This window comes from Ammospiza caudacuta, chromosome 9, assembly GCF_027887145.1.
Source record: "Ammospiza caudacuta isolate bAmmCau1 chromosome 9, bAmmCau1.pri, whole genome shotgun sequence".
NCBI lineage: Eukaryota > Metazoa > Chordata > Aves > Passeriformes > Passerellidae > Ammospiza > Ammospiza caudacuta.
In genome coordinates, this window is record NC_080601.1 from 33678295 (window position 1) to 33802647 (window position 124353).

A 124353-nucleotide genomic window follows, 5' to 3' on the forward strand; every position below is an offset into this window, starting at 1 on the left:
GTTTATTGAGCTACCAACAACTATCTGTGCTGTTTTCCCTTGCAGGAAGGCCAGTCCTCAGCCAATGGCCCATCTCGAGAGAGCCCCAAGCAGCCGGCGGCCCGAGAAGGACACGTGGGCTACCCCAAGCTGCGCGCGGGCTACATCCCCATCCCCGTCATCCACGAGGGCCTCGACGGCCGGCAGCAGCACCCCTGCTTCTCCTCCCCGCAGCCAGGCCTGCAGAGGTACAAGACAGAGGCTGTGCCAGCAGCAGGGCAGGCCCAGGCACCCCTCAGGGCGGGCTATGGTGGCCCCGAGTCGCCGGCGGCCGACAAACAATGTGGACAGACACCGGCAGCTGCGGCCACGCACGGAGCCGAGGTGAGCGTCAGCGCTGCTGGGCTCTGCTCGCAGTGGTCTTTGCAGCATTTGTGGCCTGAATGTCACACATGAGGAGCTTAGGAAGCCCAGCTTGCCACAGGATTGTGTTTTTTTCCCAGTGCTTGCAGAGTACTCAAAGTGCACAGTCATGGCAGCATGAATATGGATGGGTTTTTTTCTGGCGTCACCCACTTCTGTTCTGGAATGATTCTGCAGAGATAAATGCAGAGCTGAGCAGGCCCTGTGGCAGGGGAGGGTTTTTTAGGGTTTGTGCAGGTTCTCCTACAAGTGGAGAATGCAGACAAGCCTCTTGTGTTCTGCACCATGAGTCAAAGTGGGAGAGACAAGTGTCCAGTCAGCTAACAACCCAGGCCACTTCAGAAGAGCTTTGCTTCCTAATTGCAAATTTCAGTTGTATAAAATGGATTTACATATACACACATTTAGAAGTGAGTTGTAAAGTATTTTTGTCCAACAGTGGCATGTGAAAAAAATTTCAGACTATGGACTTCTTTGAAAAAAATGTCACCCTGCTTGTTTTGTGTTTCAGAAGGTGGGATTTTTGGCCTCCTCTCTGTCGAGAGTTAGCAAATTGGTATTCTTGTAATATATGGAAATATAAGCCTCATTTTTATTCAAAGTAAGATGAGCAGGAAATTCAGCCTTTACCAAGCTGAAAACATATCAGGTCTGTAATTCAGCAGTGGTGACATCTTCTCTGAAACCCATTTGGAGTTTGAAGAATGTAATTAAAATCCTGCTGGCAGGTTTCTCAGCTGTTTTGACTAACCATGGCTGTCTAAGACAACAAGCTCAGCTTTTCCTTCTCCCAGCTGTGTACAGCTTTGCCCTCTCTGCAGAGTGCCTTTAGGAATGTGTCTTTTGTGCCACTTAAAGGAGATAACCAGGGAGGGAGGGCCTCAGAACTTGCTGTTACACACTCAGGCAGTGCAGTGTGGGTACCAAGTGACCAGAGCCTGTGCTGGGGACCCTACACTGCACATCAGCAGTGCCACTGATGGTGCTGTAGTGCAAACCATCATTTATTTATCCAAGGTTCCTGCTGTTCCATGGGCAGCTGAGCAGTTGATCAGAAGCAGAAGAGGGGTCTTGTTCCCCTTCTCTCCTGCAATGCCTGTTCTCTCCTCTCACAGCTCAGTCTGGCCTTTCACAGGAGAAGGGGGCAAAGGGCAATTAGCCATATCTGCATCACCAAATTAATGACATGCTCTTAAAATAAACCCAACAAAACACACAAAATCTGTTTGTGTGGCGAGGATCAGAAGTCAGTGCTGTGTGCTCTTAGGGATTTGGGTTTGTCTCCAGCTCATAATTTGTTTGCTTAGCTTTAGTTTACCTCAAATTTAACAGGTTTAGACAGGAACAGCCATGCAAAAGCAGCAAACATTCTGACTGAGCATCCACTCCCTGCTCATTTCAGGGCTGGGAATGCTGTAGCTCAGGTTCCTGCTTGTTATAATGATGCTCTCACAACTTATGTGGTTTGTCTAGTGAGGCTCTTGGCCAAAAAACCAGGGAAATGGAGTCCTTGCATGCTAGAAACACGAATTCAGTTTCTATGATGATTGCCCCCTTTTCTCTTTAGAAATGAGAAGTATTGTGCACACACAGTGGTTAACATTTAATCATGGATTTTTTTTTTCATGGCAGCCTCAACCTCCTGGAGCATCTGACCCTGCAGCAGCTTCCCCCCAGCCCTCTGGCAGACCCAACGCGGGGAGCCACGCGCTCCCTCGCGGTTACATCCCGATCCCCGTGATCCATGAGAACATGCCCCGGCAGCCAGCCCAGGCCTACCACCAGGCTCAGAAGACCCACTACCCTGCCCAGCAGAGCGAGTTCCAGGCCCACCAGCCGGTGTTCCACAAGATCCAGCCCGAGGAGCGGGAGCCCAAGGCGGCGCGGGCACAGTCTCCGTTCCGGGTGGCTCCGAGAGGCTCCTCCAGTCGGGAGAGCTCCCCGGCCAGGGTGGGCACCCAGGTGCAGCCCCCAGCTCCCATCCGAGTGCAGACAGTGGTAGACAGACCCCAGGTATGTGGAATGGGGAAGTGATTCACCTGCCAGGGGCCTGAGTGTGGCTGGAGCTGTAAAATGAGTTTGTACTAACACATACATGAAAGCACCTAAAGCAGTCTCCCCTGCTAAGATTTAAACAGACTGGGAGATCCTGAGATAAGCTGCAAGTTGCCTTTCCACCTGTCAGGACTGTGGTAGATCACTGAAATATGATTTAATCTGCTCTTGTCAGAGTATAATTTGGTGTAATTACACTGAGGTCACTGATGTTGCATTATGTTTATGAGACGAAAACCAGGTGTGTGGGATTTGTGACATCTATGTAAATACACTTGACTGATGTCTCAGAACCATTTAGGGGATAGCATCAGATGCACAAAGTAGTTTTTGCTGTGAAGAAAGGGGATAAGCAAAATCCAGAGCTTTTTATTCTTCTGGCTTGAAGCGTGTTCTTGGTCATAGAACCTGCTGCTCATGGAACATTTTTTCCATGTTGGAATTCTTAGTAAAACTACAATTAAAAGGCTACTGGGAATTAGACAGCTGTGAGTATGTGGAAGAGGGGGTATGTACAGAAACAACCCTTGATTTCCTCTCTGGAGATTTTTCACATTAAAAATGACAGAAGCAAACTTAGATTAATAGTTTGAAAACCCAGGATAGGACAAAACTAGGAAGACTCAAGATTTAATGGCATATTCTAGATCAGTGCTAATTTATTTATCTTTGTGGGTGAGAGTTTGCTCTCCCTAATCAAATTTTATGTTTACAGGTAAAGCAGTAACAGATTTCTAGTGTAGGCCATTTACATACTTGGTTGGAATAAAGTACAGCTATTTTACTATTTAAATCCATGAGAGCTGGATTTAGTATCTTTCAAAATCACTGTTTATGTGCCTGAGTAACTAAAGGGGGTGTCAGAGGGAGGAAAATGCAGATCTCCTAAATTTCAGCTTTCTGCTAAGACTTCAAAACTAATCTCAATTTCAAGAGATTTCTGATTTGATGATTTAAAAGTAGAGTAATCCCAAGGATAGTCTCTAATCACTACAGTGTAATAAGATTGACACAGTAACCTCTGCATGTAAATAGGTTAAAGATTAAAAATAAGCACTAACCAGAAAAGGAATGTCCTGAAAACAGGAATAGGATGAGAATATCCCAAAGTGTGATTAAAACTCAGCAAAGTAGTTGGCTTTTCAAGAAAGATGAGCCCTTCATTAGTGAAACAGGATGAAATCTTTCTTCAGCAAGAAATCTCACTGACTTAAGCTAGGTGAGGGCTTTGCTCAAAGGTCCTGTCTTTTAAACCTGCATCTGTGGCTGATTTTATTGAGCATGGGCAGGATTTGGTGGGTTAAATTTAATGTTTGAGAGAGTTGATTGGTGACTATAATAACTGTTCAGCACAGTGCTATTTTTTCAATTTAAAACAGTAAAATTCAGCAACACTCAGGGAAGATTAAATATCTCATGTGTGTGAAATTGCACTGCTAGGGTACAGACAATTAGATGGTAGATTACTTGTTCTTTAGAGGGAAATAAGGAGCTTTGTGTCTCAACACAAAACTTGCCTTGCTCACCAGGTTTCTCAGCAACAAGTCCCAGCTCAGGAGCCACCAAGACCAGCCCCTCCTCCTGAAGTCAAGCCTGACAACAAGGCAGCCCCGCCGCCCGAAACAGAGGCACCCTCCACATATATCCCAATCCAGGTCACCCACCAAGAGCCAGATCCTAAAGCACAGCCCCAGAAGCCTCCAGCCATGGCAGAGAAAGCTGATAAAAAGGCTCCTTCCCCTGCCAAGGCTGCTCCCCCCCAGGAAAGGCCTCCTCCCGAAGAAGCGGCGCCACCGAAGACAGTGGAAACAGGAGAACCTCAGAAGCATCCTGGTGTTTTGAAAGTGGAAGCAATTCTGGAGAAAGTACAAATGCTTGAGCAGGCAGTCAACTCCTTTGAAGGCAAGAAAACTGACAAAAAGTACTTGATGATTGAAGAGTATTTGACCAAAGAGTTGCTAGCCCTAGACTCAGTGGACCCTGAGGGTCGCGCGGATGTGCGCCAGGCCAGGAGAGATGGTGTAAGGAAGGTCCAGACCATTTTGGAAAAACTTGAACAGAAAGCAGAAGATGTCCCAGAACCTGTTCAAGTTGATGGACTTCAGCCAAATTTTCCAGAGCCTAAACCACCACAGGAAATCATGGAGATTGAACCTGTGGAAGTCAAGAGCAAGGGAGATACCAGTAATAAAAATGCTCAAGAGGAAACCAAAATGGAAAGACACCAGCCTGAAACCAAGGAAGAAGTGTTTACCAATCTTGCCACCACAACAAACACATCCAATAACCCAACTGAACCATAGCCACGTGCTGAAATCAAAATCTCTCAGACTTTATAACTTAAAGTGTGTTTAAGTGAATTTTAAGTTGCATGCATTTCCGGAGCTCTTTTCAACTGGTTTTAATCAACATAGCAGCTTGGGACACAGTAAACACTTTGTGGGAAAAGGAGGGAGCTAGAAAGAAAATGATGCATTTATCCTTTATTCTTACACTATGTAAAAGACATGTTTCAAAAATAAACCCTGTACATTAATTGCTTTTAGATAAGCTGAATGGAAAAGAAAAATTACTTCAGGGTTAATATTGGTGCGTGTTGTTTCAGGTGTATTCTTTTGCAGGTGATTTTTGTAAAATCAGTGGCCTGCATTGTCAGAATACCAGTCCTCCTACAAGTATAGCCACTCTTAACAGTAATGTTTTTACTTTTAATGTTCACAGTTGGGCACTTTAAGTAATGATGGATAGAAAGTGTGCAAGAAACTGTAGGGATATTTATATGTGTGCAGGACTTCAATGCTATATTTTAAGAGGGAAATAAAATAATATGGAAGCCTAATTTAGTCTTGTGATTTTATAAGCTAGAACTGTAAAGGCAGTAATTGGTTTTAAATACACTATTCTGAAAACAGACTTTTTATTGCAGCACTATAGTTGAAGTCTGACAGCTGTTTTCTCATCAAGGCAAAAACATTTGTCTATCCATGTCCTCCCTTCTGATGTTGTTGCTGTGTCACATCTATGGATTGAGAAAGGAATTTGGCTGAGCATTTCTGCCCCCTCACCCTGGAAGTCACCATTTAACCGAAATGTCTATAACATTGAGATCTGTGGTTGTCTTACAGAAATTTCCAGATCTTAACTTCTTCTGCAAAGTCACTATTGTGTTATTAATAGTTATGAAATTTTGTATGCAGAAGTACAAATTTTTTTTGTATTTAGAAATACATTTTGTATTCATAGAGTCAGTAGGATTCCTCTCACTTTGTGAACAGTTTTAAGCTATGCTTTGTTCAGAGAGATTAACAATTTGTACTTGAGCAAGAGAGAAACCATTTTTCCGCTACAGCCATGTGAAATGAAAGCAGCAGAGTCAGTGCAGGGGAGGAAGGGGTCCTAACTGAAATCCAGAAGTTACACTTGACTTGTTAACTTTACAAATGCAAATTTTCTTTCAGCTGGTAGCATGTTGCAGCATAGAGCCCCAAATTTATGAGTGCCAAAACAAATCTGCTCAAGGCAATTGATCGCTTACTGACCTACACTTAGAATCATGAGAGTGCATTTGAAATAAGGTTTAAGCCCATCTGAAAATCTCTTCTTTTTAAGAGGCAGGTTGAGAGTGGTCATTGAGAACTGTCACTCTTTATTTTAAAGTAACAATGCAGCATGTGAATTATACTGCAGTATGTGTAGCATTTGGGCTGTGAACTCTCTGCTTAGTTGTAGGTGGAAGGTTGATGTTGCTTCTTGTTTCATTTTCATCATCAACAGCACTGTGTGAGAATACACAATGTCTTGTAACCTTTTGGCTGCTCCAGCTTTGGGAGCAGCATTGAGGCATTCTAGAAGAAGAGGTGTGAAAGTTCAGCTGCCTGCATAATTCCTGCATGAACTCACTTCGGTGGCTCATTGCTCATGCAGGGTTACATTTCAGCTGAGGACACAAATCTGACATCATGTAACAAAAATACTTAAATTGAGGAAAATCAGCTGTGGATTTTCAGAACTGAGCTCTCTAAGCAGAGTCTGTGGGAGGTATAAGGCCCTATCTTTTAATGGTTTCTCTTAGTAGACCACTAAAATGATCCAGATCAAAACCAGCTCATTAACTGAGGTGGCACAGTGGAAATTAGGGTTATTTACAGTATTTACAGACAGCTAAACAGGTGCTAGATTTCTAATCCATGTCATCTGCTGCTAATGGGGCCTGATTCATGTTACATTATTCAGTGTTGGTCAGAGTAGGTGGAGTCAAACTGAATCTCAATTGATGGGCTTCTTTTAAGAAGCAGAGCTGGAGGTGGAGCTGCCCTCTGCCAAGTGCTGCTTTAGAACTTGATTCTTAAAGTCGGTGCTACTACTGCAGAGTTAGGTACAACTCAAAACAAAAACAGTGAGGTTTCATGCTGTGGCCTAATAAGGGAAAGCACATTTGGCTGCCCCGGAGCTGCCTAGCAGAGACTGGTGCTCTGAGTCATAGCTCTCTTTGTTTCCTCTCTTGCTCAAGCCTCAACTGTGCCCAGTCCAGTTTATTTGTCTGGACACATCAGCATAGCTACGAATCCTGCAGGAGGGCTGGGAGGAGGGAGTGGCCAAGGAGGAAGCAGCTCAAGATTCCCACCCATTCCCTGTGAGCTCCTGACCTACTCTGTGCAGAGCCTGCTTGCTGCCTTGACTCGGTACCAAGGGGACAGGAAGGGGATTCCTCCTCCTCTGCCTTTGCTGGATGGTGGTGCCTGCTCTGTGCTTTGGCCCTCGGTGGCAGCTGCAAACTTGGCTTTGGAACTCGGGTAGAAAGCACTTAGGAGTTTAAAGCCATAAGAATTATGTTACATTAATTCTCAAATACAGCTGTGCACAACAAACAACAGCTGTGCTGTTCAATGCAAGGTTTTGAAATACACAGTGCATTTGCAGTAGCCATTTCAAAAAATTGAACAAACATTAAGAAATGCAATTTATTCAAAAGCAAATGATCCCCTGTCAGTAAAAGGCACTGATTCAGCTCATTTGAAAGTAGCAGGAAGGATTTGAAAAGCCTGTACATGGAACCACAGTAAAAGCTTAGGCTATTTTCTGATTGCACTATCTTGTCCAGCTAGTGCTATTTTAAATGCCAGTAGTGGCCTGTTCTCTATATTTAAACCTCACAGCAGCAAGGCATTGTGTTTCCTGTAAATATAGCACTTTGACTATTTATTTACAGGCTGCCAAACCACGCCATGCCCCGAGGAAGGGGCAGCAGCTCCATTGCCCCCAGCAGCAGGGTGAGACAGGAATTGGTGTCTAATTCCTCTCCAGAGGGAGGGACAAACCCTTTATCTGGGGTCTGTTTTACTTTCAGCTTGATGTTGGCTCAGCTGTGTTTGCAGGCAAGGTGGGGAAGGAAAGGTGGACAAACCACACTCCACCCAGGAGGCAGGAAAGCAGCACAGCAGTTTGTCGAGGCAGATTCTGCCCCTGCACCTGGGTCAAGGTAAGTAAAGGAAAGCCCTGATCCAGTGTCCTCAGAGGATAATTAAAATAATAATAAAATAATTTATAAATAATTATAATAAAAAAATAGCTTCTGCTGGCTGGCACACAGCTGCTGAAGAGGACAAATCTCAGTCAAGGTATGCTTATGAGAAGGTTTTAATTTGCTACGTTTTCAGCTTCCCTCCTTAAATAATGTGCATGTCTTGATCTTTTTAAATACTCAGGTAATCAAATAGAAGGCACCATATCATGAACTCAAATAAAACATGCACAAACATGGGGGGACATTGGCCTAGACTAAAGGCCGAGTAATGGGCAATAATTTCTCTGCTCTTGGTCCTTTTCTGTCCAAGAAGTAAAATGCAGATGTCCTAGGAACAAATCATAGTGCTGTAAAGGTTGAGTATCATAAAATTTTGGGTTTGTTACAAAATCCAGCAGTAAAATGGTTTTTCTGACAGAAACAAATCCAGCTTTTCTGGGCCACTTGGGTAAAGGAGGCCTTCAGGAAAAACTAATCTGAGCTCAGCACTCGCTGTGGAGCACAGATTGAAGCCAGAAGTTAACCATACAAAATACCATTTCCTGCAGCCTGACTGTAAATATTAAAGCTCCAAAGCCAAACTTCTCTGGGTAGATATAGTACTGCCATTAATGAAATATGAACACAATCATTTTAGTATTTAGCAAGCCGTGGTTTTATTGGCACTTTCACCTATTTATGTGCAGTGGTACAGGAGAGCCAAATACAAGTGTGTTTATTCTTTCTTGAGATAAATCTTTTGCTTAGAGATAAATGGGTTACTCTGAGATCCACTGGCCTTTAAGACTGGATAATTTGGGTTCCTGAGCTCTGCCCAAAGCACACATCCATGGGATTGTGCAGGGGATCAGCCCCTGTGCCTGTGACCCACGAAGGGACCGTGGATGGTCTGTAACACTAGAGACCAGTGTAACTGAATGCCAGCCCCTCTAATCCAGAGCAGGAGTTATTTTAAGATGGGCAAGAGGCTGGTTACAAAGCAGGGGAACACACCAATTCTCACTCAAACACCTTTCCAGGATCTATAAATATGCAACTTAAAAAGAATAAAGAGGCTAGTTCAGTTGTTCCTGCTGGAATTTCCACTCCAGAAGCTGGAAACCTGCATGAGAGGAAGGAACAGGTCCAGCCAGCCTCTAGCTTCCATATGTCCCTGCACCAGCAAATTGCAGGGCAAGCAGAAGTGGAGGATCTTACATTAAATTTCAGACTGTAAGAGAAAAAGCACATTTGCCACACATATTTCAGAAAACAATTCCAAAGGGCATTGATCTGGGAGGACACACTTCATGTTTCAGAATTAAAAATGTAATCTGGAGTTCTTCATCCCTGGTTCTTTACATTTGACATCTGTTCAAGGACTGTGCAATGTTCTCTGACGTGTGCCACAACAAACAGAAATCCCTGATAGGGTTTGCACTAAAGATAACGCTGTTGGAAGTCTTGGGAAAAAGGCTGGGGATAGAACAGAGATGAAAATAATTAACTCTTTCTAGTTAATTATTTAATTTCTAATATGGTGCCTATGTTAGGAGTGAGGTGAGCAGGCAAGAAAATGTAACAAACTTTGAAATATTACTACTTACATCTATTCAGTGGATAGATGATTAATCTGACTTCACAAATATAATTTTTAAGAATGGGGGGTTAGCTGAGTTTTAAAACAGTAAAAGAAATACCCTGAATTTAGCAATAACAGGGTTATGGAACTTAGCCTGTTTTTTACTGCATTTATTCAGCCCCTGACAGTGAACAGATGAGATTTGCAAAATCATCCACATGGGTTACTTGAAGCCCTGATTTATTGCTTTTCATCATTTTGTGAACTTTGAGTTCTCATCCATTTCTGTCTTGTCAGGAAAGCTCTGTTCCTTCCATTTGCAGAAATGAGCAGTGTCTGGAATAATTCCCTTGTGTTTCCCCCAGGGCTGGCAGGCAGATAATGTGGTTTTTTTTCTGCAGCCCATACTGATCTGTGGCAAAGAATAGGAGTTGTCAGCACTCTGGCTTGCCACTCCAAGTGCACAGCTCAGATTGTAAAATCTGTTAGTGAGAGCCATAATGTTTAACCCAGTGTGAGCTTGCCTATTTTATTGAAATCAGGATGAGATGAAAGCAAGGAAAACTTAAAGCAGTTTTGCCCAGCAGCCACACATGCAGCAATTTTTGCTTCCAAAGGACTGATGAAATGATAACACACATCCCCAGCTGGGCATTTCAGGTGTTGGTGAGTACTTGGTCCCCAGGACCTTCCTTTGTGTCACAACTGATGATGAGCTCCTGTCTCATCTCCATTCCTGCTTTCCCCACCTGCCTTTCCACAACCATGAAATGTTTCTTTCCCTTGACCTATTACCACTTAGAAAAAAGGGCAAGACAGAGCATGTGAAGATTTCTCTTAATTAGAGAGTTTGGCCAAAAAAAGTGCTTGGAGTTCAACTCCAAATTCTCTCATCAATTAAGAGTGGTCTTGACCTTGAGCCAATAACCTCAAACATTTATCAAAGTTTCTGCATGACTGCATACCCAGTATAAAGCCAGCTCTTAAGATGGAACATGCCTGGAAGAATGAAAACAAGGATCAAGGTAACTATAAATCAGTCCAAATTGGCCTTCTCTCCACCCAAGAGTGAAATCATCCAAATTGCTTTAAAACTTTGGAAATTTGCACTGTGGCAGATGGAAGCATCTGCTGGTGCTGAAAGTGCACTTAAGCACTACCAAATTTAAAATGGCCTTATTTGTTTCATTTAGTTCCTAGGATTGTTAACTAGAAATCTTGTGCTTCAGAGGTATCTTTTCATTCTAAGGAGTAGTTACTTCAATATGCTACTCTGTGACAAATAAAAGTATCAGGACTGAAGTTTAGCTGTATGGATGTATTAGATTACACTGAATAAAGGATATAAGGTAGGGTTGGATAACAATATCATAAACAAATAGTGCTGCCTAGAAACAGCAGGCACAGACACATTAAAATATTTAAGGTACCTTTAATATTAACTACCTAGCAACAAGTTCCTGATTACTTCAAGGAGAATAGGCACTACTGGAGAAGGCAGGAATTATAGCAATTATTATTGTTATACCTTTTCCCCCCCTCAGTAACAATTAGACACGTAATTCCTGTTATATAACATACAATTACCTGCATAGGGAATCTCTGCCTTAAATAGTTTGTGCTTGACTATGCTAAGAAAGAGACTTGGTTGTGAAATTAGAGGATGGGATTTGATAGAGCTGCATGGCTGAGCTCTGGTTCTCCTGTGCCTCAGATTTATGGTGTGAGCCCAGCAGCCCCTCTGTGTGCACATCCCTGGTTTGGGATTGCAGTCAGAGTCCAATATATCCAGCTGAGAACTGGGGCAGGGCGTGGGTTTTGATGCCTCAGGTTTCAGCTTTTCTATTTTTCACATTCTGTGCTGCTTTAGTGTGTGGGGCTGGGCTTCATATTAGGGCATGGTGAGCTCTGTGCACAGAGCAGGGAGACAAAACAATTCCTGCTCCAGCTGGAGAAGTAAATTCTGTAAATTCTGTAAAATTCTGTCCTTGGTCCCTGGGGACCAAGGACAAATGATCCAAATCTCAGGCCCAAGAGCATAAACACCGTGAGCTGGAGAGAGGAAAACAAGAAGGATGGGACTGCATGGGCTAATTGGGCAATGAACTCCAATATGCAAATGGAGCAGAACTGATCAAAGTGAGAGACCCAGTGACCAGTCGTGCATTTTGGGGCCATTTTACTTCACCTGGGGTGCAGCCCTGGCTGGGCTCTTGTGCTGCCCAAGGTGGATCCATTTAGGCTTTCTAATAAATCCCTACTTTATTCTTTAGCTCTGTCCAGCCTCTGTTCTGGGTCAGCCCTCACAAGGCATCAGTCTCTCCTCCTGGGACACTGCTGATGTCACCTCACCCGCCTGAGTGTCCCCATGAGGGTCCCAGAGTGGCACTGCCACCTCCCTGCAGCACCACTGCCCCTCCCAGGCACCAGCATTTCCTCTGCTGGGCAGGAAAAGCAGCAGGACCACGATGGAAAATGGTTTCCTGGAATAGTGAACAGAACTTTCCCACCCTGCTGTGCCCACCGTGCTGGCAGGGCGCTCCCCAGCAGTGTGGGCAGGCTCTGGGGGATGCCTGCATTCACAGCGTTTCTTTCCAAAGCCTATAAAAGGTGTCAGGTTTGCATTGGAGGCCCTGGGGTCCTGCAGTTCTGGTTTTAACAAACAACATTGACATATCCAGCATTTTAACAAACACTTTCAGATTTGACTTCCAAGCTGGGTTTTGTAGGACGCTGATTGCACGTGACACTCTTGATCTTCACATAAAACCAGTAAGTATTTCCAGTCTGGATCTACATGAACATAATTACCCCAACACAGGTATTAGAGTTTGTTTCAGTTTATAAACCCCCCAAAAAGCCACTGGCTCATTTCTGCACCTCTTTATTCCATAACCACAACTCTAATCCTCATTCCAAATCTCAGAATCATCCACAATTCCAATCCATCAATCTCAAAAGAAATACAAGCCTGCAGATTCAGAAAGAGCAAACCCAGAATTTTTCCAGCAGCTCTTCTGGAGTGAGCACAAGCAGCAGCTCTTAATTTCCTGTGGGCTTGAAACTGAGCACAAGCTAACTGAGGGAGAGGATGGTAAACTGAAGGGGAGAAAGCACTGGGGGAAGGTGTGCTTTCCAATACCTTGCTCTCAGTGACACCTGCTTTGAGATTAGTGAGCAGGTCAGCCTTGGTGTGACAGGCCTGGCTTTTCCACAGGAGAGAATGAATCAGCCAGCTGCAAAACCACGGCCTGTATCAGTGCTCACCAGAAAAAGCTTGCAAATTTTACTCACTCACTTGAATTTTTGGTTTTTATCAAGCAAGGAATGTAGAATTGAGACATATCTATTATTTGTGTGTATTGTACTTTCCTCTGATAAATCTGATAAAAGTTATTTCTTTACCATAAGTGATGCTTTTTTGGTTTAATTAAAATTAAACGTGCGTCCTCAGATTTTTACAGAGAGGTTTAAAGCATTTATCTTTATAATTTATTCACATTTTGCACCATCCAAGCTACACTACCAAGAGGGTGAAATTCTCTCAGTGTCACATGGTGATATTTTTACATTTTGTCCCTCAGTTTTCCATTGGGAACTCTGCATGAGTCTCCAGTATTTGTTGATGAAGCCTGATCCATCAGAGTAATCCCCTCCTGCTGCTCCTTTTCCTGTAACTCTCCTCTCAGGGGCAGGAGATTTAAGGAGCTTTTTGTGCTGACAATTTCCCCTGTCCTCCCTGGTGGATTTTCTGTCTCAAGGACTGGACAGCCAAAGCTGTTCAGAAATTGGAACAGAGCCTGAGTACATTTATGTAAATGACAGAGCAAGAAAAGACTCAATTTTTGTATTAGCTCAAATGGACATTTCCAGTGTGAGTCAAGCAGGTTATCTGCAGGAGGCACAAAAAACCAAAACCCCAAGAGTCTGTCAAATTTAAAATCTTGGCAAAAGATTGGCAGAACAAAACCCCAATAGTCTCAAATTTAAAATCTCAACTCCTGAAGTTCCTTGGGCTTGATCTGAGACACTTGTTCCTAACTAAGGTGTTTTGTTACATGATGCTCTGCTAAAGGCAAAACCCACTCGGTGGAAGAACTTAACAGTGCCAGTGAGTGGTAATTAAACATTCATCATACAGATTTTGAGATGAGGACATTCAGGTTAGATTTCAGAAGAAAATGTTTTCACTCTCTGGGTTCTCAGGCATTGGGAATTGGTTGCTCGCAGAGATGGTGGTGTCGCCATCCCTGGGGTGTTCAAGAGGAGCTGGGTGATGTGCTTTGGGGTTTAGAGATGGACAGCTGGGCTGGGTGATCCTGCAGGTCTCTCCCAGCGTTGACAATTCAGAGATTCTGTGACTGTGACAATTCAGAGATGCTGTGACTGTGACAATTCAGAGATGCTGTGACTGTGACAATTCAGAGATTCTGTGACTGACAATTCAGAGATTCTGTGACTCTGACAATTCAGTGATGCTGTGACTCTGACAATTCAGTGATGCTGTGACTCTGACAATTCAGTGATTCTGTGACTGTGACAATTCAGAGATGCTGTGACTGTGACAATTCAGAGATGCTGTGACTCTGACCAATAAATGGTCCATGAGAGCTCCATGAGCATTAACCCAGAGGTGACAGAGCCACCTCGTCGCGGTCCCCCGAGGTTCGGCGCTGTGCGGGGACACTCCCAGCTCCCCTGCCCATCCCGTCCATCGCAGCACCGCGCTATGACGTCACAGCCCCGCAGTGACGTAGGCGGCGGCCGGCAGGGGGCAGCAGCGCCCCGCGGATGGCGGCGCACCCGAACCCGGCGGGTTTACACCAAAAACGGGGCTGTGACGTCACCACCGCACCGGGACAGGGACCCGCACCGGGACACCGAGCTCCGCACGGCGGGACAGAGACGGGAGCGCTTGTGCCGGTCTTAGGGCACATCAACATCATTATGGCTCTTAGAACCCTCCAAAAACTCAAAACTGCAAAATAAGAGCACGATTTAAGTACTCCCAGTGCTTTGTATCGGTTATTTTTACTTATACAGACTGGGGAGATGTACTGTGAGGAGCAGCAAGATAAAAAATTTCAGCCCTGCTTTTAAATAAAGTGCTGCCTCAAATGAAAGGTTAGGCTAACAATCTCCAGAGGTCCCTGCTGGCCAGCATTGGAACACTTTGATTTCTGAAAAACCCATTTTGAAAGGGCAAGATATTAAAATCCCAATCAATCTGTTCAGTAAATGTTTCTTTTGGTGAGGGTGCTCCTGGTCAAAGGCAGGCTGGGTCAGAATTCACATGAGCCACGGTTCCCTGAGAGGAAGTGATTGCACATCCCTTCAGAGTCACTTATGTCACCAACAACAGCTGCCAAGGAGCCACAAACCTCTGACTCTAAGGATTGCTCCAATCTTTATGATTTGAGAGCTGAGACAGCCTTCCCTTGAACAAACTGGGCTGTAAGAAGAGGACATGTAAAGCACGGAGCAAAAATTGGTCTTTGTGTGATGGAGTAGTGACCACACAAATTAATCCTATTATCACAATTGTTGGGGATTATTTTTCACCTGATTTCCATCTCAGGGAACTTTGCATGCTCCTGTTTGTTCTTATACAGTCTTTTAATTAGCTGATTCCAAAGTGCTTTCCAGTCATGAAATGCTCCATGGCATAGGTCATGTGCCCATTATTCCAGTTTACAATAGCACAGGGAATTATTTGAGTGTCAGTTATATAACCCAGTGGTGTTGATTCCCAGTGCTCCCCAAATCCTTTCCCCACAGGCATCATGAAACTGTAGCAGGACATAAATTTTTCATTTTATCTTTCTTAAACTGAATCAAAAATATGAAACAAAACTGATATTTAAAATTACACACTCTGACTGAGAATCTATCCTATTACCACGGTTGATTTTGTTAGTATTAAATTGTGTTTGGTTTTGGATGCTGTGTTTGATTAAGAGTAGGACAGGAGCTCCTATTTTTAGGATTGTTAGCAAATTTAACTGGAGTTTATGTTTATTTTTTTCACTGTAATTAACATTGCAGCTTGAGGCAAATCAAATCAGCCAAACAGAACAATTGCTTGTGTGCTGTACCAGCTGGTCTCAGAAACCTCATTTCAAACTGATTTAGTTGAGCAGGAAAGTTATTTGGGGACTTGCTCATTTTGCTTTCTCATTTTTTGGGGTGGGGTTTTTTTGCCCACTCAGGGCTGTTTTTTCTGTAAAGAGGTAAATATGTCTGAGGGGGGAGAAATGGAAGGGCAGCCTTTTTTCTCTTTTTTTTCCCCCTTTTTCCTTCCACAGTTTACAACAGCCACCTAGGAAAAATAAAAAAAAGCATTGATAAGTGCTACAGAAAGAAACAAAACTCTTATGAAAGAGGCTTTCTTTCTTAATTAAAACAATTAATTGAGAAGCTGTGGCCCAAACCTTCTGGTGAAGTATCTACAGCCTCAGGGAAGTGCTGGAATCCACTGAAACGTGACAATTTTACCTTTTCTCAGGTGGCTCTAGATGCCCAAGCTCAATTTGCACAATATTTCTAACAAGGCAGTGACCTCACAAGAGCTGCACACAGGTCATGACATGAAGCCCATTGTTCAGAAGGCTCAGAACCCAGCAGGAAGAGGCACAGAAAGCAAAGAGGGTTGAGTAGGATGGATGTTGCAATTTCTTGCAGCTGGCAAGTATTTGCAGTTCTGTGGGATTGCTACAGAAACTTCTACTGCTGCTTGACAGATTGGCAGAAACTTCTACTGCTCCTTGACAGATCCATGCATGAGACAAGGAAGACAGAGAACGGATGAAAAGAAGGTTAAAGAAATGTGGAAATGGGCAAAGAGACTGAGATTCATAAAAATTAAGGGTGCAGCAAATCCTTGTAGGTTGTGACTAGGAAGAGATCACATTACCTCGTTCCTGTCTTGCCTAACCTGTTCTTAAACAACAGCAGCAGTGGTCAGTGCCCAGATAATGTCACTGAGCTGTCTATTCCCAGGCCTGTTTAGCCAAATGCTTTCTTTCTAACTCATTCTTTGTTTGTCTAACTCATTCTTCCCATGGTTATGCTCAGTACTTGTATTTTCTGGAATAAGACTTTGGATTGTTTAGCCTCAGAATGAAAAGATTCAGGGGAAACCTTTTCAATGTGTGTAAATGCCTGAAGGGGGGATGAAAGGAGATAGAGCTAGACTCCTCTCATGGATTTCCTGTGAAGGGACAAGAGGAAATGGCTGCAAACTGAAATACAGGAAATTTCACTTAGAGTTAAGAATTTTTATTTTTCTGTGAGGGTGGTCAAACAGTGGCACAGATTGCCCAGAGTGGGGTGGAGTCCTGTCACAGACATTTCTCCACAGAAATCCTTTCTTTCGGATTTCTGTGTCTTTGGGAGGCCAGAGGCCTCCGAAGACAAGGTAAACAATTATTATCAGCTGCTGGGGAATGCAACAGGGACACCTATTTTGATTGGTGATTGGTTCATGTTTTATGTTTATAATTAAGGGCCAATCACCAGTGCAAGCCAGGGGACTGAGTCCTTCGCCACAGCTTTGTTGTGGATTCTTTTCTATTGATTCCTAGCTAGCCTAGCTGCTCTGCAAACCTCTCTCTATATTCTTTTTAGTATAACTATAATGTATTATGTCATATATTAATAAATCAAGCCTTCTGATTCAAGAAACAAGATTCATCGTCTCTCTCTCACCAACCGCGCCCACTCAGGCGCGGTAATAGAGTCCCTGTCTTTGGAGATACCCAAACCCCTCTGAACATGAGCCTGGACAACCTTCCCTGGCTGATCCTGCTGGGAGCAGAGGGCTTGGACCACAGGTACCTTTCAGCCTCCGCCATTCTATGGTTCAGCAACACTGGGCACAGAAACCAGTTATTCTTGTCCTCTTTCCAATTCCTGTCCTCTTTCCAGCAATTCTTGTGTGTTTCAAGACTGTTTTCCTGTTTCCAATGAGAAACCAGTCCAAAAAATCCCTCTTCTTGAAATAATAAATCACAGCTTTGAAAGTTCAGCTTATCCTTGATTTCTTTTGGCCTGTTTTCTATAGATAATTCTTAAAATGGTTGTGTCAAAGTGAGTATAGGATTCCCACTGAGGTCTGACTCAGAGCAGAGTAAAAGGATTACTGCATAGGTCTTAAGCATAATGCTCCTGTGTATTCATTGTAGTATAAATGGATTTTTTTCACTTTTTTGTTACTGGTTCCTCCATCAATTTATGATCTAGGATTACCCCAGAACTCCTGATTAACCAACTGTTCTGAGCTTGTATTTATATGGACGATTATTACTCTTGAAAATTTTTCCTCTTGCCAGGCATTTCATTCATTTCAGCTTGCCACAATGACCTCCTGATGCAATCCTGATACACAGCAGGATTTCTGACCCCTCTAGCCTGATGAGTTTCCTAAGTACACTTGTTATTCCATTATTTGGGCCATGGGCAAAGGTCCAGGATAGCACCAAACTGGAGTGTGAACCATTTGTAACCACTCTCCAGGAGAAAATTCCCAAATGTTAGGACTGTGCAGGTGCCAGAAGTGGACCATATTTGTAGAAGTGGACCATCCTTAGGTAGTTACAGGGAAATCACAAGGAACAGAATCAAAAGTTGAATAAAATGCAGACACAACTATTGCCCAGGCCTGCTAAACTTTCATAAGAAGAAAGGATGTTGATTCAATCTCATGTTTATTATCTTAACTGTTCACATTTCATTGTCTTGCAGGTATTTGAAAGTACATACTTAGGGTTTTTTCTGTTCTTTCTTTTCATTTAAGAAAAGATCTAAAGTTCTGTGACTCTTCCTGCTTTCCCTTTGTTAGGATCAGGATGGTGGCACAGATTCCTCAATATATAGGAAGTTATAACTGCCCAGTGGTTTCACAGACATTGGGAAAAAATAGGAAATTAGAAACCTGAATACTTTTCCTACTTTCTGGGGCCTCATCCTCTGTCAGTTTTCAAAGGTCAGCACTTACTTCTCCAAGATGATCATTTCTCCAGCTGGCCCTACCGGACTGGTGACCCAGTGTAACTCCTGCAACAACAACAACAACACCTGCTTGGCATTTTCCCCTCTGTAATCACTCTCATACAGTTCTATTTCCTCCTACATCCTATATGGTGCAATGGTGTATATGGCCTTAATAAATAACAGTGCCTTGCCATTCTTCATGTTCTCTTCCCCCAAAGAGGCAATGGACCATTTATTTGCAGTTTCTAGGTTATTTTAAAATTTTGTTTAGGAATGCCTTTGACCTTATCTCAGGAACATCAGGTGAAGCTGAGTCATTTGTGTAGCTCCATACCTGTAAAAGTGTTACAGCCCTCTGATTTATCACACATAGCCATAGAGCCAGGGTAAAAACCTATTACAGAAATGCAATATATAAATTGTTCAGATAGATAGATGTTGTAATATAATTAAAATATCCAAGTGAAAAGCACATTGCCAAGTGTTTCAGATGGCTCTTATTCCACCTTGATCCACACCAATCTTGCTTCTCATTGGTAGTCCCCTCTGTAAATGCAGAACCTGACTGACTCCAACAAAAATACAGAACTTCCCTGATTTGTTTGAGGTATGACCATACATAAATTCTATTTTATTATTATTCCTATAAAAGATAGACCTTGCTTTCCTTTATCTGCATATAAATACAAATGTAAACTGCTGCCATGGCAATTTAAAACATTTTACACATATCAATATAGTCAGGCTATAAGACTTTTGCATAGTAGGGAACAAATGTCACCTTTAGTCATAAATGTAAAAGTGTGGTGCAAAGAACCTGCTGTGTGTTCAAGGACAAGGACTCACACTTTCTGATTTTCAATCCCCTTTTTCCCTCTCATGTCTATCTTCTTCCCCTAGGTTTGACAATGACCTACATAGCATTGCACAAGGAAAGCAAAGCCAGCAATAAACACTTTTAGCCTGTATATAGCAATGATCATCTCTCCCAGTCACTCAAGTATAGAACATATAATCTCACAGGAAAATAAAGTTCTTTTAATCTTCTGGTTTTGTCCTTTGAGAGCCATAAGAATTCTAATTACTGGCACAGTACTTAACTGAGCATCAAGAGCTTGAGGATTGCCAGATCTACATAGGAGTTTTTTTATCCACATGCCAGAGATGAAGGAAAAGCTGATAAGTGTTTTTTGACCTAAATTGTTGCCTGGCAGCTAGAGCTTCTGCTCTTGGGAGGAGAGGGTTGAGTGTCCCTTTCTGAACTTCACACATCCCTACTCCTCCTAAACACTGAGGTGTATCTGCAGTGTAAATGCAGCATTATGTAGAGGCTGAGCTTCTGTAAATATGAGTTCTCTTGGAGACCCATGGATATGTGTGTCAGTGAGGTTTTTTATGGCTCCAAATTTCTGCCTGAGTAATTTCACTTACAGTGTTAAAAGCAATCACCTCATCTGTGTTGGTGAATCTGTCTGAGATACAGCAAGGCTTCCAGAAGAGCACTCTTACTGTTCCACCTCATGACATTTGGGAAAGGTGGTGGAGCTGAAAAAGCTCCTTTGGATGACACCTTCTGAGGCTCATCCCAGGGCTCTGCTGTTCCATCTGTGAGCACAGGAATTGGGTTCCTTAAGAGTTGTAACAGAAAACAGGAGATGAATTTTGTTCCTTAAGAGTTGTAACAGAAAACAGGAGATGAATTTTGTTCCTTAAGAGTTGTAACAGAAAACAGGAGATGTACTTCAGAACTGCCTCTGACAGGCTCCAGCTGCTGAGGGTCTGTAGGACAAAACCAGATCTAATCTTCTATGAAGCCCCTGGAGTGTGCATAGTTCAGAAGCTGGATCCTCAGCAGCAGCTGTCTAGTTCTCCAAACCCTTTCCAGTTCTATGGCACTGCCTCCTAACATAGGCATGGTTGGCATTAACACATCCATGCCATGGGCATGATCTGATTCTGCTCAGTGTGACACTGGCACTGAGTGACACTAAGGTAAGTGACCCCACAAAATCAGGCTCCTTCTGCTCAGTAAGGCCAGGTAAATTTGTTCTAACCTCAGTCACTGTGACACCCAGTTTCATAAATAGCATTTAATAGGTTATTGTGCATCTGCAAACCCAGTTACAATATGCTGCACAAATGCTTGTGGCTATCCAGCACAGGCAGGGCACAGGAATAGAAACACACAGCTGGGAAGGAGGCAAGGATTATTTAAGCTGGCTTTAGCAGCATCCAGTGTTGTTGCTGAATGTCACAGCGTGTCAGACCTTACCCTGCAAAGTTCCCTTTGGAACAACATTGGGGTGAGGAAAGGAGAGTTTGACCCCAAGTTAATTTGTGGCACAGGCTTTTGCTGCAGCTGTACAAGTGCTATTTTGAAAGCATGTTATTCTCAATATAGCAAATGGAGTGATATAATATAAATATTTGTGTTAAAACTTTATTAATTGAATGGAATAACAAAGCAATTTTCCATCACAACTCAGTAATGTTTAAATCCTGGAATGCTGAGACCACTGGCTTCCAAGCTGATGAAAAATGCCTCATCACGTTATCCCTTCAACACCTCATCCTGTTATTGACCTTGCCTTCTGTAATGGCTCTGAATCCCTGGAATCTGAGCGGGCATTGCTGCCTCGCCCAGTGGGGATCCTTATCACAACTGGAGCTCCTGGGCACGACATGAATGTAAACAGTGCATAATAATTCATAAATATTGTATAAATAATGAGTGCCAGGAGACCAGGGAGCAAGAGGAATGTGATTCAACCCCTCCCTCACACTTTTCCTGCATTTATTTCCATCACATATGACCGACAGATTTTTGCACTGAATAGCTAATACATATCCTTTTCCTGGGGCAGCCAAACCCGGGGAAAAGTGACAAAAAGACATCTATAACACTTCAGCACTTGGCAACTACTGTGTTCTTCAGGTGGCATTTGATGCTTGGCCTCCACAGTATTCACAGTCATGCAAAAATAAAAGTAATGCAAAAATATAAAGTTAGTTATGCACAAATTTGAATATATATTTATATTCAATTGAATATCTATATCTATATCTATATCTATATCTATATCTATCTATATAGTTACTTTTGATGTTTTACTGCCTAATCTACTGATACATCCTGAGGAAGAAGCTAGATTCAGTAGACACTAGTAACATTATAAAGATGATGATGGTTTTTGTTTCTGTAATATTAAAATGGGAAAAAAAAAACCCTAGGGAAATTAAAGCAACTTCCAGGAAAGCTAATTGCAAAATGAATTCAAATTGGCTAAATGATAACAGAAAAAAACCCAAACCTTTTAAATATCTTTTTTTTCTAAAAGACAGATCCTGAAATTTTACTTTTTACCCTTTCTAAAGGCAGAATTCTTCTTTTTGTAATGTGAGCTATTTTGCTCTTTAGACAAACCCCAGCCCAAATTAAAAGTAAAGAAAGGGAGATAAATTCTTCTAAATGGTAATAAAACCATTAACTTCTTCAGACTGAGGAAAAGCGAGTAGAATCTGTTTTAAATGAGATGCAAATTTGATTACAATGGCTGTGAAGAAGAGCCTGCTGTTTACTTTGGAGAAATTATGATTTAAATGCGGCCTTGGTATAGTATAAACCATATTTTAACTGAGGAAGGCAGCCCAACAACACTGTAAGGAATCTTTTTGTCTGCACCAGCTTGGCAGTTGGCAAAGTGCAATTTGCAATTCCAGAATAAAAGAATCGTAGGCAATCAAAACATTCTCATTTATTTTTGAAAATGGTCCCATTGATTTGCTCTTAAGAGCCAGTGCAACAGAGGGAAATCAATGCACTGTCCATTAGCCATAGAGTGTATTGCAGATATTAACCACAGACACATTGCTTTGAAGGGAGAAGGTTGTTCTCTTCCTAGTGCTCACTGAAATAGAAATATTCCCATTGCAAGTAAGAGATTTTCATGGCAAAGGAGGAAATACCAGAGTTCCTCTTCCTGTAGATATAACTACAGCTGCCACAAAAAGCTTCTTCAGTGAAAAGAAAGCTAAAAATAAATTCAGGCAAAAATTCTTATGCAGAGCTGCTTTCCCTGGGTTTTGAGAGTTTTCATTTTCTTGCCAAAAAACTAATGTTCATGCCAGTAGTTTTGTATTTTTCTGTTATAAAACACAACACACAACTATTTCTCAGCAGTACATTTACAGGCACTTCAGAAAATGTTCTAGTCCCAATCAAATCTCTTTTATCCACTATACTGCCTGCCAGGAGACCCTCTTGTGTTACTCCTGTTTTGAGGAGGTTTCTTCTCAAAGCAGACTCTTCAGTCTCTGTTTAATGCAGAGCAGACCCTCTCTAAAAAGCACACAAAAGCTTTCTCAAAAACATATTTCAGAAGAGGAAAGAAACCTCCCTAAGAGAACCTCCCTAAGCTCCAAAGGAAAACAGAAGCACATGGAAGTGGGTAGGGAATGCCAGGGAGGAATATAGAGGTGTTGCCTTGGACACACAGGGATGAAAATAGAAAGGACAAAGCACTGTTGGATTAAAAACTAGCAAGGAGTACGAAGGGTAACAAGGAAGGTTTCTGTAGTTACTTTGGCATCAAAAAAGATGACCCAGGATTTTACTAATGTTTGTCTGGAAGCTGCCAGGAGCATTGAGGCCAAACAAACAAAAAAAATGTTGCATGACTTTTTAATGGCCAACATTTAGAAATAAAGTTCCTCTCACTGTCTACAGTGCCATTTCCAAATCTGGTACCCTTCACCTCAGGAAGAGTGGTGTATTTGTCCGATCTATCCAGCCATTTGTACTTCCAAGTGTGGAGTTATTAAATCACATCCCTTTCTGTTAACCAACATTTAAACTTGAACTCAAGCTGCTGGCAATCAGGTAATACTGAGAGTGCATGACTAATTGCCAGCCTACGCATTTCCTTACCGTCATCCAGTGACAATGAATTGCAAAAATGCAAAATTAATCTTTCAGGTTTTTTTCCCCTATGCTAACTCAAGCTGAAAGGCTCATAAAAACAGCACCCAGCTGTGAATCTATGGAAAACACGCTGAATGCAAACAGAAAACTACCCACAGGGAGGAAAACCAAAAAAGCTCTGATCAAAGCGTGAAAAAGGGCAAAACAAGAGTCTGTCCTTGAAATCCCTGCAAGCATTTTAATGGTGACCCAATGCATTGTGCTACAGCACTGAACTGCTTGGGAAACGCAAGCAGAATAGAGATGATATTGCAAGGAAGAAATATTTAGTGAATGATAGTGCAGACTAAAGTCATGGGAGCAAAAATGATGCTTGGACCCACTGAGAAGCTCAGTTCCTAGTCCCAAAGCAGAAAAGTTCTGTAGTGCATGCTTCTCTTAAAAGATGTTAATGTTCAGTTCAAGTTATTTAAATTATACATCTAAAGTCATGCCTGCACTTAAATGCATTTTTAGACTGGCTCTTCAGTACCTCCCAAAATCAAGCTCTTCCCTGGCTCTTGAATGCACACATTTAATAATGGGATTTCTCATTTCTTAATGTCCTTTAGTCACTTAGTGTTTTGTAGCATCACTAATATATATCAATGGAGAAATGTAGTATGAGAGAAACCCACCCTTTCAAAGAGTGGTTTGAAAGTAGTGTTTTTCTCCTTACTGTAGGTTGTTTAACAATAATGGGTAAATGTTTTAATTTGTGCATTGAAGAACCCAGCTTCACTGGGATGCCAGGTGCCCACCAGAGCTACTCCATCACTACCCTGGCTGTATGCAGGACAGGATGCTTTCTGTCTGTGTCCATCTCTTCCTCAATTTCACAGCAAGTGGGACTTTAGCTTTTGTGATCAAACAAAAGCTCTGGAAGCTTGTGGACAAGCCCTCAGTAAGGCTGGGAAGGGTCTGTAGCAGTTTGCAGGCACATTTTCCAGTGCTGCCTGCAGAAGAGACAGAGGGAACGATTTGCCTTTTCATCAGATGCCGCCTTCTGGATAAATACTTAACGCTGAGCCCTGTGCTGTGGTCCTGAGATTTCCTTTCACCACGAGTTATACCGTGTATCACCTTCTGAGGGCTGAGGGGAGCGGGACTGAGGGGAGAGGGGATGAGAAGATCCGGACTGAGGGGAGCGGGGATGAGGGGAGGGGGGCGGAGGGGAGAGTGAATGAAGGGAAAGGGGCTCGGGGGAGCGGGGATGAGGCGAGCGGGCTGAGGGGAGCTGATCTGAGGGAAGGAGCTGAGCGGAGCCGGGCTGAGGGGAGCCAGGCTGAGGAGTGCTGATCTAAGGGAGCCGAGCTGAGGGGACTCGAACTGAGGGGAAGCGGCTGAGGGAAAAGGACTGAACGACCTCCGGGGGCCGCCGGGCAGGATCGCGCAGACCCCGCCTCCACCTTAGGCCCCGCCCCCTCAGGCCCCGCCCCCTGCTCTGCCCCTTTAAGCGCACGCGGGGCGGGGCCGAGCGCTGTCACGTGCGGCGGCGGGAGCGGAACCCGAGCTCGCGCCCGCTCCGCCCGCTCGCGCCCCGGCTCCGGGGCAGCGCCCGCGTGCGCGCGCGCGCGGCTGCTCGGGAGCGCGCGCCCCCGCGCCGGCCATTCCCCCTTCCGCCCCGGGGCCGCGCGCGGCGGCGGCGGGAGCGGCGGGAGCGCCCCTTCCTCCCGTGCCGCCCTCCGTCCCTCTCCGCCCGCGGCTCCCGGAGCGCCCCTTCCGCCCGTGCCGCCCTCCGTCCCTCTCCGCCCGCGGCTCCCGGAGCGCCCCTTCCTCCCGTGCCGCCCTCCGTCCCTCTCCGCCAGCATGGAGCTGTTCCAAGCCAAGGACCACTACATCCTGCAGAGCGGGGAGCGGGCGCTCTGGTGCAGCCGGAGGGACGGCAGCCTGCAGCTGCGAGCCGGTGAGGAGACCCCCGCGGCCGCGCCCGCCGCCTGCGCGGGGAAGGGCGGGCTGGGAGCCGGCCGGGCGCCGGGGTCGGGCGGGGCCGGTCCCCGGAGGGTCGCAGGAGCAGCCCGGTTCCCCCGGGCCGCGGGAGGTGCCGGTGTCCCGGCTGCCGCGCCTCTCCGTGCGGTTGTTTCCCCGCTGATAAAGCAGCGCTGCCCCCGCGGTGTGACCGGAGCGGTGCCGGTGGCCGAAGGCAGCCGGTGATCCCCGGGGAGCAGCGCTGGGGCCGTGAGGGGCCGGTGTCCGCCTTACATAAGGGATGCTCCGGGCATTGCGTCTGTGGGCAGATGGGTCCCGTGGTGGCCTCTTGCAGAAACTGAACAGGTGGATACAGCGGGGTCAGCTGTAAGGTCCATTCCAGCCCTTTGACGTCCTGGGATTCTGTGGCTTCTAAAGTGCTTCTGAATTTTTCAGTGATTACCGGCTGGGTGACAATTGCACTGTGTATTAGTACAAGACTGAAGGGAAGGCAGCGCGAACAAAAATTGAGCTGGAGTTGTGTAAAAGGGAATTTTGAAACCATGGTGATTATCCTGTCCTACCTAGGGGTAAAGGTGTCTCCAAAATAAAATGCCACCCTTGCTTTGTGCCATGTGTGCTCCCTGCCCATGGCAGGAGGTTGGAACCAGATGGTTTTTAAGGTCCCTTCCAAGCAGAACCATTCTGTGAGTTTTTGTCATTCTCTGTGATTCTAATATGTAGCTTTGATGTAGAGGACCACGCTGACCCTGCTTGTATGAGAAAGACACTCTAAATAGCTGTGTGTTTCACCAAACATGTGGCAGGCTGCAGTGATGTTACTTACAGCTTTCTAAAACTGGGATCTGTGTTATGCCAAAAAAGGTGGCTAAATGTGTATATGACCAGGCTGGCTATCCAAGTAGAGTAGACTTTATGAGCTTCTGTGAAAGGCTGGACAAACTTTAAACATAACCATCAAATACCGTTGTTATCTGTGTTTTTTCAAAGAACTGTTTTTCATACTGCACTTTCTTGTGCTATGTTTTCATCCTTGAGTTGCGTCTTCTCAGAGCAGTTTGTTTATGTCTCTTAGATAAAATTGCAATCTGTGTCAAGTTAGCATGACTAATTCCTGTCCATCAACTTCACTAATCCAGCAATACTCTGATTTGCAAGTGACCTTACAAAATAATTGGTTTTAAGCTTTCACAGGGGAGAAAACCCCTCGGGTTGGGGTTTGTGATGGTTACAGCCATCTGCATGGGCTGAAAGCTCTTCCTTGACCCACAGTAATTAAAACAACTAATGGTCTGTAGTTCTGGAGATGAATGTTTGATAACCTCAACTTTTAAAAGCATCAGTGCCTTGCTTTCACGCAGCCATTGCTGGGTTTTATTTTTTCTTGGTGTCCTTTAACCTGCTGGAGGCTTTGCCAGTGCCCAGCAGTTTGTCAGCCTGCTGTTCCAGCAGCGTTTTGTCCTGTGCCTGCCTCTGCATTTTCAGGCAGTTTCCATGTGATCCCCATTGTGTGTGACCTGCAGATTAACTAAAGGTAATGTGATATTCAATTCCCCTGGCCTGCTTGAAACTCTCAATTGTTAGCAGTGCTTTCCCATTTCCATGTGTTTGCAGCTTGGTTTTTCCAGCCCTCTCTGTGGATCATCTTCTTGACAGTGGACTCCAGGTCTGTGAAATAAAACATCTTAGCAGGTTGAAAGTAAGCCCAAGAAAGAAACATTTCTCTCACAGGAAGTGCTTCTTGGATCAATAGCTCTTTCTTGTATTAAGACAAAACTTCATATCCTCAAGTTTGCATTTTATTCCATTTGACCATTTATTATTGAGGCCAATTTCATGCCCGGAAATGAGTAAATGAATTTCTGTGTGATGAGTCACTGCTGTGTTAAAAAAACAACAAAGTCATAACTTGTGTTCATTGACATGTTTAATAATCTGTCAAAAGGCTGTGATCTAGCTCTGTGTCTCTGCTTGGTTTCAGAGGCCTTGGTTTTAAAAATTCTGTCTCACAGAGGCTGCTCTGAATTAATCTTTGCACATTCATGGGTTGAAATAGAGAATATTGGTAAACCTTGCAAATCATTGCTTGAGAGAGTAGGTCTGAATCTAAAGCTAAGCTTGAAAGTATTCTCCTCCCTCAGCTATAAAGGCATGTTCAGAAATTTGCCAATATTGAAAGCTGTATTTCTGACCTCTTTGAATCAGGGAGATAACAACTTGAATTAAAAAAGAAAAAAGGCAAATAATCTTGGTAAATATTTGCCATAAGCAAAGTCTGAGGTTGGCCCTCGTTTGAAGGATGTCAGCCTGTGTTTGCAAGATGTTTCTGGGTTTTTTTATTCTCTAAAGTGAAAGCACTAATGAGTCACCTGCAGGAAATCCATGAATCACTTTGGCATCATAGACTTTTTTTTTTTTTAAATAATTTGGCTGCTGAGAGTGTGCATTTTTCAGTGTAATGAAAAAACATGTGCTGTTCAGCCATGCCTTAAATGCCTTACATCAGGACTTGGTCAGGATTTCACTCTTGGATTACTCTGTTGATGCTCTGGGTGGCTGCTCTTGATTGATAGCTCTACACAGATTAGAAATATTTTTTATTGATGATGTTGGTATAAATTGTGCTTATCTTTGCATATGTGTACATATAGATGTGTGTGTGAAGGATGAAAAGTGTTGAAGACAGTGAATTCTTCTCACCAATTTTTAACAGCAATAGAAGGAGTGAGACTGTTATGGTGTAAAGCTTCTATTATCATTGTGCTGGCCTTGATAATACTCCAGGCACTAATGTCAAATAAGTTCTACTAAAACTGTTTCTTCTAACTGTGCTGATTCCCATTGCTCTGGAGAAAAAACCTACCAAATATTTTGAGGGATACACAGATTGGAATTTAACTCAGCTTTTGGGGATGTCATGGTCAAAGACTTGATTGCCTCTGCCTGAAAGAGTAAGATGGGTTAAGCTGTGTTTTACCTCTGGAACTGTAAACTAGAGGCAGATGGGCATTTGTTTGTTTCAAACAAACACTTCAGGAATTTGTTGTCACAGAATTCATTTTCATCTGTTGAAAATGGTTGTGAGTCAGCAACCGAAGCAATGCACTTTGAATACGTCCAGTGAGGGATGTGTTACCAAACAGAATTTTCAGAGCAGCAGGGGACACATTTCAGGTGAGGTGTCTCAGTCTGATAGTGTGAAGTCATCTCTGAATCACAGATCATAAGGCCATCTAATATTCCAGCTGTGTGCTTTCCTCCTCCTCCAAGGCATTGCAGGAGTCATGGAGAGGTGACTTGTCAGAATTGCTGAGCTGCTCCTCATGCTGCAGGCTGGAGGAGCAAGAGCAGTTCCTTTGTGGGAGCCTGGCAGTGCTCAGTGAAGGCCTTGAGCTCATGAATGGTGTAAGGAGTGATGCCACTGCCACCAAAGCATTTATTGCTAAGTTTTATTCTGCAGAGCAGTCCTAGACATGGCTCTGAGGGGTGACAGCCTGAGTGTGAAGTCATGCTGCTGAATTATTTCATACAAAAGTGCCTTCCTGAATTTCACTCGTATGTCTTGGAAACTGCCTATCTATTCTGGGCAATGAATTCCACAGGAGGCTGGAGCTTTAGTATTTCAAGTCACTTCAGAAGGAACCTCAAGCTGTTTTTTGACACCTTTTTAGCTGCAGTGGTACTGCACCGTTTCTCACCCTTGCTTGCTCATTCTGTTCCTCTGTTCCCTCCCCTCTCTGGGTTGTCAGCACCACGTCCTTGTGGCGTCTGTGACAAACCAGATGTCAGAGCTGATCTGCAATAGCTGCAGAATGTAGGCTGAAAAAATCTGCAGCACTTGGGTCCCTGGTGCTGCTTTTGCCTTCCTGTGATGGAACAGAGGGGAGCAGGGGAGTGGGCTGGGCTGCTCTGTCTCCTTCCTCTGATTAAATATTGCATACATTAGTCACTGGTTTAGTTTCTGACTCTGAGGCGAGCTCCTCCTATATATTTATAAGAGGGAAATGATTTTATACCTTTTATAAATAAAATCTACTTTGTAATTCCACCTGCAGTTCTTTTTATAGAACATAGTAAAACTAAAGCTGAGGCTTAAGTGGGTTAGTAGTGTGTTAAAGCCTAGCCTGGTGAGAATTAAATACACCTTGAGGTGAGGTGTTTCTTTGCTTTCCTATAGTCTTAGCAGGTGATGAATATGACAAGGGTGTTTCCCCCTTTTTTTTCCTCTCCTTTCCCTTCTATGAAGAGTTCTGAAAATGCCAAACTTGTCCCAACTCAGATGTGTAGATTTCTTGGAATTCTTGTCCATGCTGAAATGACCTGTGGTTTTAAATACAGGAAAAACTCCTAATGCCTCATATCTTGATATTCTGGTGTTGCTGGTTCTTCTTTTTTTTTTTTTTTTCTTTTTTTTTTTCCTTCCCCCAGAGTTAAAATTAATCTAATTCAAGTGGATTTCTTGTATTTTGCTGGCAGAAGTGACTCATCTTTGATCTCATCAGTTAGTATTAACTAAATATTGAGTAGGAAATTGCAGGCTAACTGCAGCTAAGATATTTAGAACAGAGGACACTGATTTCAATTAAGAAAGGTCTGCAGCTGTACCAAGGGCTTGTGGTTTTTTCATGAGAACACTGCTCCTCTTGTTAGGTTGTTTCACAGTTTAATGGTGTGGGTGATATTTCATGTGTATGTGTAAGGAAACATGAAAACTTTTGTGATTTTAAGGTTTAAACTCTGAACTGCAGAACAAAGCAGCCACTTGTTTGATGTGCTGCTTGTGTTCTTTGAAAACAACTGTTGCAGATTGGAATGGGATAGAAAATAAAGTAATGGGAGTGGAGTATCAAGAAAAGGAGAAATTATTGGTTGTGTGTCTAGAGGAAGAATTTGGAAACTGTTTTTTATTAAAGCTTGGCTTTAGTAAACAGGAATATTAATACTTAATCATCAGTTTTATTTTCTTGCTCCAAGCATCTTCCTCAATAAAAACTGGGAGAGGACTTTTTTCCTGAAAAGCTGAACCCAAATGAATGAAATAGCACTTGAGCGCTGAGCTTCTCCTTTTAAGGCAGAAACCTTACTTGAATAGAGCCCTGGGGCAGTGTTTGCTGAGTCTCTGAAAACAAGGCCCTTGAACATCCTTTGAACTGGAAAACAGAATTCTGAGCCAAATTTAAAAGTAAATAACCTTGGTTGCAAAATGTAAATGGCAAATATGCTGGTCTGGCATTAATTGTTATCTTTCAGGTTTTTTCTTTGTCTATTTCTCAGTTAAGGAAAACCAGCAATTTTTGCACATGGGGTGATGGTTAAGTTTTCCCCATTATTTGCATGCCTTCCAGCAACACTTAAATAATATATTGCTCCTAGTTATCTGAGTAATCAAATTTTCCCCAACAATTAAAAGAAAATAGAAATAAAAGGAGGAATATGGGGGGTGATAGTGGCTTGAAATCCTGTCTGTTCCTGAAACACATGCCAAATTTTTGAGTACAACTCCCATATTTAGTGTTAGAAATGGTTGTTTCCAATCCATAACTCTTCTTGTGCTTTGAGACTGATGAGTTGGACAATCAGAGAGGAAATTTAATTATGGCATCAGAAGAACAGGTGACAGTGAGGGAAAACTTTACCTTGCTTCAACTTGGCTCCCACTGTAATTCTCCCATGGCTCTTAAGGAGCATTAGCACAAGTCAGCTCAGTGATTAGTAAAACAAACTAATTTCCATAATTGTGAAATCCTTCTGCTCAGTAAATGTTTATATTTTAATTTTTTGAGTATAGAATAGCTTTCTTGTGTTGTTCTTTCAGTATGGCTGTAGCTGAGCAAACTTTTAATAGACAGTCTTCAGAATGAGTGAACATGGTGTTTAAGCTGTCAGATTTGTAAGTAGGTTTGAATAAAATCTTTCTTCTGCCTGATTGATAGTTTCCTTCTTGCAGAGTAAATAGGATTTTAAAAAATGCAGACAACCTACTGCTTTCTTAGCTTTAAGGGTATATATCCTCAAACAACTTGAGCTTTGTTGAAATACCAGCTAAAAATGGGAATGAATGTGTGTTGGTGTGGAATAATATTAATTAGTGCAGAGTTGTTGCTTTTGGAAGGATAAAAGATATTTTTTCCATTTCTGTTTTACTTCTGAGAAAATGTGTTTGCTAACAGAGTTCAGCAATGTGAAGAATAAAAGGAAGCTCTAAAGTTAAAAAGAAAAACAAAAAAAAAAAGCCAAACCAACCAAGCAAAAAACCAACCCTCTGAGCTCCAGTGGCTTGGCACTTATTTGCATTTTAAGAGTCCCTGCTGGGTGATTTTCTGAGTGGTATTTGCAGGTTTGTGGAAGGGATGGGAGGAGCTGATTCTTATCTCAAAGGGTTGAGGTGCACATCAAAGCTTGTTGAATGTATTTAGCCATCAGGGGTCTCTGAAGTGGGGAGCTCAAGGCAGTCCAGTGGGGGTGCAGGAAGAAAATGCTTTGTACCATTAATAAAAATAAACACTGTTTTAAAAAAATACTTATTTCACCCATTAAAAACCTCTTACTTTTGTATGTTTTATAATGCACGCAATAACAATTATTTACATGTTTCGCTGGACAAATAAACATACATATTTGGGATATGTGCTAATTGTGTTTTCCTTGGTGTGGCATTTGATAAAAAAGTTGGAAGCCGGTGCTGCGCAGGGCCAGGCTGTGTTTGGAGCCAGCCCTGGTGGCAGCAGTTTGTTTGCCCTTCCAGCACAGGGGCTCCTTGTGCAATTCCGTGGAGCCCTGGGCACTCTCCACACAACTGAACATTTCCCGTATGTTTTCCACTTTCCCAAGCAATGCCTGGTGACTCAAGGGGTTTTCTGGCTGCACCAGAATACAAAGAAGTATTTCTTTATCAAGATGAGTAGTAGGATTCATTTTTGTTAGTTGCTTTTTGCTGCTTTGGCAGCAGCACTGTGAATGTCTGTTATTGTGTGCTGCCATCCCCACTGCTTTAAATCTGTCACTAAATTGTACTTGGCCTGTTGGTGTTCATCTTTTAATGCTGAGATATTGAAGGGAAATGTCCCAGTAAAGCAGGTGATTAGCTGAAGGGATAACTTGTTTAAAGTTTGGAGGAGAACATGCCAGTAAATAAAGTTAACACTTCATAACAATGAAGAGCTTGTAATGCTCAATGTATTAATGCTTCATCTTTCTGCAAGTAGCTTAAAGACAGTTTTAGAAATCTGTGTTGAAAAGAAAACTCAATTAGCCTAAGTTTTATTTGCATAAGTAGTACTTTATTTCCTCCAAGAGAAAGAAGTTCAACTTTATATTCTTAAGTCTTCCAAATTAATTTGTAATCTCTTAATCCTGGCTAAAATGCCAGAACACCATTCAAAGATGAACTGGAACTTGAAAGCAGACTTTCTTTTGAGAAGCCACAGGAGGTCATAAAGGTCAAATAATGCTAATAATAAAGTCTTGCAGTTGTTTTTGATCTAAGGCAGACACAATTTAAAGAAAAAAAATAACCCTGAAATCTATTTTAAAATATTGAAGCTTCTTCCTGAAAATTAACACTTCTGGTGTTAAAATTTACATTAGCAGAGCTGCATGATTTATTTTGGCTGTACATAGTGAGTCATTCTGCTTTTATTTTTATTTTTTCTATATAAATATCTCTGGCTTATGTTGAATGGTGAAAATGATGGAGAATCAGTGCTCTGCCAGACTCCAGGAGGATTTTTTGGGACTGCTACATGAATGTCCATGCTCATTGACTCGGGTGTAACCTGAAGGAAATCCAGTGATGATGTGCATGTTTTATATTGAACACAGTGTCAGGAAACACTTCCTAGCTGAGGTTCATTCCCAATGCCAACAAGGGAGATGAGAGGTGTGTGTGCCCTCTGAACTACAGCAGAATTGGAAAACATAATTACAGCTACTCCATGGATTGAACCAGGCAGTATGGGCTGGATTCAAATGATAACTAATTAAATCTTCTTTTCTTCTGCCTTCTCCAAAGGAAGCTGCCAGCCTTGCCTCCAGCCATTCTGTGTTGAGCAAGTGGTTTATCCCAAAGCAGTGGTTTGTTTTCTGATCAGAGTTTGTGCCTGACCTTGGATCAGCTCAGCTGGTGGTAGACTGCAGACAGAGCCAGAAAGCAGTTTTGGGTTTTGATGCTCTTCTAAGTTGCTTTTGTATCACCTTTATCAGGGTTATATGTGTGAAACACAAAGAATTAAAGAGAATTAAAGAAACTTTATCTGGTGCTGCAGGCTCTGTGTGCTGTTGGTGAGCTCTGAGGGTGGTGGTGGTGGAAGTCAATCACATCAAAGCTGGTTTTGTTCTGAATTTGTGACAGAACTTCTGAATGCTGGTACAATCACTGTGAATGGTAAATGCATTGCAGTGGTCATTTATCTCTGACAGGAATCAGCACAAAACCCCAACATTTGTTTCAGGAGCTTGAATTTATTTAATAGGATGAGGGAAAGAAAGAATGAGCAATTTTGTACTCCAGGATGGAAGTCTGGTGAGCAAGTGTATCCTTCAGTGTTAAGACCTGTCAAACACTGGCACTTCTCTCAAATTTAAACACATTGAGGGCAGCAGAGAATTCCTCAAGCCAGGGAAGATCTTCCCTGGGACTCCTCTCACTGCTCACAGTGATTCTTTCTGGACTCTCTGCTGTCATTGACGATGACTGTTTTGGCACTGCTCTTTTATCATCAGCACAATTCTGGAAGAAGTCTGTTTCAGCATCCCTGTGTTGCTGTTTAAAGTTGAGAAGTCTTTATTCCTGGCTCTGTGAGGTTTTAAGGAAGACTGTATGACATTTATAGGAAGTGAAGTTTGTGTGGGGAAACAAGAGTGACTATTGATGAGTTGAGTTCACATTATATCTCAAAACATTGTCTGTTTTGTCTGTAAGGAAAGTTCAGAGTTTCCTTTGACAGAGCCTTGTGGTGATTAATTCTTACTGACAGGCATTTCTTTAAAAAAAGAAAAAAGAATCAAACTTGTCATGAGTTCTTTCAGCATTCAGCAGTCACATGTGGCCAGGTCTCATGTATCCTGTCTGAAAACTTTGAACATTTTCAGTTTTGTTTTGTATGGTTATTTTTATGACTTTAAAAGGATGTGGATACCTTCTGTAGCCTGTATCACTGTATCATCTTAGGCTGCCTCTTAAACTCTGTAAAATATAATACAGTTCAATACTTATATCCTGCAGGCTTGCAGTTAACATTTTTGGATCTCTGAATCTTTGCTTATGTAATGATTTTAAATATAGAGTGGTTATAATTTCAAAGATGGAAGATAGTGACTGGAGATTGCTGCTGCCAGTTTTACCAAATGGCTGCAAGGAAACAGTCTTGCTCAATTTTAGTGTTAGACAAAAGTTGAAGGCAACTTTTTCCTATACAGAGTGAACAGGAGTGCACTCAGCATGAAAGCTCATCTTTGGGGATGGCTGGGGAAATTATATTTAAACCTTTATTTTGTTTGGTTCATCCATCTCTTATTTCCAGAGTGCACTCATTGGAGCTAGAGGTTCATATTGGCATTTTTTGTAATGATATTTATTCAGCATGGTTGGGTGTTGGCTCTGAGCTGAGATATGGTTGTCACACAGGAAACTGAATTCTAACCAATAACAAAGTTCTCATCAGGTTGGAACCAGATATGCTTTATTTAGTTAAAAAACCCAAATCAATTGCCTTGCCTCTGTGCTGTCACACATACTTTCCTATAAAATATTATCTAGAAATAGTGTAAGAAAACCAAATTTAGTGATGCTGTCACCAAAAGGAAGTCAATGTGATTCCACAAGTGCTGTTTTTTCACAGCCTCCAAGCATTGCTCCTGTAAGGCTTCTTTGCATCTAGGTTTTCTTGGACACTGAGAAAAATATGGTAATCCTCTTTTATATTGCTAAATATGTCTTTTTTTCCTCTATGCCCTGCCTTCCCCATGGAAAATTTTCTTCAGGCAGTCAGCCTTTACCATGAGTAGCTTGATAATGACACTGACCTGAGAGCCAGTGCTGGTGGGTCTGTATTTGCTGCCTTTAAACTCTGAAAGTGGAATATTTGCACTCCAGATATTCCAGAGTGGAATATTTGATTCCAAATGCATTATCTTCTTTTCCAAAGCTTGTCTGTACCTAAAGTTTAGAGCTATTTCTCATTGTGTCTCTGCTGCTGGGTAGGAGAATTCCTGTAGCAAGCTTCTATTTTCTTGTCCTCTTACAAGCAGTTCTAAAATTTTGTTTCCTTATTCCTCTAATTAAAACAAAATCTTGTTTCCTCATTTTTTTATCTCTTGTAAACTCCTAGAGGAAGGCTCTGGATAGCAAGTGAGGTATTCTTGCTAATACTTTATCACAGCAGGAAATCAGAGTTTTAGAAGGACACAGAATGTGTTCTAGATTACCAAGCTTATGGTAGCCATGGTAAACCTTCAGTGATTTGGTTCTCTAAATTCCTCCTGTGTCTGGCTTTGTTTGCTGCTTGATACCACTGGCAGGTGGAAGTATGAATTTAAGGCTAATTACAAAGAGAGCAATAAGTAGATGAAATAAGTAGATGAGGTGTGAGACAGTGCAGCTGTAGAAGAGTCCCAGGGTTCAGACAAATCTGGGAATGAAGGTGGAAGGTTTGGGAGTGAGGAAGGCTGCCTGCATTCCTCTCTGCTGCCAGTGCAGGTTTCCCACTCAGCACAGATTCTCCTGTGGGTTATTTGGAGTGAAACTGAGCTCAGGCTGTTCTGGACTCGTTTTGTAGGAGCACAGATCTGCCAGGAGGATACAAGATGTGTTCAGGTGCTCCAGCAGGGATTGAGGGCACGTCAAACCTGTCACACCCACTGCCACTGATTTCCTGATGCTCAGCTGTGTCAGTCTCCCTGGGAAGCTCATTTTATTCTGCCGTGAGGTTCTGTGCAGCTCAAGTCTCCAGGGAAAGGAAGAAACAGGAATTTGCTCCAGTGTGGTTATTGCACATATTAATTGCAGCCCTGCATGCTGCTGCAAACATTGCTTTAAATTCTGCTGCTGTGGGCTTTTAGTTCTTGCTTGTCTGTGTCCAGGCACGTGTGATCCATCCCATTTAATGAGTTTATTCCAGATCTACCCTGGCTGCAACCATTTCTGCTGCAGCTCATGGAAATGCTTGTATTTAATGAGGAAATTAGCTGAATCTTGTACTATTAAATGTTATCCTGGAAGCTGGGAAAACAATGTGTGTTATTGGAATATCAAGGCCTCAATTACAAATGTTTTAAGGAGGATTCAGTGTTCTAAAATGACTATGTAAAAAAAAAAAATCATACTGTCAGTTGTCACCTGCAAATCTCAGATTTACAAGCAGAAATGAAGGTGTTGTAGATAAAGTGTTTGTGTACATGATTTGTACTCTTTTGTGAGTTTGTTCTTTCAAACATTCATCCACTTACACCAATAGCTAAGATATTCAGTTTGTCTGGATGTTAAACCTGGAGAAGTTCTTCTACCTTGGAACAAGTGTATTTTGGTAAATAATAACAAGCTTGTTCTTCACAGTATAGAAAAACTACTTCTCCTTTGAGATTTTTCTCTCCTACACAGATATTTGCTCTGAGGTATTTGTTTTCACTCTAAAGATTTGAATTAGGAATTTCCCTCTTTCCCCCACTCTCAAATCCTTGAACAGGTACTGCACCACAGTTAGAAACTCATTTTCTTCCCGCTTTCTCTTCTACTTCCTATGTGGTTCTCTGGAATTTGTTAAGAGTTGGAGAACCAGAAACCTAAACCTTGTCTTTGTGTGCTTTGATATTCCATGTGCTTGTGGAGAGTGTTTTCACAGAAGGGGAAGCGTCTGTGTGTGTGTGTTTATAGAAAGAGGATGTGAAAGTCATAGTAATTGGATACAAATGGGAGGGAGCTGGGGGTGAAAGTCAACATCTGCTGGGTTTTGAGGCTGTGCTGGTAACTCAGTGACCTCTATTCAGTTTCAGTACAGCCAGTAAAATTTTGCTTACATTAAAAATTTTAGTGGATACAAGAAGAATTAAGCCTCCATTAAATTTAATCACTGCTGCCTAAATCTACTTTCCCCCCTCAAAAATGTGGAAAATATCTGTGGTAGGGCTTTATGTTGAAAATTTAGTCATTTTTTCCTACCAAGCAAAAATGGACATGTACATAATCTCATTATTGCTGGAATTATTTTACATTTTCTACCCTCTAAGGTGGGGAAAGTGGAGAGGGGGACTGTTCAATTTAATTGTCCTGTTTGGTTTACTATTTAAAAACAGAAGCTTTGTTCTTTTTTTGCAGCCACTGATCTTCTTTTGGCTTGGAACCCCATTTGTCTGGGCCTGGTAGAGGGAGTCATTGGGAAAGTCCAGCTTCATACAGGTATGTTCTCTTCTGATGGGGTTTTTATTTGTTTACTGCTGAAGCTCTGGGATATTACAAATGATACTGCATAGCTCCAATGGAGCAGTGGGGGGTTCTTTGGACTCCCCGAATGGACTTGTCAAGGTGGTTCTGTTACAGCTGCACATGCAAATTCACTCTGCTCTCCAGTGAATGTGTTGTGGTTTGGCACTGTCTTGTAAAAATGGAGACCTGCATTCACAAATAGTAGAAACTTGTATTTGAAGTTCTATCTGAATCTCCATGTGAGATTTATAAAATTCCTAAATCTTTTGGAATAATCCTTTCAAGGAGATTCCTGTTGTTCTCCTGTGGTACAGTGCAAAAACTAATGAAGGAAACTTTCACAAAAGTGTAAGGCTTGAATTCTCAATGCTATATAAAAACCTGAAGAATTATTGCTGTCTTGGTAGAGGAATTTTTGGAAGCAAGAGGAACACTTAAACTTGCTTGCAGTTAAATGACAGAGCTATAAAACTCAAGCAGGTGTAGAATTCATTGTTATTTTAATGATAAGCTTGTCTCTAACTGATAGTAGTAATGTTTTCCTGTAAAATAAACTCACTACTCCTTTTGCTTTATCAGCTGCAAATTCCAGTAGCCATAACAAGTATTAATTTTGATTTATACCAGCTTTGTCCACGAAGACAGCTGTGCCAGTAGAGCTGTGGCAGGTAGGAGAGGTGGTCACAAACCCTTGCTGGGTGCCATTGTTTTTGTGAGTGCCTACACCTGCATTTAAAGTAGTGCCTGGCAATATGATCAATACAGGTAAAGTTTCAAGTGTGTTCCAGGAGGGCAGGATGGATTAAGTGCTGAAATGGATCAGATGTTTGTGGTGCCTTGAATAGAAACAGATTGCTCAGGGTGGCAATGATGGGATGGAGAGCAGGGACTGGGACACTCTGGCATGAGTGTAGGGCACATAAATCCTAGGAGTTATTGGGGGTGGTTCCATAGATACTGTGAGCCCTGGTCCTGTTTCTGGGAGTAATAGCTCAGAACTTCACCTCTCCATGAAGTTCTGGTTATGTCCTCCTTCTAGTCACATCACTTCATCTTCTTTGAGTTCACCTGATATTTCTGTCTGTGCTCATTCTCCAGATTTATTCAGCCACCCTTTTTCAGATCTGGTGCCATGAAGTGGTTCAGACTCTGCCATCTCATTTCTCTTCTCTTCATCCAGGTTGTGCTGGTCAGCATGTGCTGTCCATGATGAATGATGGCTAAACTCCAGTAATGACCTTTTTCTGCTGTGGGAAAGTGCTCAGTGGTTGGTTTTGACACATGTTTTTGTGTTTGTGTGGGGTGTGGTGTTTTAAAACCAGGCCCTTGAGTACACAAAAGCCTTCCCCCCTTCTCTCTAGGGAGTCTAGTTATAAAAGCCTTTGAAAAGGGAGACTTCAAATGCTTTCTGGAAGGTTTTTTAGTGTGTTGTGGCAACTAAAGATCTTTGCATGTGTCTTTATTGTGAGCTGCTTCCTCTGCTTATGAAATCTGAGGTGAAACTTTCCCCAGAGTGTGATACTTCAACAGGTGTCATCTTGCTGTTGTCAGGTAAATTAAGATTATCAGGTAATAAGCCTGATATCTCTTCTTTCCATGTGTCCTATAGAGCTCCTGAATCAATTAAGCTCATCCAGGCATTCCACTCAGCTTCTCCTTAGGTCAGTGGAAGTGTTTCCTTTTGTCTCTGCCTTGGTCAGCTGCCACCATCACAAACTGTTCATCCTTTTTGTTGTAGATACTCTGGTATTTAGTGATGCAACTCTCCTATAAGTGGTGTCTTGTTTTCTACTATTAAATGGCTAAAGGAAGACAGCCTCCAGCTATTTATCCTTTTATTTTGAGAGCTCCTGGAATTTGCTGCCATTTCCTGATGAGTGTCATCCATCAGGCTGCAGTGACAAGGAGAGGGCTGACTGAGCTGTCTCACACAGCTCTCCTCAAACCTGCTATTTTCAATGAACTTGGTCATATTCCAGTGTAGCTTGATGTTATCCTCAGGCTGAATCATCTAGCAGTCTGTAACAGAAACCTGTCTTCATTACTTATTCTTGTATCAATCTTTGTCACCTGGAAACTTTATCAGCAGAAGTTGTATAAATATTTAACATTGCTGGATGGTTCTGTCCAGGCTCAGCAGGAGAACTCTGCTGCAGGAGCTGGGTGAAATGCCTGACCTGCAACAGGAGGACTTGCTGCTCTGATTTCTTCTCCCCTGCCCCTAGGTTATCAGGATCAGAAAAATTAGTTTGAAGCTCATTTGGTGAATTTGGGCATGTCCTGCTCAGAATCTTGTTACCAGCTATGGTTGAAAAGAGGTTTTAAAAATCCTTGGCACACAAAAAAAGACTTAAGAACTTCAAATGCCTTTTTAAGGATTGGAGTTGCTACCAGTGCACTCTAGAGCTGTGGCAAAGCCTGTATGCACTTGAATGTCTTGCACATAGATTCTCATGTGTTCTTGAAGGATTTGTTTATTGCAGGAATGCTGGAATTGTCTAAGGTGACCTTGAAATGTCCCTGTAATCAGTCATGGGCTGTCTGTAATTTAGCATTGGAGTACCCTTGCCAATGAGCTATAACTAGGAATGGGTTTTAATTTACTCTTAATCTTGCTGGTTTTATTGCTTGCCTCATACAGGAGAATTTGTAGGAAAGCTGCTGTGACAGGGAAGCTGTCTCATGGAAACCAGCTAGCCGATATTACATGGTTTATTTTTTAATTCTTTGAAGAATTTTTGACATGAGGGGCCAGTTGTACCTCTGAAGATAATTGTACACTTATATTTGAGATTCAAATCTATTTAAAGCAATGTTTTGTTCTTCCCCAAAGTGAATTTTCTTAAACATTCAGATACTTTATTTTTTTGTGTGTGGGGGGAACTCAAACCCAAACAATAAAACATTGGTTGAATATCAGAATGTAAGAATAGAATTGCTTACCATTATCTGGCCCATCCCAAAAGAACTTGTAAGAAAATGCAGAGTAACAATGGGAATAAAAGGAAAAGGATTTTAGGATGTTTTGTGGAGATGTTACTGCAACAGATCATTGCTCATTTTCTTGGTAAGATGCACAGTTAAAATTGTCTTTGCATAATCTTCCCATATAGAGGCAAACACATCTCTTGCATAAAGGATCTACTTTATAGAATTTAATTTTGTTGTCCAGTATATCTGACTATAACCAAAGCTGGATTTCCTAACTAGTTCCAGCAATTACCAATTAACACATTCATTTCTGCCACAGGTTCTTGTGTTTCTTGGTCAAAGCACACCCCTGTCTTTACTTGGATTAATTTGGAGTGTTCCAGTGCTGGTTAATTAAGATCCAGGTTAAATGCTGCTGGCAAGAGTCCACAGGCTCTGTAAACAGGGAGTTCTTCCTTCCTTATCCCCAGCTTTCTTTTGTTTGCGTGCCTCTGAATCTTGATAGAAACTACAGGCTGTTCTGAAATCTCCTCACTGAGATATAACTGAATTTCATACAGTCAACAACCCAAAGCATTCTTTTTGCATGCAGCCAATTTTGAAGTTGTTCAAGTAACAAAAAGTATGAAATTGGTGGTGTAGAATTTCTTGGCTAAAATGAAAATCCTTGCAGAAAGCAGCATTTGTAATAAACTCATGTACAGTTTATGAAAAGTTACTGCAGAAGCATTTGGGGGAAAATAAATGCTAGATTGTTAGGGATGTGTTAGAGAAAAACAGCAGAGTTGTGCTGACGGTGTTGGAACAACAGAGGAGTAAATTTCCATTTTCCTGAGGAATGAGAGGTAATAGCTTCCTTTGGATGCAATACTTCAAACTAGTTGTCACCATCTGCTCTGCCTTAGTTCATAAAACACTGAAAATGAACATTATATCCTGAGAGATGACTTGAAAAGTGCACTTTTCTGGGGTGGCATGCAGCTGTCCTGTTGTGCAGTGCACACCATGCCTCACACATTGAGCAGGCAGTCACTAATCTGTGGAACTGCTTTTTTCCTCCTGACTGCAGAAGCACTTTCTCTATATTTAGAGATTCAGTTATTTAGGTGTTGCTGGCTATTATAATGTGCTGCTTTTAGGGTTATTGTTGAAGCTTTTACTTCAGGGCATACTTTATCTGCATAATTACTTCCTGACTGTTTACTTTTGATCTGCTGGGGAATTCCTGTTTTCTTTCAATGTTCTGTGGCTCTGGCTGTAATACAAAGAATTTTGCTGTGTACACCAAGATGACATTTCAGTGCCTTTTTAAAAATGATGAAAGGATACTCAACTCACTTATCTGTATAAAGCTCTTAAGTTCTTGTTTACAGCTAACAGGATTTGTTAATATAGGTAGAGGGAAGATTGGGCAGAGATTTTTGCTTTTCCAGTTTTTTACTGTGGTGTATCTGCTCAGAAATGCGTTTGCTTATACTAATGTCCAGTAGAACCCTACTGATTAATTCACTGGAGCTCTAGATGGTTGCCTTTGTTAGAATGTCTGGTTTGTTTGTTGACATACATTGGTAATCTCCTAAAAGTAAATTGTGTGGCCAGCCTTCTGCAGGTGGGAATAGATGAGATTACAGGACTCTGGATGCCTTGTGAAAGCTTGGATTGCCCTGGCTTTCAGACACTGCTGGGTTTTCCTGCTGGAAATCAGCACAGAAAGGGTAGATCTTTTCAGATGAACTGATAGGCATCGCTGTGTGCTGCTGGTGGGTTTGGCAGCATTTTGGTTTTTCCTTTGCAAAAGGATTTTTTTAATCTGTTCATTGGTCTTCTTGCTGTTACATAAAATCTGTCATTTTTCTCAGCTTCCTTTTGCCCATGGCTGCTGGGGCAAGGACAGGAGTTCTCCAAGGCATGTTCCCACAAATGCACAGAGGAGCTGCTCCAGCCCTGCTGGGCACTGGCGATCACTGAGTGGCATTTGCTGTCATTCTCCTCTCCTGGTCTGGTGTCCTGTGGCCAGTTTTAGGAGACTGTGCTTGTGTGACAGCTTGGATTGTTCCTGTCCCTGCTCCAGCCTCAGGGCTGACTCTGCTCCATCAGGGTGGCACCCTGAGCTCCCTCCTGACCTGAGGTGTCTGTGATCCTGCAGAGATTCAGATTCTGCTGCAGGGCTCAGGTGCAGCTCAGGGCTCCCTTTGCAGGACCGTGCACATTAAAGAAGTGCTGCCTGTCTTCATTCCCCTTCCCCTCCTGCCTTTTTGGGAGGCACCCTCTGGCTCTCACAGCCTGTCTGTAGTTATGAAATTTGAAAGGCTTCTTAATAGCTAACACAAACATATCTCTTTTTTGAAGCAGTAATGCAGAATGCAAGGGGGGAGTGCAGTGTCACAGCACACAGTTGGCAGTGACTATTCCCGTTCTTTAGATAAAAGGAACTGCTGGGGTTTTCTGTGTTTTTCTTAAGCATTCAGAGGATAAAATACTGTTTAGAATTTACTGAGCAAGGAGAACAGGGTTTGTATTTGCTATAGATTTTTCAAAGGCTGTGTATGGTATTCAGAGGCACAATACATGACGCATTCTGCCATCGCAAGTGTGGGAGCATATTTAAGTCTATCACAGCAGGCTTTTTATGTCTTTATGTCACCTTTTCAGCTGAACTCAGTTGGCTCCTTCTCAGCTGGGAGAAGTAGTGAGTGTCTATGTTTGTCTCTAGGACTTTCTCTGCCTTTTCCATCTCCCTTGACAGAACTTTTGCTGTGGGCTGCTAAAAGCCCAGCACACAATTCCTGCTCTAGCCAAGGGATTGAAATCTGGGAATGTCCAGGCACTCCTCAGCAGTCAGTGGGAATGTTTGCTGTGTTTCCCTGTCTTATTAAATTGTGGGTGCTATAGCTGCAAGTGCTGGAGGCTGGATGTGTGCATGGAATGCACCTGTCACCAATATCTTCATTAATTTTTATCTCACTAATTTCTCCACCACTTTATGCCCTTCAGGAAAGATGTCATGAGCTTTTAAACAAATGTAAACTACTTTATGTGGTGCAGTCCCTGTTTGCTCATCAGATTTCTTCACTCATGAATCTTGCAATCAGGTGTTACCTGTGTCTGTCTTGTTTGCTACATGACAGGAGGCACAAAGGGAAATTCTTAACTTGCTGTTTGAGCTCCAGCTGTCCAGAAATTGTGCTGCCATCAGTGGGAATGTGCATCAGCCTAGAGATTGTTAATTCCTATAGGTGAAGCAGGGGTTACTTTAATGTAAGTTTGTGAAATAGTTAATCTCCTTGTTATATTAGAGACTGAATAAATATTTTAAAGTATTTTTAAAATTTTACTGCAATGCATAATAACAAAACACAACAATAACAAATCATCATTCACTGGGTTCTTCTAGTCAAATGATTTCTGGCACACTAATAAAAATAAATTCCTGACAAAACAAATAAAAGCATCTACTGATCTCTTTTTTTCCCCAGATTTACCATGGTGGCTGCTTTTAATTCGTCAGAAAGCGCTGATTGGCAAACTTCCAGGAGATCATGAGGTGTGCAAAATAACCAAGATTGCAGTGATTCCACTGTCTGAGACAGAGCCTCAGGATCTGGAGCTGGAGGTATGGCCACCCTCAAGGAGCTCTGACTGTTCCCCTCCTGCTTCAGTGAAATTAAACTCAAATGCCTCTTGTCTCTTTGTCCTGGTATAAGCAAACATCTTGAATATTTTGTGCTTTTTAAAATGCTATTTCTTTTATTAAAAATATTTTTTTAAACAGAAATCACAAGTTCTGCTGGCAAGGGAAATTGCAACAACATAATACCTAAATTTCATAAAGATCATTGGGAATACCACACAAGAATAAGATAAACTGAGCCAGGAGCAAGTATATTTTTTAATGCATTCTCTTGCTTTCATCCCATTTTGGAATCTTAATTCTATAACTTGACTTGAAGGGAAACCCATAATTAAAATGTTGCACTTTTTTCCCCCAAAAGAGAATGGATAAAGGAACAAAAATAAAAATAAAACTGAGTAGTGCTAATTTAATTTGAGTGGGAAGTTGGGGTGGGTCTGGGTACTCAAGTCATGTCAAATTCAGGCAGAGTCTCACAATCGCAGGAGAAAATGCCTTTTATTATAAGAGTGAGAATTAGGGTGTAGATGGAAACCTGCATGTTCCCTCTCTGTTTCTGTGTCTCTCCTAGGTCTGTGGACATCAAAATCTTGCTTTTGTAGACTTTCAGTTTTCTTTGACCTTTCTAAAGAGTATTTAAATGTTGGCTTTAATTCAATGTCATTATTTTAGCTTTGTAAAAAGCACCATTTTGGGATAAACAAGCCAGAGAAGATAACACAGTCCCCAGATGATACAAAATTCCTGCTGAAGACTCTTACTCAAATTAAATCTAATGTGTCTGCTCCAAATAAAAAGAAGGTAAAGCTTTCTACTGTTTCATTCTTTGTTCCAAAATATTGAGTTTATAATTCAAAAGTTTTGATGGATGATCAAATGGAATACAAAGACTTTTAAAAAATTGCAGAATGTAGAGCTATTCTCAAAGACTTTTAAAAAATTGCAGAATGTAGAGCTATTCTCTTGATGCCCAGTTTAATTTTTTTGATTACTTAACTGTGGCTCTTCTGTGATTTTTTTTTCATTTTGTAATTATATAATTTTGGCAGAATTGCTAATAGAGTTCTTTTTTACTAGGATTAGCTTCTAGTGAGGTTCTAAACTTCTAGAAATTTCTTTGCATAAGTATCTCTTATAATAGAGAATTGGACACAGAATTTGGTGCCTGGTTCCTCAGAACACCAATCAATCTCATCTAACTGCTTTAAACCAAGAATGGCTTGGATTAGGAAGTCAAAACAATAGTTATTAAAATTAGAATTATGTTTCTCAGGCTGCTGTCTCTTGTGTTTTTCTTTGCTGGGAATTTTAAGATCCTGCTCATCACTGGGAAAGTGTTTGTCCTCCAAGGTTAGAAATGGAAAATAGACTGGAATCTTTTTCACTCACAGAGAAAGACAAGAGAGCCATTGTTTTCTTTCAGATTAGAGAAAGCAAAGAGAAAGAGAGACTGGAGAAGAGATTATTGGAGGAGTTGTTCAAGATGTTCATGGATTCAGACTCCTTTTACTACAGCCTGAGCTATGACCTGACAAATTCTGTGCAGAGGCAGAGTGCCTGTGAGAAAACCAACCTGCCCCTGTGGCGGAAAGTGAGTGCTTGGGTTTGTGTTTGTTTGTGTTTGTTTTATTTGTGTTTGTTTGTGTTATTTGTATTTGTTTGTGGTTTTTTGTGTTGTTTCTTCCACCTGGGGCAGGAGCTTTCAATAATGGTCATGCTCCAAACCTGGCTGGTCACATTTTACAGCAGCTGAACACCTTGTCCTGTAACCAGCTCAGGTGCAAGGAAACAAAAGTCTGCAGCAGCATGACCTGAACTGAAGTGTTTTATTTAAAGCTCTGAATTGTCTGTGCAGGTGTGGTGAATAAACTGATGGACTCTGGTGTCCTTCCCACAGATATTGCCAAACCTAACTTGTAATGCTGCAAAAACTGCCCTTTTGTCTTCTGAACAGGTGGATGACAGATTCTTTTGGAACAAGCACATGATTGAAGATCTCATCAGCATTGATGTGAGTCATATTTTTAAGATGTATTATGAGAACAATTCTTTAGTTCTTTTTAGTTGAGATGTTTGTTTAAGGCCTTGTAGAGGTTTGGTTACAAGCCTGCTTGGCAGATGAGGGCTGTGCCTTCTGTAGCTGAGCAGCTGGCACTGCCTTCTGTCCCCAGCCAGCCTGTGGTCATTGCTAAGGAGGGAACTTCAGCTGAAATAAAACATTAAAACAATAAAGCAGTGTAGAATAACTTGGAGTGATATGTTTGTGCTGATTTCTGAAGGTAAAGTTGTGTTTTTATGTGAAATGGATTATCCCTGAACAGAGCTGGACTTGATAATGAGGAGGAGCCAGGAAAGAAATAACTGAATTCCAGAGTTTCCCTGAGATAAGATTTTGGCCCTCCACAGTGGAGGATGGTGTTTTGTCTCCTTTAGTACAGTAGCTGATCAGTGTAAAAACAGTGTAGAACAAGTTGTTCTGAACATCTGTCCAGAGTAAATAAAACATTTTCCTGGAAAATGAGCACATAAAGAAACAGCAAGCCACCACTCTTTCTTCATTATATGACCTTCCATAATTTTAAATTAACCTCCTAGACCAAGGACTAAGTTGTTAACTTCTGTGTGCCAGTTTAGGGCAAGTCCAATTTTCCTTAGGGGTGACAGCAGGCATCTTGCCTTATGCCCTGCTCCTCTTTCATGGATAATTATACATAAACAAGCGGTTATGGAGTCACAGCAGGGTAAACCTATGTCCTCTCTGGAAAGTTATGTGTAATGCAGGAGTTTAATGAGTTGTATTTTTCATGTTATAAGATATTAATGGACAACCCTGAGTTAGTGGGGAATTTGGATCTCAATTCTGTTTAAGAAATCAATGTTTTAGGATGCAGAACCATGAGCCAATTGTCTTGAGGACTAAATTAGCCCATATGAAGGGGCTGTTACACTGTGTGTTGCTGAAAACAGGCTAACATCTGCCTTCCTGTGTAAAGGTGGTACACTATGTGTCCACACAGAGGTTTTAAAACTGCCTTAAAGCAGAAACTAGGTCAAAAAAATTGCTTTCTTTCTTCTGATTTAAAAGCCCTGTGACTGATGGAGGAAAAATGCTGCTATCTCTTACAGAAATAAGGATATGGCAAAAATTAAAGCATGAAAAGCATGTGAAGCAAATGCTTTGTTAACATGAGAAATGGCAGAAACAATTGTAGCTAATGTTGGACCAACAGGAAAGTAAATGTTTTTTGTACCCTTCAGAATCCTGAAGTGGACTTCTGGATCATCCCCATCATTCAAGGATTTGTGCAGATTGAAGAACTGGTAGTAAACTACAGTGAATCTTCTGATGATGACAAGAGCAGCCCTGAAACTCCTCCTCAGGAATGCTCCTGTGTGGATGACATCCACCCCACGTTCCTGGTGGCGCTCATCTCCCGCCGGAGTCGGCACAGGGCTGGTAGGCAAACTCACTGCAGGCTGCTGGGGTGCTCCTAGCACTGCAGGGGCATGCAGCTGGGGAAATTGGGCAGTGCTGAGCTGTTCAGTCTTTGCTGCTTTTTTCTGCCAAGCTCAGGATTGAATGTGGGAGATGGTGTTTCTTGTTTGGACTCAGATGTTTGTTAGCTCTGGTCTCTTGTGGGATCTCTGTGAGAAGTGGAGCCTCTGCCAGTAAAAGTGGCCTTTAGGTTAATGGAAAATACTGAGCACTAAAGGAAAACTTTGTGTTAAATGTGACAGAACAGGAAGAAATGTGTCTTTTAAGATGGACCAGAGGTATTTGTGACTTTAATCTGCCCTGTCCTGTCAGCTTACATTCTGCTGCTCATAGTGTATCAGTAAATAAACTTTATCCATGCAGTCAAAATAACTTTTGAGGAATGAACTAGGATAGGAGTGACTTCTACCATTGATCATGGATTTGGGCTAGAACTCTTGTTTGGGGTTAGCATTGTTAAAACCAGCAACATTAATAATAAGTGCTTAAGGCAAATACTTTACTGTGACTTGACCATTCTCATCATTCCCCCAGGAATGCGGTATAAGCGGAGAGGTGTTGATAAAAATGGAAACGTGGCAAATTATGTTGAGACAGAGCAGCTGATCCATGTCCACAATCACACCCTTTCCTACATCCAAACACGAGGCTCTGTGCCTGTTTTCTGGAGCCAGGTTGGATACAGGTACAACCCACGGCCCCGGCTGGACAAGAGTAAGTGTTTAGGTGAAAAACCTTAAAATCAGGGCCCCCTGCAACTCTTATTTTGGAGGAGATGTTTATGTGGGTGTGGTGCATATGTAGAAGGATGAAGCAGGCTTATTAAAAGTTAAATTTTTGTCTCATCTCCTCTGCACAAAAAGCAAAATGCAGCAAAATTCAAGAAAGTGTTTGCTTATAACAGCAATGTTGAAGCTGAGCAAATTAATGAAAGACCTATAAAAGTAATTCTGTACTATGTATTATTATCTTTAAGCTAAGGTATCTTGGTTTTTTAGAGTACAAATTTGGGCATGATTTAATACATCAAACAGGATTTATTGCTGAACAGGCTGCTTCTGTCTAACACTGCTCTGCCTTGTAGGTGAAAATGAAACCGTGTCCTGTTTTCGTGCACACTTTGAAGAGCAGCTGAAAAATTACAAAAAGCAGGTGAGTGCTACATGACAGAAGAGTAATCTTATAAAAATGCAAGGGCTGAAAGTTAATGTTTTTAGGTTGTTTTTCTTGGTGATGTGTTGTGGGTTTTTTAGAAGCTTGTTGACAATCAGAAGGTTGGTACATAAATAGAATTTTACTTAAGGTTTTTCAAATAGCCTTGTAAATAACCAGTAAAACCCAGGAATAACTTATGGCAATGTTTAAAACTTATTTCTGTATACCTGTCATATGCATTCAGAGCTTCTCTGTATTTAAATTTGTGTAGGCAGGAACTGTGGGAGCTTATTTGTCTTAGGTACAATCTATCAAAGGTTGTAACTTAGCAAGATTGCTATGAATCTCTAACTCTGGGGCTATTTGGTATTGCATGGTGTAAATCTAAGCAAGTTATGTAGCAGATGATGAATGTTAAATAATTAAACTTTTGAACAGGTTATTATTAACTTGGTGGACCAGACAGGCAGAGAGAAGATTATTGGAGATGCTTACCTTAAACAAGTTCTTCTCTACAACAATGCAAATCTGACTTATGTTTCATTTGACTTCCATGAGCACTGGTAAGAAACCCTTTGGAAGTGTCACTTTGCATCTTTTTTTATTGCCATGAAGGCAAGTATAAATGAGGAGAAGACTCATTATTTCTACTTCTGCATGAAACACTGGTTTTTTAGACAACAATACAGTTTTTAAACTAAAGCACTAGAAAACTTAAAGCTTGGGTAACCAAGCACTGCTGTTTGTGATGTTGTGTTCCTGACCTGTTAAAAATGCAGTTACTTATTGGGCAAAGCTTAATTGTCCCACATTTTAAGAGTTTCCTTAAACATGCCATGAGTGTAAAGCTGTGGCTGACCTGCTTTTTCAAGCTGTGTAGCATTTTGCTTTTAATTCTCTATTTCTGTTTCTCTTGTTTGTTTCCATAAAAACATAATGGGTTCTTTCAGGACCCTGATGCTGTTATTTCAATATAAAATACAGGGATTTTTTCTTAATCCAGTGTGAGTAGTTGCTGTTTTCATGACTGCCTTCTGAGGCTCACATGCCCAAGCATGTCATCTGTCACAGGCATGTCTTTCTCCTGCTCCCCTCAAGCAGGCTGCATTTGTGTGGGGTCTAAAGTGGTTTAATCTTCACTTCCAAACCTAATCTAGGGATTGCAGCTGGCCTGGGAGAGCATTACTGGCTGACTGAATATGGCATTAGCAGATACTGTCAGAGGGGGTGGTGGCAGGGGAAACCCCTTTCAGCAGTATTGGCCTTTGAGAGTTCTGTGGGACTGTTGGCACCCTGGATTGATTTGATGATTAATCTTTTGTTTAGAGGAATTTTTGTTTTCCTTCATTCACTTTTCTCCTACAAACAGCTGCAGTGACCAGGACTGTTCCTGCACTGTGAGCAGGAGAGAATTGAGAACAGTCCTGAAAAATAACCAGATGTGGTAGGGGGAGGAGGAGGGATGTGTCTCTAGGTGGTTTTGTCTGTAAAATCACTGGCAAAACAGGACTCACCATCCCACTTCCAAATCTACTGTAGTTACTTTTCTTGAGACTAAAATGAGAACAGAATGTTGCACATGCCTGAATAGCTGCACACTTGCTGTTCCTAATGGAAGCAGCATTAAAAAATGCAAAGTCCTGAGAATTTAATGATCTTTTAACCTCTTGCCTTGGATTTGGACATTGAACTGTACTGTAAAATAGCTCTGAATCTTGGCTCCTGATTAAAGCTCGTTGCAGGAGGGAATGTTTGTCTCTCTCATTTAGCCAAAACACCATATTTGTTAACAGTACAAATAAGATAAAGTTTTTCAGTAAAGTCGCTGCTCTAGTTCAAACTAACTTTTGTGAAATTTTGTGTTTCAGCCGAGGAATGAAATTTGAAAATGTTCAAACACTGACTGATGCCATTCATGATATTATTCTTGACATGAAGTGGTGCTGGTAGGTACTTAACTGTTTTTAGACTAGTAGGGAATATCTGTAGAGGAAAACACCAACAAAGAGTAGATATTCAGAGGCCTTAATTTTCTCCAAACCAATATGTTTTATATATTTCTCTTTTGGTGTCCAGCTTGTTTGTCAGAGTTTTTGTCTTCTGAAGTGTTGGTGTTTTACCCATGTGAAGGCAGAAATTCTCAGGTGCTGTTTCCTGCCTGAGGTTTATTGCATTTATGCATTTCACACTTTTAGGGTCGCTCACATTTAGTGTGAAACACTCTGTATTTGACCCAGAAGCCCTAGGATGGCAGCCTGACTGCTGACAGCAAACAGTGATTAGTTTGGACTGATTAAAGTTCATACATTTGGGTAGCAAGTGTGGCTGCAGCCTCAGTCAGTTGCTCTGTATTGTTCTGTGTTGCTGTCATTATCATTGGCTTCTCTGTTCTTGAAATGAAATCCCTTTGCTCTTGAAAGTTTGTATTATGTATGCATGAGTTGAATTCAGCATCTGATTGCACCTGAAGTTTGTGGCCTCAGTAGGATTTATGTCTGATATCCATCCTAGATTAAGGAGGAGGATAAGTGGGAACAAGAGTTAATTCAGTGTGGGGTGTGGCTGGGGTGTGAGTGCAGCCATAAACAGTGCTCCATGTGTAAAATGTTCTACTGTTTGTAGCAGCTGATGAATTGCGCTGGATTTTCAGTGTCTCACTGTGCTTTTGTTCTCTCCCTGTTGGCAGGGTTGACCAGGCTGGGGTGATCTGCAAGCAGGAGGGGATTTTCCGGGTGAACTGCATGGACTGCCTGGATCGCACCAACGTGGTGCAGGCTGCCATTGCCAGAGTGGTCATGGAGCAGCAGGCACGTACACCTGAGGGGCTCTGCCAAGGGCTGAGGGCCTCCCACCTTCGTTGCTGGTCACAGAGAAATCTCTGTGTTTGGAAAATGCCAAACTGACCTCTACGAAAAAATCTGTGCAAAACACTTGAAGAGCCGTTGTGGAAGTTTGCAGGCAGCCCCGACATGGGAAGAGATGAGGATCTGACTCCATGTTTCAGAAGGCTGATTTATTATTTTATGATATTTATATTATATTAAAACGATACTAAATTATAGAAGAAAGGATTTAATTAGTAGGCTAGCAAGGAGTGGAAAGGAATGGAATGATAACAAAAGCTTGTGACTCTCAGAGAGTCTGACCCAGCTGACTGTGATTGGCCATTAATTAGAAACAACCACATGAGACCAATCACAGATGCACCTGTTGCATTCCACAGCAGCAGATAATCAATGTTTGCATTTTGTTCCTGAGGCCTCTCAGCTTCTCAGGAGAAAAAATCCTAAGGAAAGGATTTTTCAGAAAATACCATGGCTACAAGCCATGAAGCCAAGAGGAATAATATATACAAATGCAAAACTTGCAATAATTACAGAACAGTGATGCCTCCTTCTGTCCTCTTTCAAAAAGGACTGACTGTCCACAACTTGGAGAGGATTGTCTTGTTTAGATTTAGTAATTCCAGTTTAAGTTATGTAGGAATACAGAGTTTAGAAACATGACACCTTCTCCCCCAAGTGCCTCACTGAAATGATGTTAAAGGACTAAAATCTAACAAGTTGGGTGCTATTTTAGGAGCTTTGAAGTGAAATACTGTGATGCAGCAAGTAGGGAGATGAGTTGTCCCTTCTGTGTGTAGAGGAGCAATTAATTCATGATGTAGATAGCCCCGATGGCTGTGACTGTTGTGCTGTGGAATAGTTCTCCCTGTGCAGAGGAGGGATTTCCAAGCAGACTGAGAGTACTTTCCTTTAGTTTTCCTCTTTGCTCTGGCCCTCCCTTGTTTTCTAGAAGCTCAGTGATGGCTCCGTTTCCTGACACAGAACTGCTACAGACCTAATGCAGACTGAATGTCCTGCAACTGGAACACCAAAGCCCCAGTCACAGCCCAAAATGAGCAAACCTGATTGTGGTTAAAGTGAGGGAGAAGGGATGAAGTGGGTCCTTCAATAGGGTGAAAAGTGACTGGATCTGGCCATTGTACCTGGCAGTTCCTCTTTGTGATCTGCTGTTGTGAACTCCTGACATAGGAGTGCTGAGGGCAGGGGAGGGATCAGCAGTCCCACAGTCATTATTTTAAAATAGGATTTCTATTCAGGGTAACTCTCGAGTTCCAAGGCGATTCTTTGAAAAATAAGAGTGTTACAGATTGTTGTGAAGAGGCTAAATCATTGCTGAAGTGTGAGCTTGTGATGTGCTGCATCATTCTCATCCTGGAGCTGAAGTGCTTGGGAATCATTAATGACTGAGAAATGCCCTGAGCATTGCAGGGTCAGTGGCATGGAGTGAAGGACTGAGGGCTCATGTACCTCCCACTTCTCTTCCTTGCAACCACTGCTTTCTCTCATCTGGGAACTTGAAGGGCTTTCAGAGTTAATGAGCAGCTCTGTGTTAATTTTCATCTAACTTGCAAAGAGTGCTTCAGCATTTGGTTTCAGTTGTAAATGGAAGTTTTCCTATGATTTATTCCAAGTTATCCCTATAATTTATTGACTGCATTGCAGTTGTATGTGCTGCTCTACCCCCTCAGTGTTTACAAAGCCTGATGTTGATGTTGTACCTAAGGCTTATCTGGGGAAAACTGAAGGACTGGGTGTTCTAAGAGGGAGAGATCTTACTCTGGTATCAGTGACAAACATTAACTGTCCAAAATGTGCAAGCCCTCATAATAAACCAACATAAGAAGTTAATTTTATTTGTTTTCACACCCTTGAGGTCATGAATGCCTTTGCAATGGAAGACATATCAACTTGTTTATTTTTAAATTGTGAGGCCTGTTTTTTGATGATTCTCTATTGAAAATTTTCCTGTATCTTGAGAATCTACAGTAACTTGTTTTCCTTCAGCTAATTTTTATGATGATTGACTTAACATCCATAATTAATGTTACTGCTGCCTCCAGTGATGTGATGTTAAGCAATAAACCATCAATTCACTAATTTAATCTAACAAATCAGCACAATGGCTTCCTCCCCCCATCATACAAAATCTAACAATTAAACACTTGGCAAACGCTTCAATTTACTTCACCGAGCTCTGACACTGAGAATGACTTTTACTTTGGGCACTGAATTAACCCATATGTCAAATTCCAGCTCAAAAAACTGGGTGTGATGCCACCAGAGCAGCCTCTGCCAGTGAAGTGCAACAGGATCTACCAGATCATGTGGGCCAACAACGGCGATGCCATCAGCCGCCAGTACGCGGGCACGGCGGCCCTGAAGGTAAGGGGGAACCTCACTGTCCCCAGCAATGCCACCCTGGGCTTACAGGGCTCCTGTGCACTGCAGAGCCCTGGGGTATTGTCTGGGTTTGAAAGGGTTTCCTGCTAAGGAAGGCAGGAGCCTCCCCTGGAATGGAAAATTTAAACTCCCTCCCCCCGAATTATTAGGATTTTGAAATTAAGGGGCTCTCAGGCAAAGATACAGGAATAGAAATAACAGAACAAGAGTTCTTTACTAGGAAAATTAAAAATACAAATGCAAGAGTACAACAAAAAAAACACTGAGAGAGTCAGAATAGACATGACAGCCTGTGTGTCAGGGGGTGTCCCAGCCCCATCCCAGGGGGGCTCAGCCCTCCTGCAGTGCCAGCTGTGGCTCTGCTGCAGCAGGGATCCTGCACAAGGGGGGAGTTTTCCTCTGCAGCTCCAGGGCTGCTGCAGATGGGCCTGGGCTCCCTCTGGCCATGCAGGGCAGCAGAAAGCTGCTCCTCTGGCAGTGCAGGGGGCAAAGGCTGCTGTGCTGTCCCAAAGCTCAGATTGGATCCAGGCAGGAATGCTTGGCTCCTCCCCTGGGCGGAGCATCTCCCCATGGGATGCTGGGATTGGATCAGCCCTGCAGGGACACTCAGTGGCCATGGACAGAAGATAATTAATGATTAATGGCCCATGAACAGAAGAGATCTCCTGGAGGGAGGATGGGCTGTGGGAGAGATAAAGAAAACTGCCCAATGAACGGGAGATACCTGCTCCACCTCTGACAGATGGCAATAGAATATACAGCCCAGCCACATCTTGCATTTCCAACCAAAGACAGATATTTAAAAGTTCACCAAGTTCTCTGTGTGGTTTTGTTCTGGAGAGATGAGACTGCAATGGAAGAAGGTTTTGTGTTGTGCTTGGTGTGAGTCAGAGAAGAGCTGAGTGCTCCCTGCACTTCACCTGCATTCTGTTCTCTTCAACAAAAACCACAACAGGGATAAGAGTTGGAGAGATATATTAATTATTACATCCATTTATATTTTATCATGGTTATAGTACTTCTAAGCATTTAGAATATTTAAAGAACACTCTAAATTTCTGGAGACCAGGCTATGTAGGTAAATGGGTGGCATTAATTAGCTATATTTTCTAAAGACTCTTCTTAATTAGCTGTAATGCACTCTATGTACCAAGATCAAGCATCAAACTCCATGCTCTCTACTTCTATGCTTTGAAAAGTCATAGAATTTGAGGTATTTGCTGTGTGTAATTGGTGGAACAAATTTTAGTAGTATTTGCATTTGGCATAAGAAAAATCACTATGGTGGAAATGCTTAATACTTAAATCTCTCTTTAAATATCTGTGCTGAGCTTTGATTAGTTGATTGCACTAATATTTAAAAAATACTAAAAAAGCCTAACATGCTTGTTTTCATTAAAAACTTTAAATCTGAAGTGCAGACCTCAAGTTTATAGATCTAAATTTTCAGCCCTTCTGCTGGAAGATTTCTCCACTCACTGTTGAGGTTCATGGATTAAATTAATTATTTTTGATTGTGGTACTTCTTTTAATTTGAAAGTGAAACACACTTGGAATATAGGGGTTGATGTTGCTTTTAGAAATGCTCTGTGCCGGCGTGTCTCTGAAAATAGAATCCTCTAATGAAGTGTAACTACAAAAACAACTTTTTATTCAAATTCTAAGCCTTCTGTGGCCTAGAAACTTTCTTTTGTTTCTGAGGTTGTGAGGGTATGTGCTGCTTTCCCCCAGTATGTTATGTTTGTCTTGTTTTGGTAGCAAAAGCAGTGAGATGAAAACCATTTTTCAGTAAGCTTCAGTCTTCTCTACTGTTCCAGTTGTGTTCCTTTTACATTAAAGGCCAAAAAAAGGGATTTTTTCTTTTGGAGGTATTGAAGCATCACAATGATTGATGTATTGAAAGTCCTCCTTCAATGTTAGCTGGTTTATATGTCCAGATTTGCCTTCTGTTGGAATTTCCTACTGAAATTGTAAATCTATCAAAACCAGAGGATTCTCTGCAGAGTCAATGCCAGAAGATGCTCTTTGAAAAAAATCAATTTTTTCAACTTCTGTATGAAATAGTTACTTGAAGATAATTCCTGAGTTTCCATCTCAGAACTGAATTTCAGAGTGCCAAGTCCTTTCAGCTGAGCCTGCTGCTCCAAAGTTTGATGTAAAGATTTGCATGTTGTGTGTGACAGGGTGACTTCACAAGGACTGGTGAAAGGAAGCTGGCAGGGGTGATGAAGGATGGAGTGAACTCTGCCAACAGATATTACCTGAATCGTTTCAGGGATGCTTACAGGCAAGCAGTCATAGGTAAGAGCACAGTTTCAACCCAGCTGAGTGTGGTATTTAGAAAAGATTATGAAATCATTTTGGTTTCATCTTTCTGACTGATTTTTTTCCTCCTGTTGCTTAAAAGCACTGTGAGTGGGTACATGTCTGTACTGGACTCTACAAGGAACAATCTCACTTTGGAATTTAAGCAACACTCAATTCAGAGGGATTGCATGCAGTGTGACTCATTGGAGGCTTTGCCCCAGCTTCATTTTAGCGTTAAATGTCTTGTAGCATCTCTTTTTAAGACAAAGTTAAATTTATGTAGCAAGTATCTCTTAAAATTGTGAAGAACTCTTGTTTTTCATTGAAAGTAGAATTACACCTTCTGAGTTTTCAGTTAAGGAAACATTCTCTTCAGAAAGACTACCAAGAGCATCATTAAAATGCATCATTTGGAAGGAATTTACAAACTCTTGCCATGTATCACTTTTAACTGTGTCTTGCTTGATATTTCTTGGGGTTTATGTAGATTTGATGCAGGGCATCCCTGTGACAGAGGACCTGTACTCCATATTTACAAAAGAGAAGGAGCACGAAGCCCTGCACAAGGAGAACCTGAGGAGCCACCAGGAGCTGATCAGCCAGCTGCTGCAGAGCTACATGAAACTGCTCTTGCCAGATGATGAAAAATTCCATGGAGGTTGGGCACTCATTGATTGTGACCCAAGGTTTGTTGAACAAAGTTAAAACTGATCAGCTGCTACTCTGACACCTCTGTTAATTACTACTGATATTAAAAGGTTTTGATGGCTGATGTGTGGACAGTTCTGTAGAAGGACAAGAGTGCTTGAAGGGTTTGAATAGTTGTAAAGGGAAAAATCCTCTAAACATGTGCCATAAAAATGGTGCATGCTGGAATGACCTTAGAGAGATCATCTGGAAATGGATGGATGTGGTTGATACTGCCAAAATGTGGCAGGTACCATGAGGAGAACTTGTGGAACTAAGGGTGGGTGAAAGGGAGTGCTTGAGGAGCTGTTCCTTGTTGCTTTACAGGGAAAGTGTAACTGAATTGCTCAGATTGAATCCTTGGGGAATGAGTCAGCAGTTGGACAGTCTGGATTTTTGTTCATGGAAATTAATGAGCATAAACTCTCAACTTCACTCCTTATCAAGTTCAGAGTTCAGGAGCTTGCAAGAGAAAAATAGTGGTTAGATCTCCTGCAGGTTAAACTTCAGCATCTAAAAATAGCAGAGCAGGTTGTTATGACAGCTATTCAATTCAGGGCACAGGCTCATCACCCTCACTGAGGCTGAGGTGTTTTTCCATTTCTTAGCATTTTTAATAGCTTGTGGGCTTTCTGTTTATTTTTGGACCTTCTGCTGATGTTTTTGAGCTGTCAGATAACTTCAGGTTTGAGTGACTGTTGCTTACATGGATTTGATAACACACCATGATGGAAACTTCTTGTAACTTGTGTTCAGCTCCTAAAGAGTGTCCCCAGAACACACTGGGCACAGGTTACAGCTCTGCAAATAAAACCTTCTACCCTGTGTTTATTTTCCTTCCCTTCAGTCTCATTGATGCCACTCATAAGGATGTGGATGTGCTGCTTTTACTTTCAAACTCTGCCTATTATGTGGCCTAGTAAGTTACCACTTTCCCTTACTATGTGTAGTTTATTTTAGTAGCTCTGCTTTAGATTAGTTGGAAGCACTAAATTCTGTTTCTTTTTTCTAGCTACGATGATGAAATCGACAAAGTGAATCAGTACCAAAGGTTAAGTCTTGAAGCTCTGGAAAAAATAGAAATAGGTAAGAAAACAGTCACTCTGTCTTTTTTGAATGATCTTAACAATGGCTTGAGCACCTATCAAAGCATCCTACAAATGTATTGAAGCAGCAGTCCTTGAAGTGTGGCACATGCCCTGGGCTCCCCACCCAGAAATGGCCCCTCTGGCTGAAAACAGCTGCCAGGCTCTTCCTGCTGCTGGAAATGGAAGCTTTGATCACTGGAAGGTTCTAAAATTTTCCCTCTTTCAAACTCCTAAAAGAGCCACAGAGTCATCCAAACAGATTTCATTATTTATCAAATGGCAGTAACAATGTTGCCAACTTCTGTAATGAGTCACAGGTTTGTGCATCCAGGGCTCTCTTCCTTTGATCCAAAAACAGCCAGTGGCTCAGAATTGTGCTTCAGATCTGCTTCACAGCTTTGTAAAACTTGTCTTTCTCAAGGGCTGGTAACAAACATGCTGTTTCAAAAGCACCTTGTAATGCTGATTTAATTTATTTGCTATAGAATGTAACATCTGCAGGTTAAATCCAGCATTTTCTGCTGAAGCATTAAAGATGTGATCTCTTTAAATCATGAAAAAGGTGATCCAGTCAGGGAGAAGGGAGTGTGTGGCCTCCTGATGGAGTTCAGTCTTCCATTGCACAACACACAATGATTTCATCATCTCCTGACTAACTTTCACTGTGTCTGTGCAATTTCTGAGCATTCAGGGGAAAGGTCTCCCTCACGTGTGTATTGTGGACATTTGTATCCTGAGGCACAGAGCAGAGTCCAATATCTACATCCACACCTCATTTAATGCTGTAGATTATGCAGGGCACTGAAGAGTTGAAGTACTGGTCTGAATCTTGAAATTTCAATTACATCCCCTTGATAAAAATACTTGCTTTCCCTTTAATCCTTGCAGGACCATTCCCTAAAAAACCCACAGGGTGTAAAAAGTGTAAAGCTTTTTTCCCCCCTTCTATTTGAAAGAGTAATCTGCAGTAAACAATCAGGCTGGATTGTAACAGACATACAGAGAGTGTAATTACTTTTTGTAAGTTATTGATTGTTTAGTTAATGTGAAAATCTTTCTTTTAAAGTATCAGTCCTACTCTTATGAAAACATGAAGCATTTTAGTCTGAAAAACACTGTCAGCACTTACATAGCCTTAGGTGCAGGCTCTGCAGTATCTCTTTCAGTGTTTGGTTAAAGATTTCTAAAGATTTCTCCTGGTTTCTCTCTCAGGGCCTGAGCCTACTCTCTTTGGCAAACCCAAGTTCTCTTGCATGAGGCTGCATTACAAATACAAAGAAATGAGTGGATATTTTCACACTCTCAGGGCTGTGGCTCGCAGCCCAGAAGAAGATGGAAAAGGTTTGTGTCCTGTGTAGAAGTTTTAGACACAGAAGTGTATCCAATGTGTTGGAGTTTCTCTAAAAAATACTTGTTCCATTGCTCTTAAAATTTATCCTTCTTCAGAAATCACTCCAATAAAATCCTGTTGTGTGACGTGGGAAAGCAATTTAAAAAAATCACTCAGTTACTGTTCTAATAGGAAAAAAAACATTTCAAATACAGCTTTAAAGTAAAACATCTCTCTAGAACTAGAATAATTTCCCTGTCCAGGTCTTTACTGCTTCAAAAACTTAGAAAATGAAGTTAAAATTAACTCCTAAAGAGGTAAAGAAATCAATTTCTTTAGTGAAATCAGTGTCTGGAAATGTTCTTGCTTGTTGTTTAACTAGATTAAACAAACACTAACAAGGGAAAAAAATATCACTTCATACCTGGAGCACTGAGTTTTGTCAGCAATGGTTAGAATAAATAAAATTGCTTCTCTTCTTTCCCCAAATGAGGCAGTGTGGCAGCGATTTGCTTAATGCTGAGTATTTAGGGCTGAAGGAGAGTTTATTCTTTAGGTTTGTTTTGTAAGCTTTAAATCAGAATTACAACTTCAAGGGCACAACTGCTCTGCGGGGTGAAAGAAAAGCAAAGCAGTAAAGCCAAACAAAATTACATTAAAATTAGACCTGTTTCTTTGTAGATTGTGGAATATGGGTTTTTAAGGGTGTTTTTAGGGTCTGACAGGTTCTGCTTGAATTTCAGACACCCTTCAGTGCATTGCAGAAATGCTGAGAATCACAAAGCAAGCAATGGGAATGGATGTGCCCATTATTGAGAAGAAGCTGGAGAGGTGGGTACCTCAATGATGTGATCCTTCTGTATCCCACCTTTGCTCTCAACTCTGCTGCTTCTCCCAGCTGAGTAGAAAGTGCAGCCAAAAAAACCTTGTTCTTTTTACAGCTATTGCAGACTGAGTATTTGCTAAATCTGGCTACTGGGTATACACAAAGTTAGGGTTAAAAAAATGGAGAATTCAAATCCTTTTTAATGAAAAACTAAAGTGCCTGCAGGAACTGCCTGTTCCCCTTATTTGGCTACTGTTCTGTATCAACCCTCCTTTGTTGGTTTCAGCTTGATTAGCTTATATGGGTACAATATTATTATGTAAAAAAAGGATTAAATGTATTATTTATGTAAGAAAAGGGTAACTTAGGAACTGAAATGTCCATTTCTGTTACAGAAATAGACTGGAGATAGAGTATACTTGGTGCTTTGATTGTACATTAAAGATCTTTTTCCTCTTCTAGGAGGAGCAGCAAACCTCACGAAGACATCATTGGCATTCGGTCTCAGAACAGAGGGTCCCTGGCCCAAGGCAAGAATTATTTACTGAGCAAGTTCTCCTCCCTCAATCAAAAGGTGAAACAAACCAAATCCAACGTCAACATCAGCAACCTTCGGAAGCTGGGCAGCTTTGCCAAACCTGAAGTGAAAGTCAATTTCTTAAAGCCAAATTTGAAAGTGAATCTTTGGAAGTCGGACAGCAGCCTGGAAACCCTGGAGAACCCCGGGGTGGATGCGAAAGCCGCCAGTGAATCTGACACAGAAGGCTCAGACAATGACTCCTTCCACTCGGATGACTTCCTGAGCAACTCCAAGTCGGACGAGGAGGGACAGCTGGGGGGGTCCCTGGAGAACATGGGCCCCACGGACTACGTGCTGCCCAGCTGCGGCATCATCGCCTCGGCGCCGCGCCTGGGCAGCCGCTCGCAGTCCCTGAGCAGCACCGACGTCAGCCTCAGCATGGCCGTGCCAGCCGAGGGCCGGGACGCCGCCCTGCCCGCCTCTGACAGCGCAGGGCTGGAACTGGCCAAGCCCGTGGATGTGTACTGCCAGAGGTTCGTGCAGGATGCCCAGAGCAAGGGCTGCCATGGGCCGGAGCCCTCTGAGGCTGGTCCTCCGGAGCCCCACCACGCACCCGCCCAAAGCAGCGGGAGCGCCGCCAAGAAGGCAGAGCCCAAGGCTGAAGCTGTTGCAGACGTTCCTTCCAGGCCGTCAAAGCTGGATGTTCCTTCTTCTGAGCCAAACCCTCAGCTCTTGGCTGTGGGGGGGCCTGACTGGAGCAAACCCCACAGGAGCCCGGGCTCTGTGTCTGGGAACCAGGAGCCAGGACTCCACGGCTCTCCTTCCCCCGCCGACGGCAGCGGCAGCAGGGCCGTGTCTCCCTTCGCTAAAATCCGCAGCTCCATGGTCCAGGTTGCTAACATCACCCAGGCAGGATTGACTCAAGGGATTAATTTTGCTGTGGCAAAGGTCCAAAAGAGCCCTGCAGAACCAGAAGCTTTAAATGAAATCAAACAAAAAGAACTGAGAGAAATGTTTACGCAATGCCAGACGCGAATAATTCAGATCTAGTTGCTCATTTGGGAAGTGTTCTTCTAGCTGTGGCTTCTAATAAAACAACCCAATGACATCAGGACTATTGTGGCATGAACTGCTACTGGATACTGGGATTGATAATAGGTGATTTGTTTACAAGCAGTGAGAGATGCAAATGAATTTGGTTCTGACCAAGCTTCAGAATTCCCTCAGGCAGGTGAGACAGAACCTGTATAAACCATATTTAAACAGGTAGCTTAGACACTGGGATTCAATAAGCATGCTGTCTATCTTAGATGTGTTGCACAGTTATTTTTTTGAGACTAATTTTGTAGCTCTTCTGAATTATGTAGAAAGTATTTATACTCAAAGGATGATACTGCACTTCTCTGACCTTACTTACCTTGCACTACACCAGCAAAATAAAGTACCGGTAAATTACATTTTATTTATTTTTGGACTAGTATTTTTACTTGTTTTCAATGAAGTTCTAGATGCAGCTCTCTGAATTGTGCCTCTACAATGGGAACCGATGTGTTTTTGTTGAATTTAAGTATGTTAACCAGAAAGTAAGATTTCTGAACCAGAAAGTAAGATTTCTGTCTATCCTTTTCTTTCCAGATATCCTGGGACACTTTCATTATAGATGAAGCTTAGAGACCCAATCTGAAATACCCACAATCCTGCAGTGCAAATTTCTTCTGTAGATTGGTTTTTTCCTCACTTGTTTTGATGTGAGGGGAAATGAAGCAAATGTCTTTGAATTGTCTTGCCCATGTTAAAGCAGTTATTTTTTTTTTAAATTCCAAACTCTGCCCATTTGCTCTAAGTTTTTGTCTCTGTAAAGCAGGATGAGCCAGATACCTGCCCATCAGGCACTGTGTCCCTCTGTGCTAGGATTCTCTCTAAGGATGAAAATTGATGCAAAATCCCAACTAACATCTGGAGCAGGAGGCCAGTGCACTGCTTGTAAGATCAGGGTTGCATTAGAGCATAGCTGTCAGCATCTATCCAAGACCAAATTCCTGACCAGCTCCAGCTTTGCACCTGCAGGGTGGAGCATCTGCTCCTGCTGGGAACTGGATCAAAACTCCCCTTTGCTCTGTGTGTCCAAGGATTCCACCTGTGAACTCCTCCTTCCCAGGAATGCCTTGCCATGCCATTCCAGTGTAGGACCTTGTCCAGAAGCTGCTGTGAAGCAGGACCTTGCTGTGCTGTGGTTTGTGACTGTAGCACCCTGACAGACCCAGTGCCTCTGTCCTTGTCCCTGTACTGTAGATAGGCTGCACGTGGTGTCCCCACAACGTCCTGTCCTGGCCTAGGGTAGCTCTGTGTCTTAGGACTTGTACTGTGTCTGAAATCATTTAGCACCTGAAACTTTGATAAACAAATTTGGTTTATTTATTTTATTAAAGTGATGTGGGTTTGGGTTTTTGTTTTTTTTGAGTGTCTATACTTGTGGCTATATTTAAAATTAAACTACTGCTGTATTTTAATGTGAGCAATATACATGAGATATTTTAATAAAAAAAGTGGAAGCAAAAGCAGGGTTTGGTATGTGATTTTAAGGCATGTGGGACTTCAGGGCTTTAGCTGTTTCTTTCAGAATTCTCCTGGTAGTCAAGGGACACAGCCATGACTTCACTTCTTTATCCTCTTAGAATGGTGCTGCTTTTCTGGGCAGCCAGGGCCTCACCACCCTCATAGGGAAGAACTTCTTCATATTTCATCTAAATCTATCCTCTGTTAGTTTGAAGTCATCACCCCTTGTCCTGTCCCTCTCCATTTCAATGTCCTTCCAGCTATGAAATATTGGAGATGGCAATGGGCACAAAAACATCCCCTGAGGCAATCTTAGAACCCAACCCTGCATTCCAGCCCAGCTGCCTTTTGAAAAGTGTTCATTTCCTTCCTCATTTGTTCAGTTGCTTCACTTCACAGTAATGCAGCACAAGTCAGACAAAACCATGAATATTCATTTTTAGTGCTCAAAAACAAAAAAAAAAAAAAAAGGAGAAAAGAAATAAGCTCTAAGTGATTTGAAACAGCACCAAGCTTGGCTCAAATTTAGGATACACAAAAAATGTTTCTCACAATAAGTACTCATTATTAGTGGGAAGAGACAAAATATCCAGATTGGCTGTACAGCGAAAGCCCTCATGTTTAGAACAGGAAAATACCATATAAAGGGGGTTCCTGTCCCTGTGATTTCAGTCAGCAGAAAGCACTAAATAAACCATTTCACCACCCTGCAGTACTGCCAAGGCAGAAAGTAAAGAAGTGTTTTGTGTGAGCACAAGAGTATCACCCACTGTCCAGCCAATGTGGGTTTTTTTAAGAAGCTGTACCAGGACAAAGCTCATTGGAGAAATGTGAGAAGTCATGGTCTGCTCAAAGCACAAAGCAAGTATTTTTCATACCTGAGTTGGTCAAATTACTGCTTGGTACCACACTGATATCATCACACTGATGCTGCTGCTGCTCTGAGTGTGACCTGCCCCAGCTCACAGAACAGCACAGAGAGTGAAGTCAGCAGCTCCTCCAGCTGCAGCTGCTGGCCAGCTGAGAGCTCTGATCCTCACAATTCAGCCAAGCCAAAACTAGACCACAAATGTCCTCCAGAACAGAGCAGACCACTGCTATGTATGAAGGGTTCTGGCTTAAATTCTATTATTATTAAAGGGAGTAAGTTTACACAACCTCAGTATTAAAGTTTAATATCAAACAATTTGCTCAATGTTACCAATTTTCAATTACAAAACAGGGTCCAAAAAAATTCCATAAAATATGTTTAGGTGGCTGAACAGAGTTAAGCGCGTTCAGACCGCAAGGGTAAATATCAATAACTTTTTGGTATAAATTATCTACAAAAACTGGTATAAACAATATTCCAATCTTAGTATGGGTTCCACCTAGGATTAGAGACATGTTCAGGGTGACATCCAGCAGGTGTTAAAGTTCATTGCCATTGACACATTGCTGCTGCTGCAGCCTGGCCTTGCGCAGTGCCTCCAGCTGCTTCGCTCGCAGCCACCGCTCCCTGGACAGCGTCGTCTGCCCCGCGCTGAGCGACAGGAACCTGGGGGAGCACAGAGAGCCAGTCAGGAACAGCTCCTGCAGCTGCTGCAACCCAGCACAGCTCAGATCCAGCCCAACTCACTCAGCCCCAGCCCAACTCACTCAGACCCAGCCCAACTCACTCAGACCCAGCCGGCCTTCAGGAGTAAGAAAGCAAGGGATGAAAGCAGGAAGCAAATACTTGGCCTATCTAAGAATCTCCTCTGCTTTGTTCCTCTGTCTGGCTGGTCTGACACAATTCAGCTGCAGACCAAGTGCTGGCTCAAGCTGCAGCTGGCTGGGAAGCCCAGAGTGGTGACAGGAGCACCACACCCACCTGGCCACCAGCAGCATTTTGTGCAGGTCATCGGCCGTGACGCTCTCGGGGTTGTTCTTGCGCATTTCCACAAAGTCTTCTTCCACTGCCTGGAACAACACAGCGTGGAATTATGGGGCAAAACAGATCTCCAGGAGGAGATAAGAACACTGTAACAACCTTTAGATTTCAACCTTTCAACTCATTGCTGTTGAGAAAAACCAGGCTACTTGTCATCTTTGTAAAGAACCCATTTTCAAAATGAGTGTTAGAAAGCAGGTTACATGCACTGTTCCTTATCTAATAAATTCAGTATATACTTTACAAACCCTTGAAGGCACAGTCAGGATGTGAAAATGCTTCTATTTGGGTTTTGCAAAACTTAAAGGAGAATCACCGACAAGGTAAGTACAGTAACTGTCTACTAAGGTGCTTTCTATCCAAATACACAGCTGAAAACATGTGAGAGAAGTGTCCCTACCTTGGTCACCTCATCAGATATACTGTAGTCCAGCAGCCTCAACAAACTCAGGTAAATTCGGAATTTGTTCAGCACGGAGGGCAGCACTGCAGTGAGGAGGCTGCTCATGTACTCTTCCATGTTCGGGGGAATTATCTGTGGCTGTAAGTGGACTTGGCAATCTGACTGAAAGAGAAAATCACATTTCATCTCTTTCCACGTCCCACTATTTTCTATTCCAAGACTAATTTACTCTCAGAAGGAGCAGAAGTCAGTATTTCCCAGAACCAAGGTAAGATAATTCTTGAAATACTCTCCAGCTCACGTTTTGAACAGCTCCTGATCCAAGCAGGAGAGCCAAGGCTCAGTGGACAAAGCTGGCACGTCAGAGAGCAAGCTCAGGGTACTGCAGGGGCAGTGCCACATCTGTGCCATCACCTCAGAACCCACCGTGCCCGAGGGAGGCTTGGAGAGCAGCACATCTCTGCAGCTTTACCCACCCTGGGTCCTTCCCCACCTCACCACCCCTGTTCAGGAAGGAGGAACAAAGCTCCATCTCTGTTTTCTGGCCACGAGGGAGCAGGCAGCAGCTACTGCCAGTGTCACACCCTCCCTGGTCACAAGACATTTCCTGTCCCCACTTGTCCCTCCCTCCCTCCCTCACCGGCAGCAGCGAGCGGCCCTCGGAAGTGATCAGCACATTAATGTTGCATGGGAATTCCATCCGGTGGTAATTGAAGTCATAATCCACCTTCTGCCAAGTGATCAGGTTACCCAGGGCTGTCACGTTATGGACACCTGCAAGAGCAACAGCAAACTCCCTGAGCACTGGAGCAAAACAACTGTCAGCCCTGATTGCTGTTTCCCATCTGTTTTCAAGGAGCAGCAAGCAGAAGGATTCTGCAATCACCCTGTTCCTTCTTGTGTCTGAGGTGTCTTCTTAATGTGAATCAAAATTAAGAATTCTTGATTTCAGGCCCAAACCTTGTGTGGCTTAGTACATGAGTTCGTATCTCATGTCTTCACTGTCCCTACAAAGCCAGGTATCTATTCAGAGAGAAAAACCAAAGAAGAAATCTCTCCTCAAAAGCAGAAAAACATCAGCAATTTAATTTTGCCATTTTTTTAAATAGTACTCACTCACCTTACCGGGAATTAAGTTATTTAAAATATTGAGAAATTAACTGGTTGACCATTGGGATTCTCTCTTTGAAATACCAACATGTACCTGACAAACTGAATTTCTCCCCAGCAGTTACTGCATCAAATGACAAAACTACTGTTGTAGTTTTGCCTTTAAATACTTGGTAATAATTTAGTATATTGTAAATAAAGGCAAAGTTAGCAAATAAAGACAAATTTAATATTGGGGTTGACTTCTGGGACATTTTTCCATTTGAAATTTCTAAGCTGTAGCTTCCAAGAGCTCCAAATCAACTGCCACATCTGAAGACACTCTTCTCTAGGATTAAATTTTGTTCCCAACGCTGCTGTAAGAAATGAATAATTTGTACTTCTTTACTCTAAATTCAGTAGAAAACAATACCACATCAGCAAAAAAGAAATAAAATTACCAAGCCCTTTTATCTGCAACTTTTAATATCTAAAATATTATTTTTTCACTAAATGCTGAGTATTTTTAAACATTACAGACAAACATTTTGGAAAACCTATAAACCAGCACAGCAAGAATTCTCTATAATGGGAGTTTATCATATTTTACCTAATTTTTTTTTGAAACAGTCAATGCAGAGCTTGTTAGTCGTTTTACTATTTTCTTTAGCAAAATTTTGTAGCTTTACTAAAGCTGAGTAGCAAAAAATACTGAAAATTCAAAATTTAGTAATTTCAGTTTGCAACTTTTAAGAGCAGTAATTAAAAAAACCAAAGCAGCTTTCTCCAGACAGCATTTGGATTTTAAAATTAAGTTACTTGCAGTGATTTCCTGTTGTTGTTTCATAGGATCTCCTGAGCTGGAAGGAACCCATACAGATCACTGGACTCCAGCTGCTGTCCCTGCACAGGACAGCCCCAGGACTCAAGGACACCTGTACTGTGCATTCTCCAGGTACTGAGCTTTTAATGCAACTCAGCTCTTTTATGTGAGTTATAATCAAATTAATTTCTAAAGCTCTGCTGAAAGCACGCTACACAGTGCTACATCAGCTTGTAAGACAGAATCCCCACTATTTTTAACACAGTAATAGCAATCTTTTTTCTCCACTTCTCAGGGATGGTTTCCAGATATACAGTAAAAATGTAGAGCATAAGGCATCAGCATATGCTTTGCCCACTTCATGCACTATCACAGGAAACTGAAAGGCCACTCCAGCGAATCAGAGTTATTTTGGTAATGAAGAATTCTCCCAATTTGTCTTAAGTTGGCTGAGAAGGCTGCAGGAAGCTGCTTCAAAGCAGTGCAATAGGATGTGGAAGCCACAAAGAATTTAGCACTAGACCCCTTATCAGCGGGACACGATTATCACTGTGTCTAAGAACACAGCAGCTTTTAACCTCCCAAATGGGCTTGCAGACACCAAACTGTGTACCTGCAGTGTCCAGCTGTCCCTGCTCCAGCTGGGTCTCATCTATGACCAGGGAGGTGTTGCTGGCCAGCTGCAGCAGCCCGCTGACCAGGCGGTTGGCCGCGTAGTCCTTGTGGGGGATGAAGCGCGAGTGGTTCATGCTCTCGATGCTCATGCGCAGGTGGTAGGACTGCAAGGAGAAACAAACCCTCAGCACCCAGGCAATGCTGCTCCTGCAGCTGCAGCTGGCCTGGGAGCCTGCACAGCAAAGCAGAACTTGGCACTGCAATGCTTTATCCCAAATATCCAAATGCTGTGTATTTCAAAATTCCCCAAAGGAAAATATTGCTGTCAGGAATTCCTATTACCTGGTCTGCACATCTAGGATGAGCTCAATAAGAAATGATTTATTGCAGCAATACTGTTGTGTGTGACCCCAAATTGAATTACTGTGGCTTTTCTGCAGAGCAGTATCCACAAACTTGAATAAACCCTAATGACACCATTGTAGCCATGATATTTTCTGAAAAATCCTTTCCTTATGATTTTTTCCCCTGAGAAGCTGGGAGGCCTCAGGAACAAAATGTAAACATTGATTATCTGCTGCTGTGGAATGCAACAGGTGCATCTGGGATTGGTGTCATGTGGTTGTTTCTAATTAATGACCAATCACAGTCAGCTGGCTTGGACTGTTTCGATCAGTCACAAACCTTTGTTATTCATTCATTCTTATTCTATTCTTAGCCAGCCTTCTGATGAAATCCTTTGTTCTATTCTTTTAGTATAGTTTTAATATAACATATATCATAAAATAATAAATCAAGCCTTCTGAAACATGGAGTCAACATTCTCATCTCTTCCCTCATCCTAAGACCCCTGTGAACACCATCACACACCATAATTTAATAACCCAAATGTCTACACATATCAACCCAGAAAGACCAAATAAAGCATGCAGCATCTGCCTATCAGCTCAATACCACTGAGAAGAGGATTTCATTGCATATTCATCCTAGATGATGAGGCACACAGACTTCAACACAAAGGCCAGCCCCATCTCTATTGATACCTGCTCTCTACTTGGGGAGCAGGAGAAAATACATTCTGGGCCAAGTGTTGGAACATTTCAGCCTGCCTTGACCAGGCTGGATCAGTGAGAACACATCCCCCAGCCTTACCCCATCTCTATTGTTACCAGCTCTCTACAGGGGAGCAGGAGAGCATTCCAGCCTGCCTTGGCCAGGCTGTACCAGTGAGAACAGGTCCCCCAGCCATACCCCATCTCTATTGTTGCCTGGTCTCTACTTGTGGGGCAGGAGAGCACTCCAGCCCGCCCTGGCCAGGCTGCACCAGTGATAATACACCCCCCAGCCCTGCCCCATCTCTGTTGTTACCTGCTTTCTACATGGGGTGCAGGAGAGCATTTCAGCCTGCCCTGACCAGGCTGGATCAGTGAGAACACACCCCCCAGCCCTGCCCAGGCACAGGCCAATCTCTATTGTCACCTGCTCTCTACAGGGGAGCAGGAGAGCACTCCAGCCCGCCCTGGCCAGGCTGTACCAGTGAGAACACACCCCCCAGCCCTGCCCAGGCAATGCTCACTGCTGGCACCAGCTGCTGGATGAGGCGGTACAGGTGCTCGCTGAAGGCGCTGCTCCGGGGACAGCCGCTCAGGTTGACGGTGAATTTTCCCAGAGGAAGCACATCCCGTCTGCCATAGCTGCACCAAAAGCAGCACAGGTTAGGCAAACACCTGGCTAACACTGGGTACAGGTGTTAGCAGCTGGAGCATTGTGTGGTCTCTGACAGCCAGCAGGATTTCAGAACATACAGACCAAAATCAGCTCCTCTGCCTTCCTCCTGCAGGAGGCTGAAGCTGCTCCTCACAGCACCACACAACAGCAGTGATTTACAGTGCTGGGCACCTGCAAAGGCCTTCCAGACATTCTGTTCTCCCTGTACTCTGCTGTTACTCACTGAACACACTGCATTCTTTTCCTTTCTGTTGCCCAATCTCAACTTCCCTCCTTATCACACTTGTTCATCTCCTTTACCTGCCCTCAGCTTTCCTCTCCCTCTTCTCACTGTGTATCACATCCCCGTTCTTGAGAACTCTCAGCCTTTTTGTGATACCAGCTAAGAGAGAAAATACATTCTATTCTAAGGGACTAAAAAGAATGAAACCAACCTATTTTGACTTTGAAGACTAAAATGACTAACATTAAATTTGGGCCTGACAAAGAATTTCTGAAGTTTCACACTTAAGATTTTAATCAGTCTAAGGATGCTGCTCTTTCACCCATAGTTTAAATCAATATAAAAATAAATTTCTATCACATGCTAAATAGGTCACTTCAACTTACCAATAAACAGGCTTACATTTAATTAAACCAATTCCCACAATGTACCTTGTAGTACTTAAGCAATAATTCCTGCAGTCAGGAAATGCTGGCTTTGGGAAGTCAGTGGCATGTCCTACTCATTAGAAGAAGCCAGAGGCAGAAAGATGTTTTCAAACCTCTGTTTAAAGGTGTCTTGGAGATTTTGTCAGCTCTCAAAGCAGCACTGAAAGTATACACTGCCATAAAGCTGCTCTTTTATCAATATTTACTGTTATTTCAGACACTGAAATCTGCCTTTGTGTGTATTGTGACAGGACAACTCCACCTGCACAAAGTACTACTGAAATAAGTATTATTTAGGCTAGTTCTGCCATATATTTGCAGACTGGTGAAGAACCCCACAGAAGGAGATTTCTTTTAAATGCTCAATACATAAATTCTCAGCACACATGTCAATACTTACACTGTAGAAATGAGATGCAGTATCAGGTATTCAGCAGCCAAACTGTCTCCCAAGAGGGCATGGGTGAGGAACCCCAGCAACTCTGCTCTCACTGGTGACAGCTCAGACATGAAATTAGAAACAACTGGCAAAAGAGCAGAGGACAAATGTCAGAAAATGTTCTTGTTTCTCACCCTCTTCCCTCTAAATAAATTTGACTTTCTGTCACAGTTTGATGAAGAAAAATGTTTATTCCAAAGCAGTCTAGGAAAAAAAAAACAAACACTGATTGGTTTTTTCAACTGGCTTTGGACAACCTGAATCACTCAACACTTCCTTGGAAATTATTTTTACAAAAGATTAGATATTGTGTAATGCATTTGCAGCAGGGTATAAAGTGTAGAGCCAAATTTATAAAATCCATAGCTGCTCTGTTTTATATTAAAGGCAGAAAAAACTTCTTACATATTGCTCAAAACAAGCAATACAAGGCACTCAAAGAAGAAAGTCATAAATACCAGGTCTGCATGCAATAATTCAGTGAAAAAAAACCAGTCAAACAAGGAATAGCACAGTTGCTTAAAAGCAGAATTGCCTTATTTTGTGCACAGTACTAGGGGTCTGTTGCAGACATTTTTTTACAGAATTTTTTTTTTTAGATTTTTGTGTCTTCGGGAGGCCAGAAGCCTCCGAAGACAAAGTAAATAATTATTATTAATTACTAAAAATGCAATAAAACCACTTATTTTAATTAGTAATTAATTCATGTTTTATGTTTATAATTAAAAACCAATCACCAGTGCAAACCAAAAAACTAAATCCTTAGCCACAACTTTGTTGTAAATTCTTTCTATCTCTTCCTAACTAACCAAACTACTCTACAAAAACCTCTCTCTATATTCTATTAATATAGTAATAATATATTATATATAATATCTTAATAAATCAAACCTTCTAATTCAAAAAACAAAATTCACCATCTCTCTCTCACCAACTGTGCCCACTCAAGCGCAGTAATAGGAGTCTCTATATTAGCAGTATGTTTCTTATTTCCAATATCACACTAAATTGGAAATCTAATTTTGCAGCAGTTCACAACTCTGTGAAAACAAATCAAATCTTATGGCTGAACAACTTGGTAAAATTCTTGGGCACGCAGAATGCAAAACCAAACTCCACATAAATCACTTTTATTTCAGCCAAATAAAATGTAAACATCACATAAACACAAACATCTGCCTCCTGTGCAGCAGTGCATGGTTCTTCCATTTCCCAAGATTTAAACTCAAACCCTGCTGTTGAGGCATTTGCCTCTGAGCAAAGCAGAATTTGTTCAGATGTGCTGGAAAGTGCCCAGACACTCACAGGTTTTGCTCTCCTCTTCGTTAAGGCAGGCAGGCAGCAAGGGGTTAATGTGTTGCAGCTTCTGGGCCAAAATGACGTGGATCCTGGGCACCAGGGAGGCTGGGGGGCTGTGCACCCTCTGCTCCTCCATGGTGTCCATGCACTCCATGGGATCCAGGCTGGAGCTGTCCCTGTGGAGAGGACACAGCACAGCTGGACTCACAAACATCCCAGGGAATTTCTGTCCCTCTGAGCCAGAACAGCTGGAAGCAGGCCAGGAACGGAGGGACAAACAACATCCACTCCCAGCTCTTGCTGACTCCTGCCACACTCAAACCACCTTCTTCAGGATCTTTATAAACACCACAAATACTGAATTACAATTACATATTGACATATTAACACCAAAGCAAGCTTGACCCAAAATATCTGGATTCTATTATTTTCAGAAAATAATCAAGTAATTAAATCACATTTATTATTTGCTGCATACAGGCTGTAGCTTCAAGTAAAATATCACACACTGTTCTGCCCAGCCTGTACTGAATGAAATCTAAACAACAGCTTTTAAAAAATAAGGTCATTTATTACATTTGTCTCTGTAAGTACATGTGGGATTTTCACATCCCACCAGGTTCTGGAGCCTGACAAGATCTTCTAGACAGTCACATCACATCTCTGTCACTGGCTGAGTAAAAAAACTGTGAATAAATAAACCCTAATGTACCTCTGCTGGAACCCGGAGGTATTACCTCTTAATTTAAGAGTCCAGATACACAACTGCTCTCCCTGAAGATGTCTTACAAAATCTCTTCAAGGTTTTCATTTTCATTTTTAGAAAGCAAAATTCCTAAAGTGACTCTATCAGATGACAGTAAAGTTTAGCACAAATCTCATCTTCTTGTACTGGTTTTAAAAACTGTCAGGCTTTATAATTTCAAAGCCACTTCAGCAGTTCATCCACACACTATCCATTCTTTCCATTAAAAGAGATTTGTTTTGTTTGTATTCAAAATTATTTTGCTATTTTGTATTCAAAATGTTGCTAAATGCCACCATTTTGTCTTCTTGTTACAGAATGACACAGGGAAAAACCCACAAGCACCTGTGAGAGAGCAACTGAGCTGTCAGTGTGGGATCAGCTGTCACACAGATGATAACAAAAAGCAGCTGAGCAGGCTGAGGTAATTTTTAAGAAGTTGGCACTATAAAGGATTCACATTGCACTCTGGGTGTCCTACTTGCCAGAGATGAACAAACTCACCAACAGAAATGATTCAGAGTGCAATGGTTCAAGACATCAGCAGTATTTATGTTAGATTTTGTTCAAGAGTTTTATTTTGAAAATTGACTTCTTGCATCCTAAATGATTTTGTATTTTGTCAGGCAAGGAATTGCAGAACAACAGGTGAAATGGGAAGTTTCTATCAGTGGATTAAGAAGATGAGGTACCTTAATTAATGAAAAATCAACCAATTTTTTACTCATTTTGGTCATTATCACTCTGCATGCAGACATGCAAACTTTTTTTTATATTCTTCAGAAATGTTTACATTTCTGGTAACAACTTCCAGGGACTTAAACTACATCAAAAGGACATTTATAATTTCAAAGCTTCCTTGAAAGCTTTGTTCACTATTCACTCATTCACTGAAAGTTTGGTACACATGAAAGAGCACAAAACATTTAGCTACAGAAACATTTTCTGCTTTACAGACTGTACAGCAACCTAAAAAAAGCTGCACTGGCTATCCAAGGATATGGATGTACCACAGCACATTGGCCTTCAGTTTCCAGGATTCTGGATGTAACACTTTCCTCATCAAGCTATTTTAAAGCAACAAAATTCACTTCTCAAGCATAATTACCATGTACTTACACATTTCCCTGTCTGCTCACTGCAATATAAACTGCATTTCAGGGCAGCCTTACCTCTCCTCACTGTTCACTGCACTCAGCACTGGGTCCACAGACAGAACACCAAACACCTCCAGCACATCATTGACTTTGAAGCTCTCCCAGCTCTCATAGATCTGCCCCAAACAGAAAATAAAAAATAAAATGCTGAGGCAGATGGGCCAGATGCAGGACAGCAGAAAAATTGTCAGATAAATGAAACTCCGGAATCTCAGCTGTGGCCTGAGAACAGTCTGAGTGAAGAGGTCTCCCTTTGCCCTCAGTGTCACTAAGCTTACACTGGAAAAGGGACCTGGCAGGGAGTTGACAGGAATTTTATGATTCCATGCTTTTTCTATTGGCATTCTTTGCCACAGGAGTGTAAACAACTGCATTCTACTCTGATTCATCAAGATTTGCTGAATAGCAGAGAAGTCAATACAGCAACAGCAGAGAAATTTTGTGTAAGGTTTCACAGTAATACAACATAGCAGTGAATCAAGGACTATTTCAAATTCAATACATAAATGTGTAGTTTATTGGATTTTCAGCTTGGTTTTTCACAGCTGTTTTTCAATTACAGGAAATATCCTGAAAGAAAAATACCAGGGATCAATACCAGCTGCACCCTCAAGCATCTAATACTGGAATCTTTTTTTAACTAAATGGGATGAGAAGGTGCAAGCTCTAGTAAATGGTGCTGAAGGATTCCAGCAATTCAAATGCAGCACTCAAGAAGAGAAACACTGTGTTAGTGAAGAGAAAGAATGTAATTATCTCTGGAAACAAAATTCTGGATTTGAGACACATTTCTGTGCCTACAAACCACTGCAAGGCTGATTCTGAGAGCACAGCCCTGCTCATCAGCTCTGCATCTCTCACCTTTACAAGACATGCTGGTCCCTTCTCTCCTGGCAAGGGAAAATTTAGGTCAAGTGGAGGGGAACAGTTGGGAGAAATGACATGATGACCTGCAGAAGCTTCTGTTTCTAATCTCTTTGGCTCCACACATCCATGGATATCACCTCCACTGCCTGAAAAACACAGGATTTGCAGGCTTTTTAAAAAGAAACGCAGAACTGAACAACTTTCTTCAGTGAGCAACTTTCTTCAGAATAAAACTAATTTAACAAGACATCTGAGACCAGAATATTTAATAATGCAATATACTTGGCAGAACATACTCTTAATATGAGAAGTCTCACAAGTGCATACTATATGTAATCAAATTTAAGTGAGAGAGAGAGTTCTGGCAAAGATCTATGTGTCTTGGAAACCCAAACATGGCCAGAAACCTGATTTTCAAAATGCAAAGTTTAAACCAGAGGAATGATTTTTTTTTCTACAGTGCATAGGACTGCAAAGGTAATATTTTTCTGCACTTCACTTAAAAAGAACCAGGTCAGAATATGCATAAAACCCAGTTTATATTAAAAATTTCTGTAGATTGTCAGCAAGTCATACAACACACATATAACAAGTCATGCAACACACATGTACAGGCTCTCCCACACTCCTTCAAATCAGACTTCAACAAAGCCTCCAAATCCTAAAGGCTGCAACAACAATAATAATTAAACCAATTGCCAATATTTCGGTTCTTAGCAATGAATTTTTGCCAAATCCTGGGAAGACACCAGAACAACCATTGAGCAGCTCTTACCCATGTGCTGCTCCTTCTGTTTGCAGGGATGCAGCTCCATGTCCTCATCCTCCTCGTAGCTCCTCTTGTGGCGGCTGGGGGTGTAGGAGGTGGAGGGGCTCACCCGGGCCTGGCTGGCACTGACGTAGGCGTGGGCCAAGGGTTAAGGAAGCCTCACACTGAGCAGGGAAAACTCACCCACACTAAGGTTAATGTTGGTTTTTTTTAAACAAAATCCTCATCTTAACATGCTCAGCTACAGGTGTTTTATAGGAGACTTTCACTGTGTAAGCGTCCTGCTGTAGAAAATGCCAATGGCTCAACTGAAGTTTCTCTTTTCCTATGCATTTACAATTAGAAATTAACAGAAATTTTCACGACTCTCCCAAGCAAAAATGTCTACTAAATCAAAATAAATGCCCCTAAATTCATTTGCATCCTCTTTGTGCATATTACACACCATCAACTTTATTTTTTCCTCTTTCTACACCTATCACCTCTCCAGATTCACTTAAAAAAAAGAAATTTTAAATGGACTTATTCCTTAAATCTAATTAATTAGTTGGTGACCACTGATTGTATAACAAAGCACTGGCTCAGGCAAAAAAGATATTTCCTTCACCCATGCTGATTCACCAGGCACTGGAACACAGTAGAAAGTCTGTCTCTCCGAGGTGACTGTTTGTGAGGAGTTCAAATCAATTTCCTGCTGAGGCTGGAATCCCAAGAGAAATTTTGTCAAAAACCTGATTACAGTTTGTTTTCTTTTTTTAAGCTAACCCCACAGATTCACTCAGCCAGAAGTTACAATTAGCATGCAAGACTATATAACTCAGGAAAAAGTGAATATATAATGTTTTGATTCAAATTGCACTGCACTACCAAAAGCAACTATTTTCCATAGCAGACAGATTCAAGGTCATGGGCACTCCCCCCTCCACTCAACCAAAACAAATTTTAAATACAACAGAAACAGCTGGAAGCCTGCAGAAATTAGAATGCCAGTGAGCAGTTATGAATACTCTGCTTTCCAAACCAAAGACTGACTTTGCATTTAGAGCAGTATCTTCAGGAATCCACTGCCAAGGACCAAAGAAGCTCTGTCACACACAAAACTACAACTTTCCATCCAATATTTCTTCTCTAAGTTCATACAGTTTATAGAACTTACCCCACATTCTGCCACATCTCTGTATTTACCAAAATGCAAAACCTGTCAAGAGGGAAAAGGCAATGCAATCATTCTGTTTCTGACAGCATCCTGAACATGAATCACACCAAAATCACTGAAGCCCAAAGCCCCTCACAGACATCCAGCCAAACATTTCATCATTTTAACATTTTCTACTCCTCAACAGAAATGTAACAGGTTATGTTTTACTGATGCCACTTGAGCTGAACACAGCTACTATCAGTGTCCACACTCCACAGGTTTAACTCACAAACTAGAGAAATTCAAGGATCAGAATGAGTAAAATGACAAACATTTGCTAAAATAGTAACTCAGTATTTCACTTACACGTGCATTTGTGTTTGGGTCAACTGTTTCATAGACTCCCATGTAAAACTCAGGATCAAACATATCTTGAACCATGCAGCGAAATTTCACTAAGCTGTTGGGTTTCAGGTAATGCACAGGAACATCATTCAGTGATGGGACCTGTGAAAAAAAGAGATTGTTCCATACAACTGGTATATGTTGAGCAGTGCTCTGAAGTGAGCCAAAACCAGCACAAAAACTTAATTCTCTGACCATCCAGTGTATCCTCCTTATCAAACTCCTGTATTTATAGCACACTTCATATTTTCTGAGTGCATCTCCCATCCCAATTTAAGTAGTAACAAAGTGTATCTATCCCAACATCTTCCTGCAATGGCTGTTACAGATAATTGTTACAATTCTTAACAGTTCCCAAATTCTTCCAGTCCAAAATACTGGTTATAGGTCACTGGAACTGTATGAAAACTGCACAATATTTGAAATCAACTTTTAAATTAGAATTATTGCAGCTGCAGGATTAAACAGAATTTATCACTTATCTTATTTCTACTTAACAGCACTTCCACCATGTGCAATGTAACCAGCAGTACTAGAGCAATTTGCATGCACAATTTCTTATAACAAAAGGTCCTGGAAAACCTGTATGTTAATTTCCAAGTCCATATTGGGGAAGTCTTTTTCACACAGTTTTACATGACAATGGGAAAACAGAAAGAAAAAAAAATCAATGCCTAAACACATGGTATAACTTCAAAGAACTTGCAATATGAATAGGGTTTTCTAAATCTGAATATAAAATATTTGTTGAAAAAGCTAGATCCAACATTAAAATGCAACAAAAACTGTAAGTGGCACTATAGGAAGTGGCATTTTAACAAAAGTGTAGCCCCTCATTTTTTTGAGCAAGAAAATATGAATTAAATTCCTTCTGATGTAAATTTTACTCAATTTTTGCCATTAATGCTTTGATTTAGGCAACCATTTAATACTAAACACAGAATACTTTCACAGACAGAGAAAGAAAAATTATTTTCACCTGGTTTTAGTGACAGGTAGAACAGATTTGATCTCAAATTTTCTCATCCCCTTATCAGTCCCATTAAGTCATTTCTGCTACAGCCTTTTAGAAAAGTATCAGCTTCTAAACTCAACTGTGCACACTTTATTTTTAAAACCTAAAGCACAGCTTCCCTGCTAAACTGCACAAACCAGGCCTGACTCAGCCCAATAAAGCACAGTTTTAGCAGGAAAAGTGTTTTTTTCCTTAAAACCTGAAGGTCCAGGCAACTATTTATTCAACCCACACAAGTTTTGCATTGTGATAAAAGCTGATGAGAGAAAGGGTTTATAGCCAGCAGCCTGTGGTGCACGGCGAGGACTCACACTTCCCCAAAAATTACAATATTTGTCATCTCCTGCCATCTACTGACTGTGCTGCAGAGTGGCAGCAGCCGGCAGCGATGGCCTGGGGGAAGGAGGGTGCAGAAGGCAGGGGATGGACGGGCCGGGATTTCACACCCCGGCTTTGCACTCAGGTTAAGGCAGCCGAGGTGCAAATTCCACATCCCAAAGCCTGGGCATGAAATTCAGCTGCACACTTATCGTGAAATTGCAGGACTTTATCAAAAGCAAGCCACTGCAATAAAGTGTAAAAAATAACAGAGCTTAAGAAAAAGCATAACTCGAAAAGAAAAAAAAACACTCTTACCCAGTTAGTAGCATTATTTTCTTTTAATTTCTCCTTGAAGTATTCGGTTACCTTCTTCTCCCAGTCAGAGTTTGGAGCATTTTGGGCTACAAAAAACAACATATCAACGCGCCCGTTATCACCACGTCAGAGACTTTTACCCAGCATTCTCCCAGCACACCAAACAAACCCAACTTTCACTTCTATCTTGGGGAAGAGAGTGCATCTCGGACTAATTTATTCCCCTTGCAATTCACTGACTTCCCATTTCACACCACTCGAGAAGCACAGAGCCATTGCTGGGAGCGAGGGAAACAACACCGCAGTGGGGACAGGCATAAGCCGAGGCACCGCAAAATTTAATGTCGGTATTTTTTAGTGAAGATTAAACCCAGATTTAATTTTCAGGGTCTGAAATAACAGTAAATAATATTAAAAAAAAAAGATTAAGTCGCGGCTGATAGCGCTGGTACCACCAGCACCGCTCGGCAGCGCGGGCAGCCAGCACGCGTTGCTGCCGGAACCCAGAGACACACGAGATACACAAAACACACGCTGTATTCGAGATATATAAGAGATAAAACAGATACATAAGACACAACAGATACATAAGACACAGAGCCGGCCCCGCCACCACCCCACGAGGGAAAGCGCCGTCCGGTTCCGGGCGCCCGTGGGGCGCTCCCGCCGCCGCCCGGGGACGCGGGCCCCGCCTCACCGAAGATGCCCTGCACGATGCTCAGGGGGCTGTTCAGCCAGTCGCCCACGCACGGCATGGCGGGGTCGCGCCTCGCCGCGGGGCTGCCGGCACCCTGCGGCCGCCGAGTCCCGCTCGCCAGCCCAGCGCGGGGATCACCGCCGCTTCCTCCTCCTCCTCTTTGCCCTCCTCCTCCTCTTCCTGCGGGAATGGCGGCCGGGCCCGCCTCCCGCCCCTCACGGCTGCGCGCGGCCGCCGCCGCCGCCATCTTGGGTGAGGGCGGAAGGGGCCGGGGCAGGGACGTGGCCGGGGCGCGGCTATGGCGGCGGCGAAGCCCGGGGGAGGCACCGGCAGCGGCACCGGCAGCAGCACCAACCTGCTCTTCTCCTCCTCCGCCACCGAGTTCAGTTTCAACGTGCCCTTCATCCCCGTCAGCCAAGCGCCGGCCGCGCCGCCCGGCCCCGCGCTGCTGCCCGCCGGTACGGAGAGAGGGAGGGCAGCCGGGAGCGCTGGGGATGTGCGGGGTCCCGCCGGGTCCCGCCACCGCCGGGAAGGGGCAGTGGAGCCGGGGGAGTCCCCAGAGCCGAACCGGGGCTCTAAGGGGGGCTGCGGGTTCAGAGGGCCCGGTCCGTGTGGGCTGGAGCCGGCGCTGGGGCTCCCCGAGCCGGGTGTCCCCTGGCGGTTCCTCGGCAGAGACGCTGCTCGGGATTTCATTTTCCGCTTTCTGGCACTTAATTTCTTCTGTTTCCCTCTGTTTAATGCCTGTGTGCGTGTGTGAGGGTTTTAGCGCTGTGTCTAAGCACGGGCACTGATCATCCGCTTGCAGCTCACCGACGCGTCAGTGCTTCCATTCAGTGCGTACTGAATGTTTTCGTGGTTTTTAAACCTCTCTCTCATGGTTTTTAAACCCCTCTCTTCTGTTTTTTCCGTTTGAAAATAGCACGTTAAGCAGCCGCCTTAAATATCCTTGCTAATTTAATCCTGCTTCTAATATCCTTCTCTCCTAAAGCTTTAATGGTGTTCCCAACACATGCGTGTGTAACTTAAAATCTGGTGTTCAGGCACTTTCAGATAAAGGAATGGATATTTTTTGTGAATGTGTTCAGTCAGAGATTAAAGCTCGAAGCGTTAGAAATGCATCTAGAAACCAGATATTTCAAATTTTACTGTGTTGTGCATGTTGAGATTGGACTAATGACTTTTGAAGATCTCTTTTTACCCAAACTGTTTTATGCTGAGTCTTCAAGACTTCATTTCAGCTCTGCTGTATCTTAGCTAAAATAAGTATTAATATAGCTGGAAATCAGTGCAGTACTTCTATGTAGATTTAATAAAATATTTGCCAAGTAAGGCTTTGGAATAGTTTTTTAGATCAACTACATTTTTTTGGATAGGAAGGATAAAAGCATTAAAGTATTATTTCTTCTTGCTTTAGGTATCTATCTAGTTGATACATTCACTAATTCCTTTGTGCAGTCCTCATAGTTTTTCTTTCATGCAAATATACATTATTTTTTCATTAAGAAAATAAAACCATTTTTAAGTGCTGATCTGGCTAGTAGCTTTATACAAATGGTTGTCCTGGCAATTGCCTGAACATTTTGAAGCTGGAGATAAAATTTGATGGGATTTGATTAACGTGGTGAATCTTATTTTCTCCATGTGGCTTAAAATTTGATCATGGAGAGGAGGTGAGGACTCATGGTCTTGTACATGGAGAGAATTTCAGTGGCAGAGGTTGTGCCCCATTCTATGTCAGTCCAAGTAAGGCCCAGGTCCTGTTAAATGTTCTGTTTTCACAATCAAGTGAACTCACCATCTCTCCAGCCAGGTGTTGTTGGGATCTTCTTGCTGAGTGGAATATTTTGCATTTTGAATCATAATTTTAAATTGTGTAAAATGTAATAAGAATCAGTCCAGGGATTTGTTTGACACCTGACAGCCACCATTAGGGAGCTGTGTGCAGTCATTCATTTCTCAGTGGATTCCCCTGTACTCCCTTGGTGCTCCCTGTTACAGTTGTGTTGGCTGTGGATGAAGGCATTTGTTGTTGGCTGCTCACACTGCAGACTCTTGGTCTCTCTGCCTGGGCACTGAGCAGCAGAGATGCTCTGTGGTGTCTGCCCCACAGCCTGGGCTCATTTCATTGCCAGGCAGGTGAAACACTGAAAACATCTGCTGGTTTCTGCAGATGGGACTGGCTCCTGCTCCCTCAGGAGCTGCTCAGGCCATCACAGCCTGAGGTGAGCTTGCTGTGAGACCCCAAATCATGACAAACCTCCTTTTTTCCACTTGTTCCTAGGTCGCTGCAAAGTAGAAAACTGTGGTTGATCAGGACTTCTTTTATTTATTTTCTCCGTGTGAAAGGGCGTTCATGGCCTTGCAACTTTTTAAATCCTCTCCTGCAATTATGCAGAATGATTTTTCTGCATCAGGGATGTGGCTTTTATGCAAGTCTGGAGTAGGATTTCTATAGAGAACTGGAGTAAGTCCTGCTCATTAAGTGGCTTGGGATCATGAGTTATGGCCACCTTGCAAGTTAGATGAGAAACCTTCAGAGGGCTCTGCTGAAGGAGCAGGCAAGAATGGATGGTTTAACCTGTAAGTTTGGCCTATTTAGGAATGTTTTTAAACTCTGTCCTAAAAATAGGAGCATAAAGTCCTATGCTTATAGTCCTGGCTGTTTTCATGGCGGAAGGATATGAACCAAGGTTGTTCTTACTTTTGTGGGATAAGTGAAGTTGGCAGGGATTTTAGTGCCTGCCACATTACCCTGGGAAGGTCCTGACTCCAGTTATGGTTTGGTTTCTTATTTAATATTTGTTGCATTTTCTGTGTACACTGAGTGACTTTTATGGTCCATTTTAAATGTTCTTGAAGGCTTGGTATCTTTTGTTTCATTTTATGGTGTGCTGAATCAAGGATGTGTAAGCTTTATGGGGGCTGACAGTTTTGGCCATAGCTGATGGTGTTACAGAACATTGTGACCCCATGCAGCGATTTGAAGCTCTCACAACTCTCTGGTGATCCTTTTGTTTTTGCAGAAGATTCTGGAGACGTTGGGGAGGAGGACAGCTTCTTGGGTCAGACATCAGCCAGCCCCAACCCACCACAGACCTTCAGCTACTTCTCTCAAGTTCCCAGCAGCTGTGACCCCTTTGGGAGCATTGGGCAGCCACCCTTGACAACTGTTTCAACCCCTGTGGGAGCACCAGCCTTCTCCAGACCTCCCCCTTCACTTCCACTCGTGTCTGGCTCCCAGGATGGGCAAAATGCCTTTTCACCACATATTCCCAAATCCCAGGCTTACAGTGCCCCACCCACTTCTCAGGTGGGCATGTCCCCATACCAGCCCCCTCAGCAGAGCTGTCCCCCTCCTGCCAGCACTGCCCTGCCCGTGGGGACCCCCCAGCAGCAGGGCTACAACCCCTACAGGCACACCACCCTGAGCAGCAGGGCCAACCCCTACCTCACCCCTCCCCAGCTGCAGCAGAGCCACCCCCCTGCCACAGCGTCCCCTGTGCCACCCGTGCAGATGTACCAGACACCCCCGGGGCCACTGACACAGGTATGTGACACCTCCTGCCTGCCACAGCTAAACACGTCACTTTCCTCTTTCAGCTCTGTGCTTTACCTTTTGGAGCTTTTTCTTTTCTGCAAAAAAACCCCAGAAGTAGTCTTGAACTGTTTATAACAGCAAAAGCTTTTCACTAGAAGTAGTTTGGAACTCATGTTCCAGGAAGTCTTCCTGATCTTTGAAGTGAGTGTACCCTGAGGCTGTAGCTCTGTGAGCTCTGGGCATCAGAAACAAAATCAGGTTGTGAAGTTCTGTTGCTCTTTTCTGTGGGTTTCTGAGTTTCAACTATGCTGCTGCATTTTTTGTGCCTCAGCTTTAAATCAGGTCACTCAGCCGCTTCAAAGGTATTGGCTAAAATCTCTTTTTAAGCTGGTTTTGTTGGTGAAGCAGAATTTTTTTTTAACTAAGTCACATAAAATTGTCAGCAAATTCTTTGAAACAAATTGGTTGAGGATTTTGTGTGATATAAAGCAATAATCTTCATTATTTTCTACCTGCAAAAAAGCCCTATTAAAGTAATGCCAATGGGTTAATAAAACCTGTCATGTTTGCCTTGAAAATAGCAAAAACTTTTTATTTTTGCCTGAGCTATTGTTATATTTCTGTTATCAGGAATAATGAATGTGAAGGTTATATAATGACAAAACATAACAAAGGCAGTAGAGCCTAGACAGTCTGGAGTTTTAGACTAAATAATTTCACAACTTCTGTTTATTGGATTTTGTATATTGTATAATATTTTGGTGCCCCCTTTTTTTTCCCTTTAAATGTATCATCAACCAAGGCAGTTGCTACTGCTGACATCAGCTGCTTTTAGTTGTACTGACTGGGATTTTTGTAAAATTTGTATGAAATCATCTTTATATAGGCTGTAGTCCCTTTCAAAATCAGTTCCTTTTCTTGTGCCACTGATGCTACATTTGAGTTTGGAATGTGCCTGTTCTGGTCACTTTGCAGGAAGAGAGCTGTAGCTCAAGTGGCCACTTGTTAAAATGGGGAGTCTTTATGTGAAAGCATAATTATATGTAAATGAACAATAAGAAAAATATATTTTTATTTTCATGTCAAATTTTGTCGTTGTAAGAAACAAGTTCAGCTCAAGTTTTGAAAATTTAAGAGAATATTTGAAATCTCACTGATTTTTAGATAATCATGATGCTAAACCATGGCAGTTTTCAACAGCGTTTGTGGTAATGAAATTCACATTCTTTCTCAGTTTGAGAAGGTGTAAGTTCTCAAACACATGATGAAGTGGACAATATTTTTAGAATGGAAGGTTATATTCTTGGGGAGGAAAGCATCTTAGAAATAAAGGTTCAGAGTATTCCCTATAGCAAAACATAGAAGAGTTCTGTAAAAACCCTGTGAGACTGAGGTGCTGAGCCCATCTCTTTTCAGTTCCCACCATCCCAGTCCCAGCTCCAGCCTGCCAGGCCTGCAGGGCCCCTGGTGCCAGCCCCTCCTGTGCTGCTGCAGAACCACTACGAGCCAGTTCAGCCCCACTGGTTCTACTGTAAGGAGGTGGAGGACAAGCAAATATGGATGCCATTCAGCATTCTGGATTCTGCAAAACTGGAGGAGGTCTATAATTCTGGTAAGTCCTGTCTTATCCAGAGGTGAGCAGAAGGACTAAAGGAAAATACTGGGGTAATGCTGCTCGGTAATGTGCCACACACTCAGCATGTGGCAGTAATAAGTAATGTTTTGAAGATTTTTTTTGGTGACTTAATTTATTTCACTGACATCATCACTGCTTGATGCTGTCAGTGTTGAGATGATTTCGTTATATATATATATGTATAAATATATATATAAAATACATACATGTATATATATGTATTTTATATGTACATATAAAATATATATATGTAATATACCCAAATAGATCTCAGATTTTCATATAGAACTCCTCATTACTTGTGTCTTGGGTTGCCTTTTTGTTAAACTGTGAGTTCTGGAATATGTGTTGGTATTTGGAAGTTTTTCCAAGCGTTTTGTTGTGTACAGAGCATACAGACACATTCTAGAAGCATCTCAGTGTTACAAAGCTTCTCTGCCATGCTGTGACTGTCAGTGCTAATGGCCTGATATTGATCACAGGAGTGGCTGGGGCTGGGCTGAGAGAGCAGAGATGTGTCAGTGTGGTGAGCAGGTGTGTCTGTCTGTCTGTCCCAGTGCAGCAGTGTCAGTGTGGTGAGCAGGTGTGTCTGTCTGTCCCAGTCCAGGAGTGTCAGTGTGTTAACCACATGTGTCTGTCTGTCCAGTCCAGCAGTGTCAGTGTGTTAACCACATGTGTCTGTCTGTCCCAGTCCAGCCCGACCCCAGAGTGTGGTGCTGAGCACAGACAGAGCAGAGCAGTGTCAGTGTGGTGAGCAGGTGTGTCTGTCTGTCCCAGTGCAGCAGTGTCAGTGTGGTGAGCAGGTGTGTCTGTCTGTGTGTCCCAGTGCAGCAGTGTCAGTGTGGTGAGCAGGTGTGTCTGTCTGTCCCAGTGCAGCAGTGTCAGTGTGGTGAGCAGGTCGGTCTGTCTGTCTGTCCAGTGCAGCAGTGTCAGTGTGGTGAGCAGGTGTGTCTGTCTGTCCCAGTGCAGCAGTGTCAGTGTGGTGAGCAGGTGTGTCTGTCTGTCCCAGTGCAGCAGTGTCAGTGTGGTGAGCAGGTGTGTCTGTCTGTCCCAGTGCAGCAGTGTCAGTGTGGTGAGCAGGTGTGTCTGTCTGTCCCAGTGCAGCAGTGTCAGTGTGTTAACCACGTCTGTCTGTCCAGTGCAGCAGTGTCAGTGCATTAACCACACGTGTCTGTCTGTCCAGTGCAGCAGTGTCAGTGCGTTAACCACACGTGTCTGTCTGTCCAGTGCAGCAGTGTCAGTGTGGTGAGCAGGTGTGTCTGTGTGTCCCAGTGCAGCAGTGTCAGTGCGTTAACCACACGTGTCTGTCTGTCCAGTGCAGCAGTGTCAGTGTGGTGAGCAGGTGTGTCTGTGTGTCCCAGTGCAGCAGTGTCAGTGCATTAACCACACGTGTCTGTCTGTCCAGTGCAGCAGTGTCAGTGTGTTAACCACACGTGTCTGTCTGTCCAGTCCAGCCCGACCCCGAGAGCGTGGTGCTGAGCACGGACGGCGGGCGCTACGACGTGTTCCTGTACGAGCGGCTGAGGAAAGCCGTGTACTGGGACGAGGAGCCCTCGGAGGTGCGGCGCTGCCTGTGGTTCTACAAGGGGGACAAGGACAGCCGCTTCATCCCTTACACTGAGGACTTCAGTGACAAGCTGGAGGTTAGTAAGTCACAGAGACCTTGTTTTAATTAGTTCATTGTGTTAATCACCTTAGAAGCAGTTCTTTCTGTTTCATGAAGATGGTTTTCAGAGTGCACTTTCTGGAACATAAGTAAATCCTGAGGAGTGTCTAAAAGGCCACATTGCTTCTGCATCAGTCCTGCACTGCTGTGATCTAAAATCTGCTTGTGTAGTTCTACACGTGACACTTATATAAAGAAAGTTTTGTAAATTTTAACTGTAGCATTTCCTAAGGCCACATAATACTGAGAAGTTTTCCATGCTGACTTTGTGTAACTTGTTTTCTGTTTCAGGCAGAATATAAAAGAGCTGTAACTACAAATCAATGGCATCGGCGACTTGAATTTCCAAATGGGGAGACAATTGTTATGCATAATCCCAAGGTAATAGATTTTGGCAATTGAGTCTTGCAGGAGGAGTGAGCAAAATGGATGGAAGCATAAATTGAATGTTCTCTTAATCTTGCATGAAACATACCAGTTGGTTGTTCTAAGTGTGTGTGCATTAAAGATGATCAAGTTTACAGAACACTGAGCTTGTGCTTGCTTCAGTGTTCTGTCATGTTGTTAAAAGACAGTGCTTTCTGAAACTTGAAGAGAATAAGGATTTGCATAGTAAATGTTTTGGCTAAGCACAACTGGCAGCAAATGGTTAGCAATTTGAATTAGTTTAACCTCAGTCTGTACCCAATGAAATTAAAACAAAGAGCTTTCATGTGGAGAACAGCATTAATCTAGCTATAAGGTAAATAGTTTCTTTAAGGCCTGAGAAGGTTTTTTCTTATTTTCAGGCCATGAGAAAGTAGAGCAAGACAAGTTTTAAAAGTTATTCTAAATACTCTGTGAACAGTCTCATGTGATTAAAACATGGACTTCAGCCATATTGATCAATACTCTTAACTGTTCACTTATCACAAATGCAGTAATTAATACACAGAACTATCCAAGGGACAGAATCATGGTTGCTCCTACTTAAAGTGTTTAATAATCCTGGTTATAGAATTCTGTCCAGTAAAAATCTAGAGAAGGAACATTTAAATCACTTGGTGTCATAAATACAAGTTCACACTGTAAGTCCTATAAACAGCTGTACTATTGAATTACTCACTTTTTAGGGGTTCTGGACTACTTCAGATGCTGTTGTCCTTCCCTGAAAAGCATTGTACTTATTTTTTTCCATCTTCTCCTTGTGATAGTTATTGTAAATCAGGTAGCATTCCATTTCCTCACATTACAAGTAATCTGCTAAGGAAGAGTGGACACTGGATACTAGGAAGGAGGAGCTTGAATAATGCTTGGCTGAGGAGTTAAAATGGTGATTCTGAACCATGAGCAGGCCCAGCTTCTTCACCTAGTGGTTACTTTGAGTCATCAGTTTGCTTTTCACACTAATGGGAATTTTGTGAAAGAAAACATTTGATTTTCAGATTAAAGGAAAAGCAATCAAAGAGTATGTTGAACTATGCAGTGCTTTCACACTACCAGTATGAGTCATGAGGCTTTTCTGTGGTTGGAATTGGACACTGTATTTGTTACAGGTCATAGTTCAGTTCCAGCCTTCTACCACATCAGATGAATGGGGCACCTCTCAAGATGGGCAGTCGAGGCCAAGGGTGGTGAAACGTGGAATTGATGATGACCATGATGAGATTCCTGATGGTAGGTGATGAGACTCCTGGTGCACTTGGGTCTGCACCGGGAGCAGTTTGGATCTGTGCAGAAGCTGGTGGGTGGAGCGGCTCTGTGCTGTTTGTGCCTGGAGTCTAAAGATTGAAGTTATTCCTTCATCTGAGCTGTTTGCTGAGGTTATCTGGTTTTGGGGTGTTTTAATCCTGTGGGCTCTGTTATGTCCTTTACCATGATATGCAATAGGCTTTATGAAACAAGTGTGTATTACACTGAGCTTCACTCCTGCTGTACATATTAGTACTCTGAATGTTTTCCTTTTTTTTTTTTTTTTCCTACAGGAGAAATGTCCCAAATTGACCATCTGGTATTTATGGTTCATGGCATAGGTCCTGTATGTGACTTGAGGTTTAGAAGCATTGTTGAGTGTGGTAAGTTTGGGCTTGTATAATGAGCAGTTGTATTCTTGCTGCTTAAATGTGGCTCTCTCTAGCTCATATAAGCACATCTTTATAAGTTTTTTTGAAAGAAAAGTCTCAAATGTTAAGAAATTCAATTTTTTCATGATTATTTTCCAAAGGCAGAATCTGTGTTCTGTCAAACTTGAAGCTTTAGCTGTTGTTAGTTAGTGTTGTTGTTAGTTCTCAATACCACACTTGCAGGGTGGTTTGGGTTTTGGGATGTGTGGTGAGGGGGGTTTTTTGGTTGATTGTTTTTTTCTTTTTGTGGTGTGAGTGGATGTGTTTGCTTTGTGTGGCTTGGTTTTTTGACCTTTTTTTTTTTTTTTAATACGCTTTGGTACAACTGAGTAAATGAACAAAGCCCTCTCAGGTTATGGAGTGAACAGGCAATCATTGTGAGATAAATAGAAGCTTGCTAAAAATCCACTCCAACAAAAATGAGTACTTTCTTATTGTTAGAATGGTAATACTTGAAAAGATTTTTTCAGCTTTCAATTTCCATCATTTCTATTCTGACTATCTGTAAAATTAAGGGGAAGGAGGGACTATTTGTGTGTTACTTGAGTATGCAGCTATCAGATTTTCATTATTGTTTTTCTTCACAGTTGATGATTTTAGGACTGTTTCTCTGAAGCTGTTGCAGACTCACTTCAAGAAGTATTTGGAGGAAGGCAGAGTGAGCAGGGTGGAATTCCTTCCAGTTCACTGGCACAGTTCTCTGCATGGGGATGCAACAGGTGTAGACAGGTGAGGATGCTGTTTAATGTTGAAAACATCTTAAAAGCTGCTGTTTAATGGGTTATGGAAAGTGGGGAAAAAGAGCAGTTCATATGCAGATGACTGAATTAGAGAATTGCAGATTTTTAAAAATTAACATTTTGATGAGGTGTATTTGGAAAGCTGGAAGGGCTTGAGGAATATCTCTCTTGTTTATTTTCATGCACACGACTTTTCAGTACAGGATTTACATGAGAGTGGCCAATGCATGATACTTGATGAGTGAGTGTGCAGAGTTGTGATCACAAGGATGAGGTGGTGAGCCTGGAGATGTTTTGTCCATGAGGTGTGCACAATTTAGAGTAGAGAGTTTTCTATTCTTTATTTTCCTGCAGTCTGATTCAGTTTCACCCTTTCTGAGGAAGGCATTGAGCCCTCTGAGCAGTCCCAGAGAAGTGCCTGAATTATGATTAGGCATTTGAGCTAAGGGGTTTTTTTTTGAAGCAAAGTATCTATATTTGGGTAAGAATGTTACAGCATTTAAAAATCTGTTTTAAAATCCCTTCTCTGTGCCTACCCCTTTGCTATGACTTCACATTTCAAGCTGTTTCCCTTGCTCAAATCTGGGGAAGTAAAAATTGTGAGGATGGCAACCTGTGGCACTTAAAGTGATGCTGATGTTCTCCAGACTGTTGTAGCTCAGTGAAATCACACTGCTTTCCTCCAGCCTTGCTGTTTTATTTGCATTTGAGCACTGCATGAGGAGGAATCCTTATTCTGTTAATCAAACCAGGCAGTCTCAAGTCTAGAGCAATTCCAGTGCAGCTGTCTTGACTCCAGGCAGGCAGATGGTGATGCCAAGCTTCTCCTTCAAAAAGAGAGTATTACCATTCTCTGAGTCTAAATTTATATGCAAGTTCCTTTTTCTCTTCCACTTCAATCTGCTCACCAAACTTCCCTGGTACTTTATGAGAGTAGAGTTGGAATAGAGAGAAGAGGTTATTTCAGGCTGGAGAGAAAAAAAAAAGAGCTGTATCTTTCTGAAATATTACAATCAGCAGGTAGCATTAATGTGTGAATATGCAACAAGGCCAGAAGGCTGTATGGGTTTTTAAAATCTCTAAAGAGACTCTTTCTGTAGCATTTACGTTGCATTAATTTCAAAAGCTAACAAAATTTCTCACGAGCGTTTCTTAAAAGCCTTTCATGCTTTTAACGATTCTGTGTTACCAGGAACATAAAGAAAATCACTTTGCCGAGCATTGGTCGCCTGAGGCACTTCACCAACGAAACGCTGCTCGACATCCTGTTCTACAACAGCCCCACCTACTGCCAGACCATCGTGGATAAAGTGGGCATGGAAATGAACCGCCTGTACGCGCTCTTCATGAGCCGCAACCCCGACTTCAAAGGGGGAGTCTCTGTGGCTGGGCACAGCTTAGGTGATTGTCTGGGGAATGCTGCTTTTGTCACAAATCAGTTCCTCTCAAAAGGAAAATGGCCCCTTTGTTATGCATAAATGTCAAATTAGCGGTTAGGGCATGGCTGTCTTTCAGAAAACAGCCAACAAGCTCCTCTCAACAGCTGAGTTTATCAGGCTTTGAGAGAAAGTCAGTACTTCCCTTCATGAAAACTTAGTGTCCAATCTGTGTTTAAAAGTTAGCAGATTATCTGGTGACTTGTTAGATGTGTGATGTCTGTGTCTCAGAACCCCCACTTAGTAACAGTACAATCATTTTTTGGAATATAGAATAAGTGTTAGAGCAGAATATGGACATACTGGTTTGGACTGGAACTTTTCCTCCAGTTCACCAAGCAGTCTCAGATGTTTAAGGAAAAATAGTTTAGTCATGGCAACTACATAAACGTGAGCAGGAGAGAAAAGAGGCTGCTTTTAGCTTTTTAAGTTCAAGGTAACATATGAGTATTTTCCTTCAGCCATCTCTTGATCAAACTGTACTGTGACATTACTGTTGCATATAAATCTTGCTCAAGATTTAGGGACAGGAAAACCTGATATTTCCCCAAATCAGCTCTAATTCCTGTTTGCAGGTTCCTTAATTCTATTTGACATATTGTCTAACCAGAAGGACTTGGCTTCATCAGCAAATTCTGGACCATTCTCTGGTGTTAATGGGAGTGTGAAGGACGTGGCTGTTCATGATAAACAGGTAATTTGCATGCTGGTCTTTCCAGGCCTATAAATTGATATTTTCAATCATTTTTTTCTTAACTTTTCAGAATTTATTAGCTGAACAAGTCTGTGGGTTTTGATAGTACATTTAAACATGTTAATGGAAAGATGCTGTTTTGTAAATATTGTAATTTCTCAGGACAAATTAATTACCTCTCTCTTAAGTTTCAAGTAGGCCAGTAATGAGATTTGGTGGTGAGCATCAGCTTTGACCCTTGTGAACATGTAACTTGGTCTAACAGTAAATGATGGGGCAGATGTATAAAAGAGAGAGAATTTGTGTTTAGACTAGAAATGGTGACCAGTTGTTTGAGGAATAAAAGGAAGCATTTTTGAGTGTTTTGTCTCTCACAGTAATTTTTAAATATTTATTTTGCAGCTCTATTTTAGTGGAAAATCTGTGTCCCGCTTCACTAAAAATGGATATATATTTACAGAGCTTGCTTAATAATATTTTAAGAGAAAATAGTTAAACTTGGTTTTGCTTGCTGCTTCCTGGTTTTTCCGCTATTAGAGGGTGTGATTCTGTTTGTGTGCTGTTTTATTGAGATGACTGAAGATACCAGTTCCTTGGGCTCCTCCATTGCTACTTCTGCTGATGACCTTTGTGAGGCTGAAGCAGAGGAAGATGTTCCCACTCTGCAGAAGACCCTGGAGATGCTCAGTTTGTCAGAGTACGTGAGCACCTTCGAGAAGGAGCGCATCGACATGGAGTCCCTGGTACTGAAACCCTCGCTGGGCTTCTGGGGCTGCCCAGGGGAGGGAGGTTCATGTTTGGGATTTCTTCTTGTTTTGTTTTCCCTCTCAGTGCCCATGAGAGCAGTTGCAAAGATGAGATAATCAATGCATGACTTGAAGACTCAGTGTTCTGCAGCTCTTGTTTTTTCTTGATGTGATGCATCCACCCAGTTGTTAGGGCACTCTGTGTCTTTTTAATATTTTGTATTTTCTGTAGCTTTATAAATTGACTTAACAAATTCATAATTATTCATTTTACTAGAAAAGTTTTAAGTACTTTTTCTACTAGAAAAATACATTTTTATGTGTGTGTTTGGTGTTTGTTTCTTTAGCTCATGTGTACAGTTGATGACCTGAAGGAGATGGGGATACCTCTTGGACCAAGAAAGAAAATAGCTAATTTTGTAAAAGACAGAGCAGCCAAGCAGGTAAATAGATATTTCAGGATGGAAATTAAAAGTTGGTAAGTTGTAACTGACTTCCTTGCTGTGGACAACCTTCTATTCTTGAACACTCTTGTTGACATCCTGAATATATTAAAGGAATTTTGACAGTGTGAAATTAACCTTTTTTCTCCCTAACTTTAAAACTTTTCTCAAAAGGAACAGAAGAAAGCAGTAGCAGAGAAGAAAGCAGTGCTGGCTGCCACACTCCAGACTCAAGAAGACACCCAGAAATCAAAAGAGGCAATTTCTCCTGTGTCATCTTCAGAGTCTGGGCACTCAAAGAGGAAGCTCCCAGTTGGTGCATCTGTGTCTTCTGTGAACATTGACTATGAGTATTTCGAAATTGGAACTGGCCAGGTGAGACTGTGTGGATCTAAATGATTAGAACAGTTTAAAGGATTTGATCAATCCTCTCTTTTCACTATAGTTTTTTTAATGTTGATGACCTTTAGCTAGTTCCTTTGAAGCTGACAGTTCTGAGAGATGATGTGTCTGATTTCTGCCTGGTAGGTTTCTGTGGTTTACAGTGCACTGGACTTTGAACCAGATATTTTCTTTGCTCTTGGTTCCCCTATTGGTGTGTTCCTTACTGTGAGGGGTGTGGAGAAGATTGATGAAAACTACAGACTCCCCACCTGCAAGGGATTCTTCAATATCTATCACCCAGTGAGTAGCAGTGCTTTTGACATTTGATTTCAGTTGATGTAGATGACAAAAAAGGCAGAATACTAAGTTCTACCTTCTGAGCATTACACCTCTTGTTCCCCTGTGTACATTTCCTAAAACACTTCCAGGCATGGGTTGTTTTCATAATATTTGCCTTGTTTCTTTTCAGAATTAAGGAATTTTTTTTTTTGGGGGGGGGGGGAGTTGTTTAGGTTTTTTCATTAATTTGAGGCTGCTTTTGTAGATTTTTATGGAATGTTTGTATTTTTACATGCAGTGTTTGTTCTCCTCTGTCTCATTTTGTTTAACAGTTTAATGTTGATAGAGATTGAGTGCAAGGAAATCTTGCTGTTGTGTTTCCTCATTAGAATCTCCTTCTGTAGGGAGAACAAGACCAAAGGAATTCATGAACCTGCTTAATGTCATGAACTGAATTTCTGTAAATTCCAATAGTGCAGAATTAAAAAAAGGTTGTATATAATCCATATTCCCATAAATAGGGATTTTTTTTTCATTGAAATGTGATAACTAGAATAATTTTAAAGATAACTAAATGTCAATGTGTTGTCTCTTAACAGCTTGATCCAGTAGCTTACAGGTTAGAACCAATGATCATTGAAGACCTGGATTTAAAACCAGTTCTCATTCCACATCATAAAGGCAGAAAAAGACTTCATCTGGGTAAAAAGAAAACTTACTTCATATGGATCCTATTCATTATTTCTCATTTGATGCATCAGAATATTGTAAGATTTTAAGAGACTAATGAATATCCCTGGATATCTGACTGTATTTTTCCTGAATATCAGAGGTGATTCCACCCAGCCCCATAAGCTGGGTATTCACAATTCCATTCAAAAGTAATAATCACATTTCCTCCAGATTTAACCTTGTCTTACCAAAGTTCCATTAAAACATTGCTGTACATTGCTTGATCACCTTCATTTCTAAGAAGCTGTGAAACAGAAACAAAATTTCTTGGTGTCCTTAATGACCACCATGATGTGTTTAACCAGAATCTGTTCAGTGTTGGCAACCCTGAGGGAAAAGGAGGTTCTGTGGCCTTTGGAGGGCAGGGACACACTTTGTTGCTCCTGGCTGCACATCAGACCAAGGTGCTCCACTTAAATTTTGCACATCTAATAAGGAAAGTCAGTTTTGCTGTTGTGCAAGTTCACAGAGCCCTCCTGAAAGCCTCTCTTCAGGCACTTGGAGAGATTCTGTCCTTTGGAATTGTCCATTAGAGTGAGTCTGCTTTGCTGGACTGCACAAGATACTTGTTTCAGGTTACAACTCTCCAAAAGTGTGTATAATAAAGGAGCAAAATATGGTCTCTTGCTCCTTATTGTTTTGACTTTGATTTAGGTTGATTCATTGACCCATTCAGTAAGAAGTCAATTGTGTATTAATAGCATTTCACCTGATCTTTTAAAATGGACTGGAGAAGCAAGAAACATGCATTAATTTTTATGTGTATTAATTGTATTTCACCTAATCTTTTAAAATGGACTGGAGAAGCAAGAAACATGCATTAATTTTTATGTGTATTAATTGTATTTCACCTCATCTTTTAAAATGGAATGGAGAAGCAAGAAACAGGCATTTATGACATAGCAGGCTTGTTTCTGCTGGTAGTTGAGATGTTTATTGAACAGAACTTTATCATTCTGCTTTTAGTTGGTAATTTTAAATCCTCCTGAATTAAATTTTAGTTAGTAATTTTAGTTAGTAATTTTAAATCCTTCTGAGTGAAATTTTTGATGTTTTTTTTTCTTTCTCAGAGCTGAAAGACTCTCTGTCTCGTATGGGATCTGACCTGAAGCAGGGCTTTATCAGCTCTCTGAAGAGTGCATGGCAGACCCTAAATGAGTTTGCACGTGCTCATACATCTTCAACCCAGCTGCAAGCAGAGCTGGAGAAAGTAGCTAACCAGATTAAAGAGGAGGAAGAAAAGCAAGTGGTGGAAGGTACATGGACACATTATTGGTTTTTCTGTAACTTCCTTGTCTCAAATCAGTTGACACTTGAGTATACCAGAGACTGTTTGCTATTGATTTTCCTGACCCTGTTAAGGAGATCTCTGCTAAATGCCAGGTTCCCACCAAAGCTGCTCTGTCACTGTCCTCCTCAGCTGGGTCTGGGAGAGAAATTACAATGAAAGCTTTGTGGGTTGGAGTGAGTTCAGGGAGAGATCACTCTCTTTAGAAAACTGTTTAAACTGTTAGGAAAGAAATAAGCCTATAGTTCAGTAACTTTCTAAACCATGCTGGGCAGTTCAGGTTGTTATTGTCTTATCACAAACACTTGGAAATTACAGCAGAAAAAATGGGTAATATTTCTTAATTATAGTCAAGCAGGCTGTGCTTGAAAATAGTTGAAATGTGAAACTCTTTGATTTTAGCTGAGAAGATCACTGAAAGTGCAGAGCCTCCAAAAGATGAAGATGTTTCAGTGAAGGTTGGGATGCTGAACGGAGGGCGTCGCATTGATTATGTTCTACAGGAGAAGCCAATAGAGAGCTTCAATGAGTACCTGTTTGCTTTGCAGAGCCACCTGTGCTACTGGTAAGGGGAGATATCTGTGGTTCCAGAAATTCTGCTGAAGGGACACAGTATGTGTGATTGTCCAGGAGTGTCAGGGTCAGTGCTTGGATGTACTGTTTGATAATCCTATTTCAAAGTAAAATTCTGTGTTAGAAATCTGTTTGCAATGAAGACATTGCACTCTCTTCTCTTGACCTTTGACACTCCAAACACAATTTTTTAGCTACTGTCATTTTCAAAACAAGGAGAACTCTGGAAGCATTTTCACAACTGCAGCTTTTCAAACAAAACTGTTCATGAAGGATTTTTATTAGACTACAATAAGTGGTAAAACTTTATTGCTTCTTCTGGCAGAGCAAAGGATGTGGGAACTATATTTAACAGCACACCTTGGTATGTAATAGCCAACCTTGAGTGTCAGCTGTGAGCTGTGCAAAGTGATGTTGGTGAGGGAGGAGTGACTGGTCTCTCATTCTGAGTTCAGCAGGTGCTGGACAAAGAGTGCTCTACATTCTTTCTGAAGGTTTTGATTTTCAGTAGGTCATTTTAGCAGCAGGCATTTTTTCCAGAGGTTAAAACACAGCTCTGAAGGCATTACCTGAAGGGTCTCATTAGAGCCATCATCTCTGGGATGCTGAAGCTCAGCCCCTGCCAGAGGAGGGGTTCCCGGGCTGCTGTCTGGGTGACCCGGTGGTGGCAGTGCCGTTCCACGGGCAGGGCTGAAGGGACCGGAATTCCTTCCACAGGGTGGCAGCCGATCACTGCCAGCATTTTAAAAGCTTGGTACCTGTGCCTGTTTTTGTCATTCGAGTAAGGAAGATAAGCACAGTGATTAATGACCCGAATAGGAGAGCATTTCTTCCTGAGGAATGGTGGGAAGAGCTTTAAATGAAATGCTCTGAGTGTTGGAGAGATTGGAGCTTCTGTGTTGAACCTTCTGCTTGCTTGTTTGCTGCTCATTTAATGCAGAGACCATCAAGGAATGTCTGTGCTGAATTGTGGAATATACATGCATTCCCTTAGCTTGTGTGTTTAATTCTGTACTGGTGTTCTGCAGATTGTTCCTCACATTTGGAGGATCACAGTTCTGACCATCTAAATCTCCTTCACTGGCTCCCTATATGATTTATTTTAAAAAGCACAGAGAGCTGCCCTCATCTAACAACTCCTGCAGCTCTGGAACTTTGTTAAAAATTACCTGTTTAGCATAGTTTTTTTTTATGTTTGCATTATTTATGTATGTCTAAATAGCATTTTATAGATGAAGAAGAAGATTAAGTCTATTCATGTTAACTTTAGATTCAGACAGCCTGAAGCTTTGCTTTTTGAAAAGATGAGGGAAAACAGCCACTTGGAAACATGGCACTTGAATGATATTAATCTTTAAATTATTGGAGATGTATCTAACATTTTAGTGGTAAGCAAGAGAGGAAGACTATGGGTATTTAACATACTCTATTTACAATTAAGGGCCTGCCAGTTAGAGAAGAAATTAGAATATTGCTGCTAGAACTGGGCTAATTATTGGACTGGGACAAAGTGAGTAGAATGAAGTGTGGAATATATTCAGGACAAAAAGTGAAACATTATTTGAGGAGATTAAGATGAGGTAGTAACACCAAAGAGGAGGATAGAGGAGAGGATTTGGAGTTTGCAGCATAGGAAGCTAGGGAGGACAGGAGGGGGAAATGCACTAGGGAGAAGGTAAATGCATAGGCTGGGGTTGACAGCAGAACTAATTCAAAACTTGTGTAGAATTATACTTTGAAGGAAACTGGTAGGGGTAAGGCCATGTTCATGAAAAATAAATACTGGGCCAAGAGGTTGTGAACACTCTTTGGAGAGCTGAATTAGGCTGGAATGTGACTTAGGAGAATTAGAAGATGGACCATACTGAACTAACCTTTTCCTCTTTTTTTCCCTTCCCTTTTTCCCTTTTGTTTTATTTATTTCATTCCTCAAAGGGGATCTGAAGACACTGCCTTGCTGTTTCTCAAAGAGATATACAGGACCATGAATATCAATCCTGAGCAGCCACAGCATTGATGTATAAAAACATGAATTTGTAAGTTTGCTCTAATGTAACTTCTGTGCTCGTATCAAATTCAGCTACAGCTTAGATGTCTTTACTTTCCCTTTCTCCTCTGAAGTTTAAATTATGAAGCAGACAGCCATTAAATGTCATTTTGATTGCAAAAACAATTTCTAAACTTGAATGCAGAGGAAGTCTTTTTCTTCTTCCTTTCATTTCCAGAAGATATTTGATGTTAGTGCTTTTGGTACTGGATAATAATTGCTACTACAAATGCAACCAAAGTATGATCTCTTTCTTCTGCTTCTCCCTCAGTTTTTTGTTCAGTGAATGTTCAAGAATAGGAAAATTTAGTGAAATTGGATATGATGAAACTTTATTTACAGTGCAGTAGATTAAAGAATCCCCAAAGTGTTTCACTGGTGAATGTAAATACTGGATTGTTTCACCAGTGGTGCACATTTGTCAGCAAAAAGCTGTTTGTGTCCTAAGAAGGTGTTAAACATGACTATTGATAAATTAATGAGACCCTTATATGTCAGTATTTTACTATCTTTGCATAGATTAAGAATTTCAGTAGAGCAAGTGAAATAACACAGCATGGAAATTTACTTGGAAAAGAAATTAAATACATGTTACAGTTGAGCATCTTAGATCTGAAATATTGTAGCAGGTATTTTTATTTCAAGATGTAGGTTTCCAGACTAAGGATCTGTATTGTACCAGTTTGCATCACTGGTTGTTACAGAAAAGAAAATACTTTCTTTTGAGAGGCAGGGAAGAAATAATATGCACCTTGCCTTTTTGCAATCATACAAGATAGTTTCTGATGTATTTCTCCATTTTCAGAAGAGCTGATAATGTCAAGGTACATAAATACCCAGCATGAAGAGAAATGCTTGACATTTCAGAGGAATATTTTAGGTATCTTTCATTGCTATCATACAGTTTTAGTACTCTTTTGTAACAGAATGCTTCTGATGGTCAGTTGATAGCAGCTTTTTTTTTAATAAAATGTCAAGGCTGATCAAATGCATTTCTTTAAGGCATGGAGAGGTAAAAGGAAAAAGGCAGCAGCTGGCTGCACAGCTCTGACAGTGCTGGATCAGCCATCACAATGGCTTATGCACAGGCTCCAGTCACAGTTGCAGAATTTTTTCTCTGCTATTTCTTTATGATGGCTCTGGCTGAAATCATGGGAATCTGATTGCAGAGGGAATGCCTTTCAGCCTCATGGCAGGGGACGGGGTGTGAGGATTTACCAGTGCAGAGCTCAGAGGAGTTTGCTGCTCAGCTGCAGCAGACACTGCATAACTCTGGGTGTTTCATTGGGAACTCCACTGCTGGGGGACAGTTTAGCAGGATGTCACACAGCAAAGCACACTCAGGGAAGTCTGTAATTCCATCAGGAATTGCTCAGAATGTTCCCCAGCACTGGTTTGACTGGACAGTGTTTGAGACTGGGATTCAGATACCAGAGGCTTAAATGGGAGGGCAGATGGTACTGAAGTGGTGTCTTGGGAAGGCTGCACACCACAAGACCAAGAATCTTTTCCACATGACAAGAAATGTCTTCACATGTGCTGAGTTAAATATTATCACATCACAAGGAATTACTGAAGTAGAAAATTCTCCCTCAGTGTTAGCAGTCATGTGGGTTTTTCTGTTCTTTTAAGACCTTCAAATGTGAAAGGTGGCAGTGTGAAGGTAATTATTACCAGTGGTGCCTCTGACAGCAACATCCATTTTATTTCGTGTGAGTGGCTTGATTTAGCTCTTCTAGAAGCTGCTCTTTGTGAAACAGTAGTGCAAGGTTTCATAAAAACAATGGAAAGAAGTGCACCAGCAGATTAAACCTAGGACATATAAACTGTCACCATCCTCACTAGGATAATTTATTACCAAAAGCTAAAGATTCTAACAGCTGGTTAAAATGCATAATTAATGACACCCTATTAGCAGTTGTTGTGAGCTTTTTCTGTTTGCAGTTGTAATTGCCAATTTATGTCCACAGAAAGTACATTTCAGAGGCTTACTGTATGAAAAGTTTGATTAAAAACATGTATGAATTTTTAGATCTTTTTGAGCCCTCTTGAAATTGAATGGGGGCATATTTAATTTGATCAGTACTACTGCAGGAATAGAAAACCTGATGGATTTCCTATTTCCAATATGTTCTGTTCTCTCTGCACAGCCATACCCATTCCTCCTGCAGACCTGGTGAAAACCCCTCTGAGGAACATCTGGTATTTTCAGAGTTGCATATGAGAGGATAAACATCAGAGGTTTTTTCCCTGCCATTCCAGAACTTACTTGGATTCTACCTTCTTGTGTCACTTCAAGCAAACTTGAGTTATGAGATGATCAGGACTGTCATTCAGGAGATGGATGGAATGACACAGTTTTGATCTTAAATCAGCTCAGTTGTGCCATTGCCAAGTATAAGGTGATTGAAGAAGGTTTTTTTGGCATGCAAATCATAACTTCTGTCCTTCAGCTCTCCTGTCCCAGCTGGCTGCCAGACATGCTTTGCCTCCCAAGGCAGCATGTCCTCAGTGAAAAGGACTTGATGAGAAACAGCAATAATCTACTGGTCTTGACACATTTGTTCATGCCCCTTTAAGAAATGAAATGTGAACTGAAGTTATAACCATCTTTAATACAAATTACACAAACCAGTTCATATTTACTAAAATCTAGCAACCAGAATAATTTTCTTACTATTGTAAGTGTGATGGAGATTATTTTATAAAGACCTTTTTAAGCCTCTGTTAAGAGTTTTATTGTGGCTTTTTTTAAAGTAAAAATGAACTTTTGACTTTGAAAATATTAGAAGTTTGTTACAGCTAGTTCAGTGTTCACATATCCTGAAATGAGGAACGATTTAAAATGACATTTTGATCTGGTAATTATAGAATCACAGACTATTCTAAGTTAATTAAGGCAATTTTAGTGAAACTAGGCTGCAGTTATGAGAGCTAAAACACTTACCTTGACCTTGCAGTTTAACATCTCAGAACTGTTACTGTAAATAGGAACCTGAAGCTTATGGGTGCTAGATAATAATCTAGATCCAGCCCTGCAATCCAGACTCCATTTTCATGTAATGAGGTTGAGGTGAGTTAGGTGTTGTGAAACCTTTGGAATTAATGTCTCTGACTACTGAGCTTCTGTAGCTTCAATTTACACACACGTTGTGGCTTTCCTAAATATTAGTGGCTTAACCTTATTCCTGACTATTTGCCTCTGTTATTGCAGTAAACAAATTTTGAAATGCAGTATGATTTTTTTTCCTTGATATATGTAAAATACACATGATTGTGTATACAAATCGATGGCTGTAATTAAAATTACCTTACTTCCAGTGGGTCTTTTCAACAAGGTTTTGTATGTAATCACAAAAAATAGTTTGGGAGGTTGCTTAGTCCAACTTCCCTGCTTAGGGCCTTGTTGAAGGCTGGAGATGCTTTGCCTCTCTGGCCCTGGTGTAATGTTTGACTGCTGGGATTGCAGGATTTTTTTTCTGATACACAGTTGAAATTTTCTGGGTGGGGCTCATATCTGTGGCCTTTTGTCCTTTCTCTGCATCTTCAAGAATAACATCTCTGTCTTCTCTTGTACTCTGACATTGACAGCTGAGGACAACAAGGAGATTTTCCTGTTTGGCTTCTCAAGACCCAACACTTCCCTTGGCATCTCCTTGCCTGCCTTGGGCTGTGGCCCTCTAGCGAGTGTTGGGCTTTCCAAAATCCTTCTTGCTCTGGGGAGAAAGTTTGCCAAAGGAAACTTTTTATCCAAAGCAAACAAATGTCTTTATAAATGACCCTGTCAGACAGAAATTTTTAAGCTTTACAATGTCCTTTGTTAGTTAGAATACAAATTTTTTTAATGTATATACATACAACACAAACACCATGACCACTGCCCTCATTTCCATGGTAAGTATCAGGGTGGAGGGTTATACACATTTATATTTATCAACTCTGTGCCACATGAGCAATCTGAGTTTGCTTAAATAGCATTTTTAAGCAGGTGCTGGGCTGTGCCACATTCCCTTGGGAGGGGGCAGCAGTACCAAGGAACAGTCAGATTTTATGGGTTTGTGTGAGAGGAATTGCTGCAGGGGGACCTGCAAGGAGCTGCCTTGCAATGGAAGGGGAACAGGAGGATGCTGCAGGAATGAGGAGCATCTGGAGTGCAGAAATTGGTTGGGGAATATGGCATAAAAATTAGCTCTAGTTAAAGAAATAAAAAATGGGCTGCAAGTTCAGTAATGAGCCATTCTTACATCTTAAAAGCAAATGGAAGTTTGGACATAAAGGATGGAAAAATGAGTGTAACCTATGGTTATATAAAAGAAAAATAAAATAAATTGAGTTTATAGTGATTTAAAATCTTACAAATGAATACTTTGCTTCCTCAGCAGAAATCTTCCTTGTGTGCTGCAACACACACCATACATACACAGCTTCCAGTATATCCAGTAAATTTTGATTTATTTTTGTATGTATTACAATGCATAATTAAACAGGTAAGGCTAATTACACTTTAATTAGTCAATCCACATACAAAAATTTACAGTTTTCCCTGCTATATTTTCATCTGTGCTGAAGTGATTGTAAGCATTAAAAAAAACCAAGATTGTCTAAAAGATTTTTTTTTAACTATCAAAATATCTATGGAACAGGGCAGAGAAAGGAGGTGGAAATCTTTATGAATTAATTCCAAGAAAAAAAATCAGAGCCTCTGTAAGAAATCCAGTACCTTCCCCAAAAATTCTCATTTGGACAGAAGTGAATTTTTTATTGAAAACTTTTTGTTTTGGAAAACTTCCTATCCACTGCTTGTCTCCCTGTGTTCCAGGACTCCCTGCTTGTGCCAGTAGGAATGTTCCTGTCCCTTGGGAACACCTCCTGTCACAGCTGTTCATCAAGCAGCACAGTCAAATAATTCTGCTTCTGCTGGGAGATGCCTTGCATGGCACAGAAAATTTCCAGTATCTGTGCTGGAGTTGTCCTGCTCCTTTCCCAAGGAATGTTATAAATGTTAATTTAACTTTGTGTCTGCAATATGACAAGTGTTTTACAAACTCTGTCTAAAATGCTATTTCCATTATAATATTCTCCCTGATTCCTCCTTGCATGTGATTATTTTTTTTTTAAACATATGATAAATAATAAAATCTAGCATTTCATATTTCCTACAAAATGATCAGTGCCAGGGTGCTGCTGCTGGAGACTGGATGTCCAAATAGGAGCAGGGACTGGGGCAGAGCTGCATTAATGAACTATTACTTTTAATCATCACTTTGAATTAGGGTGTGTTCCCCAGAGCTGAAATAAAAAATCCCATTAATTTCTGTTTAATATGGGAAATATTGCTTCACATGCCTGTTCCCATTTCAGTGCTCTTGGCAAGCCTGTACTTAATCCAAATGGTGGAGTCACTGGCAGCTACTTGGATTTAATGGGAGCAGTCTGGGGTTTGTTTCACACTCTTCTAACAGCAACTCTTGAACTCTGAGCTTGGCTCTAGACTCAATTTTCAAAACTGTAAATCAGAATTAACTTCCCAAAGGCTGATGGAAGCACTCCAGTGTAAGTATGATTACAGGCAGCCTGCAGGGCATCTGCACAGGGCCACTGAGGGGAGTTTATTTGCTCCAGGTGCAGATTTAGCAGGGATGTCCTCTAAGAGTTCCCATTTTCCCATTTCAGGGGCAGGACTGGGGTGGGGGGAGCAGGAGATGGGCTCTGGGTACCCCACAGCTCCCGGGGCTCTGCCAGGAGGGAGGCTGAGGGAAAATGGCCATGGCAGCAGTGAGCTGGGACTCCTGCATCCACACGGGGTCCTGGGGGCATCCTTGGGGTGTCACCAGAAAACTTGGGAACCCTGTGTTCCCATATAAACAGGGGGAGGAAAAGCAGGAATGTGATGTGAGCCAGGGCTGTCCCTGCAGAGCTGCTTTCCTGCTGGACCGCCCCCATTTCCCCAGCCTGCTGAGTGGCACAGACATATTTTATGAAAAATCCTTTCCTTAGGATTTTTCCTCCTGAGAAGCTGTGAGGCCTCGAGAACAAAATGCAAACAATGGTTATCTGCTGCTGTGGAATGCAACAGGTGCATCTGGGATTGATCTCATGTGGTTGTTTGTAATTAATGGCCAATCACAGTCTGCTGGGTCGGACCACCTGGTCACTCACAAGATTTTATTATCATTCTATTCCTTTCTATTCCTTTCAAGCCTTCTGATGAAATCATTTCTTCTATTCTTTTACTATAGTTTTAATATAATATATATCATAAAATAATAAATCAGCCTTCTGAAACCTGGAGTCAGGATTCTTGTCTCTTCCCTGCTCCTGGGACCCCTGTGAACACCAGCACAAGCTGAGGTCCCCCTGACCTGTGTGACAGCACAACCATCATCCAGCATTTCCTTGTGGGGTTTATTCCTAACTGCAAAGCCACCTATGGACAGAAAACCAGAAACTGCTCTGCCCTCTGCTGCAGATCCCAAAGACCAAAGTATTTGTCTTTTTTCAACAGTGGAAATTTTCAGTGACCTGAGCAGAGGTGTCCATGAATACAGGGCTCGCTCCTGGCACTCAGCTGAGCTGTTTGGAGAGCACAGAACCCCACCTAATGCACCCCTTGAAGGTAAAATTCAGTTCCCCAAAGTGCAGGAGGAGTGCTGCTCTCAGATTGATGGCTCTTAAATACAGAGCTCTCAGGCTTCCTTTACATATGGAGGCTGTGAAAGAAACATCTTTTGTATGTCTATAAACCAGCTTTAGATACATATAAATGCAGACAATCAAAAGTGAAGTGTGTCTGTGTAAGAGATGGTTATAGAGAGCAAAGGCCTGAGAGGAGAACAAATGAAGCAGTTGACCTTGTAGCTCCCTTTCTGCCAAAACCCAGTTCAAATAACTTTAATGTAACCTTGTTAAAATGGCTTCATGAATGCAACCAAAGCAATGTTTATGCTTGAGACTGCTGAGTGCATGACTAGGACAGGGTTTATTCAGAAACCAGGAGCTCACTTGAGTGCAGTGAGAAGTCAGGTTTCCCTAAGCTGGGGTTTCTTATGGGTGCTGTGGAATATTTGGTTTCCCTAAGCTGGGGTTTCTTATGGGTGCAGTGGAATATTTGTTTATTCATCTGTTGGTAGCTCAGGGGATTCATGGTGTTCTCTGCATTGCAGGATTGTTCTGTCCCCACTTTTCTGTCTGCACAAAGGACTAAAAAAATACAGCTCTGAATATTTAAATAATCAGCTCTAGCAGCCACCAGGGAGGGTCTAAAGTGATGTGGAAGGGATCTGTGGGAGAATCAGGTCCCAGATTTCTGCCCGTATAAAGTAGCCAGGAAAAAGGGAGCTCAGCTTTGTCATGGCAAATACTTCCCCTGGTTTTCCCCCTTGACTTCTCAGTGGAAGCTCCATGTGGAGAAAATACTGACAGTGAAAACCAGGAGTTGTAGCAGGAGAGCAGAAATAAATCACCTCTGAAAGTCCTTCATGAATGTGGCAGCATTTCTGCAAAATATCTTGGCTAAATGATTTGTTAAGGGACTGTCCTTTCTCAGAGCTGAGCTCTGTCAATAAACAAGATTAGTTTTGCTTTTCAGGCCATCCTTTGTACAAATATATGTGGTTTCAGCCACTGGAAGCCTCTTTGTTAATAGGGTCATGATACAAGTTTATTGATTGAGATGTGGTGACCTCTCATATTGAGTGATTTGTGAAATCCTCTCAGGAGATAACACTTGAAACACAGTGGTGCCTGACAGCAGCATCAAAAGAGCCATTACCAGAAACTACAAACTGAGATGGAATTAACAATTAGGTATAAATGCATATGTACATATTGTGGTGTGTTCACAGGGGTCCCAGGACCAGGGAAGAGAGGAGAATCTTGACTCCATGTTTCAGAAGGCTGATTTATTATTTTATTATATATATTATATTAAAAGAAAATGATATATTAAAACTATAGTAAAAGAATACAAGAAAGGATTTCATCAGAAGGCTTGAAAGGAATAGAAAGGAATGATAACAAAATCTTGTGACTGACCAGAGTCCAAGGAAGCTGGACTGTGATTGGCCATTAATTAAAAACAACCACATGAGACCAATCACAGATGCACCTGTTGCATTCCACAGCAGCAGATAATTATTGTTTTTCTTTTCCTCTGAGGCTTCTCAGCTTCTCAGGAGAAAAATCCTGGCAAAGGGATTTTTCAGAAAATAGCATGGCGACATATATATTATGTGTTTATATAGTGAGGCACCTGTTTGAAAAGTCCTGAGGACAGCAGAGGGATTTCTCCTGTATCATCAGGGCTTGATTTGCAAAGGGGCTGCGAAGCTGTGCCCTGTAACCTGTGGAGCAGGAGCTCACTGCAGCCTGGGCACAGAGAATGGCCTGAGCAGGAGCTGCAATAAACTGGGTTTGGCTCCCAAGTCCTCCTGAGCTCAGCCATCTGTGCAAAACTGCTCTGTGCACCCAGATGTTTTATTACTCATAAACTGGAAGAGGAAATAAAGAAGTGCCAAATACATGTGCAGAATATGGGCAGCTTCTTCAGCCTTGAGTCCTTTATTTTGATAATAGAGCCCAAGCTTAACTCTTCCTCCAGGAGGAATTATACAAGTTATAAGCCCTCAAAGATGTATTGAACTGAAATACACTTGAGTGATTTTATCATGTCCCCAATTTATTTTTAATATGACCTTGACATTGGTGCCTTTCTTTTAAATGGCATTAAGTTCAAAATGCCAGCTGCAGCAGACCACTGACGCAGCAAATTCAAGGCAGGGATAGAAATACATATGTTCTGTGTTCAAAGGGCTCATGTCAGGCTCCTTTTACTCTAATGTGAACTCAGTAATTAATTCTGCAATCACTCAGGTGGTGTTTTGACATATTTGGAGTAGTAACATCACCCTACAAGGCTCTTTCCCTATTTTGATCACTCAGCTGCCTGCTTGGATGTGTCTGTGCAGCTGTGAGGCTGCCTGGGGACCTGGACTGAGGTTAAAAGTAGTTCAGAAGGGAGAAAAAAGCTTTTTCCTCTGGATCAGCTCCTGGTTCAGCTCAAAGAACCTCTCAGCCACAGCAGAGGTGACAGCTTGGGGCTGTGGAGCAACACTGCTGGAAGCAAATGCTTGTCAAGCTGTTCCTTGGGAGGTTTATGTGGCAACAATTATTTTTTTAAAAACTATTTGAGGTGAAAACATTGGTATCTGTGCAGACTGGACTACTTAACAAATATCTTCTGCATTCTTTAATCTGAGTGATTTTTATAATATATAAAGGATTTTTGCTCACGAATATCCATGGGAGATTTTTAGCCAGGCAGTCTCCTGTTGACTACAAGCAAATATCCTTAGCAAAAAAAATCTAATGTACCATTAGCACAGGAGTAAAAACCCTTTGGACAGTCTGTGCATGCTGAACTCACTGTGTGCCTAATTTGCTGATAAATGTACCTTGTTAGGTATGATTTTCTCCAGATATGCACTGACCTTTCCTTGGGTTTCAGCAGGAGGTTCATAGTTAAAGTACAAGATAATTAATGGCCTAGCTAATCATATCAGATGTTGTACTGGAAGCACTGAGGGTAAAGCAATTAGGGATTAGTTCAGTAGAAGTTAATATAATCTGTAGGCTAAAAACATTGTGGGTTTGGGCTTGGCCAGCAGCAAAATTTTGGAAGTGTGTAGGAAGAACAAACTCTTTCAAAACAGGAATAAATTCACTGAGCTCACCACTGGTCCTTTATCATCCACAGCCCTAAGGAAAGCTTGAGGCATCCTGTGCTTTCTCTAGCAGGGGTCAGGATTTTGAAGTTCACCAAATTTATTTAAAATTGAAGCTGATGGTAGGAAGAGGAAGGAAAGGGAGAGCTTTAATAAGGAGTACAACCTTAATTGCTGGAAATTGTTAAGATGAATAGAGTGAAGGATGGATTTGGGAGCAAAGTAGAAAAACCTTTTGCAGAGAACTTGTCTGTGCTGGCAGCTGGACCCTCCTGTAGCTGAGCAGCTCCTGGTCTTTACCTGGCACAATACCTGGGATGCCCCTGGTTGGGTTTCTTCTGGGCTTCTTATCCCCTTATCCTGCCCAAGGAAAATGCCTCATTCCATGGCATTTTCATACCCCTTCCATGCCTGGTGTATCCAAGCTCATTTCTTCTGGTCACAGAGTCAGCTCTGAGGGCTCAGAGCCTGCAGGAGGGCCCAGCTCTGCCCACACAATGTATCTGCAGAGAAATGAATTAATATTTTCCTTTTATTGCTCTTCATTCCAGGTGTCTGTGTATGGAACTCTCCAATGCAACCTTGCTAATCAAAGCAATATTCTACAACATGGTTTTCCTACACTGAACACATTTATTATGATAGAATATCCACTGGGACAGAGCAGCCAGTGCAGCAGGATGGTACCTGTAAATAATCCTGGCTCTGGGTGAAACAAGCAAGAATCCACAATGTGGTGATATGATAATACACCATATTAAATGCAAATAACAGAGCAGTGATCTGCAAGACGTCAGTGCTAGAAGAAGAAATTCCTACCAGCAAAGGGCAATGCAAAAAATATTCACTGCCTGGCTTAAACTAGATTTGATCATTCCAAACCTACAATTTACAGCCCAAATTAGGCTTTTGAGTTGAAAACATTATTTCTGGCTTAACTTATGGATGTGGAAGCAGAGAAAACACCAGAAGTAGGGACAGATGGCTTGTCATCTTTGTAAGCAGCTCCCTTAGGAATGAACCAACTTTCAAACACAGAGAGTATGTGCCACTTGCCAAGGTTTGCTACAGAGCTCCACAATCCCTTCACCCCAGAGCTGCACAGAAAAGGTCTGTGTGAGGAGCACAGCTCCCTGGATGAATTGTCTTTTTAGGTACCCCAGAGAGTGATCAGAAAATCCCACTGGAATATAGAGGGAAAGGAGTCTGTTCTAGATGCCTGACAAGCCACAGGAGTCATGCACAGCGTGTCTGAGGACAAACAAGAGTAGTGCAATTCCTTTTGTGTCCCCTGCAGTTTTTTGGTGGTGGGTCTGACCATGTCTGGCTCCAAAATATGCTGCCAGTATTTTAACAAGGGCTTGCTGTGGATAAAAAGTGTTCCTGTCCAACCTTGCCCATTTTCCAGTGGTAAACTTCATGTGCCAGTGGAAACCTGCAATGCAAAGGCAATAAATGTCTCATTTCTTGCTCTCTTGAGGGCACTTTAAAATGACCATGAACTCCACAATCTCTACCTTTCCCTGCCGAGTTTCAAGAAAGAATTCCTTCAGGAGGGAAAGGAATTTCTCAAATTCTCTTTAGTAAGGGAATTTCAGCACAGATTGTTAAGGGTTTCACCTTCAGCACAGTGAGTTAAGGTCTTAGGGCTGAGCTTTGTGCTGATGTATTTTGCAGAACTCCAGCTCTAACAAAGCAGCTCCTGCAATGCCTGCCAGCAATAAAAGCAAACCTTGAGTTTATCTTGGCAACACTCTCACTTGCATTCTGTCCAAAACTATAAAATACTACTATCAGCCCTGAATCCATTGCTTCTGAGCAACGAGCTTCAGGATTCAATTAGTGTATCACTGTGAATATACACCAGAGAATGACTCTAAGTACCTTTCTCAGAGATAATGACAATGCCTTTGCTCAGGCAGGGATGGTGTTCATGTACTGCAAACCAGAGACCTTGAGAATGTGTGTCCATGGTGTGCTCATGTCCTGCAAAAATAGCAGCTGCTTTAAATGTGTATTCTGCTCAAAACCAGACCAGGCTCTGCCCTGCACTGTGGCAGAGAGGCCCTGATATTTCCATCTGCAGGAGAATTGTGGCTTTTGGGAGCTCTGTTAGTATTGACCATTATATATATACATACATATATACACTGCAGAACTTGTTTAAATTTTATTTTTTGAGGGTGCTTGAGCAGAACCCAACTAGCTATTTCCATGCCCAGTATGGAATGTGGGAAGTACCATATAAAATGAGGATTAATCATGTCAGAAATTCAAAGCCAGTGGAAAGAGAATGGGAGTTGTTAGTGCTTCAGTGGGATTTGGATCTGCCTTGGATGTTTTTGGAGGGCAAGCCCTGCTGAGAACCTCCTGTGGCCAGTTCATTCCACACCTCTGCAAAGGCAGTTCACAAAAATGTGCAGCAAAACCAAAAATCCTATTTGAATGTGAAAATACCCATGACGGGTCCTTCCTCTTAAGATCCAAGATGTGAAGGGGAATATAAGTGTTTATTTGCATTAAATAGTCAGATACTATTAGTCAGATATTAGTCAGGTAGTCAGATACTAATAGTCAGGGTAAAGGAGGTCAAATGAAATGTTAATACCTTTATCTTGCTCTGAGACAATAATTTGTCTTACAGCATTAATGATGCTCTTGCAGATTTTTCCTGTGCATGTTTCAGAGGGGGTCTTCATTCATATTTTTATTCAGGAATAGGGAAAAAAACCCTATGGAAATGAATTAAAATTTCTTCTTTGATATGGGAAGGAAAGACCAGTAGCAAGAATTTTTCCAGAGAAAAGTGAATAGGTGTGAGAGACTCCTGTTTGTGGCACTCCCCCAGAGCCAGCAGCACCCTCCTGTCCAGGAAGATTCCTTCACAGGAAAATTTCACCTGGCCCAAGCTGGTTTGGGAAGCAAAACCTCCCAATGGATCTATCCTGCTTTCCCTGCACTGGCAGCAGATTGATTTTTCCAAAAAGCAGAGAAATAAGAGAAGCAAAGGCAGGAGACATGTGGAAATTCAATCCATCCATCCTTCTTGTCATCCCTGGGCAATCAAGCTCTCTCATATTTCTTGAGGAGACTCAAGGGCCATTTAATCTCTTGGAAGGAAGGGTTGATGATCCAGAAAATGAATGAATTATCAGCAAGTGCAGACAATCCATGGGAGAACAATACACGCAATGTTGACCTTGTGTAAGAGAATTTGTGTGCAGGACATGAAACCAAACACTGATGATTTTTTTCTCCCTTTAGTTTTAACTCTAAGCACTAAGGAAAGAATTACAGGCTGAAATTCTACCAACCTGGATGGCCTGTGTTAATTATTCTTCATGAAATTCAGAAGTTTTCTCTCTCAGGCACTTCAGTTGTGTCTATTATTGTTGTCAGATAACTTATGTTTTGTGAGAAGGCAAAATTCATTCTGTAGGATCAAATATTGATTAAATTATTTTCTTGTATTTTCATTTTGTTGAAATGAAAGGAATGGTTTTACCTACAAACCTCTCTGAGCATTTTACATGTTACAAAGCCCTGTTAAAATGTGACAATCCAGAAAGCAAAATAGTGACAGATGTTTTTATTGCCCAAGACATCTTATGTATGAGTGGTAAATTACAGAAGAGAAAAATCAGATTTCAAATGTTCTTTCAGATTTAATAATATGGAATAATATCAGCAGCACAGGTTGGGCTTGGTTTTAATAAGATTTTTCAGCTGTCAATTTAAAAAATCCCCCAAATCAATACTTTATAGGCAGGACAGCTGCCACAAAATATGATGCCAAGAAAAACAAAGCCCTGTTTAACATGAGAATGGGTTTCCATTTTCTTCATTTCTGTGCTTAGCAGCATTTAATTCCTGGAACTATTCTGGTCCTGATTACAATTTACAACTAATCACAAAATCACTCCCTTTGGAAGCCCTGTCTTTTGGCATGTTGTGTAACTAACATTATTCATGGGGATCCTAGCTCAGTTGTATGTCCATCAATCACAGCTTCATTTGGATTTTTTTAGTGGTTTTGACATTCTTTTTTCTCTTGGTTTATTGGTTTCTTGTCAGAAATGGAATATTGCATGGCAGCTCCATTTATATCTAATACAGAACATGGAATTATGACATTTCTATTATCTCATAAGAAGTAATGGTTACAATGTGTTCTTGCAGAAAGTAGAAAACTACAACCAAAACATTTATATAAAATAGATGGAAGTGATCTAATTAACAGAGCAAAGTCAACATGCATTCGATTAAAATTGAATTTAATTCAAAATGCTTCCTTAAAATATAACAAAATAATTAGAATAAAATTCTTAAAATGTTTAGAAAAAGTGACCACACACCAGCTCCTCTGTCTTAAAAGAAGAATTATTAACTCAAATATCCATCTAATTAGTCTTAGCATGATTGAGATAAAAATATGTTCTAGAAGATTGGTTTAGTATGTTTTTTTTTCTTATCTAGGCTCAGCCTGTTGTGTAATATTTCCCAGGTTCAGTGTCTTTTGTTAACATCAGTGGAACTCCACTGTGCTAAATACTGATGTGTTTGTTGTGTGTCTTTGGTCTCAGTCTGATGTAGCTCAGTGGGAATGATTGCTTTCCTCTTGATGTACTCTGGAATGAAGCAAAGGGATCACTTTCCCCTTTTTTGCTCTAAATAGATACCATATCAATATAATTTTTGCACATTCTGTCTTCTGAAGGTACGCAGAGAAAAAATTCCTCCAGGAAAAGAACTTGATGAATAGTTCCTGTGAGGTTTTGTTGAAATCAAAAATAACGCCAAATACAGGGGTTAGAGTCCTGTCACTCACTTTATTTATTTATTTCTAATGTTTTTCTTGAACATTGTTTTCCTTGTACCAGCTAATGATAACAAATGAGCTGCCAGTGGCAATGCCACCACCTGTCGAGTTTCATTTCTCAAACCCTCCCACCAACAGATGCCCACAGCTCCAGAGGGCAGGGGGAAAGGGAAGCAAGGATTCTGTGAAACCAGAGAAGCTCTGCACCTCATCTAACCACAGACCCCAGACATTCAGGCAAGAAATGACCCTGAAATGCAGCTTAGGTGAACATTGCCCAGCAGGGCAGGTACATGGGGCAGCACTCAGCTGTTTGGTGACAGCTTTTCATTCCAAACATCAGCATTTCCCTGCAGGAAAGCAGAGAATCCACTACACCAAAGCATCAGTGATCACCAGGCTACTGGAGCTGGCTTCACATGTTACCCAGGAAAAATGATTTCTGTTCTCAGAGTGGAAAATGCCCATCTGCAGTATTTAGCTGTTAAAAGGAGGAATTGTTATTACCTGAAGCCAGCTGCTACAATTTGGTTTATTTTTAAATGGAGGGTACATTTCATTCACAGGAATTCCTGGTCATTGCTTTTCTAGAACAGATGATGAAGGGCCAAAAAAAATACAAATATGTATAAGGTCATTTTCCTATATCCCTATATTAAAAACTCAGTCTCTAAGATGGTACAGTATATGTAGCTTATGGAAAAAAGAGATAAAAGTAAGTGGAACAAACTGAAGCATTGATATACATCACTGTGGAATCACTATAGCAAGAAAGGTTAAATGTTCAAGTCCTAAATACTGCCTTTAATGAGTTCACCTTGAAAAATACAGTATTTTCTTTTTCCGTCTAAAGGATAAAAAGCCTTATTTTGTACAGTTATATAAATGAATAGTTCCAAAGCTGTATACTATTATACTTCCAAGCAATCAAGATTTTTTCTTTTAGGGAAATCAGTCCAAAATCCAATTTCTTTTGTTATTTTCAAATTGCACATGAAGAACTGCAGCTTTATTACTGCTGCCTGTCACTGCTGTGATTTGAGACTCTTTTAAGGCCAGAATATGAACATTTTGGAATCTGGGAGTCACTGTGGGCATTGGGAGGCTCCACATCGTGGTGAGTGTCTGGATCTGATCACAGTGCAATCATCTTTTAGTAAGTCAGTGTCTTCATCCAGACAATGGAGGAATTTCTCTATTTCTCCCATTTCTCTATCAAGACAATGAACCAAAATGAACAAATAATCTGCTTTTAGAGCAGGTTTAGGTGGGATATTGGGAAGGAAGTCCTACCTGGGAGGGTGCCCAGAGCAGCTGTGTGTCCCTGGATCCCTGGCAGTGCCCAAGGCCAGGTTGGACAGGGCTGGGAGCAGCCTGGGATGGTGGAAAGTGTCCCTGCCATGGCACTGGATGGGATTTAGGGTTCCTTCTTTTTGGTTCTTTGATTTGAACTTTTCCTGACCACATCCAGAAACTGAGAAGTTGTGTGGTGTTGAGAAATTCATTAAGGTTTGCAGGATTTGAAGGGAAGAGAGAAGTTGTTATTAATTCACAGCCCAATAAAGAACTCAGGAGTAAAAAAGTTCACCTGAGGGAGCACAGTGATTAAACTTAAGCAGAACTTTGCTGCTAAGTTAATTTATAATACAGGGATTAAACCCAGAGGATCATTACTAGAGCTCAGCAATGTAACTTGTACTTATTAAGGAAAAGCAGAATCAAACTGAAACTCCTTTTTCTGTTTCTTCTGGGATTTCCTGCATCACAAGGATGAGATTCAGAGCCCAATAAAAGATCCTGGAATTAAGGATTTGTACTTTAGGTAGAGTTTCCTTCAAATTCCTACATCTGGCACTGACTTTCAAAACAAGAGTGAATTCTGTCCTGATGGATACTGGCCTCTATAAATATCTGACCACAGGGATGGGAGGACATGTATGGCCTCTGTATGGAAAAAGCTGAAAGTTCCAATTACAGAAAAACACTGTTTTAGCTCTTCTCTTGATGCTTGCCTTTGCCCAGGTTAGAAAGAAGCATTCAGACTTTCAGACTTGTCCCTGTGGGAAAGATGGTCTGGCCCTAAACTGTGTCCTCTTGGGGCTCCTGCTTAGAGTTGGATGACTGATATTGGATGGTTCCAAGCTGCCTATTAACTGTGAAAACCATCTGTTCTTTGATATACTTTAAACAGAGGCCTAATTAAAGTTCTGAAAGAGATTGATGCTCACAGAGGCTTTGTTTCCTTTGGAAAAGCCTTTTCATAGCCTGGGCTTTTGTAATTCCTGTTTTTTTGAATCCTTCTTGTTTGCTTACATCCTTTAAGACACTGATTAAAGTGGCCTGGGAGTTGTTTTGAAAACTGTAAGATAATCTTTCATACTTCTGAGTGGAGAGAAGTTAGCACTGCTAAATGAGGGGGAAGAAAAGAATCAAATTCCTTCTAATCTGCACACTGACTGATTTATGTTGTACCTCTTTGCATTGGCAGCTTGCAATACAAATACTTTTTAGTGCACTAGCTGGCCAAAAGTTAGAAGTAATTTATACCAAATGCAGCACTAATCATAGAAACAGTGCAGCCATAAATAAATAACAAAGAGTAAAATTCCAACAATTCTTCCTGGAATGGAAACAACTCTTTTAATTTGCATGTAACTGGTTTTATTGCATTTTTCTATCATGGGTTATATCACTACCTTCCAACTTTTGCCTGCTAATGGACTGAGAGGAACAAGAAAGACTGGTAAAAGAAAAATACTGGTAAAAGAAAAATACTTCTGAGAAGTCCTGAAGGCAGGTGAAGCAACAGCTCACTGTGGCAGAGCCCAGGAATGGTCAGCTGGAGCAGGAAAGAAGAAAAGCTTTTTAAAGAGGAAACCTCAACTTTTTCATGGTTGAGGATGACCCAGAATTAGGGGCAGCCTGTGTAAAAGCGTTTTGTATTCTGGATTCCAGCTTTTTCTGTTGCCATGGCAATATTTCACTTTTTCCACCCTTACTGGGAGGCTGTGAATATTACTTTAGGATTTTGAGGAGTGATGGTCCCTTCACAGCAACAGCAGCTCTGAAATACCTGCTTGGGTAAGATAGAGAAATGGGATCATCAATTTTCAGTTTTCTGTGACAGCAATTTCTTTGAAGTCAAACAGTTCCTAAAAGCTGATGTTATCTTTTTGAGCATCCTCAGAGCTTTAGAGGCCACTAAAATGATCAAAAACATTTTCTTCAACTCGTTTTATCTTCTGCTGAGCTGGTGTTGGCCTCCTCTTCTGGGTTAGAAATTCCAGAGTGGAAGCTGCTTGGTATTTATGGCATGGATGAGCTTAAATTATTAAAGCTTATTTCACTATCTAACTCTGAAAAAGCACTTCCATATTCTTGTGTCACTTCTCTTCCAAAATAATCAGAAATGAGAATTTCAAGCTCCACAGAAACCATTTGACACACCCTGTCAAACCCTGCTAACTCTGAGTCAGGTTTTTAGAAGCCATCCAATGCTATCACACCAGCTTCAAATTCACTTTAGTGACCTTCTGCACACTGAAGAAAACCAGAATTTTCGTTCAGCCACTCAAGACTTCAAGGTTTTAATTGCTTCTCTCACTAAACTCAGCAAGCAGTGTCCCATTAGGATTGTTCTCAAGGCTTTTAGGTCTGCAAAAACATGCAGGTAAGACATCTTTTTGATATCAAAGGAGTTAAAAGTCAAAATTTTTAAAACGCAGGATTTCAAGGGATCATTTTTAGCCCGTTAAAATGAATGGCAATCCACCCACAGGGTTTGGTGAACATCAGGACAGGCTGCTGTGCCCCAGGCACTTTCTGACACAGTAAACAAAAACTAATGAGCTGTAATTAAAATCACATTGTTTACTACGGATTACTTGGCAGAGGTAATTTTTGCTTTCAAGTTAAAATCTGGTTCTGTTCTGGAAAGTCACTCTGAGGGTGGCAGGGGGAAATGGCACATTTGTCACTTTAGTCTCCCCAGGTGAGCTTGCTCAGTTCATAACCAAAAAAAGGCATTTCTTCTGCCTTTTGTAAATGACATTTTGAAAGGGAATTTCAGCCATGTCCTTCACTGCTTATGATTCATCATCACTGAGCATGATAAAGCCCAGAGAGATCAGAGCTGAGATAAAAAATGCAAATGAAAGATACCTGTTGCAACCCTGAATTAAAGATGTATCAGTGATTTGGAACAGATTCCTACATTGACTCCAATTACTTTTCCATCTGGTGTTTGGAAGCTAATTCTGAAAGTGTTTATACATCTACTTAATCCTGATGCTGAAAAAAAAAATCATTGTCAGCAAGTGGAAGCCCCATCTAGTCTGGAAAATGAAAATTTTTCATTTTCCACTGGCTGTAAACTTTAGCTGTAGAACTGATGCTGTGGGGGAAAAAGAAGAGAAGAGAAGAGAAGAGAAGAGAAGAGAAGAGAAGAGAAGAGAAGAGAAGAGAAGAGAAGAGAAGAGAAGCTAAAAAAAGAAAAAAGAAAGTAAAATTAAAAAGAAAAAATATAATATAATATAATATAATATAATATAATATAATATAATATAATATAAATAAAATAAAAATTCAAATAAATAAGAAAAATAAAATAAAAATACAATAAAAATAAAAAGTAAAATAAAACAAATAAAAAATTAAAAATAAAATTTAAAAATAAGAAAAAATAAAATAAGAAAAATAAAATAAAATAAAATAAAAAATAAGATAATAATAAAATAAAATTTTAAAAAATTTAAAAATAAACATAAAAAATAAAATAAAAAAATTCAAAATTAAAAAAAAATCTTTTTATTCTGACATTTTCTGTGTCTCAGGCACAGGTCCTGAAGCTGCTGTGTGCACAAGCACCCTCATGAACTGTCTGAGCTCCAGCCTCAGAGATTCTGTTAGAATCTGACAAAAAGGTCACAGAGCATGACCAGGAGCTTTACTAGATTTTATTTGTGCAGTGAAATGCTGCACTCCCTTTTGCAGGGAGCAGGTGTGCATCTTCAAAACTCCCATTTTCCTTCTCTGATATAGGAAAGCAAAGCAACCCCTTGGAAGGGCAGCAGAGTGCTTGGGGAAGAGCTGGAGATATCTGTGAGGCATCATCTGTTCACTGGCAATGGAAACAGGAAAAGTGCAGGAGGAAAAGCCACTCTTCAGTTGTATTTCCTAATCTGGAGGGACAAGTGGGTGTGGGAAGTAATGACAGCCTGTAATGGCCTTGGCTGGCCATCTGCTAGGAGCTTTATTTCCTCAGTAAAACGGAGTGAATTTAATACTCAGTTTAGGAAAAAAACGGTGCTGTCTGAAATTTCAGTCAGCAAAACCGGAGGAGAGAGAATTTCTCTCATGCCAAAAACACTTGTTGGTGTGGCGGTTATGTAAATACATCCATATATGTATATATAGAATTTTTACATGGGCACACAGAGATATCTATGTAGATTCTTCAGAAAATTATCAGAGACCTCTAGAGTATGTTGGGCTCTAGTGGGTTAAAGAACTAGTCACAGAAAAGTAGGAAAAGTTTGAATTTTACACGCTGAATGAATTGAAAGACATTGGCAGGAGCTTACACACAGTATTCAGTCAACAGCTTTAGAATAACACTTGAAGAGCTGTGAAATCAAACATTTAAAGTTTCAGAGATGATGAAGTAACAAAATTGGCATTTCTAACACAGTCCAGGTTGGTTCATCTGCAGCTTTGGATGTGTTTTCTTGGAGGCTGAGCTGCAGGAGGTTCATTCCTTCCCCAACATTTATTTGTTGAGGTCTCCACCATCCTGCAGCTGTGTCCTTACAGCTCAAAGGTAGAATTAACTTCTTCAGGGAATCCTCATGGAGCTGCTCTCACTGGGAAGGGGAATCTCCAGCACGTTATGATCCTGTGGTTTGTTGTGCAAAGCAGCACCCCAAGGCCTGCCAGCTCTCTCATGGCATTTCATGATGCAACCTTTGAGCCAGGACTGATTAAACAGACTCTGGTGTGTCAGAGTGAGGATAGCTAATTCACAGAGTGACACATAATTCACAGAGTGGAGCAGTTAATTCAGAATTGTAGAATGGTTTGGCTTGGAAAGAACCTGGAAGATCATCTCATTCCCAGGCCCTGCTGTGGACACAGGTCAGAATTATCTTCAAAGCTTGAGCAAAACCTCTGGTGGCAGTCACATCTTCAAAGGTGAAACATTAAAAAACCCAAAACCTCCCCCCCCAAAAAACAACAACAAAAAAAACCAACACCCCACCCATCCCAAAGATTAAGGCAGTGCTGAGGTTTCATAGCAATTCAGTATTTACTGTCCTGATTGCAAAGCTAACCTCTGACTGTAGGGAATTTATTGTTTGAAAGAAAAAATGCTCATTTGAAGAGCAGGCAGCAAAATTTCCACATGCACTGCAAATCATCTTGGCATGGTGACTGAACTAAAATATTAACTTGAGCTCACTGAGAATCCTGGGTGTTGACTTGGCATTAGCTGGAGGTACTGACTGCCTCCAGAAATATGAAATAGTCAAGGATACAGAGATAGGATTCATTTATCCTGCAGGAAGCACCCACATTCCTTAATTCAGGGTCCTCATATCTCAGTGTAAATACTTTGCCAAAATATTTTCTCATTGTATTTGGTGTTTTAAACTCATTTTTGTCAGTAATTGTTAGAAACTCAAGCAACTTTTTATTTGTTATTGTACTGCCTAAACACTTTTCTTTATCCAAATGGAAGAGGACCATTAAAAACATTTCTGTTTGATCCCCTTTGAATAAAAGCCAGCAGGTGACCACTCCAAATGCAGAAAATTACTTACAAATTTGAATTTTATATCAAAGCAGTTCCAGCGTATTCAGAGCACAAGGAGCATCCAAGTTGCTTAACAGGAGATACCATTTTCAAGACATTTTTAAATAATTTAAAACATCAATGCTAATGTTGGTCCTTTTATTTTTTCTTCTGGTAACATGGGTATTATACTAGAATCCATCTTTCTGCTCATTAACACTCCAAGAGAGTAAATAAAAACAGACATCAAGAAACAAATGTGCTCTCTAAGTTTTGATGTTTATGGCACAGAACCTCATAAAATCAGCCTTAAAGTGTTTTGTCAGTGTAAGACACTATAAAGATTTGGCTTTTCTACTTTATTTCACAGCCTATCATTTGCCCATTACAGGCTTATTTTTACTGAATTCCCACTGCATTTCATTTCTTTTTAAAAACATTTGCTTATATACTCATCTGAAATGTCTTCATGTCTGCATGCTGGGAACATCCCTATCTGAGCTCTCTTTGATGATGTTCTCTCTGTTTAATTCAGCTGCTTTTCATATTTGGTGCACTAATTGGCTCTTCACAGTCTGGCTTTTCAACTCTGCATGGTAGATCTTTGTGCATTAAACCCATTTTTACCTTTGTTTCCTCTCCCATTTTCCAGCTTTCCCCCCCTCCGCTTTTATTAGTTCTGAGCCATTGTATTTCCTGTCAGCAATGTGTAATCACATCGATCAAAATTGCTTCAAATTCACTTTTTGCCCAACTCTTTCCTCATTCTGTGAAAGCTTAATTAAGGCAGACTGACTGAAGCTATGGGACAAAACTTGGAGTCTGGACAGGAGCTGTGGAGTCAAACAATAAATATATATCTTTTAAAACCTATTTGTACCAAATAAAAACTGCCTTCCTCCATGACATTTGCTTGCAAAGGGAGAATTCCCTTGCCTTTGTTTTGCTCTTCACATCAAAGTCTTACTTGAAATAAAAGCTTTAAAAAATCCCCAAAACCACTAAAACACACCCTAAAATGTTTAATCCCTCACCCCAAAAGGGATAAATTCCCAAAACTAGATCACATTTACATTCACCTTTTCTTATATATAACTTCAGGGAATTGAAATGAAATGGTGGAAAACTGAAATAAATCCTTCCAGCCATGCCCAAAGGAGTGCCAGTGGAGTGTCACCCATTCCCTGAGGGGTGTCAAAACCAAACAACTTCAATATTTTTCCTCACTTTTAAATCTTGTTCCAGCTTAGGATGGTGGCTGATAGCAAAGCAGGGACTCACCAGGGATTGTGGATGGGACTAGAAAAAGGAAATTCCCTTGTCCATAACTTGGGAATTTACTTGTCCCTTACTTGGGAATTAAGATAGTTCTGAGACAATGCAGCAATGAAATCAGTTCAGTCACATGCCATGGCAAAATTACCTATATGCTTATAAAATGAGACCCTGGTGGAAATGAAATGTTCAAAATCCTGTGGCTGAATTGGAATATATTTAATCTCTCAATATGAATGCTTATTTCTGTCCAATGCCTTACTCTGTTTTTTTCAGTGCGCTAAAATTATTTCCAATACGAGCAGCAGAGCCTGGAATTTACAGGGGAAGAAGACTTGGCAGCCTGTATCTGTTTCCTTATAAAACACTTTGTGAAGAGCATACAGTGAATTAATTAGGAAATAGAACAGAGAAATACAAAGCTTTGCTCTTTATTAGGCTCACTAGGCAGAGTAATTAATATTGCTAGGTACCACACCAGCTTTGGTGGCTAAGTGGCCAATTCCAGCTGGTTGGGGAAAAAAAGTGAAGCAACTGAAGCCTAAATCACCCTGATGGGATGAGCCAGCTGCATTGAAATGGAAAAACTGGAGGGTGTTGGGTCATGGCATTGAATTTAATGTGTGAATATCCACATCACAGCTCTGGAAGGTTCCTCAAGCACCAGACAGAGGAGGAGCCAAATGCAGGCTCTGGACATGGCACCAGCCCTTCCTACAGGCTCCTGCTCCTTTTCCAGCACCAGCTTGGAAGCTTCATTTGGAGCTTAGGAGGCAAAAACAGGCAACAGAGAGAGAAATTATTTGCAAAGCAGGAAGGATTGGTTTTATACCTCATTTGAAAACCTCAGAAGCTTATTGCTGGCCTGGGAAACATCTGGAAAAAGGATGAGAAATGAAGCTCAGAGGGCTGAGGAACCTCTCCTGTGAGCAGAGGTTGGGGTGTCCAGCCTGGAGAAGGCCCCAGGCAGATTTTAGAGATCCTCCCATTGCCTAAAGGGGCTCCAGGAGAGCTGGAGAGGGATCTGGGACAAGGGATGGAGTGATGGGACAGAGGGGGAATGAGCTCACACTGAAGGAGGCAGATTTAGATTGGGTGTTAGGAAGGAATTCCTCACTGTGAGGGTGGGCAGGCCCTGGCACAGCTGTGGCTGCCCCTGGATCCCTGGCAGTGCCCAAGGCCAGGTTGGACAGGGCTTGGACCCACCTGGGACAGTGGAAGGTGTCCCTGCCATGGCAGGTGGAAGGAGATGGCCTGAAGGTCCCTTCCAACCCATTCCATGTTTCCATGGTCTTCTTCAGGTACCCTCACAGCTTCTCCAAACCAAGGACTGCCCTCAGCTCCCTGCTGGGCCCTCCTGCCCCAAACCTGCATTCTCCTGGTCCCAAATCCTTCCTGACCCTCCCAGGGCACCATCCAGAGCACTCCTGGTGCTTTCAGGTGCTGGTTACCACCACATCCTGGGAAAAGACTTTTATTTTATCTACTGCTCCTGAGAGCAGGGTTTTCATCTGAGGGAAAGGCCCTGGGGAGCAGTGACGGTGTTTGTGTGTCAGGAATGAAACCCCAGCACATCTCAGGCTGGGTGCCAGCCCAGGGAGCTGCTCCTGTGGTGTCAGAACTCAGGAAATTCCTCTGGCTGCCCTGGAGGACTGGAGACCCTGCCCAGGGGGCTCAGAGACCTTGGCACAGAGTCAAAACCACCTGTGCCTTTGATTTATCCCTTGGAAAAAACAATTACCAACCTTATATGAGGATTCACAAGCCACAAAAGTTTAAGTAGAATGATAGTTATTTTATTACAAGATAGAAAAGTAGAATTTTGAGTTTTTAGAATGGGGGTTCAGAAGCCAAGATGGAGGAATCTGGGTGTGCCTTGTCCTTCTTCCTTCTTCTTCTTGGCCTCCATCTTCTGGGTGATGGTGGCACTTTTGGATTGGTTTAGAGTAGAGACAGACTGTCTAACATTAAATTACAAGATAATAGACAAAAAGTTAAGATAATAGTCAAAAGTTACAAGATAGAAAAGTAGAATTTTGAGTTTTTAGAATGGGGGTTCAGAAGCCAAGATGGAAGAATTTGGGCATGCCTTGTCCTTCTTTTTTCTTCTTGTTCTCCATCTTCTGCTGTGATGGTGGCACTTTTGGATTGGTTTAGAGACAGACTGCCTAACATAGGTGATAGGTATTGGAAAATGATTGTAAATAAAGTACAGGTAATTTTTAGTATAAAGAGATAACACTGCCCTGAGGGCGGTCAGTGTGCCTCAAACCAACCTGCCAGACAGATCTCAGCAGGTCAGAGAAAGAATGTAATAGATAAGAGAAAATAAATAACCTTGAGAATGAGAACAGAAGAATTCTGACTCCTTTGGCTGCTGGGCTGGGAAAAGAGACTTGTACTTATCTTGGGGTCACTGTGACCAGCAGAAATCCCCAGACACTGGAGCTGCTGCCTTGGCCCTGGCTGGTTCCAGGCTGCTCCTTCAGCAGGGCTAATGGGATTAAAGCCAGCTCTCCCCACTGAGGGAAACAGGAATGACAGCCTCAATAACACATAAAGCCTTTAAAGTCACATAGATGGCTCAGCAGACAGAAGTTTTGCCCTGTTTGTGTCTCAAGTCGGAGTATTTTCCACTTAAATGAAAATAACTGCCGGTTTATGCAATCAAGGCAAAAGCTGGAATAAGCTACATGGTCTTTTAAGGTAATCATGTAAAAATATCTAACATAAATGGAACTGCTTGCTTGAAATAGACAAAAATATCTTATTCAGAAAAATAACTTCTTCAGATAAAACCATCAGTATTCAAGTGCAAAGCAAGCTGTGCTTTCCATCATCATCCATTTGCTCAAATGCAATATGAGATATGAAACACTTTTAGCAATGTTTTCCCCACAATGTTTATTTGGTTTTCTTTTATTTATTTATGACAGCAGAGGATACAATTGTTGTTGGAGACTCTTGGACACCTTTGCACCTTGCATTCTTTGATATTTTATTCCAATATCTGGAGGCAAAGGGATGTGAATGACAAATACAAGCATTCAAAATGAGTTGGGAAACTTGTCTTTAATACTTAATTGGATTTTGCCAGGCACTGTGCCCAGCCAAGAAAACACTCAATATATCCCTGTCTGAAAGTGTCATAATTTTACACAGGGAAATGTCTGTGTGCCAAATGTATCACCAAATAATTCAAACACAAAACTGCCAGAAGTTTCTTTTCAGTAATGACAAGAAATTAAGTAATTGTTAATAGAAAAAGCCCTCGGGTCCCATCCTCACATTATGTGAATAGGGTCACAGTGTTACAGGGTTACAGTGATGATCTCGGATTTCAAACCCAAATAAGTAAAAAAAAATGAAATTATACAAACTTTCTGGATATCAAGGCTGATGGTTTTTTGGTTTAATTTTTTTTAATGTGTGATTCTAATGA

The 124353-nt window shown here is 41.6% G+C and overlaps 4 protein-coding genes across 4 annotated transcripts in view; 3 read left to right on the top strand and 1 right to left on the bottom strand.

The window, feature by feature from the left end:
- The window catches only part of BAG3 (BAG cochaperone 3), a 16395-nt gene extending 11099 nt beyond the window's left edge, over positions 1 to 5296 (top strand). The window contains exons 2-4 of the mRNA XM_058810446.1: positions 46 to 363; positions 2035 to 2415; positions 3987 to 5296. Coding sequence (XP_058666429.1) covers positions 46 to 363; positions 2035 to 2415; positions 3987 to 4760 — 1473 coding nt within the window. The 3' untranslated portion in view covers positions 4761 to 5296. The remainder of the gene's footprint in view (positions 1 to 45; positions 364 to 2034; positions 2416 to 3986) is intronic.
- Positions 5297 to 25225: 19929 nt separating this feature from the next.
- On the top strand, positions 25226 to 63601 carry INPP5F (inositol polyphosphate-5-phosphatase F). Its single transcript, XM_058810843.1, has 20 exons — positions 25226 to 25399; positions 37733 to 37813; positions 44248 to 44384; positions 45075 to 45203; positions 45826 to 45993; positions 46357 to 46413; positions 47661 to 47859; positions 48433 to 48612; positions 48983 to 49050; positions 49492 to 49616; positions 50922 to 50999; positions 51740 to 51860; positions 54153 to 54281; positions 56483 to 56600; positions 57094 to 57292; positions 58141 to 58212; positions 58306 to 58379; positions 59594 to 59722; positions 60455 to 60542; positions 61000 to 63601. Exons 1-20 carry the CDS (start codon positions 25303 to 25305, stop codon positions 62105 to 62107), a joined length of 3357 nt encoding a protein of 1118 aa, XP_058666826.1. The 5' UTR covers positions 25226 to 25302; the 3' UTR covers positions 62108 to 63601.
- Positions 63602 to 64772: 1171 nt separating this feature from the next.
- On the bottom strand, positions 64773 to 80174 carry MCMBP (minichromosome maintenance complex binding protein). Its single transcript, XM_058810845.1, has 16 exons — positions 80002 to 80174; positions 79305 to 79390; positions 77615 to 77755; positions 77267 to 77308; positions 76709 to 76810; positions 76117 to 76246; positions 75336 to 75487; positions 74490 to 74590; positions 72579 to 72748; positions 71235 to 71358; positions 70032 to 70149; positions 68454 to 68619; positions 66569 to 66702; positions 65926 to 66090; positions 65466 to 65554; positions 64773 to 65150 (listed from the first exon to the last, which is right to left on the bottom strand). Exons 1-16 carry the CDS (start codon positions 80057 to 80059, stop codon positions 65024 to 65026), a joined length of 1905 nt encoding a protein of 634 aa, XP_058666828.1. The 5' UTR covers positions 80060 to 80174; the 3' UTR covers positions 64773 to 65023.
- Positions 80175 to 80231: 57 nt separating this feature from the next.
- Positions 80232 to 102507, top strand: SEC23IP (SEC23 interacting protein). Its single transcript, XM_058810844.1, has 19 exons — positions 80232 to 80459; positions 83025 to 83548; positions 84956 to 85151; positions 86625 to 86818; positions 87133 to 87222; positions 88377 to 88497; positions 88806 to 88895; positions 89531 to 89672; positions 90876 to 91084; positions 91695 to 91813; positions 92386 to 92556; positions 92907 to 93002; positions 93177 to 93377; positions 93531 to 93686; positions 94265 to 94367; positions 95468 to 95653; positions 96088 to 96250; positions 98194 to 98294; positions 100456 to 102507. The coding sequence occupies exons 1-18, from the start codon at positions 80300 to 80302 to the stop codon at positions 98273 to 98275; spliced, it is 3003 nt and encodes a 1000-aa protein (XP_058666827.1). The 5' UTR covers positions 80232 to 80299; the 3' UTR covers positions 98276 to 98294; positions 100456 to 102507.
- Positions 102508 to 124353: the final 21846 nt, after the last annotated feature.

Excerpts from the sequence above, each read along its gene's own strand:
- INPP5F (XM_058810843.1), top strand. The coding sequence starts at position 25,303 with ATGGAGCTGTTCCAAGCCAAGGACCACTACATCCTGCAGAGCGGGGAG. Across the intron at positions 46,414-47,660 it reads AAGATCTCATCAGCATTGAT|AATCCTGAAGTGGACTTCTG; the intron begins GTGAGTCATATT and ends TGTACCCTTCAG. Across the intron at positions 58,380-59,593 it reads TCTGGAAAAAATAGAAATAG|GGCCTGAGCCTACTCTCTTT; the intron begins GTAAGAAAACAG and ends TTTCTCTCTCAG.
- SEC23IP (XM_058810844.1), top strand. The coding sequence starts at position 80,300 with ATGGCGGCGGCGAAGCCCGGGGGAGGCACCGGCAGCGGCACCGGCAGC. Across the intron at positions 88,498-88,805 it reads CCATGATGAGATTCCTGATG|GAGAAATGTCCCAAATTGAC; the intron begins GTAGGTGATGAG and ends TTTTTCCTACAG. Across the intron at positions 93,378-93,530 it reads TCGAAATTGGAACTGGCCAG|GTTTCTGTGGTTTACAGTGC; the intron begins GTGAGACTGTGT and ends TCTGCCTGGTAG.
- MCMBP (XM_058810845.1), bottom strand. The coding sequence starts at position 80,059 with ATGCCGTGCGTGGGCGACTGGCTGAACAGCCCCCTGAGCATCGTGCAG. Across the intron at positions 66,091-66,568 it reads AGGGCCGCTCGCTGCTGCCG|TCAGATTGCCAAGTCCACTT; the intron begins GTGAGGGAGGGA and ends TTTCTCTTTCAG. Across the intron at positions 65,555-65,925 it reads TATCTGATGAGGTGACCAAG|GCAGTGGAAGAAGACTTTGT; the intron begins GTAGGGACACTT and ends GTGTTGTTCCAG.